Source organism: Cyanistes caeruleus, chromosome 25 (assembly GCF_971803275.1).
Source record: "Cyanistes caeruleus chromosome 25, bCyaCae1.hap1.1, whole genome shotgun sequence".
NCBI classification, from domain to species: Eukaryota; Metazoa; Chordata; class Aves; order Passeriformes; family Paridae; genus Cyanistes; species Cyanistes caeruleus.
In genome coordinates, this window is record NC_141725.1 from 5,291,845 (window position 1) to 5,424,552 (window position 132,708).

A 132,708-nucleotide genomic window follows, 5' to 3' on the forward strand; every position below is an offset into this window, starting at 1 on the left:
ACAAAAGAGCTTTTCACTTTGCCAAAATGTTACAATTTCAAGGCAGCATAGTCTTCAGCTTTCCTAATCTTTTTTCTTAAGAGCTAGTGTCCTTTTTTTGTACACTAAAAAAGCTGAATGCTGATTTTGCAACATATAATAAATTCACTGTATTGGAAAACAAGCAGACAATAAGGTTGTGGATTTCTTTTCAATGCTTCTCCCTGCAAGGAAACTCAAAAGGGAAAGGTGATAAATGGCTGGCGTGGAGCTTGGAAGCAGGAAACGGGAAGGAAGCGGGTCACTGGAGTGAGCTGAAGTGTCAGAGCAGGGAGTAGGTGAGAAAAGGGAGAGGGGAGAGGTGTTTGCAGCGGGCCAGCTCCTTGGAACGCCGCGCTGGGCTCGGCCCCCAGCCCTGGCACCAGCTGGGGGCTTCCCACTGCAGCCCCCGCCGGGATTTTGGAGGAAAAGCGGCTCTGGAAGAGGCTCTGGATGCTGCTGGAGGCTCAGGGATGCTCTGCTGCGGGAGTGTGAGGCTCAGCCCGGCGGTGCTGCTGGAGCTGGGGATGAGCTCCCACCTCCTCCCACCTGGCTGAACCATCCCAAAAAAGCTCGGGATGCAGCCGGGCTGGGGCTGCCTTCAGCAGCATCCCTGGGGCTGCGTGCAGCAGGCAAAATAAAATCATGGATAAAACCACTCAGGAGTGGAATGGCCTCGGAATCGCTGCTCTGTTCCTGCTGCCTCCCTCCTGGAGCAGAGGGTGACAAACTCGGGGCTGGAGGCCACAGGTGCTGCACTCCCTGTGTCCAGAACCAGCTTGGCTTGAGTCCTGGGTTCGGGATTGTCCCTCCAAAACAGCAAGCTAGGGAGAAGGTGACAATAATCCAAGGGTCAAATGACGTTTTTGCAGAGTCTTGGTTTATTTTTTAAAAGGTGTCATTGTCCTTGTAGCTGACACGGCAGCACCTGCACAGGGGGACAGAGCAAGAGCTGAGCCCAGGCTCCTGCAAATCCCCAAATCCTCCAGTTTTAGTTCCAGAGGTGGCTTCTGAGCCAAGCTCTGCACCCCAGGCCCGCTTCCCACCCTCTGCGAGCTCCAAGGCCGGCTCCTGCCCCGCGGGGACGCTCGCACAGGAAGGGTCCCCATCCCCTCCCAGCTTTCCTGGGGAATTCCTCCCAACCGCTGGCAGCTCCGGCTCTGCCCGGGGTCACGCATTGAGCTCATTAACTCGGAGCTGCCCCAGTGGAAATTTACTGGCTGCGTTTGCTGTGCCAGAGCCAGCCGGGCTCCGCCGCCGCCGCCGCCTCCTTATCGGCCCCGCCGGGAGCCGGGAGCGCCGCTCCGGGAGCATCCCCGGCTCCTCCCGGCCGCCCAAAGCGAGCTCCGGAGGAGCCCCGCGCTCCGATAATTCACCGATAACTCAGGTCACGCTCGGGAAAAGTCGCTTTGCACCGCATCTTGCGCAAACCGCCCCTAATTTGGGGTCACGCAGGCGTGGGAAGGCCCTGGCCGGCTCTCAGGGATGCTGGAAACGCGGTGACAGCGCTGTGGGGTTTTCTCCCCGTGGGTTTTTAACCCTGTTGGGTATTTTTTTTTTTCCCCTCCATGGGTGTTTTCCTCTGTGGATTTTTCCCCGCCGTGGGTTTTTTCCCCCTGGGCACCTTTCGCCGCTCGTGGCTCGTTTACAGGAGGAAGCTCATTAGAATAATTTGTCCTCGCCACGGTCCGATGGCTCTGGTCCCTCTCCCGGAGCAGCTGCTGCACCTCCAGCGCCGGGCACGACCCCCGAAATCCCCCTCCGCTCCCTCCCTGGCAGGCGTGGGCCCGACCCTGGGCCCGCAGCGCCCGGCCGGCGATGGCCCAGGGAGAGGGAGGAGGATGAGGAGGGAGGAGGATGAGGAGCTGCCAGCGGGGATAATGAAGGGCCTGGGATTGTGTTACACCAGGGGAAAAAACCCAACTGCGGAGGGAGGAAAACGTGGCAAGGGAACGCTGAGGCACAAATGTGGGGCTGGCGGGGATGTGGGGGGAGACAGAGGCAGGACCCCCCCCACCCCCAGCCGAGCCCTTCCCCAGCCCTCGCAGCATCTCCGGCTGAACCTGCTCAGAATGAAGCGCTGCGGAATTTGGGAGCCCCCCGGGGGGGGCTGCGTGGCCTGGATCCCCATCCCGGGCTTGGAGCGGGGGGTCTGCTGGAAGCGGGGGGTGGGCACCATTGCTGGGGGAGCGGGGCCGGTCGCTATGGCTCCGCTACGGCTCCGCTGGCCCCCGGCCAGCCCCCGGCAGCTGGGGAGCGAAGGCACTGGGCGGCCGGCCCGGGCTCCCGGCCCATGGACGCGTTGGGCGAGCGGGAACAAGGGAGCCCCGCTCATGCGGTGCCGAGCGTGGGAGGAGTGGGAAGGGAGTGGGGGAAGGAACAATGGTGGGAGTTATGGGAGGGGGGCGAGAAAAAAAAAAAAAAAAAAAAAAAAAAAAGAGTAAAAAAATAAGGGAAGAAGAAAAAAAAAAAAAAAGAGGAAAAGCAGTGGAAAAATACCAGTTCTGGGCCCCTGGCAGCGCTGCCCGGACCCTCCCCGCCCCAGGATTATTGTACAAAGAAATGTTATTTTTGTTTCAATAATTTGCTGAGGCACTGGCATTCCAGCGCGGGGCTCGTTTTGTCCTCCAGCCCGGCACCAAGGGATCATTGTTCCTCCATGGCCAAGGGGCCGGACACGGGCCCCCGGCACCGCCGTGCCCTCCACCGCCGCCTCTCCCCGCGGCCGCCCGGCCGCAGGTGCCCTCCGGGGTCGGTCCCGGTGGGTCCCGTCCCGCTGCGTGCCGGAGGCTGGGTGGCGATGGCAGCGAGCCCCGAGGAGCGGGGTGGGTGGCGGAGGAGGGCAGAGCTGTCCTCGCCGTGTCTGCGGGGAGCGAGGGTGGGGAGGGGGCCGGGGCGTTGCTCCGGCTCCGGGGGCCCCTTTGAAGCGGGGCGGGCCATTGAAAGGCAGCGGGACCCCGGGGGCCGCCAGCGGGGGGGCGGCCACGACCCCTTTCTCTGCGCTCCCCGGGCCCACACGGGGGGTGCGGCCTCACACGGGGGCCGGTGCCCCCCGGCAGCGCCCGCGGGGACCGGGCTGTGCGCCCCGGGAGCTCCGGGGCTCCGGTCCGGGGGCTCGGGCGAGCCGTGACTTTTGGGGCAGCTCCGGGGTGTCCATGGCGGGGGCTGTGGGGTGCCGTGACCTTCGGGGTGTCCGTGCCGGGGGCTCCATGACTTTTGGGGCGCCCAGGCCGGGGGCAGCAGCAGGATGACAGGGGCTGCGCGGTGCCGGTGCCGGTGCCGGTGCCGGTGCCGGTGCCCGGCCGGCAGCCCCGGGGGAGCGGCGCCGTGGGAAGGCGCCCGCGGGTCCCGGGCGCAGGAAGCCGCCGGCCCGGGGCTGTCAATGGCCGGAAGGCGGCGGCGGGACCCCCGGTCCCGGGCCGGGACCGGCCCCGGCGACACTTCCCCTTCCCGGGTCAGCGGCCGCTTCCCCCTCCCGCCCGTCACCTCCCGCCACCCCCGGTACGAGCGGCCGGCGTGGCCCGGGGAGCCCCGCACGTGCCCCGGGACCGGGGGTCCGGGGGGGTCCGGGGGGGGTCCGGGGGGGTCCGGGGGGGTCCGGGGGGGTCCGGGGCTGCCGGTGCCGGTGGGCACGTGCGGGGGGGCGGGGCCGGGCGGGGGCGGAGGCGAGGCGGGGCCGCGGAGCCGATTAAGCGGCGGGAGCCGGGGCGGCCGCAGCGCGATCGCATCGTCCCCGCGGGGCAGCACCGGACACGGAACACCGGGCACCGACACCGGGCACCGACATCGGGCACCGAACACCGGGCACCGACACCGGGCACCGCCACCGGGCACCGCCACCGGGCACCGAACACCGGGCACCGAACACCGGGCACCGCCACCGGGCACCGAACACCGGGCACCGAACACCGGGCACTGACACCGGGCACCGACACCGGGCACTGACACCGGGCACCGAACATCGGGCACTGAACACCGGGCACCGGCTGTCGGCGCTGGGCACCGAACACCGGGCACAGGGAACCGCCACCGGACAGCGGGCACCGGGCACAGCCGCTGGCACCGGGCACCGGCACCGATACAAACACAGGCACCGGCTCCGGCTCCTGCGCGCCCGGCGCGGCCCGGCCCGGTGAGTGCCCGGCGGGGCGGGACTGACCCCGGAGAGGTTCGGCTTTGGGATCCGTGTCCCCCCGTGCCCTCGGCGGGGTCAGCTCTCGGCCCCCGCCATCCCGGGCTGCTGGGACACGCGCTGTCCCCAAATCCCCTTTCCCCTGGATAGGGACAGCCCCTGTCCCCGTGTCCCCTCTGCCACCCCTGGGAGCTGGGACAGCCTCGGTCGCGATGTCCCCTGGGACAGCTCCGGGAGTGGGAACAGCCCCAGTCTCCATGTCCCCTGTCCCTTCTGTCACCCCAGGGTGTAGGGACCGCCCCGATCACCAAATTCTCTGCGTGCCTGGGAGCTGGGACAGCCTCTGTCCCCATGTCCCCTGCGGATCTGACACCCCGAGGAGCAGGGACACCCCTGGTCCCCGTGTCCCCTGTGCGCCACCCCAGGGTACAGAGCTGTCCCCACGTTACCTGGAAGCGACCTCTGTCACCCGCGGGGATCGAGGGAGGTTCCCACGTCCCCCGCATCCCCCCAGCCCCCCCCGGCGTGCAGGGACACCCCTGTGCCACCCCCGGGGAGGGGACACCGGGGACAGTCCCTGCGCACCGTGCACCCCTCGGCTCTCTGGGCCCTCCGTGAGCTCCTGGGGTGCGGCTGTCCCCCCCAAACCCCCCCCGCTCCCCGCGCCAGGGGCTGCAGTGACCGTCCCAGTGCCACCAGCACGCTGGGGAAGGGCAGGGAGCCAATGTCCCCACGGGCGGCACAGCCACGTCCCAGCTGGGCGGAGGGCCCGGGGAGGGCCGGGGGGGTGGCCCGGCGTGCCAGGCCAGCGGAGCTGACACCCATTTCCTCCTATTGCAGCTCCAGGAACAATGGCAGAGCCGTTCCTCGTGGAGAGCCCCAACGTCACCTACAGCAAGGACTTCATCGAGGCCAGGTACACCTACAGCACCGTGCACGTCTGCAAGGAGAACGGCGTCACCAAGGTGGGCAGGGGCTCCGGGGGGCTCGGGGGGGCACCGCTCGTCCCCGCTGTCCCCAGCTGTCCCCAGCTGTCCCCTGTCTCTGTCCCCAGGTGCGGCCGTGCTCCACCCGCTTCACCTTCCGCACGGGCCGGCAGGTGCCGCGCCTGGGGGTGATGCTGGTGGGCTGGGGGGGCAACAACGGCACCACGGTGACAGCGGCAGTGCTGGCCAACAGGCTGGGGCTGTCCTGGATGACCAAGACGGGGCGCAAGGTGGGTGTCCCCTAAAAGGAGGGTGTCCCCAAAAAGGAGGGTGTCCCTAAAAAGGAGGGTGTCCCCAGTGGGACCGCGGTGAGAGGGGTGTCCCCAGTGTCCCCAGCAAGGAGGGTGTCCCCAGTGTGACCGCGGTGAGAGGGGTGTCCCCAGCGTCACCCCAGCAGGGTGGGTGTCCCCAGAAATTGCCCAGCAAGGGGGATGTCCCCAGTGTGACCCCAGTGAAGAGGGGGGGTGTCCCCAGTGTGATCCCAGCGAGGTGGGTGTCACCAGCAGGGTCCCTGCACGAGGTGTGTCCCCAGAGTGACCCCAGCGGGGGGGGGATGTCCCCAGTGTGACCCCAGTGAAGAGGGGGGGTGTCCCCAGAGTGACCCCAGCGGGGGGGGGAATGTCCTCAGTGTGACCCCTGCAAGTGCCACATCCCAACGGGGGTACCTGAGGTCGTCCCACAGGGATGGGGACACCAAGCTCAGCTGCACTGGTGTCCTGCACCCCAATCTCCTCCCTGCCCCTGTGCAGGGGCTCTGCAGCCCCCAGCCCCCCACTTTTGGGGTGCTGGGACCCCTCCTCCCCCTGCCATCCTTGCCTGTCCCATCCCAGAAAGCCAATTACTACGGCTCCCTGCTCCAAGCCTCCACCGTGTGCCTGGGCACCGGCCCCTCCGGTGATGTCTACGTGCCCTTCCGGGACCTGCTGCCCATGGTGCACCCCAACGACATCGTCTTCGACGGTAGGTGGGACACGGGGGGGACCCCAGAGCGGCGCGGGGCACCCCGAGCGCTTGGGTCACCCCGTGTCCCCCAGGCTGGGACATCTCCTCGCTGAACCTGGCGGAGGCCATGAGGCGGGCGGAGGTGCTGGAGTGGCCGCTGCAGGAGCAGCTCTGGCCCCACATGGAGAAGATGAAGCCCCGAGCTTCCATCTACATCCCCGAATTCATCGCCGCCAACCAGGAGGAGCGGGCGGACAACGTCCTGCGAGGCTCCATGGCCGAGCAGGTCCGGGCAGGAGGGGACAGGGCAGGGGACAGGGCAGGGGACAGGGGCCACGGGGGGCGGTGTCACCGAGCTGACGCGTCCTCGGCCGCGTCCCAGGTGGAGCAGATCCGCAGGGACATCCGAGACTTCAAGGAGAGCAGCGGGGTGGACAAAGTCATCGTCCTGTGGACGGCCAACACGGAGAGATTCTGTGACATCGTGCCGGGGCTCAACGACACCGCCGACAACCTGCTGAGGGCCATCGAGGTCAGGGGCCGGGCGAGGGGCGTGGGAGGGTGACCCCAGGGCCGCGGTGGCGCTGAGCTGGCCCCGTGTCCCCGCAGCGAGGCCTGGAGGTGTCCCCGTCCACGCTGTTCGCCGTGGCCAGCATCCTGGAGGGCTGCGCCTACATCAACGGCTCCCCCCAGAACACCTTCGTGCCCGGCGCGGTGGAATTGGCCGCGCAGCGCCGCGTCTTCATCGGCGGAGACGACTTCAAGTCGGGGCAGACCAAGCTCAAGTCGGTGCTGGTGGATTTCCTGGTGGGCGCAGGGCTCAAGGTACGTGGGGGGCTCGGGCTGGGGGGGTGTTCCCACCCGCAGGGGACAGGGGGTGACCCACCCGTGTCCCCCTGGCCAGACCAAGTCCATCGTGAGCTACAACCACCTGGGGAACAACGACGGCAAGAACCTGTCGGCGCCGCAGCAGTTCCGCTCCAAGGAGATCTCCAAGAGCAACGTGGTGGACGACACGGTCCAGGCCAACCCCATCCTCTACGGCCCCCAGGACAAGCCCGACCACTGCGTGAGTTGGGGGCCGCGGGGTGGGGTCACACCCGCAGGTGACAGCGGGGGTGACGGGGCCGTGGCTTTGGCAGGTGGTGATCAAGTACGTGCCCTATGTGGGGGACAGCAAGCGGGCGCTGGACGAGTACACGTCCGAGATCATGATGGGCGGCACCAACACCATCGTCATCCACAACACCTGCGAGGTGCGTGCGGGGCCAGCGGGCTGTCCCCGGGGTGTCCCCTCGGTGCCGGGGTGGCTCCTGAACCCCTGGTTGCCCGCAGGACTCGCTGCTGGCCAGCCCCATCATCCTGGACCTGGCCATCCTGACGGAGCTGTGCCAGCGCATCACCTTCTGCACCGAGGCCGACCCCGAATTCCAGGGCTTCCACAGCGTCCTGTCCATCCTCGCCTTCCTCTGCAAGGCCCCGCTGGTTCCCGAGGGCACCCCCGTGGTCAACGCGCTCTTCCGCCAGCGCAGCTGCATCGAGAACATCCTGAGGTACCCGGGGAGGGGGGTCCGGCCTCGCCGCCACCAAGGGCCACCACCCCCGTGCCCACGGTGGCACCCAAAGGCTTGCAGGGGGTCCCAGTGTGGGATACCCAGGGTGCCAGGGGGGTCCCGGTGCCCACCGTGGGGTGTCCAAACCCAGGGGGTCCTGGAGCCCAAATCCTGGGGTGCCCGGTGAGGGTGGGTGGGTCCCAGTGGCACCAGTGGGTTCCAGTACGTCCCAGTGCCCCTGGAGGTGGCCCGGACTGAGGGTCCCCATTTCCCAGTCATGGGGTGCCCCAGGGGAGCAAGGTCCCAGTGCCTGGGGTGCCCCAACACACAGCCCCCGGTGCCCAGTGCCCGGGGGGCCCTGCCCCAGTGGCTCCCAGTAACCAAAGCCTGGGGTGCCCAGTTCCAGTGGCTCCCAAAACTTGGGGTGCCCAGCTCCAGCAGGTCCCAAAGTTTGGGGTTCCCAGAGCCCGGGGTGCCCAGCTCCAGCGGGTCCCAGTGCCCAAAGCTCATGGATCTGAGCACCAGTGGGTCCCCGTTCCCAGTGCCCCATTCCAGCTGGTCCCACACTCCAGAGCCCCCCCAGTTCACCCCAGTGCCCCCAACACCCACCCCATTCCCCCCATCCCCCGGCTCTCGGTGCCCCCCATCCCTGGGGTGCCCCCCTGACCCCCGTGTGTGCCCGCAGGGCCTGTCTGGGGCTGCCCCCCCAGAACCACATGCTGCTGGAGCACAAGATGCAGCGGCCGGCGCCGAGCCCCAAACGCGCCTGTCCCGGGGGGGCCGCCTGTCCCCTGCTCCCCAAAAAGAGCCCGGCAGCGCCCGCCCAGCTCAACGGGCACCCCTGTGCCCCCCGGCCGGGGCCCCCCCGAGCCCCCCTGCACATCGACGGCGCCGAATAACCCCAAACCCACCCGGAGCGGCTTTTTAGGGGGGGTGGGGGGGCGGAGGGGGGGGTTTGGGGGGGTTGTTCCCACCCCCACCCCAATTCCTGATGGCGAATCCAAACTGTGAAGCTTTGTACCCACCAATAAACCCGGAGCACAGAGTGACCCCTCCCTCACCTCCCCACCAGTTTTTTGGGGTCTCTTCGCTTGGGTTTTGGGGTCTCTTGGGGTTCTTGGGGGGTTTTGGGATCCCCTCACTTGGTTCTGAGTTCTTTCCCCTGGTTTTGGGGTCCCCTCACCTGGTTTTGGGGGTTCCCCCCCCCCCAAACCCCAGCGAGACCCAAATATCGCCGCCTTCTGAAAAAAAATCAAATTACATTTATTGATGCGGGGGAGGGGGGTGTTGGGGGGGTCGTGGAGTGTTTTTTGTTTTTTTGTTTTTTGTTTTTTTGTCATTTTAGGATGCTTTTTTTTCTTTTTTTTGCTCTTTTTGTATTTTTTTCTTTTTTCTTTTTTTTTTTTTTTTTTGTTCATTTTTTTTTGGGGGGGGGTGGATTTTCCCCCCCATTTTTGTTTTGATAAGCAATGGGGGGAGGGGGATTCTAGAGGTTTAGAAATGAGAGGGGGGGTCCCTACACAGAACGACTACGCCTATTTTGGGGGGGGGGGGTCACCCCTGTGGGGGTCGGGGGTTGCCTCCCCATTTGGGGGGGACACAAGGGAGCCCCCCCGGTGCGGGGCTGTACAGGGGAGGGGGGGTCTGGGTGTGCGGCGGCATTTTGGGGGGGCTCTTGAGAGGGGTTGGGGGGGGGGGTAAAGGAGGGGCTTTGAGGTCCTTTCTGTTATAAAAGAGGAAAAAAAAAATCAGCAAAGAAAAACAAAAAAAAAAAAACCAAAAAAAACAACAACAACAAAAAAAAAACCAACAAAAAAGAAACAAAAAAAAAAATTAAAAAAAAAATTCCTTCATATTAAAAGTGGTCCCTGGGGGTCGGGGGGGGGCCCCGGTCTGGCGCTCGGGGGGGGCCGGGGGTCACAGTGCTGGCTGAGCACACAGACGGGGCTGGGGGGGCTCCTCTGCACTGGGACCCGCCCCAAACAGCACTGGGGGGGCTGGGGGTGCTCCATTGGGGGGCACGGCTTGGCCCCCCCACTCCTTTCCCAGCCTGGATTTAGGGGAGGGGGGCTGCACCCACACTGGGGGGGCTGCGCTGGTTTTGCCCCCCCCCCCCGGTTTTAGGGTGTGGTTGGGGGGCACTGGGAGAACCCAGCCTGGGGTGGGGGGGGCACAGCTCAGTGAAGCCCCCCCTACACCCCCAGACCCCCGAAACTGGGGAGGATTCACCTGCCATGGAAGGGAGGGGGGGGCCACAATGCCATGAACCCCCCCCCAAAAATCCCCCTCCCCGAGCTCGGTGCCACCCCACCTGGGAGGGCAAAACGCCCCAAAAATGCCCCCTCAGCACCCCCAGAGTGCCAGACCCCCCCTCCCAGCACAGACCCCGCCCTGGGGAGGGGGGGCTGCGGCTGGGAATGTGGGGGGGGGGTCCCCAGTGCTGGGTGTTCGATCCCAGTGCGGGGGGGGGGGGGCAATAAACGGGGTCCCAGCAGTTTTGGGGGGGTCAAAACCAGTGCTGGGAGCACCCCCAGTTCAGGGGGGGTGGGAAGGACTGGGAAAGGAGGATCCCAGTGCTGGAAAAGGGGGGGGGAGGGGGGGGTCCCAATGCTGGGGGGGGGGGGATGTGGGGACAGCAAATAAGTCACGTGACTTATTTCTAATCATCATTATTAATTCTTTTTTTCTTTTTTTTTTTTTTTTTTCCCCTCCCTCTCTCTCTCCTCTCCTTTTTAGTGTTCATCCGGGAGGGGGAAAAAAAAAAAAAAAATTATATATATATATATATATAAATTTGAGGAGCGGGTCGCAGGGGTGGGACGGCAAAAAGGTGGGGGGGGGGGGGGGAGGATGAAGAAGGGGCGTGACTCAGAATTTGAGGAGGGGGTGGTGAAAGGGGAAGGACCGGGGCGGTGCTGGGTGGGTGAAAAGACGGAGGAATGGGGTGGGGGGGGGGGGGGGGCTGATTATTTTAAAAATTAATGAAATATTTTGATTTTTGTTTTGTTTTTTTGTGGTTTTTTTTTTTCGGTGGTGGGTGAGAGAGGGCGTCTGGCTGTCGGCGGCCTCGGCGCGGGGCTCACACGCTCATTGTCATGCTGGGCGAGTACTATAGAGAGAGCGGAGACACCGCGGCGTTAGACCCTGGGGAGGGGGTCCCGGGGTGACAGGAGGGGGGTCCCGGTGGGGGGGGGGGACCCTTCACGCCTCGCTCGGCCAAAGCGACCCCCCCGCTGCCGCTGCCGCTGCCGCCGCCGCCGCCGCCGCCGCCGCCGCCGCCGGTGACACAATTTCGGGGGGTCGCCACTGGGGTTTGATCGCTGAACCCCCCCGACCCCGGCTGCTGCTGCTGCTGCCGCGCCCCCCCCGGGCCCCCCGCCCTCGCCGCCTGCCCCCCCGGGGGTCCGCGGGGGTCCCCGCCGGGTCCCTTACGCTGTCGCTTTGGAAGGGATTTAGGAAATTGCTGCTCAGCTCGGCGTCGTCGCGAGGGGTCCCGGGGGGGTTGCTCAGGGCCCCCAAATTACTGGGGGAGCTCTGGAGGAAAGGGAGGAGAGAGTTGATGGGGGGGGTGGGGGTTGTTGGGGGGTTCTGGTGGGTTGGGGGGAATAAATGGGGGCTCTGTAGGGGGTGGGGGGCAATAAACGGGGTCCAAATAAATGGTGGGGGGCAATAAACGGGGTCCAAATAAATGGTGGGGGGCAATAAACGGGGTCCCAGTACAGGGTTGGGGGTAATAAATGGGCTCAAAATAAATGGGGTGGTCCCAGTAGAGGGTGGGGGGCAATAAATGGGGTCTCTGTATGTGGTGGGGGGCAATAAATGGGCTCAAAATAAATGGGGTGGTCCCAGTACAGGGTGGGGGGCAATAAATGGGGTCCAAATAAATGGTGGGGGGCAATAAATGGGGTCCCAGTACATGGTTGGGGGTAATAAATGGGCTTAAAATAAATGGGGTGGTCCCAGTACAGGGTGGGGGGCAATAAATGGGGTCTCTGTATGTGGTGGGGGGCAATAAATGGGCTCAAAATAAATGGGGTGGTCCCAGTACAGGGTGGGGGGCAATAAATGGGGTTCTTGTAAATGGTGGGGGGCAATAAACGGGGTCCCAGTACATGTTTGGGGGTAATAAATGGGGTCTCTGTATGTGGTGGGGGGCAATAAATGAGGTCCAAATAAATGGGGTGGTCCCAGTACAGGGTGGGGGGCAATAAACGGGGTCCCTGTAAATGGGGTGGTCCCAGCACATGGGGGGATCCCAATAAATGGTCCCAGCACCGTGGGGGTCCCAGGGTCCCCAACTCACCTTTGGCAGCCCATCCATGTCCCCGGAGCCTGCCAGGGTGACAGTGGGGTGTTAGTGACCCCCCCAATCCACGTGTCCTTCCCAAACCACGTATCCATTATTCCATCCATTCCCCAAATCCCCCTGTGCACCCCCAAATCCCCTGTGTGACCCCAAATCCCCTGTGAGCCCCCAAATCCCCTGTGTGCCCCCAAATCCCCCTGTGCACCCCCAAATCCCCTGTGTGCCCCCAAATCCCCTGTGTGACCCCAAATCCCCTGTGAGCCCCCAAATCCCCTGTGTGCCCCCAAATCCCCCTGTGTGCCCCCAAATCCCGTGTGCCCCCAAATCCCCCTGTGCACCCCCAAATCCCCCTGTGAGCCCCCAAATCCCCCTGTGTGCCCCCAAATCCCCCTGTGTGCCCCCAAATCCCGTGTGCCCCCAAATCCCCTGTGAGCCCCCAAATCCCCTGTGTGCCCCCAAATCCCCCTGTGTGCCCCCAAATCCCCTGTGTGCCCCCAAATCCCCCTGTGCACCCCCAAATCCCCTGTGTGCCCCCAAATCCCCTGTGAGCCCCCAAATCCCTGTGTGCCCCCAAATCCCCCTGTGTGCCCCCAAATCCCCTGTGAGCCCCCAAATCCCCCTGTGTGCCCCCAAATCCCCCTGTGAACCCCCAAATCCCCCTGTGTGCCCCCAAATCCCCTGTGAGCCCCCAAATCCCTGTGCATCCCCAAATCCGTGCTCGTCCCCTGAACCCGTTCCCCCCTCCCTCCCGCTGCACGAGCCCATGCAGCCCCAGGTGGAGCTCATATCCCCCAGGATTTGGGATTTTGGGGGTGCTGGAGGGGACGAAGGGGGTGTCACCCACCTAAGGATCCGTTCATGTGGTGCGGCTCCATCGCGCTCATCCCGCCCATGGGCCCCTCGGGTCCGGGCCCCATCGGGAACTGCGGGGAAAAGGGGGGGTGAGGAAGGGGTTAAGGAATGTTGGGGGGATCCCCCCCGGCCCCAGTCCCTGGCCCCAGTCCCTGCTCCCCAGCCCGGGGCTCACGTTGGGCCGGTTCCCCGCGGGTCCGATGGGGTTCATCATGGTGTACATGTTCTCGCTGGAGTTGGTGGAGTCTGGGGGGACAGTGGGGGGTGAGGTGGTCCCCTCAAATCCCACTGACTGACAGCCCCCCAAACCCCACTGACAGCCCCAAATCCCACTGACAGCCCCAAATCCCACTGACTGACAGCCCCCCAAATCCCACTGACACTCACAAACCCCACTGACAGCCCCAAATCCCACTGACAGCCCCAAATCCCACTGACACTCACAAACCTCACTGACACCCCCAAATCCCACTGACTGACAGCCCCCCAAACCCCACTGACAGCCCCAAATCCCACTGACTGACAGCCCCCCAAACCCCACTGACACCCCCAAATCCCACTGACTGACAGCCCCCCAAACCCCACTGACAGCCCCAAATCCCACTGACACCCCCAAATCCCACTGACACTCACAAATCCCACTGACAGCCCCCCAAATCCCATTCACAACACCCCAAATCCCACTCGTACCCCCAAATCCCACTCATACCCTCCAAATCCCACTGACAGCCCCCCAAATCCCACTGACACCCCCCCAAATCCCACTCACACCCCCAAATCCCACTCACACCCCCCCCAAATCCCACTGACACCCACAAATCCCACTGACGCCCCCCCAAATCCCACTCACACCCCCCCCAAATCCCACTCACCCCCTCCCCTCGCTCACCTCCGGGGCTGGGCAGGATGGGGGTGCCGGGGGGGCCGCCACCCCCAGGAGGGCCCTGGAAAGGAGGAAGGAAAAAGGGGGGGGTGGGTTTGGGGTGGGGGGGTCACAGGGTGACTGCAGCCCCCTCCCCACACCAACAGTGCCCCCCAAAACTCACCACGTAATTCCCAGGGGATGAGGAGGAGTAGGCGATCTGGGGGGGACAAAGAGGGGTCAGGACTGGGGGGGGGACCTTGGGACCCCCCCAAGGTGTTACCCCCCCCCCACCCCATCCCAAAACTTACAGAGTTGGCGTTGGGATTGGGCCAGGGCCCGCGGCCACCAGGACCCCTGGAAGGCAACGGGGACAGTGAGGGGGGGTCCTGCCGGTCCCGAGGATCCCCCACCCTGGGGGGGTCATGGGGGGGGCACGGGGGGGGTCTTACATGTTCATGGTGGGCATTCCAGGGCCAGCCAGCGAGCTGGGGGGGGGGCGCATCCCGCTGCCGTAGCTCTGCCGGGAGAGGAGGGGGGGTCAGCGGGGCTGGGACACCCCCGGCATTGTCCCCATCCCCAAATCCCTGTCCCCACCCCGTATCCCATCCCCAAATCCCTGTCCCCATCCCCATATCCCATCCCCAAATCCCTGTCCCCATCCCCAAATCCCATCCCCAAATCCCTGTCCCCATCCCCAAATCCCATCCCCAAATCCCTGTCCCCATCCCCAAATCCCTGTCCCCATCCCCAAATCCCATCCCCAAATCCCTGTCTCCATCCCAAATCCCATCCCCAAATTCCTGTCCCCACCCTGTATCCCATCCCCAAATCCCTGTCCCCACCCTGTATCCCATCCCCAAATCCCTGTCCCCATCCCCAAATCCCTGTCCCCATCCCAAATCCCATCCCCAAATTCCTGTCTCCACCCCGTATCCCATCCCCATACCCCAGTACCCCCAGTACCCCCAGTACCCCCAGTATCCCCAGTATCCCCAGTACCCCCAGTACCCCCAGTATCCCCAGTACCCCCAGTATCCCCAGTACCCCCAGTACCTGTGGCCCCATCCCGGCCATGCCTCGGGGGGGGTTCATGCGCTGCATCGGGCCCCCCATTCCGGGATGCCCTGCACAAACCGGGGAGGGGGAGGTGTGAGACCCCCGCAGCGCCCCCCAAAACCCACCCTGGGGTCCAGGGGGGGTGACGGGGAGGGGCGCAGGGACCCACAGCTCACCCTGCGAGCGCGCAGCCGGGTCCATGGCGTTGGGCAGCAGCGGCTGGGAGCCGGGAACACCCACGGGGGGCTGCAACAGGGGGGGCAACACAAGGTCAGGGTGATGGGGGGGGAGGTCTGCACCCCCTTTTTGTGGGGAGGGGGGTCCCGGCAGCCTCACCTGGTTGGGCATCCGGAGCGGGGGCCGGGGACCACCGGGATAGCGGGGGGACATGAAGGGCTGCAAGAGAGGGGGGGTTTGGGGGTCAGCCGGGGTTTGAGGGGGGGGTCGGTGTCACCCTGGGGGGGTCGCGGGGAGGGGCCCGGGGCCGTGCCGGGGGGCTGGGGGGGCCCTGCCCACCCTTACCTGGCCGTGCGGGCCCAGCAGGGGCACCCCGGGGGTGGGGGGCGGAGGGGGGGCACCCGCAGGAGCCTTGGAGAGAAACACAACAGATTATGGGCGGGGGGCTTGGGGGGGGGCGGTGACCCCTGGGAGGGGGGCTGTGACCTCACGGGGCGGGGGGGGCTGCTGGAGGGCCGTGGGGCGGTGGGGGTGTCACCCCCCGCCCCCCCAAACACGCGAAGGACCCCGGCGGGGCGCGGGGCTCGGTACCTGGAAGAAGGCGGGGGGCACGGGACCCCCGGCCATGGCATCCCCGGGGGGCAGGGTCCCCATCACCGGGCTGGGCGCTGCCGCCGCGCTCTGCGGGGGGGACACAAAGCTCAGAGCGAGGCCGGGGGTGGGGGGGGTCCCCACCGCCCCCAGACCCCCATTGTCACCCCCAGCCCCGGCACCGAGCCGGGGGGACCCCCGCGGGCAGGGGGCGCGGGCAGGGGGCGCGGGCAGGGGGCGCGGGCAGGGGGCGCGGGCAGGGGTTGCAGGCAGGGGGCGCGGGCAGGGGGCGCGGGCCGGGGGCGCGGGCAGGGGGCGCGGGCAGGGGGAGCAGGACAGAAGGGAGCAGGGCAGGCGTTGCGGGCAGGGGGAGCAGGACAGAGGGGAGCGGGCAGGGGTTGCGGGCAGGGGGCGCGGGCAGGGGGCGCGGGCAGGGGGCGCGGGCAGGGGGAGCAGGACAGAGGGGAGCAAGGCAGGGGTTGCGGGCAGGGGGAGCGGGCAGGGGGCGCGGGCCGGGGGCGCGGGCAGGGGGAGCAGGACAGAAGGGACCAGGACAGGGGGGCGCGGGCAGGGGGAGCGGGCAGGGGGCGCGGGCAGGGGGCGCGGGCAGGGGGGAGCGGGCAGGGGGGAGCGGGCAGGGGGCGCGGGCAGGGGGAGCGGGCAGGGGGGAGCGGGCAGGGGGCGCGGGCAGGGGGCGCGGGCAGGGGGCTCTGGCCCCGCTCGCCGCCGGCCCCGTCCGAGGGGAGCTGTTCGGGGGGAAGGAATGCGCCGCTTTTCCGGCTCGGCCCCTGCGCCACAACTGGTTTCAATTTGGAGGCGAGGAGGACGAGAAGGGGGGGACCCCGCGCCGCCCCCTCCACTCGGGGGGCCCTGCGCCCCCCACCCCAAGCCAGCCCGGCGGGGTTGGGGGTCCCGCTGTGCTCGGAGGGTGACGGGAGGGCGCTGCTGCTGCTGCTGCTGCTTTGGGGACAGGGATGGCCGTGGGGACACCCCGCGGGGCACGGGGGACACCTCAGATGGGGTCTCCACCCCTTGGGGTGGGCAACTGGGATCCATGGGGGTCCTGGGGGGGGGGGGATCCCAGGCCGTGCCCCCTCTTGGGGACCCCCCGAGGCAGCGATGGTGACAGATCGGGGTCCCCGCCGTCCCTCGTGGGGGTGACGGAGCTGCCCCCTCAGAGCAGGCACCAAATGGGGGCCCCCTCGTCCCCCCCATCTGCCGGTGATGCACAGCAGAGTTGCCATGGCAACAGGTTGGGGAGCTGAGGCTCCTCCTGCGGGCTCAAGGTCAGGAGGGAGAAAATTGGAGGGGGGGGACACGTGGGGGGGGGGGGGGCAGGTTTGGGGGCTCCTCACCTCAGGGGGGACCCCAGACCCCTCTGTGGGGCAGCTGCTGCCAATACCCCCCCCCCCACACACACACACACAACCACTGTGCACAGGCAGGACCCCCCCGGTTTTTTGGGGTCACCGGGATGCTCCCGGGGGTCCCGATGTCCCTGGGGGGGTGGGCTGGGGGCTGCTGGAGCAGCACCCGTGGGAAGGTGAGGGGCTCCGTGCTGGGACCCCCAGCTCAGCCCAGCCCAGCCGGGCACTGGGATGGGGTCACGGCTGCGTGGGGCACCCCAGGGGGTGCGGGGGGGGCCCGTGGGGCTCCCCCCCCCCCAGCTCTGCCAGGCAGCAGTGCCATGGCAACGTGGCCTGACCCGCGCCATGTCCCCGGCGTCACCGTCACCGCACCGGCAGCCTCATTAATTCCAGCATGGAAATCAGCTCTGCGCAGCGCCGGGGGCCGGGGGCGGCGGGGGGGTCCTGCTGCAACCCCTGCGGCGCCAGCGCAGCCCCTCGGGACCCCCCGGGACCCCCCGGGACCCCCCAGGACCCCCACGGGACCCCTCGGGACCCCACGGGACCCCCCGGGACCCCCACGGGACCCCCCGAGACCTCCCCGGGACCTCCCCAGGACCCCCACGGGACCCCCCGGGACCCCCCAGGACCCCCACGGGACCCCCACGGGACCCCCCGGGACCCCCACGGGACCCCCACGGGACCCCCACGGGACCCCACGGGGGTGAGGGGCTTCCTGGGGGTAGCAGGGTTCCGAATCCACGGGGCCAGGGGTTGTCCCCCAGCCCACGGTGTCCCCCCCGTGTCACCGCGGGTGCCACACAGACACGTCCCAGCACCCCAAATCCTGCGGGAGCGCGGAGCCCGCGGCCTCCTGCACCATCCCGGGAGATCCCAAACCATCCCGGGGGATCCCAAACCATCCCAGAGCATCCCAAACCATCCCAGGGGATCCTAAACCATCCCAGGGGATCCCAAACCATCCCAGGGGATCCCAAACCATCCCGGGGGATCTGAAACCATCCCGGGGGATCCCAAACCATCCCAGGGGATCCTAAACCATCCCGGGAGATCCCAAACCATCCCAGGGGATCCCAAACCATCCCAGGGGATCTGAAATCATCCCAGGGGATCCCAAACGATCCCAGGGGATCCTAAATCATCCCAGAGCATCCGGAATCATCCCAGAGCATCCTGCATCCCACAGAACCCTGCATCCTGTGGGGCTGTGGGCCCTGCATCATCCTGCACCCCACAGCATCACCCTGCACCCCACAGCACCCCACAGCACCCCACAGCATCACCCTGCACCCCACAGCATCATCCTGCACCCCACAGCACCCCACAGCACCCCACGGCACCCCACAGCATCACCCTGCACCCCACAGCACCCCACGGCACCCCACGGCATCATCCTGCACCCCACGGCATCACCCTGCACCCCACAGCATCATCCTGCACCCCAGGGCACCCCACTGCACCATCCTGCACCCCACAGCACCCCACAGCATCACCCTGCTCCCCACTGCACCATCCTGCACCCCATAGCACCATCCTGCACCCCACAGCATCACCATGCACCCCACAGCATCACCCTGCACCCCACAGCACCCCACAGCACCCCACGGCATCTTCCTGCACCCCACGGCACCATCCTGCACCCCACGGCACCCCAGGGCACCCCAGGGCACCCCAGGGCACCCTGCGGGACGCGGATCCTGCACTGTCCTGCATCCCGCAGCATCCCAGGGACCCCTCCCCATCCCAGGGCTCGGTGCCCCCCCAGCCCCGGCACCCCCCCAGCGCCTGGGCCCTGGCACAGGGACACACCGGGAACACCGGGAATGCTGGGAATGCTGGGAACACCGGGAACACAACACCGGGAACACCGGGAATACCGGGAACACAACACCGGGAACACCGGGAATACCGGGAATACCGGGAACACAACACCGGGAACACCGGGAATACCGGGAATACCGGGAATACCGGGAATACCGGGAATACCGGGAACACCGGGAACACAACACCGGGAACACCGGGAATACCGGGAATACCGGGAATGCTGGGAACACCGGGAACACCGGGAATACCGGGAATACCGGGAATACCGGGAACACCGGGAATGCTGGGAACACCGGGAATGGGAACACCGGGAACACCGGGAATACCGGGAACACCGGGAACACCGGGAACACAACACCGGGAATATCGGGAATACCGGGAACACCGGGAATGCCGGGAACACCGGGAACACCGGGAACACAACACCGGGAATATCGGGAATACCGGGAACACCGGGAATACCGGGAACACCGGGAACACTGGGAATACCGGGAACACCGGGAACACTAGGAATATCAAGAATGCCGGGAACACCGGGAACACCGGGAACACCGGGAATACCGGGAACACCGGGAACACCGGGAATACCGGGAACACCGGGAATGCTGGGAACACCGGGAGCACCGGGGGCTGTGACTCTGTGCCAATGATCAAACCCCCAGAGCTGTTCTGGGGGGTCCCCTCAGTGTTGGGGGGAGCCCCAATCCTGCCGTGACCCCCAGGACACCCCGGGGGGGGTGGGGGGGACAGGGTGACACCCCCGCAGGGGCAGCGAGACCCCGGTACCGAGCCCACGGCGTGGGAAATGGGGGGGTCCCTGTCCCCTGGGGGGGGTGACAGTGGGGGATGGGCACAGCGGGGTCCCCGGGGGCTGGGGGGGGGGGAGGGGGCACTGAGCCAGGCCCCCAGGGATTAACCCCTCCCCCGCCGCCGCCCTGTGAAATAGGTCACCCCCAGATCCCCGGCGGGGGGGGCCCGGGGGCGGGCAGGGGGGCGCAGCGGGGACCCCCCCTCCCCATCCCGAGGCACTCACGTAGTCATGGAAGGCTTTGGCCTCGCTGGAATGCTCGCAGGTCTCGCGGCGGTCCGGAGCGGCACAGTACAGATCCCAGAAAACGCTGGAGAACGGGAGGGGGTGAGGACCCCTCCCCACTTTGCACCCCCGTGTCCCCCCCGAGCCCCTCGGCTCGGTGTCACCGATGGGGCGGGGGGGCCGCGGCCGTGTCCCCCCCCCCTCGGCGGGGGCCTCCCGGCTCCGGCGCTGCCGCTGTTTTCCCTGGAAACGGTCGCTACGGCCGGAGCCCAAATTCCTGGGACTTTACATCAGGCTGCAGCATCCCGGAGCGGGATGTGGGGAGGGGTCCCCTGCCCGCGCCCCCCCGCCCTGGCTGGGGGACAGCAGAGGGGCCGAGTCTGTTTGTGGGTGCCCCCCCCGCCCCAGGTTTGGGGGGTGCTGGCTGGGTGCCAGCTGAGCCCCCCCCTCACTGTGTGTGTCCCCCCCCCCCAAAATCACCAACTGATCATTCACTGACCCCCCCCAGGCCCCCCCCCATCACCACGGGTGCCCCCCACATCCCCATCGCCCCCCTCGGGGGGCTCTGCTGGGGCCCCCCCAGTGCGGGGGTCCAGCCCCGGGGCTGGGAGCCCCCCCAAGCTCCACCCTTGGTGCCAAATTGGATCCATCTGGAGGAGCCGGGCGGGGGGGCCGCGATGGGAGGGAAAGGGGGGGCCCCCAAATCGCTGATGGGAAAAGCAGAGGGACGGGTTTAGGTTTATGGGGTACGAGGTGACGTGGGGGCAGAATTGGGGGGGGGGGGGCAGCTCCCAGGCCCTCTCCCAGGATAATGGGTGGGGGGTTCCCCCCTTTCCAACCCCCCCAGACCCCCACTCACCACCACCAGGAGTGCAGGAAGCCGGGGGGCTCCCCCAGCGTGATGTTCTTCTCCCATCGGATCTGCGGGGAGGGGAGGGGGGGTCAGCAGCCCCCAACCGGGGGTGGGGCTCCAGGACCCCCCCAGGGCTGGGATGGGGGGTCCGAGGGTGCCGCCCTCCCCCCCTTTACCTCCGACAGGAAGGTCTGGGCGGATTTCTGGGCCCCCACGTGCAGCAGGTACTCGTAGACGTAGAGCGCCAGCCTGGTGGGGGGACAGGACGGGGACAGCGACAGCGTCAGGGAGCTGCCACCCCCACGGTGACACCCCCACCCAACGGACAGACCCCGAGGGACACGGGGAAACAGCCAGGACGGAGCAATTAGTGCAGAATTAATGAAGGAGGTTCGATGTCACCTCCCTGCGAGGGACCCCGCTGGTCCCGCGGGTGACACCGGGTGACTCCCGGCGGGGCCACCGCGCGCGCTCCGCGCTCCCAGCGCCGGGGTGGCTCCGGGACAGGTGACACCACACACGGGATGTGGCCCAGGGGTCAGTGCCAGCGCGGCTGTCCCCCGGCAGGTGACACTCACCGAACCCCGGTGCTCCAGCCCCTCCCGGGAGCACGAACGGGACCTGCGGGGCCCCCACGGGGAGGGTCCAGCTCTGCGGGGAGCGCGGTGGGCGCAGCCCCCCGGCCCCAGCAGCTGCCCCGGGGACCGCGGTGGCCTCGGGCGCTGGGACACAGCAGGACAGGGACAGCCGGGAACGGCGGGTCACGCTCCCGGGGACCGGGGGTGGCAGGGGCGGGGGAGCATCAGCAGCCCCGGTGCCATTCCGGTGCCCGATGGCACGGCCGGGGAGGGCTCCCGGTGCCCTCAGGGATGCCGCGCACCGGGCACATCGCGGCTCCGGCAGCCCCGGTGCCACCGCGGGTCACGGTAGCCCGGGGGATGGCGATGCCCGGGGGGATCACCCCGGCTCCCGGTGCCCCGGGGGATGGCAGAGACCGGGGGGCACAGCCCAGTTCACGGCAGTCACGGGGCGCTCGCGGTTCCCGGTACCCCGGCGGATGGCACGGAGCAGGGGGATCATGCCGGGTCCCGGTGCCCCGGGGGGTGGCACGGTCGGGGAAGGGGCATCCCGGCTGCCGGTGCCCCCGGGGATGCCGCACACCGCGGGGATCATCCCGGGTCCAGGTGCTCCCGCAGCTCCCGGTGCCCCAAGATGCGGCAATACCCGGGGGGCACATCCCGGCTCCCGTTAGCCACGGCGTGACCGCGGCTCCCGGTGCCCCGGGGGATGCCACGGACCGAGGGGGATCATCCCAGGTCCCGGTGGCCCGGGAAGTCACGGACCGGGGGGGATCATCCCGGTTCCCGGTACCCCGGGGAATGGCACAGACCGGGGGGAATCATCCGGTTCCCGATGCCCCCGCAGCTCCCGGTGCCCCGGGGGATAACACGGACCAGGGGGATCATCCCGACTCCCGGCGCCCCGGGGGATGCCACGGATCGGGGGGCTCATCCCGACTCCCGGCGGCCCGGGGGATGCCGCAGACCGGGGGGCTCATCCCGGCTCCCGGTGCCCGGCTGACCCCCGCCAGCTCCCGCTGCCCCGCGGCTGCCGGTGCTCCCCGGCGGGGCGGGGCCGGGGGGTCCGCCCGCCCCCCGATCTCCCCCCGCTTTTCCCGATCTCACCCCCCACCCCCCCTTCCTTCCCGCTCCGTCCCCGCTCCCCCGGCGCCCGCCCCGGCAAAAACTTCCGCGCCCCGGCCGTCCCCCGCCGCCGCCCGGCGCCGCACTCACTTCTCGCGGGCCTGGCCGTCCGAGGGCACGCCGGAGCCCTTGCCCTTGGCGTACATGGCGCGGCGGCGGCTGTCAGCGGCCCCGGGCCCGGCCCCGCGCGGCCCCCGCCGCCCCCGCCGCCCCCGCCGCCATCCCGGCCCGGCCCGGCCCGGCCCCGCCGGCTGCGGCCGCGCGCCCGAGGGGGAGCTTGAAACCGCCGCGCCCCCCCCGCGCGGCTGTTCCGGCAGCGCCGCCACCACCCCCCCCGCGCCGCGCGCCGCGCTTAAAGGGGCGATGGCGGCGGGGGGAGGTGGTGGGGTCCGCACCGAGCAGGGAGGGAGGCAGGGAGGGGGGGTCGCGGGGAGGGGGACGCGGGGAGGGTCGCGGGCACCACGGGGTGGGCACAGGGGGCACAGAGGGACGCGGATGTGGCAGGGTGGACGCGGAGCCGAGGGGGTGGGCGCGGGGGGCGCGGGGACACGGAAGCGAGGAGTGGGCACGGACACGGGGGACGCACCCGAGGGGGGTGGGCATGGAGGGGCAAGGACACGGGGGGAGTGGGCATCAGGGACGGGGACACGCGGGGGATGGTGGGCAGGAGTTAAAGGGGCAGTGACACGAGGGGACACAGACCCGGAGGTCACGGGGGGACACGGGGGGGTGGGCACGGAGGATACAGAGCGTGGATTCGCGGCGGGGGGGACACGGACGCCAGGGGGTGGGCACGGAGGGACACGGGCACGAAAGGGTGGACACGGACATGAAGGGGTGGGCGTGGGAGGGGGGCACAGGGGGACACGGGGGACACAGAGGGACGCGGATGTGACAGGGTGGACACGGACGCGATGGGGTGGACTTAAAGGGGCAGTGACACGAGGGGATGGAGCCGGGATGGACACGGAGGGACGCGGATTTGGGAGGATGGACATGACGGGGGGGTGACCACGGGACACAGAGGGACACGGATGTGGCAGGTGGACATGGGCACAGCGGGGTGGACACGGACACGGACGCGGGGGGGACACACGGACGGGGATGTGAGCAGGTAACCACGAAGGAATCGGACACCAGGGGGCGGACACGGACACGGTGTGACACGGGGGGGGACACGGGGGGGGACACGGGGGGACACGGGGGGTGGACGTGGAGGGACATGGACACCAGAGGGGTTTGGACATGGGGAGCGGACAGGAACGCGGTGCCCTCGGGACACTGAGCTGCAGCCACGGGGAGGGGACACCGGGATGGGGACACCCACCGTGCCAGGGGACACGGACACCACAGAGACCCCCGGCTCCCACCTAGCCCCTCCCCCTCGGGGGGGTTCCTGTGCTGCCGGGGGGGTCTGTGAGCACACGCGAGTGTCCCCCCACCCCGCGGGTCACCGGGGTCATCGGGGCACTCAGCCAGTGCCAGGGGGATGCTCAGCACCCCAAGAAAGGACCGGGGGCTCTGGCAGGGGTCAGCCGGTGCTGATTTGGGGGTGCTGCCCCCCTACCCCCCCGGGAGCGGCTACGCCCTGCCCGGGGTGACACGGGACAGCCGGACCCGCCTGTTCCTCTTCCCCACACCAGGCAGCAGCGGCCGGAGCGCAGGCGAGTCCGGGGTTGGGAGGGGGAAGGGGGGCAGGAAATGCCCCGCTGGGACCCCCAGGAGCTGCCCAGGCCTGGAGCAGCGGGAGTGGGGCGGGGGCCAGGCTGGGCTGCTCTGGTTTGTACCGAGAGGGGGGGTCCGGTGGCAATGGGGGTCCTGATTCCTGCTTCCCACCAGGCTCCCGGTGCAGCGCAGGGACCATGGGGCTCCCTGCGGCCCTGCTGCTGCTGCTGCTGCGCCCCGTGATCCCTGTCACCCCCGTCACCCCCGTGATCCCTGTCACCCCCGTCACCCCCGTCACCCCCGTCACCCCCGTGGCTCCCTGTTCGGCCTTGATGCCGGACACTTCCGAAGACCTGGACCTGAGCAACCGGAGCCGTGGATGTGCCGAGCTGGACTGGAGCCGGTTCCACCGGCAGCGCCGGCTGGTGCTGAGGAACAACGGCATCGAGGCCCTGAGCCCCCGGTCCCGCCTCGGGCCCAGGATGGAGGAGCTGGACCTGGCGGAGAACCGGCTGCGGGAGCTGCCCCGCGGCTTCTTCGCCAACGCCACGGCCCTGCGGAGCCTGCGGCTGGAGGGGAACCCCCTCCCCGCAGTGCCCCCCGCCGCCTTCCAGCCCACGCTGAGCTCCCTGTCCGTGTCCTGCCGCTGTGACCTGCTGGGCACCGTCCTGGCCCCCTGCGCCCGCCCGGGGATCCGCTGCCTCTGCCTCACCTCCCACCGGCATCACTTCAACATCACCGACTTCCACGGCCGGGAGTGCGGGCCCGGTGCGGGGCTGCTGGCCGGGCTGGCCGGGGCTGCGGGGGCCGTGCTGGCGGCTCTGGGCGCCGCCGCCGCCGTTCGGTACCGGCGGAGGAGAGCGGCGGCCGCGGTGGCCGCAGTGGGAAGGGGGAAGGAGGATCCCCCCGGAAACCTCCGGCAGCCCCGCTACATCAGCCGGGACACCGGGGCCGGCACCGCCGATGTCACTGACGCCCCCGACTACGAGAACGTCTTCGTGTGTCCCGGGACGGCCCCGGGATGGGCACCGGGATGGCAGGAGCAGCGCTACAGGTGAGGCTCGGCACAGGGAATGGACATTCCGGGAATGTTCTGTCCCCTCCCTGCTGTGCTGTGCCCTGATGCGGTGTCCTGCCCCATCCCATCCCATTATCCCATCCCATCCCATCCCATCCCATCCCATCCCATCCCATCCCATCCCATCCCATGGATCCCATCCCATGGATCCCATCCCATCCCATCCCATGGATCCCATCCCATCCCATCCCATCCCATCCCATGGATCCCATCCCATCCCATCCCATCCCATCCCATCCCATCCCATCCCATCCCATCCCATCCCATCCCATGGATCCCATCCCATCCCATCCCATGGATCCCATCCCATCCCATCCCAGGGATCCCATCCCATCCCATGGATCCCATCCCATCCCATCCCATCCCATCCCAGGGATCCCATCCCATCCCATGGATCCCATCCCATCCCATCCCATTATCCCATCCATGGATCCCATCCCATGGATCCCATCCCATTATCCCATCCCATGGATCCCATCCCATCCCATTATCCCATCCCATCCCATTATCCCATCCATGGATCCCATCCCATGGATCCCATCCCATTATCCCATCCCATGGATCCCATCCCATCCCATTATCCCATCCCATCCCATTATCCCATCCATGGATCCCATCCCATGGATCCCATCCCATTATCCCATCCCATGGATCCCATCCCATCCCATTATCCCATCCCATCCCATCCCATCCCATCCCATGGATCCCATCCCATCCCATCCCAGGGATCCCATCCCATCCCATGGATCCCATCCCATTATCCCATCCCATGGATCCCATCCCTGCCATTCCCTCCTCACTGAGCCCCCCCTGCTCCCCAGCCCGCAGGTTCTGGAGGATGAGGATTATTTTCTGGAGGGCGCGGCTGACCCCGGGGACCAGCCCATCTACGCCAACACTCTGGGCCCCACCGAGGACATCTACATCATTCCTGACCAGTGAGGGGCTGGGGGGACACTGGGAGGGCTGGGGGGACGCTCTCTGTCCCCCACTGATGCCCTGTCCCGGAGGGGACGGGGACATTCCCCACAGCCGTGGGGGTCCCGCGTGCTTCCCGCACACTCATCCCGTGAGAACGCCTTCGCAGGGGGATTTTTTGAACAGCGCCAGTTCTCACAGCGGGGTGAGGGCTGAGCTGACATTTCCTCCCGGGCTGCGGCCACCGACCGCGGGGACGCCGCATCCGCCGGCACCGGAGCCTCGGGGCCGGGACACGCTCGGGGTCCCTGGGGCCGGCCGGAGGAGCTGGGGCTGACCACGGCCCTGGCTTCCTCTTCCCCTTCTGGGACCGATGGAGAGCCGGGTGTGAGCTCGCCTGGGGACGTGCTGGCGGTTGGGGACATCCGGTGCCACCTGCGCCCTCTTTTCCTGCTGAATCCGCCACTTTGGGGAACTAAAAATGCTCCTTTTTTTAATCCTCCTGGTGGCACCCCGAGCTGCTGGGTGCCATGGGGACACAGGGCACCCATGGCTTGTCTGGGTGTCACCTCAGCACCTGGGAGGTTTCACTGTCGCCCCATTAAACGGTTTAATTATCTCGAATTACTCACCTAGCTCGTGATCTGTGGGTAACCCTGGGGTTTCCCACTGGGATAGTCCCTGGAACTCTCTGTGTCCCCAAAGTGGGGGTCCCAAGGGACCAAAACCAGGTCCCTCAAGTCCCTGTCCCCAGAGGAGCCATCTCCAGAGCTTGAATCCCTCAGTCCCTGGTCCCCAAACCCCCACCCCAGAGCAGAGATCCCAAATTCCACCTCCCCCACGCCCAGGTCCCCACCAGGAGACCCAGGACACTTCCAGGTGACACTGGAAGAGGGGACAGAAGGGAGCTGTGACCAGCAGAGCCATCCCACTGAGCCATGGGGAGTCCCTGGGGGTCCAAGGGGGGTTCCCCCGTCCCTTTTGGTGGTTCCAGGGCTGGGAAATGGGGCAATGGTCACCTCCCGGCTGGGTGTCCCCCCCAGGGGTCAGGGCTGTGCCTTCCCAAGGACGCAAACAACTCAAAGGTCTCTGGGAGCAGTGCCCGGGCATTACTCACATGCTGGCACTGGAAATTCCGTGAGGATTTACCAGCAAATCCATGTGGAGTCAGATCCCAGGGGAGCTGAGGGTCCGAGGAGCAGGGGTACAGTCAGAGACCCCCAGAATCCCCGTTACAATCACTTTATTCATTATTATTACATCCTTCTGATTTTATAGAAATATTTAAAATAGAAAACCACAAAACCCCCCTTCCTCTTCACCCCCTAAAAAAGGTTATTTTGCTATAAAATAAAATAAGTTAGAAATAAATAACTTGCATAAATAAGTCTCTGAGCAGAGAAGTCTGGAGTGGGATATGGACGCCTGGGCACGGACCCACCCCCCATCGGGGACCTCTTGGGTGGGAAGGATCCACCTGCTCAATAAAATACGGATTTAAATCAAAGAGGCAGGGGAATAAGTTATTGTGGGGGAGAGTTCACAACTGGGGATGCTGGGGCTGAGCTGGGTGGCAGAGCTGGAGGTCCCAGGGCTGAACTGAGCAGCAGAGCCAGGGCTGGTGCACGTGGTGCTGCAGGGTCTGGATTTTGGGGTGCTGGAGACCCCAGGGCTGAGCTCAGTGGTGGATCCAGGGCTGGTGTGGAGTCACTTGGTGCTGCAGGATCTGGATTTTGGGGTGCTGGAGACCCCAGGGCTGAGCTCAGTGGTGGATCCAGGGCTGGTGTGGAGTCACTTGGTGCTGCAGGATCTGGATTTTGGGGTGCTGGAGTCCCCAGGACTGTCACAGGAGTCACTTGGTGCCGCAGGATCTGGATTTTGGGGTGCTGGAGCTGCCGGGAGCCGGGATGGCTTTGCCCCATCCCGGCTGGGGCTGTCAGCGCTGCCGTCAGGCGCAGTGGCACCTGGTGACCAGCATGTCCTCGAAGAGGCTGGACACCAGCCTGCCCTCGCTGTCCAGGTGCATCAGCACCATGGGGTCGTAGCCGGCGGGGACGCAGCAGGGCGGGGGGGTGGCCTTGGACAGGGAATGCACTCGGGATTTGATCTGGGCGTGCATGCTGGCCGGTTTGTAGTTGTGCGGGCAGGAACCCTCGCAGAACCTCATGTGGTAGCTGCTGGGGGCGATGACCCAGTCCGACCAGCCGATGTCCTGGAAGGAGACCTTCAGCGACTTCAGGCAGCACCTCCCATCGCTCTTCCCGCACTCCTCCTCCAGCCCCCGAGCTCTCCTGGCCGCCCGAGCCGGTTTCTCCTGGGTTTCCACCTCCAGCACCAGCGTTTCCCCCCCGGAGGTGTCCAGGGCGGCCGAGACGTCTGCGCTGAAATCCAACCGCAGGCGCAGCGTGGCCTCGGGCCCGGCCAGCCAGGGCTGGATGGCTCCTGTCAGCTCCAGGCTCCGGGAATCCCGGTCCAGCTCTCGGCTCAGCAGGAGCTGGGGGGTCCCCTCAGCCCCCCGCAGGGTGTAGATGGTGACCCGAGGTGGCACCGAGGCGCCGGGAGGGGACAGCGGCTGCTTGAAGAGTTTCAGCTCCGCCTGCAGCACCCGGAGCTGCCGGTGGAAATCCGCGGTGCGGGACAGCAGGAGGTGGTACCGGTGGGGACCGCGGGGCTCCCGGTGTCCCGGCGAGTCCCGGTGTCCTTCAGGGTCCTGATGTCCCTCGGGGGTGTCCAGCCAGCGCAACACTGCGGGGACAGAGGGGACAGCTCGTGTGAGAGCAATTCCCCGCCAGCCCGGGCTCGGGATCAGCTCCTGCCAAGCCCCCGCTCCCGGGGAATCACCCACGGCCTGAGGGATGCTGGAAATCCTTTGCTCTGCTCGTCCTCAGAGCCGTCATCTCCAGGGACCCCCAGGCTGGAGGGTCTCAGCTTTGCTGGTGCCACAGGAGCGCCCCAGGACCCCTCAGAGCACCCCCGACCGTCCCATCCCAGCCCAAGCAGCAGGAGGGGAAACGCGTTCATTCCCTAAATGATTTCCCTAAATCCCCGCAGATGCAGATAAACCCCCGGACCGGAGCTCAAGCTGGGGCTCGAGGGATGGCACCTCCCTTCCTCCTTCCGCTCCCCCCCAAACCCCTCCAGCCCCACTCCGAGCCCCCGAGCTGCCGCTGGGCAAAGCTCTCATCCCAACCCCCGATTTTCCGTGGTTTTAAGCAAAAAGCGGTGACTCCTCCCCACTTCCAGGGCAAAGGAAGGAGCAGGATAAGGATGAGCATGCCCGGTCATGTCCCCGGGCAGCGGGGTGACATTCCCGAGTGCGGGACACGCTGCGACAAACGGGTGTCCCGGGGGGATGAGGCTCGGGGGGTGGCACGGAGCCACGGACACTTACAGGTGGGGGTCAGGCGGTGCAGCCGCCGGGTCCCGGACACGGCTTCCTCCTCTTCCTCCCCCTCCCGGCTCCGGTTCCCCGCCAGCTCCGCCACTTTCAGCTGGTAGAGCCGCTGCGCTCTCTGGATGCTCTCCTGGTCCAGCGGGCGGCGGGGGACGGGGGGAGCCGACATTCCCAGCCGCTCCAGGATCTCCTTTTTGACGGCTTCCAGCTGGAACCTGTCCTGGTGCCTCGTGTGGGGCCGGGAATCCACGGCCGAGAGGAGCAGCAGGAGCTGCAGGCAGGTGAGGGCGGCCCCGCTCGGCATCGCCGGCCTCAGCATCCCGCAGGAACCCGGCGGGTCCGGGGCAGGGTTTGCTCCCAATCCTTGTGCAGAGGCCGGAGCTGCTGCTGCCGGCGGTGCTGCCAGGGGAATGAATGAAGAGGACCAGACCTGACTTTATAGGAGCGAACTTTGCCCGCCCTCCGTCCCCCCTCCCCGGAGAGTGACGCCGGAGAGCTCCCGGCAGGAATCTCTCCTCTCGCCTGGGATTTCCAGTGCTGGAGCCGGGGGATGTTCAGGCTGGTTTGCAGCTGCGGAGATAAAAAACAGGGAATGCTCCTTTTCACACACAAACATTTCCCTTCTACCTCCCGTTTTCCCCACGGAGGGCAGGGCTCGGGGAATCCCTCTCACCTCCACCCCGCGGCGGTGGCGGAGGGGCGATGGAGAGGGGATGATGATGATGATGATTGATGATGATGTGCGAGGCAGGAGCGCTGCGGGCAGCATCCCAAGCACGGATTTCCCATCCCCGCATCCTCAGGCACCTCGCGGGTCGGGTGGCCGCCATCGAGCGGGGCTGATCCGCTCCTTCCCAAAATCCCAGCGGATCAGGGACGGGCTGGGGAGGCGGCAGCTCGGGCTCGTGGCCGGAGGATCCGCACTGGATCTTATCCCAGCGGCCAGGTGAGGCCGAGGGATGGCTTCATCCCGAGCCTGGATCCTTCTGAGGCAACCGTGGCCGGGGTTACGTCATCCCGAAGGGAGGCAGCGGGGATGGAGCCGGGAGCGCCCGGTGGTGGCTCGGATCCAGCGGGCAGCACCGTGCAAATCCACAGCGGGAACGAGCCCCAGCACCGCTCTTCTCCCGGCTTCTCCTCAGGGGTGCTTGGAGCGGAGGGATGAGAAGCTGCCGGTGGCGTGAGGAAACGGGCAGGTCCCCCCGGGGCAGGCGAGGCCGTTCCCGATGTCCTGAAGTTGATCCGAGCTCCTGGAGCTCAGCTGTGCTCCAGCCAGGGCTGAACGTGCGCTAATCCCCTGATTTACGGCTTTTATCCCCCGCTCCCCCTCGGGGCTCGCCTCCAGCCTTGCCACGGCTTTTCTCACCCCGTTTCTCACCAGGTTGCCCGAGGCAAAGCCGAGACCGAGTGTTTCACCCTGAACCACGGGAAGGGAGAAGTTTTGTGAGGATGAGCAGGGGCACACGGAGGGGATTGTCCCGGCCCTGCTCTGCAGGACGGAGCCCCCCAGATCCCCTCCCCATTTCACTGGTTTTCCCTTCCCACAGCATCCACCTTGGAAGGAAATCCCAGGTGCGGCTCACAGGGAAACCTCAGCTTTATCTCCGGGGCTTCATCCCGTGCGGATCTGGGCACCCCCAGTGGGACATTTCCCATCCCTCCAGCAGCTGGGCAGGGATGAACTCGGCTCCTGGAGCACCTTCCCACAGGGAATTCCCAGAGCCCCAAGCCTGCTGTGATCCCTCTCCCAGGGATTTTATCAGCCGGGGTGACTGCAACCCTCCAGCCTCCCAAATCCAGGGAGGAAAGGAGAAGGAGCATCACCCCAGGAGGACAAAAGTGCAGAACCCCAACCATTCCCTCCCCTCCGGACATCTCGGTGTCCACATCAGCCACCAGCCCCCTCCACCGTGCCCAGGGTGCCAAATGTGCTGATCCAGAGCCGAGATGGAGCCCTTGGAATGTCTGGGTGCAGGAAGAGGCCCCGACCTCTCTGGTGACATTGAGCAAGACCTGGCAGAAACCCCGAAATCCCGAGGTTCTGCTTTTGCAATGGATTTTCTGCCCGTGGGCGCGAGCCCCGTATCCAGGAGTGACGCACTCCGAGAGCATCGAAGTTTGCTGGAGCCGGATGTTTTCCCCCAAAGGCGCCAGCAGTGGAAGCTGGAGATTTACAGCCCGGCAAGGGCCATAAAAGAGGGATTTTGGGAGCACTGGTTTGATCCTGAGCGAGCGATGATGAAATGTCCCAGCGTGTCCTCACCAGCCTGCAAGAGGGGATTGCGCAGCCGCTGCATCCCACGTTTCCTCGGCTCTTCCTGGTCACACTGGGTGCTGAAGGTCAGGTTAATCCAGAGCCTTTTCCCAGCAGGGTGAAGGTTCCTCTCCAGTTAATGCATCCCATGTGGGTCCCTCATCTTGGCACGGCTCTCCTGGCACGGATCTAGAGCGGGGATGCCCGGGGGATTGCAGTTCCCAGGGAAAGAGCAGCTGGGATGGGCCGAAGGAGAGGAGGATTGAACTCTGGGGAGGCCAGGAAAAGCTCAGATTGTGCCCTACTGAGCCTGGAAAGGTGTGGAAGTGTCCAAGGCCAGCTTGGATGGGGTCTGGAGCACCCTGGGACAGTGGAAGGTGCCCATTGTTATGAATACACTAGAAAGAGATATATAAGGAAAGGTTTTATTAATTACAGCAAGCATGGCAGGGGTGGAACGGGATGGGCTTTAAGGTCCCTTTTTTTTCCAAAAAAAACATTCCATAATTCCAAATAAATAACATTTTTCCCTTCTCCAGATGCTGGTGGTCGGTGGGGAGCGTGGTAAGGACACAGAGCAGGGGGCTCCAGAGAGCTCCAATTCCCCAAAATGCAGGAAATTCCCTGCAGCTGCCCGAGCTGGCAGAAACTTGGGGTTTTTTGGGTTTTTTTGCAGAGTTCTTTGTCACAAGAGTGGCAAGAGGGGAAGTGCTGCCTTCCAGATTTAACGGCTATCAGTTCCTCGCAGCTGTCGAGCAAAGGATCCCCAAAAAGTGCCCAGAGACCCCTGGGACCGACAGAGCGGGATCAGATCCTTCCCACTTCCTACAGACCTCAGTGCTCCCCAAAACCACCCAGGCTGAGCAAGCTGGATGCTGCAGGGAGGATATTCCCTGGAAAAAAGGCAATTTGTGCTTTCCCATGGCGTTTTTTCATCCAGAGGATAAGAAGGGAAAAGCAGCCTGGCACGAAGCTCCAGGCAGCCCCCGGGGCTTGGCCTCAAGGGAAGCTGGAGCTGGGAACTCCAGGAATTATTCGGGATGAGAAATCCCTCAGCGAAGGCAGAGCCCCAGGTGGGGTTTGCTCCATCCCAGCTCATTTCAGGTCTGGAAAGGGGCACGGAGGGATGAGGGATGGGGCTTTCCCTCTGCTGCCAGCGTGGGATGTTTGGGAAGCCTCATCCCGTGTTTTCCCATCCCGCTGTCATGATGAATCGGCAGAGTGGACACCGCGGTGACCTTTGGATGTTTCCAAATCAAAGACAACCAGGACGGGTCAGGAAAGCAAAAAAGCAGCTTTTGCCCCGGCACAGCAGGAATCGCATTTTTCTCCCTTTGCTGCGAGTTTACGGCATCTCCCAAAAATGAGACTTCTGCTCCACTTGGACAAAGACATTCCTGCCCCGGCTGCACCCGCGGTCAATGATTAACTGCGAGTCCCAGCCCCCTCAGCCCAGGAAGTGCAGGAAATGCCTCTGCTCCGACCTCCAAAAATGGAAATCTGGCTTGGGAAGTCCTCGCTCACCCCACAACCACCCGGAGATGCTTTTGGCACCAGGATGTTCTCTGCTTCCCAAGGAGCGTCTTTCCAGGATGGGCTCCCTGGATTTCCAGGTAGGGTCTGTGCTCTGCTGAGGATGATTTCCAGTTTACAGACATTAAATAGAATCCCTTGAGAGCATCATGGACTTGGACTTCCTGATCCCTGTGGGTCCCTTCCAGCTCAGGGTATTCAGGGAGCAAGCTCAGCCTGGCCAGGATTGATGGGACAGTTATTGAGAAGCAGCTTTAAAAAGCAGATTTTTCATAGTGGGAGCATCTTCCTGTTCAATCCCATCCTTCCAAAGTGCCAGAACAGCCTTTTCCTTCAGTTTTTGGTGTGGATCCAGGAGGTAATCCCAGGCCAAGGCTTTTGGGAGCATTGTGATCCCTTGGGAAGGTGGTGCTGAGCCCAAGAATGAAGCTCAAGGCTCCAAGGGAGCCAGATCAGCTCTAAATCCTTCCTCCAAAAAGCTTTCCAACACTGAGCAAGGGGAAAAAATGGTTGGAAAGAACCAAATCCAACCTGGGCACATCCCAGAGCGGCATCTCTTTTACCAAGGAAACCCTTAGGACACAATAAAAGGGAAGGATAACCTAGAAAGTTCATTTAAACTGTAGGATTTTAAGTGTGGATGCTTTAAATGATGGGGAAAGTTGATGAAGGAAACCAAACCCAACCCGGGCACATCCCAGAACAGCAAACCTTCCATCAAGAAAAAAGCTACAAGGAAAGACAACCCCAAAACCTCCTTAAAACCGTAAGATTTTGAGAGCCCGGATGATTTTTGAAGCACAAAGCACGATTTTGGACGAGGAACTCGGACGGAAGCTGCCGGAGAATTTGGGGAAGTCGCTGTCAGTCCGACCTCCAGGAGAAATAAACGTATTTATTTGTGAAGACGGACACGGATGAGGCTCCACGTGCCCATCAGGAGGGAATTAGTCACCGGAGCGTGACTGGGGAAAGGGATGTGTACACAGGGCACGTCGCTCCCGCATGGAGCATCCACGGCAGCGGGAAGCAGCTGGAGAGAAGCAGCACACAGAGATTTTTTCCCCCCCCAGGCTGGAGCCGTGGTGCCGGCTGGGAAGCGGCCAAGAAAATCCCATCCCTCAGCAGAGAATATCCGTCTGCATCTCCTGGATGTGGGCAGTGAGGGAAAGCCGCGGTGAGGAGCCCCAGGATGGGGAATTATTGATCCAGAGCATCATCCCTGGCATGGGGAGCTCATCCCGGGAATTCTGCGCTGTGCTGGGAGCGTGTCCATCCCCAGGAACCCATCCCGGGGGGTGAGAGCAGGCGGATCCTGCCCCGGGATGTGAAGTGCCCTGGGATGTGCCCGCACAAGCCTCAGCCAAGGCAGCCAGGGCAGGAAATTCCAGCCATTCCCCTGCCGCAGCTGCGAGGTTTTGGGGGGAAGCTCTGGGGACCCCTCCAGCAGCACCTTCACAGGAGCTCGGCTTTGATTTGCAAGCTGGGAAAACAGGGAGAGGGAGCAGCTGCCAGATGGACGCTGCCCAAAAATCCCACCTCGTTTAGGAAGGGGCTGGGAAGCAGGAGGAGCTGGGGAGGAGGAGAGAATGGCAGTGGAGGAGAAGGAAGAATTAAAATCTTTGAGGGGCCTGTCCACCAAAGGGATCTTCTCCATGAATCTCTGCGTCTCCAGCGAGGGATCCGAGCTCCATCAGGAACCAAGGACAAAATCTTGGATCGGTCCCCCCGGAGGGTTCTGTTTGCAAAATGACCTCATGAGCACATGAGTTACCCGAGGCATGACATCAGCCCGGGAACACCGAGCAGGAAAAGCCTCTCACCTTGTAAAGGGAATTAAAGGGAGTGAAATCATCAGGGCTTGGCTCCGAGGAGCTCAGATCCCGGCTCACCTGCGAGGGAGATCCCAGAGCTCCTGGAGTGTGCTGGGTGTTGGTGGGTGGAATAAAAGCTCCATCTCCAAGAAGAGGCTGGAGAGCTCAGCAGGATCACCATGGCAGCTCAGGGAAAAAAAAAAAATTAAATAAAAAAATCCTAGAATTAGGGCATAAAAAAGACAGAGAAAAAGCAGAGATTCCAGAGGAATAGTGAGCTTTTCCTTTCTGATCCTTGCTCCAGACAAAAAATCCCCTGGAGTGGGGGCACGGACCATGGTGTGACCTCCCTGAGCCTCATTCTGCCAGGGTACCCCAGGTTTGCTCTGGGTTTTAATTACCTCGGGTAATGAATCCAACTCCCTCCTGCTGTGCCCGGATCCCGTGGAGCTGCTGGTGAGGGGTGACCCCAACCCTGGGGCTGTGCTGCTGTCCCTTCCCGGTGACATTCCCTGTCCTGCCACACCAGGAAAGCCCCCAGGACCATGCCAGGGCTGCAGAGGGTCTGTAGCCTCCAGCTGTCCTGGATCCAGCTGGAATTACCCAGTGTTGAATCCCTTGGATCCAGCTGGATTTACCCAGCGTTGAATCCCTGGATCCAGCTGGATTTATCCAGTGTTGAATCCCTGGATCCAGCTGGATTTACCCAGTGTGTCACCCTCTTGGATCACCATGGAGCTGTCCAGGTGTCCTGGATCAAGCTGGAGCTGTCCAGTTGTTGCATGCTCTGGCTGTCCTGGATCACTCTGGATCTGTGGAAGGGTCCCACCCTCCCCAATTCCCATTTCCAGGCTGGGATGTGGGGCTGCAGGACCCTCCCCATTTCCCAGATCAGGTGGAGCTCTGGGGCTGCAGGACCCTCCCCAGTTCCCGTTCCAGGCTGGGATGTGGGGCTGCAGGACCCTCCCCAGTTCCCAGATCAGGTGGAACTCTGGGGCTGCAGGACCCTCCCCAATTCCCAGATCAGGTGGAGCTCTGGGGCTGCAGGACCCTCCCCAGTTCCCGTTCCAGGCTGGGATGTGGCACCAGGCTGTGCCCGGGGTGACACCGAGGCTGGATGGCAGCACCATCTGGTGGCACCAGCCCTCCCAGCCAGCCCAGTTCGCTCCCAGTCAGGACCAGCGGCAGCAGAGGCAGGGAGAGAGAAACCTCAAAGCTGCCAGCACAGATTTTTATCCCTGGAGGGGGCCGAGGTGGATGGGGACACGATTTAGGGTGCACAGGAGTGAACAGGTTTATCCCAACCTTTAAAACCAACAAGGGCGACAGAAGGCTCAGAGTTAAACTCTTTTATTTCCTTTGAAACAGGGGTTTAAATCCTCAAGTTACAAAGTCCAGTCTGGCAGTACAAGCTGGGAGCGCTGGTCCCTGACCCCACAGCACATCAGGATTGTTGGGATTTACAAGGCACTGCAAGAACACACGGAGACAACAGAAGCCCTGACGGGTTGGGATCGGTGCTCCCAGAGTCCTGACAAGCACGAGGTGACACCTGAGATGCCCACACAGACACCGGTGGCTCCGCAAGGGACACACGGAGGGCTGGAAAAGGCTCTGGACAAACACCTCGCTCCAAGAGGAGACGGAAAAAACCCTCAGGAATTGGGGCCAAGCCAACCAAAAGTGAGGATGGAACAGCAAAATTCTGTTTGCTCCCTCCGGCAGGTCCGTGTGTGTGTGTGGGCACACCTGGGGAGCTCAGTGCAGCCTCTGAGGAGCACCCACGGATAATAATGGGGATTCCCATGGATTCAGGGGGTTTCCAGCCCAATTTTTGCACCCACACATCGGGCAAATCCATCCCCATCACCCCCATTCTGCTTCCCAAACGTGAGCCCAGCACAGGACAAGGCACTCCCTGATCATCGAAGTAAACATTTGTGATTTAAGAGGCTGGTGCAATCGAAAACCTGAAGGTGGATTTTGAAGTACCACGGAGTTTTCCCTAAGGGCAGAGATAGTTTCATTTCCCATCTTTAATTCCTGTTGGTGGGGAGGCATTTCCTTCCCTACTTTGTCTGAAAACGAGCAGAAGCAGGTCCCAGCTTTCAACGAATACCTCGAAGAATTAACAACTCCCTCAGCTCTGGAGCTTTGGCAGAATATCCCTTTCAGCACATAAGACACCCATCAGACAGGAATACAAAGGGTTTTTTTTTTTATGAAAAAGTGCACTTTTTACTGCAAAAAAAATTAGGGATTCTGGTGCAAAAATAACAAATCCATCGAGATCGAGATGAGTATTTATGGTATCAGCAAGGGGGGGGTTTTCTCCAAGTCAATAAATTTAGAAAGAGCCTTTGCAACTCTGAAATTCCTATTGTTAAAATAAAATTAAATCATTAAAATATTATTGGATAAAGTATTAAAATAAAAGGAGGTAAGAGGGAGGAAGTTACCTTGGGAAAGGATCTGTACAAATTAATTGCTGAGAAATTCATCTGCGCTGTGGGGGTGAAATCTGGAAATCAGAATGATGAAAAGCCCCACAGAAAACAATTTTTATGCCTAAAGATCTTGATTTTCAGTCAGATTTCAAACACCACCACTCCCTCCTGCAGCAGCTCCGTGTCTGAGCCTTGGCTGGGGTGAGAAATCCAGGAGAAATCCAGAAGATTGAGGAGTCACAAGGAATTAAACCACAACCCCCCCACACACAGCCAGACATTCATTGCTGCTGCAGCTCCTGTGGGAGTAGGGATTCACCAAATTCCCTCCTTTCCAGGGTTTTCCCATTTTTGGTTTGAAGAAGCTCCTCCTCCTCCTCCTCCTGCAATTCCTAAAAAAATTCCTTAAAAAAAATCTGCCCAGCAGGGCAAGGAGTCAGAGAATCCCAGGATGGGTTTGGGTTGGAAGGGACCTCAATGATCCCCCAGTTCCAACTCAACTCAAGATTATTTGAGCCTCAGAAGAAACTTCAGTGGATTTTTAACTTCTTTTTAAGACCTTTCCTTACCAAAACCAACAACCCTGGGAGCCTGTGCTGTCCAGGCCTGGAATCTCCCAGGTTTTTATTCCAGAGGTTTGGAATATTCCCCTTTGCCAGCTGCTGAGGCACTGGAAAGTTCAGTATTGCCTGTTTGGGACACAGGGGGGGGTTGGATGCTACATCTACACCTGGCCCCAGGTGAGTTCAGACACAAAACACCTTTTCCTACGGGATTTTCCACAGCACAAATCCCACGGAGGTGACAATTCACACATCCCTGGACCCTCAAGGGATGTTTTGCTGCCGTGGGCATCGCCATCCCCACGGCTCCAGGGAAGCACGGATCCCGAATCCATCCCAGAGCAGAGCAGCTTTTTTTAGCTTTATTTTTGTGGTGTCTCAAACCCTGCAGGTTTGAGGTTCCTCCTGGGATAACTCAGCAGTTCCTGGCTGCAGCCTTCACGTCACAACCGCGCTCCACAACCTCAAACCCTCTTCCTGACCTTTCCATCCTTTCCCACCTCTCCCAACGCTCGGGAGCTTGGGGAATGCTCCAGGTTAAGGTGAACTGCTCTGCAGGAGCTGCCAGACTCCCAAAAACTGCCCCCCCCCCACCTCAAAAATTCCAAACCCCTCGGGTTGGGAGGATCAAATCCCACAGGAATCCTCCCAGGCTCCTTTTTCCTGGGGTTTTAAAGCAGATTCCCAAGTTGAATTCACCTCTCGACAGCAGCATCACCAAACTGAGACGTTTCTGAGTCTCTGGAGCTCCTCAAAATCCCTCTGCAGCACTTCAGGGCTGGAACAATGAAATTGTCATCCCAAACACTCCCCGACACGTGGGCCAGACCCTGCTCCAGGCAGATAAATGACATCAGACCCAATCCAGCAGAACCTCCCTAATCCTCTCTTCCACACCAAAAATCCTCAGCCCCGTTTTCCCCCCCTCACCTTTATCCCCAGAGACAATTTTGCAGTCACAGCACCCTAAAATTCCATATTTTTTCCTGTTTTTTTTACATTTTTCCCACATTACAGGCACGGGAATGAACGTTCCACCTGAACTTCCTATGCTTTTACTCACTAGCACAAAGGTTTTGGGGTTGGCAACAGGTCTCTCCCAGTCAGTGCAAATTAGCAAATTCTATTAATTGATGATGTGGAAAGCAAATAGGATTTTGCAAAAAAAATCAGCTTTTTGAAGCTCTGCATCAGTTTGATGTCCTATTCCCAAATAAAACAGGGATCTGTAGGAAAAGCTTTGTGAATTGAACAACAATAACAACAAAAAAAAGCTGAAAAAACTCCCCCCAACCCCAGAGTATTTAATTTAGGTCATATTAAATAAAATTAGTTCAATGCCATTTTTCCCAAGTTGGGCTACAGGAGATTTCTCTACCACCAAGACACCTTTTATAAACACAACCTCAGGCTAATTTCCCAAACCCCCCCCCCAAAAGAAAGAATATAAAATAAATTATGTTTCCTAAGGAGCTGATCACGTGGAGCTTCCCAAAAACAGATCGGGAGGAAAAGCACAGCTCGAAGCAAGTATGCCCCCCAAAAAAATGGGATTTTTAATGCTGACACACCCAAGGCCAAGCACTGCAGTCCTCAAACTCCAGCAGGCACGGAGCTGGCTCCGGATTTTCCCCTGGAACAGCAGAGAGCAGCCAGGGAAAGGAATATTTTTAGGTTCTGAACAGGATATAACTCCCCAGGCTGAAGAAACCCGCGTGGGAAGAGGCTCTGCCCACGGAACTGCTGCTGTCTGTGCTCCCTGCTGATGGATCCTGAGCCACCAGCCACATCCAGGGGGATCTCCAGAGGGTGCAGAGACAGGGATGGACAGGGAGTTTCTCACCTGGAGACGCTGATTCCTCGTGGAGCCCACCCTGCTCCTGCTCCCACCCCTCTGCAGGTCCCTCCTCCTGCCCCTGCTGGGATTCCACACTTGGAATTTTGGTGTGGCCTCACCAATCTGTTGATTTTCCACCTCCATTTCATCCACAGCTAGGTTACAGGTGAATTCCTGGGAATTACTCCATCACCAAACCCCCGGGGGATATTCCTCTTCCCCAAGTTCAGCAGCTACGAAACACCCAGGACAAAAAAACACTTCTCACCAACAAAGGAATAATCCTACAGGGACAAGGAGCTCAACTAATCACAAAAAAATAAACAAAATCCAAAACCAAACAAAAAAAAAAAAAACTGTGTCAAAGCACGAAGATTTCAACAAAATATTAAATAGAATAAATTACTAATCAGGAAATCTGACAAGTGCTACCTCAGATTCGATGGGAACCACAATATCTCACTCGAAGGCAAATTCCTCTGAGCAGGAAGGACTGGATAGGGAACAGAGAAGGGATTTCCTTGGGTCTGTCCAAAAAAAATCCTCCTGCTCAGGTGCCCCCAGCAGAGCCCTTGCAGCTGCAAAGTCTTTGTCCCATCTCAAGGAGTGGTTTTGTCCTGTCACCAGATTTCTCCTGGCAAGCTCAGGGCAGCTCTCACTGAGAGTTACTATAGCAGAGCCAGTCAGCACCAGAGAAAATTCAAATCACGGGGGTTTAAAACCTTTAAAACGTTGGGTTTTTTATATATTTGTATCTATTTGTGAAAGCATCTGTTCAAATCACAGATTTCTTCACTCAAATGGCCTCTCCACGAGGCCTCAGCTCCCACTTTTCTGTCTGCTCCTGCTCCCACTTCAGCTGGGTTTTCGCTGGAATCTCAAAAAATTTGGCAGCAAACCTCCACACACGACCAGCACCACCCACCTGCTGGGATCCTGCGTGTACCCTTCCCCAAAATAATTCCTGGGAAAGTTCCCACAAGCAGCACCACTTTTGCACCCTCCCATTGGGAGGGGGGGACACCAAGAAAGAGCCCGGAATCCTCACTCCAAGCAAAATTCCTTAAATTTCAAATCGTTGCCTCTTTTGGTTCCCAGGCAGTGGGATTGGGTTGAAAATCTGACATTTTGATTTTGCAGGGTGTCTTTCCCATCTGCATTTTTAGGCCTCCACTCAATCAAAGGTGGAATTGGGATCTCAGTTAAACATGATTCTCCTAAACTGGAAGAAGAGGGAAAATTTGCAGCTAAGGAAGTTTTAAATTTAAAACCTCAACTTTCACCTTAAAAACAGCATCGAGCACCAAGGGCCCAGCACAAAGATCTCCTGTGGGGCCCTCAGCAGAGCTTTTTACCCACCACTGATTGGTTTTAGACACACTTGAACCGAGGTGTTTGGTACAGGAGGTCCATGATTCGAGGGAGGGAGGTGGCCAAGAAAGAGGCAGGAAAGATCTGGAAAGATTCAGGAGTCAGGCTCCAGAAAAAAAATAAAAAATAAAAAATCCAGCTGGATTTGGGTTCCAAAAGAAACCCCAAACATCTTCTACTGCAGCTAGAGAGACCCTATGGATATCTGGAGGATGTGGAGTGAGGAATCAGTGCCTAAAATCATTTTCCATTCCAGCGATTCCAGGCTCCTCACCAAGCTCTGCTTTCCAGGACAATCCCAACTCCAGCTGTCCTTCCGAATCATCACCTTGAATTTGGGTCAGGAGAGGGGGAAAACAAACCCAAAACCAAGTGAAAGCAAACCTTCCAAGTCAGGAATTAGCCATGAGAGAACTGGGTGAGCAATTCCCTGCACCTGAAGGCTGAGTCCAAGTGAGGATCCATTCCCTGGAATCTCCCAGCACACATCCTTCAGGAATCTTCAAGAGCTGCAGGTGTTTTAGAGAAGAGATTCTGAATCCTTTGTTGCTCAGGCTGAAACTCACAGATTCAACAAAAAAAAATTGTTAATTTCTAGAAGCAGAATTTGTGGAATTCTCTCTTTTTTTTTCTTTTTTTTTGAAGTCTCCAATTCTGTGTCCAGAACCATTTTTTGTTGTTAGGTTTGGTTTGTTTTTTTTTTTTCCTTTTTTTTTTCTCTCTTTTATTTCTTTTCCCCCCACAATACTTTGGCAGCAGGGAAAAATTTTTGGAAGTGCAATACTAGGAGAGCTCCTGGGCAGGCTCAGTGTTCATGTTGACAATTGATTTTGTCTTCAGAATGCTCCAAAACATCCAGCATTTCCTCTATGATGGCCTGCAGGGCCCGGCCCAGCTGTTCTGCAGAATAAGGTTTTCCCAGAGGAGGCACGTGGACAAACGCCGACCTCCCACGGCTCTGGTACAAGGAGGTGTAGTAGGTGAAGTCACAGAGGTACCTGGAACACAAAACCAGAGATTATTCAATTCAGATAAAATAAATAAAAGGGGTAAAACCAAATAAAATGAGCTGTAGGTTCCCATCGTTCGGCGCCGCGGTGGCATCCTGGGGGTTAGGGGAGTAACGTGGAAGGTAAGGAGGGAATTGTGAGTCTGGGATTGTTTTAATGAAATTTAGGATAAAAAAAGTGAAGATTTCTCTTTGTTTTTTCCCCCCCTGAGCATTGAAAAGCAGGTGGTATGGGCAGCCCTGAGAAGTGAAAGGCGTGGGAGGCTTCAGACAGCCGTGAATGTGGCACTTGGGGACACGTGGTGGCCTTGGTTGGACCTGATGATCTGAGAGGGCTTTTCCAGCTTCAGTGGTTCCATGGAAGGTGTGGGGGATTGTAGGGGCCTCAGGAGCTGAAGGGAACAGGAGTGACACAGACACAGGAGGTTGTGGCTATCCCTGGATCCCTGGAAGTGGCCAAGGACAGCCTGGCTGGGGTTTGGAGCAGCCTGGGATAGCGAGAGGCCCCTGCCCCTGCCAGGGCTGGGGTGGGGTGGGATTTAAGGTCCTTCCAACCCAAAGCAGTCTGGGATTCCCTGATGCCATCAACAGGGGGACAAGATGGTGTTCAGCAGGCTTGCAGGGCCTGAGGGGCTCCAGGAGAGCTGGGCTGGGACTGGGGACAAGGCCTGGAGGGACAGGACACAGGGAATGGCTCCAGTGCCAGAGGCCAGCGCCAGCTGGGACAGTGGGAAGGAAGGAATTGTTCCCTGGGAGGATTCAAAGCCAGGCTGGAGGAGAGAAGCTCCAGGGAGACCTTGGAGCTGCTTCCAGAGCCTAAAAGGGCTCCAGGAGAGCTGGAGAAGGATTTGGGACGAGGGCTGGAATTCCAGGACACAGGGAATGGCTCCAAACCGGGAAAAGGGGAATCTGGGTGGGATATTGGGAAGGAATTCCTGGCTGTGAGGGTGGAGAGGGGCTGGGACAGAATTCCCACAGCAGCTGCTGGAAGTATCCCAGTACACTGACAATCCATCCCTGGATCTACCCAAGAACTTCGGTGCTTGGAGCAACCTGGGTTAACAACCACAAAACCCTTAAGGTGCTTCCCAAGCCATTCCAGCATTCCCTGACCCCACATCCCCAGGGGTCACCCCTCACCTGCCAGCGTCCTTGGAGATGGTGACGGTGACGTCCAGCCCCAGCGCCGAGACCCTCCTGCACACGGCGTCCATGTCGATGATGGAGTCGATGCACTCGGGGCCCCCCTCCACGCAGCACTGCGAGCCCGGGCAGAAGCGACAGTTGTCCAGCCCTTTGTAGCCCACGTTGTGGCCACACTTCTCCAGGGTGACGGTGGTGGCCATGCCCGACACGCCCACGTGAACCACCAGCTGCCAGGGAACAGGGATGGGGTTGGATTGTGGGAAATGCTGGTGGGATCCTTCCAGCTCGGGGTATCTCTGATATCCCTGCCTGCCCTGACGCTCCGTTCCCTTCTCCAAACTCCCAGCCCAGCTCTCCTGGAGTCACTTTAGGGACTGGAAGCCTGGTGACATCTCAACCCTGTCACCGTGCTCGTGAAATCACCGACTCCTGTGGGTTTAGGTTCTGCATGTGGCACTCAGTGGTACTCAGTCCAAGGCTGGACTCAATGATTTTGGATCATTTGTCAGCCTAAATGATTCTGTGATGTGATTTTAAGGTTCTCCCCACTCTGGGAGTGCACGGTTCCATCCCCAGTGAAGCACGGGGGTGTTACAGGTGAGCACCAGAGGAACGAGGCAGTTTTATCATGGGCACAATTCTTCTCATTTCACCCTCTCCTGACCTAAATTGTGATTTAATCAGGGTGAAAAAGGAGCGTTGGCACCTTCACAGCTGCTGGAGGAGCCCAGGTGGCACAGACAAACCACGAGCTGTCTAGACAGCCCTCTGCAGTGGCCCCTTCACACCCACTGCTCCTGGGAGCTGGAGCACTGTAAAATCCTACAAATTCACATCTTCTCACCACAAAAGAGGAAAAGATCCAGCCAGGGACTCCCAGGCTGAGGGAATACATTAAAAAGGAGACTTCACATGGTGCCCTCTGCAGATTCCAACCCTTTGCTGGGTGGTTTTTTTCTCCTGCCTTTACTCACTCACTTGGGGACTGTGCTTCTTCCACAAGGCAGGAATGAGTCTCTGCACGGTCTGGTACTCGACAGGGACCTCGTAGACGTGCAGATCCACGTCATCCCGCAGCCCCAGCTTCTCCAGCTCCTAAAAACACCAGCACAGCAAAACCGAGATGGTCAGAGACGAGATGAGCAGAGGATTTACTCCTGGGAGGTTTAATGGCAGAGTGAGGGACTAATACCAGTTTACACCAGGTTGTATAACCTCGTAAACAGCACCTGGAGTGAGTTTACAGCAACCACTGTGGAAAAAAAAACACAACAAAGGCATCTCCCCACCTGTGTGAAGAGTTTCACCCACAGAACCGTTTGTCTGGCTCTGGTGTGTGTGTGTAACAAAGAAATCAACATTTAACTGACAATAGTTATCAGCAACACCCACGCTCCCAAGGAAATCTTGGCTCTGTTATTTATAGAGGGAGAGAGTCACAATCCCTGCTTCTTTCAAGGAGTGACAATGTAGAGAAGGTGGGACTGGAAGGATTTTCTCCATCATCCAGGGCTGCTGGCCTGGAGAGTAATTTCACATTTATTTCCAGATAAAGAGCTCTCAGGGCTGGGTGACAGCGCTGGTGATTCAACTAAGCCAGTGAATTATTTCTCCCTCTCTAACATGAAAACACCCCAAATATCCTGGCAATAAATGGAGCCAACTTCCTTCAAACCTTTTAAAACACAAAGTGGCAGTTAAATAACTTGCAAAGACTTTAAAACCAGAGGAAAGGGTGGGGTTTCTTTTACTCCCCAGCATTTCTGGCTCTGTTTGATCCCAAAACTGGGAGTTTCCCCTACACACACTTTTCTCCCTTGCTCTCTCCAGTCCCACCAGTAAGGCTCCAGTTGGAGCTTTGTTCCTTTGAGCCATCAACCCCAAACTTCCCAGAATTCAAGGTCTGGAGCCTCTGGGAAAAGAAAAAAGGGTTCTTAAACAAAACCATCAAACTTTGGAGCCAGGTAACACCAGGAAGCATTTTTCCAGTGGGAGAAGAGACCTTGGCCATCATGTTTAAGGAATTCCTGTATCATCTAACCTGGATCAAGCTTTCCTCTTGTCACAAAATGCCCAAAATAGCTGTGGATCTGAGGTAGGAACAGGTAAAAGCCATCAAAGGACAAAGGACACTTCAAAATACTCCTGAATTTATCTCTATTCCAGGTTTGGATTGGGTGACCAGAGCCACGAGCTGCTCTTTGAAGCAATTCTCAGGCTTTATTTCCCTCCTTGCAAGCTTCAGGCCAAGGAGTGCAGATCAGCTGTTTTCACTCTCCAACCTTGTATCCCCCCAGGTTAAAAATTAAAAATTAAAGACACTTGAAAAGAAAAGACAAGTTGAGGTTTGAGGCCTCCCCCATTTAAACGTGAGCAGCGTCTTGCTATCGTTTTTCTGTGTTTTTATCAGCATGAGCGGTTTCCCACTGAGGAACAAAACACCTTTCACACTCCTACAGCCCAACCACGGCGATGTAACAAGATTTAAGGTAACTAAAACACCCAGAAAGGCCAAAGTGACGCTTTCACAGAGCAGCAGATATGAGCAACGATGATAAATCACCGGCTCTGGCTCCCAGGGCAAGGCTGATATTAAAGCCTTGCTGTATTGATTAGTGTCTGGCACACTCAGACATTCATTACCAGAGATGGATGTTAAGGGATGGCTCATCACAGCTCCTCTGCACAAATCTGCCCCCAAAACCTCCCCTGCTTTACCTGGAGCCCCAACAAAGTGAAGGGGTTTACAAATGACACGATTCCAGCACCAGTCAGCCTCTTTAGGAAGAGAATAAACACTCTTTAGGACTGTTAACACTAACGAGTGATGCTGCTGAAGGTGAAGGATGATGAAGGAAACAGCTCCTAGGGATGGATTTGATGGTGGGAAGTTTAGCTGGATGAAAAGAGAACCCTCCCCACCTCCTCCAGCCACTTAAAACCTTAACTTTACCAAGCCACAACTTTCCTTTTAACCAAGCCCAGCGCTCCATGATGAAGATGTTTGTAACCTTCCTCCCCTCTCCCAGAACAACCTCTCCCCCCCAGCCCTGTCCACCTGACAAACAGAGCACACTGAACATGTGTGACCGATTCCCTGACCCCTCCACAATGCTGCTCTTTGTCAGCCTCTAATATCCTTATCAGGTCTGTCTAGACACCCTGACAGCAATTGTCCTTCCTAATGTCAGAATGCACTCTGACCTTTCTCCTCCTCCTCCTCCTCCTCCTCCTCAAGCACTCTGGGGGGGATGAAGGAGCCCAGCAGCTTCACAGTCCACAGGTCACACCTGTGCCCACACCTAACTCACAGCAGGGAGGGCAGAAAATTCGCTGAGAAAAGCTCATTTTAGTCATTTCTTCTTGGAAGTTCCTCCCCAGCAAAAGTTGTAGAAGTGGAAGAAAAAAAAAATAATAATAAAAAAATCCTGAAGTGAAACGCTAAAGTGGTGAAAACTCAAAGCAGCAAACCCAAATTATCATGGAGTGGTTTTTCTGTAAGGCTTAAAATAAAGCAGAAAGGAGAATTTTCTTCCCACTGGTTTTATAGGAAAGTTCTCCCCTGCAAGTAAAAACCCAAATATTTAATCAGGGCTTTTTTTTTTGGGGGGGGTGAAATTTTGAAACTTTTCATTTTGGCAGCATTATTAGATTGCTGCTGTCGCTATTTAAGGTACCCATGTGTAAAAATCAGTCAGCTTGCAAAACCAGACAGAAATTCACTGCACTTCCCAGGGAAAACTCACACCGTGTCCGTGTTCTGTGGGAGAAGCCAAATAAAACCAGGGAGGGGAAAAGAAAAAAAAGAAGAGAATTTTATCCTCAGGATGCAGCACAATAAAAGATGTAATAAACCAGAACTAGCTCAGCCCTAGAGCTAGGAAGGATTTACAAAGATTGTTTAATTGATTTTTCTTCTATTAAAATGCAGATCACACCGTCTGGGATTCGGGAACTCAGACACGCCTTTGTGTCCACTCCGCTCCATGAAGTCCCCGTCTGAAACTTGCACAATGCCCACCTCGCCCAGGCTCAAAGACATGCTGTTCCTTTTTGTCTGGGCCTCTCGGGGCTGAGACAGGGGAAGGAAAGGCAAATCCTCCCCGCTGCCTCCGAGCTGATGTTTTCAGTCACAATAATCCGCTGGCGATGGAACGGGACGCGGAGCCTCCAACGCGGCTCCAGTTTGTACTCAAAACACCCTGGTTCTGGGTTTTATCCACTCAAAACTCCCCAATTCTGAGTTTTATCCACTCAAAACACCCCAATTCTGGGTTTTACCCACTCAAAACATCCCAAGCCTGAGTTTTACCCACTCAAAACTCCCCAATTCTGAGTTTTATCCACTCAAAACTCCCCAATTCTGGGTTTTATCCACTCAAAACACCCCAATCCTGAGTTTTATCCACTCAAAACACCCCAATTCTGAGTTTTATCCACTCAAAACACCACAATTCTGGGTTTTACCCACTCAAAACATCCCAATTCTCAGTTTTACCCACTCAAAACATCCCAGTTCTCAGTTTTATCCACTCAAAACACCCTAACTCTGCATTTTACCCACTCAAAACACCCCAATTCTGAGTTTTACCCACTCAAAACACCCCAATTCTGAGTTTTACCCACTCAAATCATCCCCAAGCCCCTAAAAATGGATTTTAAATGGAAGGGGATGACTTCATCCATCAGCCACACAGCTGAGCAGCCACCAGCGCCTCGAGCTGCTTTTATTTAGGTTTGTTGTTTTTTTTCTTTAAGCAACATCACAACACCCACCACTTTTCCTGCTCTAAAAGCAGCCTTTTGTCTGTCTCCTCCAAAATAAAAGCAGTTATTTACAATAGCTGACACTACACCAGCAAGAACAAATCAGCAAGCCTCACTTCTGATTTCTAGGAATGTCCTGTGTTTTATCCCCCACCCACAACCTGCAAATTGACACAAACTTAAATATATTCATTCCAAAAAAAAAGCTCTTGGAGGCCAAGGTTTTGTCTTCTCCTACCAGCCAACACATTAAGCAGCTGGACATTAGTTGGCTGTAATTGATTAGAGTTTGTGATTCAATTTAAAAGCATTTGAAAGGAGATATTAATCTCAGAGCTCTGAAGGGGAGAGAGACGTGGTGGGGAGAAAAATAGATTTAATTCCCTGAGCAACTGTACTAAAAGGTACCGTGGAATTCCCAGTAGCTTTGCCACAAACCCCATCCAGAAGTGACAAAGAAGGAAGAAGTGGAATAATGTAGCAGCACCATCCCTGTAAAAAGTGGTTTTAGAGAGAAAAAAAAATCCTTAATTCCATCTAAAAGAGCTTAATTCCTTCTTCTTGCCTCATTTGTGGGATGTCAGCCTCACACAGATGAACTCCTGGGCACAGGGTGGGGTTTTTGGGGTGTGCACAGCCAGGAGTTGGACTGGATGATTCCCTTCCAGGATATTCCAGGATTTTAGGAATGTGCTCAGGCATCAACTTGATTTGTGTGAGCAGGGAGAAGCTGCAGGAAAATCATTTCCCCAGAAACTCTCCTGTCCCAACAGCCAAGCACAGAAGGGGTGATCCAAGGGGGAAAAGAGGCAGCTCTGCCTCGGAATCAGATTCCTGACACTCAGACAACTCCACAAAACCACCAGCTGCAAGTCTCCTCTCAGGGATGAGGCTCGGTTTAAAGGTGAACCAACTGGCCCAGCTTCAAGTCAGAACTGAGAGAAAAACATGCAGATTCCTCTGGGTCGGTCAGTTGGTTTGTTTGTTTTGAATTCTCCAGGGCAGAGGAAGATTCCGAGCTCCCTGCCCCATTTAAAATCATCCAAAGCTGGGAATTCCTTACTTGCCTCAGCTACATTAACTCAATCTCATTAAACTCCACCAGCTAAGGGATTGTTTCCTGAGCAGGGAATCAAACATTATCCAGCTGACCATCTGGATATCTGCAGTGAGCTCCATTAATAAACTGGGAAGAAGTTGTGAGTGATAAGAAGAGATGAAACCCCAAATTTGGAGGGATCTCTCCTCTATTTTGACTTCCTAAGAGGAAAATTCAGGGGTTACCTGAACTGCAATCCAGCTGGCGTTCACAGCGTGTTCTCCAAACGGCCCAAACCCTGCAAGAGAAGAAAAATTCACAGATTTCACTCAGTTTGAACTTGCAAAGAGGTTTGGGCTTTCCTGGTTTAGTTCTGAAAAAAAAGAGCCCCACTTCTACCACGAAATCCTTATTTCTTTACATCTGAGTACCAAACAAGACACCTGCACTAAAATATTTCAACTGCAGCCTTGTAAAGTGAAGGAAAACTGTAACTTGCTTGAAAAGAAACTTGTTTTTTTCTTGGGGGGAAGAATTTTCCTTCCTGCCCAGGTTAGAAAAACTTGTTATTACCAGCTAACTTGCCCAATGTCACAGAATTAGAATCATGATTGGATTTTCTATTCCTGATTGCTTCAGCCCACAGCAGATGCTTCCACAAGCCTGCCTCAAATGTTCCTTTTCCGCTCAGGGTCTTCTCCAAGATCTTCGTTAGCATTAATTACACCTCACAAGGAAATAAACAGAGCTGTTGACAACCCACCTACACCACAGCAAAGGCTACCAAGGCTTTATCAAAAATACTTCCTTCAGCACCTCTAAATTCCTAATGAATAACTTTGGAGTTAACTGGTAATCCATAACATCTTTTTTTTTCCCTGAGCAAGCACACAAAGGTTGGGCAATTTATCTGGGCGTAACGTCGATATGCTTTAATTTAAAATGTCAGTGTTGCCCTCCGAGCCTCGTGCAATTAGGAGACATAAATTCTGCCCAGCCCCTGAAAGGATCCAAGAGGGACCACAAATATCAGATGACACCTTAATGGAAATGTTGGATTTGCCCTCCCCAGCCAGGCTGAGGTGATGCTGCACAGGAGGAATTTCCCAAGCGTGGGCTCGTCCACACCCCGTGGATCTCAACCCGGCGTCGCCGGCTCGCCAAAATAAATATTCCCACAAAAATCAAAAATGTTGGGGGTGTTTTCCTGCGAGCAGAACTGCAGGGGTGTGAGACAAACTATGACAGGGGAACGAGGCAAATGAATGCCTTCCCAGCTGTTTCTGCAAGTCCCACACGGCTCTCTGGAAGCAAACACTGAGACCTGCTAAGTTTAATTCCTAAGCAATGCGTGATAATCCTATAAAAGATACAAAATCCATATTTTAACAACTCAGCCGCGGAAAGGCTGGAATTCTACAGGTGCCCAGGCACAGGGCACGATTCCCTCGCTTCAAATCCCAAGGCAAACTGGCACAAACACAGCTGGGGTTATCGCTGCCCTGACTCATCTCATCTCGTGTTATCCCTTCCTGGGAACATAAGGAACTTTGTGGGCAGCATCCGACCCCACGGAGCACGGCACATCCACCACGGGGCCCTCCAAGGCTCATTAGCAGTAAACCAGCTGCAGGGATCGTGATGGGATTATCTCCTTAACGAGTTCTAAAAAAGAAATTGTGCACAAATAACGCTTATCCTCGGCCAGCACGGGCTCGGAACCCACTGGGAACACGACACCATCCCCAGTTTTGAACGGAATTCAGCGTGACATCGATGACATTATCAAACAGGGGCAGAGCTGACAAGGCAACCGCTGCCTTTTGCAACCAGACTTTCCTGGGGAGAAAAAAAAAAAAAAAAAGGAAAAAAAAGAGCGTGGAGGAGCCTTGCGAGCAGCAGAACGTCTCCTGACGCAAGTTTTCTGTTTAGTCACCGCCGCTCCACGCTGGATTTGGGGTTGGGAAAGGCAGGATTTGCCACCTGCTCCTTGGCTCCCCACAACTGTTCCCTGGAAAAAGCACTTTTGCCTGCGATTACGGCCGCTCCAGCGCAGCCCCTGCTATTCAAACGGCCTCAACTTCAGCTGCTGGGGGGAGACCTGAATAGTTTCGGCAAGTTCCCCATTTGTCACAGGACTGCCTCACCCACAAATCACCCCGAGCAGCCTTTGTACCCCGGGAAGAGCCTGACAACGCCGGGGCCTCTCGCTGCCTGCGCTCATTCTTCCCCGAGGCGCCTCGGGGGTGCTTTGGGGAGCGGCTCCCGCACCTTGGCGGCTCAGGGTGGGGTGGTCAGCGGGCAATTCCCCCCTCCCTCAGCCCCAAATTGGTTTTCCAATCCTCGGGAGGCTCGGTTCCCTTCTCTCGGCGGATCGCAGACCTTCGGGATGGGGTGATGGATGGGGAATGGGATCCGAGCGGCCGCTGTTAGGAAAGCCCCTCACCGCTGTACGCCCCCAGTGTGACACCCCTGACCCACAGCGGCCCGGCCCCAGAGCCCCCCATCCATCACCCCACACAGGGGACAGCCCGTTCCCTCAGTCACCCTCCGATGGGACAGCTCCTCTCACCTCAGGGAAGGGGTCCCCCACTTATCCCCCCACTATCTCAGGGAAGGGGTCCCTCACTGCGCCCTCCAAGCTCTGTGGTGACCCCAAAATTACCCCTCTCCCCCGGATTCCTCATCACAGGGAAAGGCGACCCTCCAAGCCCCCCATCACCTCGGGGAGGGGTCTCACACCCACCCCCGGCTCCCTGAGCTCAGGAAAAGGGTCCCCAAACCTGCTCTCCCCACTAAGCTCCTCACGACAGAGCGGGGCTCCCCCGCCCTGCACCCCCAGACCCCTTCACCCCTCAGATCCAGCCTTCCCTCCAAGCCCCCCCTCACCTCGGGGAAGGGATCCCTCAGACCGCCCCCTCCGATCTCCCCTCAGGGAAAGGCTCCCTCATCTCCCCCATTTCCCCTCTCAGCGCCCCGTACCCGTCACCACCACCGCCCGCCGCGGCTTCTCCATCGCGGCTCCGTCCCGTCCCGTCCGTCCCGTCCCGTCCCGTCCCGCCGCCGCCGCCGCCCCGCACTGAGCGCGGCCCCGCCCCGCGCCGCCCGCCCCGCCCCGCGCCGCCCGGGCCCGCCGCTTCCGCCGCCGCGGCGGAAGTCCCGCAGCGGGACGGCCTGGAGCCCCTTCACCCGTTACCGATCACCGGGACCCTCTGTGCGCCGCGCAGCCCGGGGGGGCTCCCGCTCGCCCGCCTCAGCGCGGGACTCGGGGGGGTTTGGTTAAACAAAACGCTCACCTTGAGCCTCACGGGGGTTCCCTGCCGGGCTGTGGGGGAGCACGGAGCGGGGCCGCGGTACCGGGAGGTCCGGAGCGCGGATCGTCCCGTCCCGGTGCGTCCCGTTGCGGGCGGTGCCGCCGCAAAGGCGCGGACCGGGCGGCGCGGCGCGGCCGGGCCGTGATCCGCTCTCTGATTGGCTGCTGCGGGACCGCGCCGCGCTCTGATTGGCTGCTGCGCGACAGCGCCGCTCTCTGATTGGCTCCGCTTGGAGCCGGGGGCGGTTTGAGCGGCAGCGCCCGGCGCGGCGGCGGCTCCGGGTCCGGCACGATGGTGAGCGGCGGCACCGGGGCCGGGGAGCGGGGAACCGGCATCGGGAGGAGGCTGGGGCGGAGGGGAGGGCCCGGATCGTCTCTTCCCCCCCCGCCAGGGATGGCGTGCCCGGTGCCCCGATCGGTGCTCGGGTCGGTGCCCCGGCCGGTGTCCCGTTGTCGGCCGGTGCCTGAGGCCTTTCTCCTCTCTTCCCCTCGCAGCTGCCCCTGTCTTTGCTGAAGACGGCGCAGAACCACCCCATGGTGAGTACCGGCCGCGCGGCCCAGCCCCGCTCCCCTCGCCGGTGCCGTTCCGGTGACACCGGGCACATCCCGGTACCGGCGCCCCGTGACTGCCGTTCTCTCGCAGCTGGTGGAGCTGAAGAACGGGGAGACGTACAACGGGCACCTGGTGAGCTGCGACAACTGGATGAACATCAACCTGCGGGAGGTCATCTGCACATCACGGGTAAGGCCGGGGCACCGGGCACCGGGCACCGGACACGGGTCACGCACCCACTGCCACCCCAAATACCGTCCCCAAATTTCCCCAGCTCTGTCCCTGCAGCCGGGCTGGCTCTGCTGGAGTTCACGTGGCTCCGATGGAAGCGTGAGCTCTGCCTGAAATGCGGATTTAATGTGATTATTGATGGTGTCTGTATGATTATTGATAATGTCCGTGTGATTATTGATAATGTCCATAATGAAGGAGCAGCTCTGATCTGCAGGTGACGTTCTGCACATCACAGGATGAGGGGCTGGGGTCCCTCGTCCCCCTGGCTGAGGAGCTGGGACCCACCTGCTGTGATGCTGATCCAGCTTTCCCAAAAACCAGAGCCTTTACCTGTCCCAGGCAGCCTCAAACAACACAGTCTCCTTTATTCTTTTATTCCCTGCCTGTCTCTCCCCTCTCCACATCCAGCTGAGTTCACTGAGCCTGCCCGGGACCTTTGCCCTTGGCCAAAGTTTTTCCAGCAGATTGGGATCTGTGCTTTGGGCTTTGACCTCCATCAGAAATGCCCGCTCTGGTCCCTGTGGGAAGCACAGATGGGTGGAAATGCAGCTGCTGTTGTGCTTTCCCAGCCCTGGAATGTCAGAGCTCCACGGGAGAGGCTGGCAGGGATCCTTGCTCTTCCAAAATTCTCCCTTCAAGCCCCCCCAGCTCCCGTTGAAGCCACGGCAGGAGTTTGGAGTGGTGGTGCTGGGGCACGTCAGCGTGACAGAGGAGATGCTCTGAGTGAGGCTTGGGAGGGAATTTTGGGGTGGAATTTTGGATTTCGTGGCTGGATTTTGGGTCAGACAAAGAACCGCTGTTGAGTTTAGTGGGAGGGAGACTCAGAGGAGGTGACAGCCAAGGTGACCCAGGACACAGGTGAGGATTCCTTTCTCCTTGGAAATTGGCTTCCAAAGGCTCAGCGCTGGGAAGAGCAGCAGCTCAGGTTTTTTTCCCTCTGGGTGATCTGAGGGATCCCCCAGGAGGACATGGAGCGAGTCCAAGGTTGATCAGAGGGATGGAGCAACTGAACTGTGGGAAAAGGCTGGGAAAATTGGGATTCTTCAGCCTGGAGAAGCTTTGGAATCACCTAATTGTGGACTTCCAGTGCCTGAAGGGGCCGACAAAAACACGGAGAGAAACTTTGGATGAGGGATGGAGTGACAGGACACCGGGCATGGCTTCAAACTGACAGAGAGGGGAGGGCTGGATGGGATTTTGGGAAGGAATTCCTCCCTGTGAAGGTGGTGAGGGTTTGGGATGACATTCCCAGAGCAGCTGTGGCTGCCCCATCCCTGGAAGTGTCCAAAGCCAGGCTGGACAGGCTTTGGAACAACCTGAGACAGCGGGAGGTGTGAAATTGAACGATCTTTTAGTCCCTTCCAACCCAAACCATTCCATAACTCCACAATTCTCCCACCTGGCACACCGGAGAGCGGCCTCAGCTGCCTTCAAACGCCCCCAAAGCCCAGGTGAAGGTGGAACCTGCTGGGTTGGGCTGGTGGGACTGGTGGCATTGGCCACTAGATGGCACGGGACAACGAGCCAGGAGCCGCTTGTTTACCGGGGGAGGCCGGAACGAGGAAGCTCCGGAGCCTGGAGCTCCATCCCTTCCTGCATCCCGAGCCAAGCAGCAGCCAGGCACATCCAAGGCAGGGTGGGGTTTGCCGGGTGTCTCTTGGAAGGGAATTGTTGCTCCTCTGCCTCGTCCTGGGCTTGCCCGTGCAGGCAGAGCCGCCCCAAATAACTGCGGCTGCTGCATCCCAGGAGAGCAGGAACGGGGCGTGCTGGTTTCACCTCCTCTCCTGGGATGAGCAGGCGCCTCTTCCACATGAGGATCTCTGGGCTGGAGCCATCCCAGCTGCAGCCAGGCCCTGCTGGAGCCGGGACGAGGCGGGTCCCGGTCTCTCCTCCCAGTTACATCATGGCCAGGGAGTTGTTGTTCAGCTCCAGGTTCTTATTCCCACACCACTCGTTGAAACCCTGCTGCTATCCCAGCCCTTGGGATCCCAGGAAAACCCTGAAACTGCCTGAAAGCAACGCAGGGAGGTGGCTGCTCCGAAACTGGGCACCTGAAGATATTTTTTTATAATTATTATTATTATTATTTTTTTTTTCTCCTTAATAAATATGTAATGTGTGAGCTGCTCATTTCCCTCAGCTGCTCACATCCCACAGCCAGCTGGCTCCAGAGCTGCCTCGCTGCTCCCTCCACACCCCAGAGGAGTGAAGGAGTGGGGTGACACCCATCTGGGGAAGAATCCTGGCCACAGCTGCATTTTTTTAGCAGAATCGGTTGTTCACCACCATTTTAACTCGTGTCTCTTGTCCCACTTTCAATTCCCTTCTCGTGCCAGAAGGGAAGAAGGGCCTTGTTTCCTCACCCTCTTCTTCTGACGTTTTCTGCCAGTGTTTGGGGGAACAAATTGAAACTACATTTGTCTGTGGGGCTCTGTGTTTTGGGGGAGTTAAACCCCCCCTTTTTCACAGCTGGTTACAGATAATGCTCCCAGCAAAGACTGCTGGAGCTCTCACCCTCTCCAGAAACACCCAAAAGCCCTAAAAAGTCACCCAAAAGCAGCAGGTTTTGCTCGTGGCCTCACCTGTTGCTCCCCAACAGGACGGGGACAAGTTCTGGAGGATGCCCGAGTGCTACATCCGTGGCAGCACCATCAAATACCTGCGGATCCCCGACGAAATCATTGACATGGTGAAGGAGGAGGTGGTGTCCAAGGGCAGAGGCCGTGGTGGGATGCAGCAGCAGAAGCAACAGAAGGGCCGTGGGGTTGGAGGAGCTGGGCGAGGTAAAAATCCTATTTTTTATTTTCCCCACATTTTTTTTTCCCCCCCTCCTATTTTTTTTTTTCTTTTTTGAGGAGGGGGATCTCTGCCTTGAAAATTTCCCCCTCTTGTGCAAGGAAGGGCTCGTGCTGCTCTGTTTGGAAGGCAGGGCTGTGTCTGGGAGAAGCAGGATCCAGTCGAGCGAGTGCGTAAGGCAGCCACTGCCAAGGAACAGGGAGGATTCGTGCCAGGGATGGGCCTCCCTCGTTCCTGGGGCTGGGCAGGAGCTTGAAGAGAGTCTGAACTTGACTATTTCAGCTCCTCCTGCCTCGTTTGGGAGCGTGGCCCTGCAGAGCTGTAGCTTAGCAAGGCCAGGGGGAAAACAAAAGGCTGTTCTGGGTGAAAATAATGAAAATATACCAGGTTCTGCCCGTGGCAGTGAGAGGAGAAAAAATCATTTTCTCCCCTGTTAAAACAGGGCTTTGGATTTCCTGATTTGTTAATGTATTTATATTTAAAAAAAAAAAGAGAGAGACAAAACTATCTGAGGGTTTGAGTTCCTCCTGGAACATGAATAATTCATGTTTCTGAGAAAGGAGAGGTTGCCACTCGGGAAGAAATAGGTCACCAAAACAACCCTTCCCATTTGGCGGGGTTGGGTGATCCCAGGGCACTCCAGCTGGGGGACATGCTGCTCCTTTTCCCCCAAATTACCCCCTGGAAGCCTGGGAGCTGTTCCTCTGCTCTCCCTTAATGCCACATCCTTGGGATTTGTGGTCACCCCACAACCCCAGGGCTGCTCTCAGCCCAGGCTTCGCCTGCAGTGGGAGCTGAAAAATCCCCAGCTCAGTTTGAGGAGGAGCCCTGGGGCTGGGGACGTGTGTGAAGCTCTCTGGAGAGCTGCCTTAAGGAGCTGCCTGTGCTTTGGCTATGCCAGGAATCCTGCCAGGACAGGTGGGATGGACCTGGGGCCGTTCCCAGCCCAAACCCCCCTGGAAGCTCCCAGCAGGCTGAGCTGACCTTTTCCAAAATCCGAAGGTTTTATTTTATTTATTTTTATTTTCGTTCCCTTCCTTTCCTTTGCAGTGCCCGGAGCACTTGACAAAGGCAGTTTTTTGGGGGATTTTTTTTGGGATAAACACCAAAACCACACTGTTTTCCCTGCTGTGGCAATGCCCACCTTGTGGGGAGCAGGGCTGAGCTCCGAGGTGGAGCTCCTGCTGTTTCCATGTTGCAGCTTCAATTCTCTGATGGAATATTTTCAAGGGAAGCTTCGGCATTTGCTAATTAGCTCAAAGGTTTGGCTCTCATTACCGAGACATGAAGGGAGGAGGGAAAGGAAAAAAAAAAAGAAATAAAGGCAGGACAATTTTGTTGGGAGGCCAACAGGCAGGAGGGAAGCTGTAATTGTGCTCACAGTTGAAAGGATTATTGTTTCTGACACTGGTAATCCTCCTCCTTTGACTTCTTGCTTGCCAAACTCTGAAGTCCCCAGCCCTTGCTCCAGGAGGAGCATCCCAAGCACTGCAGGCTTGGGAATAAATTATGTTAATAATTGGGAATAATTTATGTTTTGCCTCTGGTTTGGGCACATCTCTTCCTCTGGAGAAGTTCTTGTGCCTTGGATTGGGTCTCCTTTGGGTTCTGCCTTTTGTGTAGGAGGGTGGATCCACATCCCCTCATCCCTAGGATGGGATTTTGGGGATAAATCCTTGGCTGGGCTCAGCAGCTGCCGTGGTTTTGGGTCTGAGGGTGCTCAGCTCACTGTATCCCCCCAAATCCCAAATCCCTGCTGTCCTCTCCAGAACAGCTCTCAGGGGACACCTTACAACCTGGATTTTAAATTTCTTGCTTCCCTGGTTCCATTTTTTTGGGAGAAGCATTGGTTTACCATGAGATGAACATTAATCATGAGATTGATACAGATCCACAGATACTTCTGAACTCGCTGCTGAGGGGGGAAATAAAAGCTCCGGGACTGAAAAAGGAGAAGTCAAAAAGTCCCATTTCTGCTTCTGAGGCTCAAAAATAATCAAGTTTTTTGGGTAAAACACGAATCACCCAAGCTCTAAGTCACTGCTGGCTCACAGGGATGTTGTTACCTCTTCCTTTCTGCTCCACAGGTGTTTTTGGTGGCCGTGGCCGAGGAATTCCAGGCAGTGGAAGAGGCCAGCAGGAAAAGAAGCCAGGCAGGCAATCAGCCAAGCAGTGAGATGTCCCCACCCGGGCCAGGGACAGTTTGGGTTTTGTCACCTCAGGGTTGCCACGTGTCCAAAAAAAGTTCCTTTTCCCACTCTTCCATCAGAATCAGAGCCCAAATCATGTTCCTTTGGAAGCCCCCTCACTCTTTAATCTGGTGGAGTTTTCACTCCTTGTAGTCAGTAAATCATTGGAAATGTTTTTTAAAAAATTCGTTCACGGTTAAGGACCGAGCTTCTGCCTTCTCCTCAGAGTGAATTTTTCAGGCTCACCAGGTTTAATTTAAAATATTTTCCTGTTCAGAGGTACCAGAAGGAAGGCAAACACTTTCTGGATTGCTTGGATTTTTTTTTTTTTTATTTTATTTTATTTTTTTTAAATACTTGAAACTCGGGAAACTTGTTTTGTTTGTAACAGATGTGTTTTGGTTTAAAAACACTGAACTTGATGATATTGTGTCTGTATGTGAATAGTCCTAAAGGCTTGGGGTTTTTTTTTTAAAAAAAACAACAAACTTTTGAGCTATTGCTTTTCTTCTCCTGCCCAGTGAGTTCTGTTTCTCCCATGGCTTAAAGGAGAGGTGAACATTGGCCTTCAAGGCCTGTTCCCAAGAGATCTTTGTGACAAATGAGCGTTTCCCCAATTAGTTCATTGCCAATCTGACTTCAGATTTGAAGTTTCCTTCAAAGGAACAGGTTTTTTTTTTTCTGTGTTCTTGGCTTTTTTTGGTTTATTTTTTTTTTTTTTTGCATGAGGCTGGTGCACCCCTTCTTCCACATGGGGGGATTTTAAAATTTTCTTTTATTTTATTTTTTTTGGAAAAGCGACTTGAGTTGATTTACACGGATTTATTTCACCCCCCCCACCCTGCTTTGAAAACTCTCTCCCTTCTGCTGGGACACCAAGCGCTGAACTCTGACAATATTTCTCAACCTAATTTCTTCCAGCAGCTGGTGATTGACCTCTCTGGCTGTACCTGTCACTTCCTTCCCCAGCCACCAATTATCTTCCCTTGGGGACACAGGCCAGCGTGTGAACGTGTCCCTCCCGTAGGTTCAGAAAACTCCTGGCAATTCCCAGGTCAGGTTACTCCAGTCTTCCATCCCATGAGTGAAATACACCCTCAGAATATTCTGGCTGATCCCAGCTGAGCTCCTGCACCAGGGCACGGGGGGAAGAAACAGCTCCGGGTGTGCCTCGACCCTCCCCTGCATGGGTGAAACAGCTGAATTTTTTGGGGGGGAAAACTGATATTGTGGCTTGTTTTGAGCAGGTTTGGGGTTTGTACAACTGGTTCTCATGTTGGAGCCTCTGCCATCGCCGCTGTACTGAAAAGGAGTGAAGAACATGCTTTTATAGACTTATTTTTTTAATGTTTATAGAACTGGGCGCAGTGGTGAGTGAGAATAAATCTCCAGCCTCTTCCAGCCGCCTCCCTCTGTGTGTCTGTGATGCTGCTGGGCCCTGCCCGACCCAGAACCCTTCCCTGAGCCCTGGAATCAGGGATAAATCCCTAAACACTCCCTTTCCAGCACCAGCCACGTGTTCTCCGTGGAGCCGTTCCTTGTTGAGGCGCTCCACGCTCATCCCAGGGAGCCAATTCCAGGGGATGGGGTGATGTGTCCTCCCTCCTGGAAAACTCGTGTGGCATTTTAACAAAGCCCAGGCTGTGTCAGACTTTCCCTTCCCAACCTGCTCCCTCCCTTCGGATCCCTCCAGCCACAGAGGCTCCCTGTGCTGTGGCTTCCCTGCTGGAAAGGGAAACAGCTCCAGCCCTGCTGGGATTTTTAGGTCTTTTTCTGGCAGGAGAAATCCTCACTGCAACAGTGGGACCTTTGGCTCCAGCTCAGGGTAGAGTCCTCCAAGCGCTCCTTATCTCCTGGCCAAGCTCTGGGCTCGGGTGATGGAGCTCGTTAAGTTCTGCATTTGTTTAATTACACCACGGGCTTTAGCAGCATTCCCTGCCTGCTTCCCCCCTTTTTCCATTTTCCACCTCTGCAGGAATATTTTTGTCGCCTCCAAAGGGCAGCTGGGTGGCAGATGGCTCTGTGGAAGGGCACTGATGTCACGCTCAGCTGTCACTTCGGGCTTTTCTGCCCCAAAAATGGGTGTCTGGGGCTGTCACTGCCCCGTGGCAGCGCAGGGAGGCTAAAAATTAAACCAAAAAAAAAATTAAAACCAAAAAAAAAATTAAAATTAAACAAAGCAGGGAGGAGTGAGATAAAAGCAACAGCCAGAGAGGAGGGGAAAAAAAGGTCTGAGCCTGGCTGCCGGCGTGGGTGGGTGCAGAGCCTGGCAGGGCCAACGCATCCCGCATGGAAAGAGCCAGCAAAGGCCACCCTGGAAACCCTTCCCGGGATATTTTGGTGGCAGCCGAGCCGGTGGCAGCTCCAGCAGCATCGGGTTTGTGTCTGTGAGTGCCCCACGGTGACTCAGAAGTTCTGAGCCTGGCCGAGGAGGCAGCACAGGAATAGTTACACACCAGCGACGCGGAGGGAGTGGCTGCCGAAATATTTCAGGGCTGTGCTAAGCAACTAAAAATACACGTCAAACCCTCCTCCTCCTCCTTTTTCCTTTTTAAATCTGTTTTCTTTCTCTCTCTCTCTCTTTCTGTGGGGTTTTTTTTTTGCTTGTTTTTTTGTTGTTTTTTTTTTTTTTCTTTTAGTTCTTGTTTTTTGATTGTAGGAGGCCCCTGGGGGTTCCTCGGGGACAGGGCAGGTTTGGGGACAGGCGCTGGCAGCTGTGACTTCTTGTTTTCCCGGCTCGGTTCCTCTCTCCCTGCCTGTGGCAGTGACTAAGAGGCAGCTTCCCCTGCGTGCCCAAATCCTGGGGTGCAAACCCTGCTTGTTCCCTTTCCCAGGGGGAGCTTGGCGTGTGGATGCACCCCTGGTAGCCCATGGGCACCCTGTGTCCAGCCCATGGGCACCTTGTGGTGTCCAGCCCATGGGCACCTTGTGTCCAGCCCATGGGCACCCTGTGTCCAGCCCATGGGCACCTTGTGTCCAGCCCCTGGGCACCTTGTGTCCAACCCGTGGGCACCCTGTGTCCAGCCCATGGGCACCTTGTGTCCAGCCCATGGGCACCTTGTGGTGTCCAGCCCATGGGCACCCTGTGTCCAGCCCATGGGCACCCTGTGTCCAGCCCATGGGCACCTTGTGTCCAGCCCGTGTCCTTGGTGTCCAGCCCGTGGGCACCTTGTGGTGTCCAGCCCGTGGGCACCTTGTGTCCAGCCCATGTCCTTGGTGTCCAGCCCATGGGCACCTTGTGGTGTCCAGCCCATGTCCTGTCCGGAGCAGGACCGGGCACCGCTGGTGTCACAGAGCTGGTGGCACACAGGTCCTGGTGGCACTGTTGGAGCCAGGGGACAGCAGGAGGATGCTCTGGTGGCCACGGCCTTGCTGGCCGAGATCCGGCGGTGGCACGGGCTCATCCCAAATCCTCGCCGCCTGCTGCGGGTGGCACAGCCCGGCTGGCAGAGCTCTGTGACTCACTGGGTGCTCCCGGAGCCCCCGGGGACTTCAGCCGCCCCACCGTGGGGACAGTGGCAGTGCCACCCTGCCCGGTGACCTCCCCACGGGAGAGGAAGGGGCCGCTGATTCACGCCCCTCATTAAAGGCTCATTAACAAAATGAAGCTGCTGGCTCGCCGCAGGCATCGGCTTCTCGGGCCAGGGGACGTGCGGGATGAGCAGCCGTGGGGACAGGCTGGGGGGACACGGCAGGAGCCGGGGGACAGCCCCGGGGTGCGGCCAGGGCTGGCCCGGCCGGAGCGCGGCTCACGGCTCCCATCCGTCCCTGGCCACTGGCCAGCCGCTCTTCCCGGGAGGGAGCTGCTGAAAGCACCGGCAGCCAAAGCCGGTTCTGCCGCCCCGATTTCGGCGGGGGAAGCACGCGGGGGTACCCCGGGTTACCCGGGTACCCCGGGGGGCGCGGTGCCAGGGTCGGGACGGGGGGAAGGGGAGGTTTTTTACCTCCCGCCCGGTCCCTGTCCTTCACCGGCCGGGTTTGGTCGGGATGGAAGGTCTGAACCTGCCGGTCCGGCCGCGGCCGCGCCCGTAATGAGGGGTTTGGAGCGGAAACGCGAACGGCGGCTTCACCCGGGAGCTGCTCCCCCCCCGGCCGAGCCCCCGGGACCCCGGCACCGGCACTGCCGGGCGGGACACCGGGGGACACAGAGCTGGCTCCGCTCTGCTTTGCCTGAGATTAAATCAACTGCTTTTATTTGGGATTTAATTAACAGCAGCTGTTGGAGGGGGAGGGTAGATCCCAGTTGTTCCCTCGTGCCTCAGTTTCCCCAGCACTGCCCGTGCCGGCCCCGAGCGCTGTCCCAGCCCTGTCCCGGGTGTCACCCGTGTCCCCACACCCCGTGCCACGCCGACAGGACGGACACACCGGGGCGGGAGCGCCTGGCAGCGGGAGAACCGGAGGCGCGGGGTCCCCCGAGTGTCCCCCCGCCCCCCCGCTGATTTATCGCTGTCGTTGGCGCCCACCGGGGCGCGTCTGGCCGCAGTCACAGCCGGTGTCCCGGTGTCCCGGTGTCCCAGCGGGGGCCGCATCCTGCCCGGTGGGGATGGATGGGTGGGTGGGTGGGTGGGGGGGGTTATCGGCGGTCACCGGTACGGCCTCCCCCCGCGCCGGTGACGTCAAGCGCTGACGCCGATCCGCCCCCTCAGCCGCCCGCGGGCTTGGCCGGCCGTGACGTCTCTCCCCGCCACCGCCACCGCCGTTAACTCCTTCCCCGGTGCCGCCGGGCTCGCTGTGCCCGCGGCTGAGCCACGGCAGTGACCGTCCAGTGATGCTGTAACCCCCCCTCCCCCGGTGAACCGGAGGGAGCGGCTGTTCCCTGGCTGAACCCCGCTGCCACCGGCACACACCGGTGACAAACACCGGGGCGGTGACACGGGACAGGCCGTGACACGGGAGGTGTGGGGACAACAGGAATGGTGGCTACTGTCCGGGGCGCTGTCCGGCCACTCTGCCGGTGAAGCCGGTGGCCTGTCCCGGTGTGACACACGGCTGGCCCCGGGGGTTCCCGTGAGGCCCCGTGGCGGTGCCTGGCCCGGTGTTTCTTTATTTCTTTGTTGTAACCTTTTTACAGCCGGGGTCCGGCAAAGGTGGCCGGTTCCTGTGCCCGGTCCCGGTTCCCGTGCCCAGCACCCGGTACCCTATGCCGGTCCCCCGTGCCCAGTTCCCGGTGCTTGGTTCCCGTGCCCAATGGCCGGTGCCCCGTGCCCGGTTCCCGTGCCCAAATCCCCACTCCCGGTGGCTAGCTCCCGTGCCCAGTTCCCGGTGCCCTATGGCATTGCCCTGTGCCCGGTTCCCGGTGCCGTTGCCGTGCCCGGTTCCCGCCCCTCCCTTTGTGTCCATCAGCCCCGGCGGGGCGCGCGCCGCGGGGCCACGTGACCGCCCCTCCCCCGCGCTGACGTCATCCCAGGGCCCCGCGCGCTGTTGTCCCGTTTACCCGCCGGTCGCCGCGGCGACGGGCCCGGGGCGGGGACGGGACGGGGCGGGGCACCGCCTCCGCGGGGCGGCGGCCACGCCCCGTATGCAAACGACGGCGGGCAAGGACGTCATCTGCAGCCAATGGGGGTTCGACGCGGTGAGGTCACCGCGACAATGCCGCCTATTTAATGGGGCGCGGGGCGCGCGGCGGCGGCAGACGCGTGTGCGCGCGCGCAGGAGCGGGGCCGCGGCCGGTGCGCACCGGGCGCCTCCCCCCGCCCTCCCCGCCCCGCGCTCGCCCCGGTCCTCCCCCCGCCCCGGCGCCGTTTCCCCCGCAGCCGGGCGGGGGAGGAGGATGGAAACACCCTTCTACCATGATGATGTGTTGAGCGGCCTCGGCAGCGGCTTCGCCCCGTCCTCCGGCAGCAGCGGGCTCCTCCTGCCTTTCCCCGGCGGCAGCATGATGAAGAAGGACGCGCTCGGGATGGCCTTACCGGAACAGGTGGCGGCGGCGCTGAAAGCCCCCGGCGCGGCCAGCGGCGAGGCGCCGGGGCTGCTGGGCTCGGCCGAGCTGGGGCTGCTCAAGCTGGCGTCCCCGGAGCTGGAGCGGCTCATCATCCAGTCCAACGGGCTGGTCACCACCACCCCGACCAGCGGCCAGTTCCTCTACCCTAAAGCGGCCGCCTCCGAGGAGCAGGAGTTCGCCGAGGGTTTCGTCAAGGCGCTGGAGGACTTGCACAAGCAGAACCAGCTGGGCGGCGGCGCGGCGGGGAGCGGCGGCGGCGCGGGCGGCGGCGGCGGGGGAGGAAGCGGCGGCGCGGGCGAGCTGCCCTCCGCCGGGATGGCCCCGGAGCCGCCGGTCTACGCCAACCTCAGCACCTACCCGGCCGTCAGCTACGCCGCCGACCCCGGGCCGTTCGCGGCGCCGCCGCCGCGGCTGCCGCCGCCGCCGCCCCCGCCGCCGCTAAAGGACGAGCCGCAGATCGTGCCGGAGGTGCCGAGCTTCGGGGAGAGCCCGCCGCTGTCCCCCATCGACATGGACACGCAGGAGCGCATCAAGGCGGAAAGGAAGCGGCTGAGGAACCGCATCGCCGCCTCCAAGTGCCGCAAGAGGAAGCTGGAGCGGATCTCCCGGCTGGAGGAGAAGGTGAAGAGCCTCAAGAGCCAGAACACGGAGCTCGCCTCCACCGCCAGCCTGCTCCGCGAGCAGGTCGCCCAGCTCAAGCAGAAGGTGCTCAGCCACGTCAACAGCGGCTGCCAGCTCCTGCCCCAGCACCAGCACCAGGTGCCGGCGTACTGACCCCGGGCACGGACCGAGGGGTCCCGGGCGAGGACCCGGGGGGAGCGCCCGCCCTACCCCGGGCATGGACCGAGGGGAACGGGGGGAGCGCCCGCCCCGCCCCGGGAACGGACCGAGGGCTCCCGGGCACGGACTGAGGGGAGCGGGGAAGCGCCCGCCTCGCCCCGGGAATGGACCGAGGGGTCCCGGGCAGGGACTGGCAGGAGAGGGGGACGCGCCCGCCTCGCCCCGGGCAGGGATTGGGGGGAGCGCCCCGGGCACCGACTGAGGGGTCCCGAGGGGAGGAAGAAGAGCGATGATCGCCCCCTCCTTTCCACCTCCCCGGACACGAACTGAGGGGTCCGAGGGGAGGAGCAGGGACCGGCTCCTGGCGGCGGGCACCGAGCGCTCCCCGCGCACGGAACTGCGGGGAGGGACGAGCCGGGGATGTTCCGCGCACGGACCGAGGGGGGCCCGGGCCGCCCCGCCGGGCCCCTCCGCGCCCCACACATTCCAGCCGGGTCCCAGTAAAACCCCGCCACACGGAGAATTGGCCTCTCGCTGTTTGCTGCGCCGCCGAGGGACGGGAAGGGACGGGAAGGGGCGGCGCGGGCAGGAAGTGGCGCGGCCCGGTGCCATCTTGGGGCGGGGGGGGGCACCGGGGACCGGGGGGGTTTGGGGAGTTTTAGGGGGCGATGGGGATCGGGGAGAGGGGAGCGAGGCCCCTCCAGAGCTGGCAAAGAGGCTGCGGGAATCACTGGGGAGGGTGGAGGGCGAGGGGGTCCACGGGGTTGTTTTTTGGGGGAAGGGGGTGTTGGGGGTAGCTGGGAAGGGTGGGGGATGTTGTGGGGAGGGGGTAGTGAGAGGTTGGGATGTTGCGGGGGGCTGTGGGGTTATTTGGGCTCTCTTGGGGGGGAACATGGGCATATCTGGAGTCCCCATGTGTGAGGAGGTGGGCGAGGGGACCCCACTGCTGGTCCTGGCTGTGGCTCTGCCCTGCCAGACCCTCTCCAAGTCGGGGGATTCACCGGCACCCCCCTGTCCCGGGCCCCAGGGGTCCCCCCGAGGCACCCAGCGAGGCCGGGCCGCCACTGCTCCTCCCAGACATCGCCAACAGCCTTGGGCTTCCCGGCACCGCGGTGGCTCCTTCGTGTCCCCCATCCCGCCCGAGGGACCGACCCGGTGTCCCCGGAGCGTTTGGGGACCCTTCCAGCAGCGGGATCGCTCCCGGCTGCGAGCGAGCGTGCCCTGCCCCGGGAGGCTCCCGGGAGGCTCCCCCAGGCTCGGTGCCGGGCCCTGCCCCGGGAGGGCCCCGGGACCCCAGGCTCGGTGCCGGGCCCTGCCCCGGGAGGCTCCCGGGAGGCTCCCCAGGCTCGGTGCCGGGCCGTGGCCCGGGAGGGTCCCGGGACCCCAGGCTCGGTGCCGGGCCCTGCCCCGGGAGGCTCCCGGGAGGCTCCCCAGGCTCGGTGCCGGGCCGTGGCCCGGGAGGGTCCCGGGACCCCAGGCTCGGTGCCGGGCCGTGCCGCGGTGCCTCCCCGGGGACGCGGTGCCAGCCGGCTGCGGTTTGCCGGAGGAAGCGCCGGCCCCGTCCCGGCGCGGTTTGTGCTGCGCCCCGGATGTGCCGCTCCGGCAGCAAGAGGGACGGGGCAGCCACCTGACCGTGTCCCCGTGGCCTCAGTGTCCCTGTGTCCCCGCATCCTCATGTCCCCAGACCCCATTGTCCCCGCATCTTGATGGCCCCAGGTCCCTTTGTCCCCAAATTCCCACATCCCAATGTGGCACTGTGTATCCCGACATCTCCACTTCCCAACATCCCTTTGTCCCCAAGTCCCCGCATTCCCTGATCCCTTTGTGGCCGCTTCCCGGTGTCCCCACGTGTCCCCGGAGAGCGCGGGATGCCGCCGGCACGGCTGGCTCCCGGTACCGGGGGGGTCTCACGGCCCCGGCCTGGGAGGTGCGCGGGAGGAAACGGACACGGGGTGGGGGGAGTTTTTTGGGGGGGTCCTTCCCGGTGCCCGCAGGGTCCCCGTGCTGCGGTGCCGCCCGGTACCGACAGGGGGCTCCGCGGGCGGCCCCCGCCTCCCCCGGCGCTGATAAAGGCGGCGGGACCGGCACCGGCACCGGGCGGGATGGCCCGGGGCGCGCTCCCCCTGCTCTGCTGCGCCGCTGCCCTGCTCGCTGCCGCAGGTACCGGGCACCGGGAGGGTCCGCGGGGTCCCGGGGCCACAGGGGATCTGCAGCGCTGAGGGGCCGGCTGCTTCCCGGTGCCACCGGCGGGTGGGTGTGTGGTCTCCCCCCGCCACGTTCCGGCTCTCGGGAGGGGCGTGCGGGTGCTCCGGGGCACCGGGGAAGTTCCACTGTTGCCTCCCGCTCTGCACTGGCGGCCAGGCGGGTCGCTGGAGGGGTCCCGTGTCCCCCCGCCCCGGGGCTGGGGTCACCGGGGGAGCTTCATCTGCTCACCGGGAGCGCCGGACCGGACCGGAGGACCCTGCCCCTTCCAGACGATGCGGCGCCGGTGCTGCCAAACCGGCTGGTCCTGGCACAGCGGCACCGCCTCAGCAAAAGGAGCCCCGGCATTCCGTGCCACTGTGGGGCCCCCGTTCCCAGCCTGGGCCCCCCGCACCCTCCCTGCACCCCGAGGGGCCTCGGCTCACCCATCCTGGCACAATGGGTGCTCGGCCCTGGCTTCAGCACCATCCCGGCAGAGGGTGGCAGCTGTGGGGACCCCCGCAGCCACACCGCGCCCCTGGGTGCCGGCTCTGCCTCGGGACATTTCTGTTCGGAGTCCCCCTGGGGCCAGTCTGGACTTGCTCCTCCTCTTGTGCAAACAGGATTTGGGCAGATAAGGGGTACTGCCAGCGCTGCCCGGCAAACCTGCTCCGTCCCACGTGGCCACCGGAGCGTCCCCAGCACGCCTGGCCCCGAGGGTGGCCCGTGGGTGCCACAAGGGCTGGCTCAGCACGTGTCCCCGAGCCGTGGCACTGCCCGCTGCTGCTTGGCCCCAGCAGCGCTGTGCCCATGGCGCGGCAGCTCGGGAAGATCGTCTGGTTCGGGAATTCTGGGGTTTGATCCCAGTTTTTTCTGTGTGATAAAAAACACTGTCTCCATCCCGTTCAGCCACAGCCACCAGCCAGGGGAGTCACAGCGTGACTCAGTCCAGCCCTGACGTGGGGAGAGTTGGTGCACCTCCATCCAGTGCCCCTGGATCAAAACCACCTCCAACATCTCCATCCAGCACCCCTGGATCAAAACCACCTCCAACATCTCCATCCAGTGTCCCTGGATCAAAACCACCTCCAACATCTCCATCCAGCACCCCTGGATCAAAAACACCTCCAACATCTCCATCCAGCACCCCTGGATCAAAAACACCTCCAACATCTCCATCCAGTACTCCTGGATCAAAAACACCTCCAACATCTCCATCCAGTACTCCTGGATCAAAAACATCTCAAAAATCTCCCTCCAGTACTCCTGGATCAAAAACACCTCCAACATCTCCATCCAGCACCCCTGGATCAGAACCACCTCCAACATCTCCATCCAGCACCACCACAACACCAACTCCATCCCATGCCACGGCATCAGCAGCATCTTCAGCACCTCCATCCAGCACCAGCACAGCACCAGCTCCATCCAGTACCCCTGGATCAATGACACCTCCAACATCTCCATCCAGCACCAGCACAGCCCCAGCTCCATCCCACAAAAATGCATCCAGATCCACACCGCATCCATCCAACTCAACAGCAACGCCAGCCCCATCCTCACCCAGGCCTGCTTCTCCCAGTTCCCCCACACCCACAGTGAGCCCGGGTCCCAACAGCACCAGCAGTGCCAGCACCAGCTCCAGAACCACTGATGGCACAGCTGGCAGCTCCAGTGAGAGCCAGCCTGGGGGGCACTGGGCAGATGGGACCTGGGTGTGGGCATGGGTCCCCCCTAGATCCCCCACTTGGGGCTGCACTCATAGGGGTGCAGGTCCCAAGGTCCCCCCGGCTGCTCCCCCCTCCTTGGGGGGGTTGTTGAGGGCTCCCCTTTTCTCCCCCAGTCTCTGCCAGGGGGTTGGAGGGCCCTGGGCTGGTCCCCCGGGGGTGGAGGTGACACAGGAGCTGGGTGCCAGGTCTGTGATGGGTGGGTGGGGTGGTGGCAGTCGGGTGACTGGAGCCGGGCTTGAGCCACCTCTGTCTCCGTGGTGCTTGAGGGCTGGGCACGAGTCAGTGGGGGGAAATAACGGGGTGCTGGGGGGGAATAACGGGGTGCCAGGGGAATAACGGGGTGCTGGGGGGGAATAACGGGGTGCCAGGGGAAATAACGGGGTGCCAGGGGAATAACGGGGTGCTGGGGGGGAATAACGGGGTGCTGGGGTGGGGGAATAACGGGGTGCCAGGGGAATAACGGGGTGCTGGGGGGGAATAACGGGGTGCCGGGGGGAATAACGGGGTGCCAGGGGAATAACGGGGTGCCCGTCTCACCCCCACAGGGCAGCACCCCACTGAGCCGAGCCCTGCTGTGGTGGTGATCATCTCGCTCTCCGTCTGCGTGCTGGTGGCGGGGGTGGCCGCGCTGCTGGTGCGGCTGTCCCGGCGCGGGACCCCCCGCTTCCAGCACCTGGATGAGGTGCCCATGGTGCGTGGGGGGGCCGGGAGGGGCAGGAGGGGCAGCAGGGGCAGGGTTTGGGCGCTCACCCCGCTCTCTTTCTCTCCTTCCCCAGAGCAAAGTGATGGAGAAGTCCCCTGCCAGCCCCCCACCCCCAGCTGACCCCCCCAGTGCAGCCCCCCGGGCTCCCCACACTGCTGAATAAAGGAGCCGCAGCCCCGGTTCTGGTTTCCCGTCTGCCATGTGCTCTGCAGCCTGCCCGGGGAAAACCCCCGCTCCCGGGGGAGGCCCCAACCGCTGCCGGGGTCCCCCGGGCCGGGCTGGCGGCCCCGGGGTGTTCCCGGTGCGGCGGGGTGGGTGCGGGGTGCGCGGCGGAGCTGCCCGGGGTGGGGGGAGCCGGCAGCCCCCCCGGCGAGGTGGGATGGGAGGGAGCGAGCGGCCAGGCACGCACGGCGCTTTCCTTCTGCTCCGCTGCACTCGGCCGAGGCCGCGCTCGCCGCGAGGACCGGGCACCGGTAAAGGGCTGCGGGCGGGGCCGGGGGGCTGGCGGCGGCGGGGACCCCCGTGCCGGGCATCGGCAGATCCTGGGATTGGGATGAGACCGCTCCCGGTGCTGGCAAATCCCGGGGGGCTCGGTCCTGGGGGCTCCGCGGGTGGAGCCGTGAGCCCCGGTGCGCCCCGGTGCTCGGGGGCGGTGGGTGGCGGCCGTCCGGGGTGGATCATCAGCGTGGCACCGGTGGGTTCGCGACCCGCTGGGTGCCGCGGGCTTGGGGCCACTCCCGGTGGCCTCGGATCCGCGTCCCTGTCCCCATCCAGCCCACGGGAGCACCGGGAGTGGGGCGGGGGGGCCCCGAAACCCGAGGTAGGGGCTGAGCCCGGCCGAGAGCCGGTGGCCATAAATGACGGTGTGGGGGAGCCCCCGTGTCCCGGCCCCGGGGTGTCCCCGGGGTGTCCCCAGGGTGTCCCCAGCCGCGGGAGGGGGTCCCCGCCGCCGAGCCCCTCCCGGCCGCGGCTCCCCGAGCTCCCCCCGCAGGGACGGCGATGAGACGGAGCCGGACAGCGCTGCCTTTCCTCGGCGCGGAGGTGAGACCGCCACCGGGGGCCACCGGGGGGGCGCGGGGTGTCCCGGGGGGCGAGGGGTGTCCCCAGTACGAGCGTCCCAGCACCGGCCCCCCGGGCAGCAATAACCGGGCTGGCGGCGCTGAGCGGGAATTAATTATCCCCTTAATGGGCGGTTAATTATTATTCACCTCTGCGTAATCGCGCGCCGGCTCCGGGGGATTTTCCGGCGGGGTCCCGGGGGAAGTCGGGGGGGTCTTCTCCGGTGGCGGCGGGACGAGGAGGAGGAGAACGGGGGGGAGTCCCGGTGGCTCCGAGCGCTGCGTGCGGAGCCGCTCCCGGTGCACCGGCCGTGCCTTTCCCCGAGCGCCCCTCGGCCGGTAACACCCCGGTACCCCCGGCTGCGGCTCCGCACCGTGTCCGGCAGGGGGCGCCAGCGCGCTACCGGCGCTCGGTACCGGCGGGCGGGGGGCGCTGCCCGGGCGGGACCCTCGGAGCGGGATCAGCAGGGAGCCCCCGGGGCCGCTCCCCGCTCCCCTCACCGCCGCTCCGTTTCCCGGCAGCGCTGCCGCGATCCCGCCGAGGCCGCCCCGTCGGGCCCGGGCCCGGGAGCGGCGGTGGGCGCCGTGCGCCGGCGTTTCTCCGGGACCCCGTTGCTGCCGCCGCTGGGCTGCCGGTTGGCGGAGGCGGCCCGAGCCCCCGAGCCCGAGGCTGCCCGGGTGGTGTTCACCATCGAGGAGAGCGGCCCGAGCAGCGGCGATGAGTCCGAGCCCCCCCGGTAAGGGCGGGACGGGGAGCGGGGAGGTGACGCCCCGGTGGCACCGGGAACGGGATACCGGACAGGGCACGGCTGGCGGGGACACTCCCGGCTTCAGCACCGGCGGCCGGACAGCGGCACCGGGGGCAGAGCACTCGGTGGGTTGGGGACAAACCCCTCTGTCACCAACCCCGGGATGTCCATTCTGATCAGCGTCTGTCCCTGTCACCCCCTCCAACACCCCTGTCCCCCAATGTCCCCACCGCACTGTCCCTGTGACACCCATCCCTGCTCTCACCTCCTTACCCCCTCCTTGTCCCCATCCCGTGGCCCAACCGGGGCCACCAAAGGGCCGGTCTGGCCCTGCCCGAGGTGACCTCGGTCCCTCCCGCAGTGGCTCGGGCCCGGCTGTGCTGCTGCGGGGCTATTTTTGGGCCATTCCCCCTGTCCCGTGCCTCTCCCAGCCCGGCTTGTGGGGACAGCAAGGAGCTGGCACAGCCGAGGGACACGGCTCTGGTGTCACTTGTCCTCCACCCCTGCACAGACACGTGGGGACAGCGACACTCCGATAAGGACTGGCTGTACTGGGGACAGGGATTGGCTGTCCTGAGGCCAGCCCAGGCTTTGGTGCCCAGAGCTGGTGGCTGCCAGCCAGCGCAGGGGGCTCTTCCCTACATCCCCTGATGTCCCTGTGTCCCAGCATCCCGATGTCCCCACGGTCGTGCTCGCAGTCCCTTGAAAGCAAAGGTGACCCCTCCAGGACCCCCATCCGGTGGGTTTGGGGGTCCCCGCCGGTGCTGTCGTGGCAGGGGGACCCTGTTGCTGTCCCTCCTGGCTCCCTGCCAGCTGCCGGATATTTTTGTGGCCATCGGGAACAGCAGGTAGCCACATCCTGCTGCATCAGGCTGGGCAGGTGCCAGCTCCCGCAGCCCGGCCAGTGGGTCCCCAACAGTGTCACTGTCACCAGCTGAACCTCACCCTGCTGCTTCCCGTTCTGCTCGGGAGTGGCTCCAGGAGGGAACAGCACCGGGGAGGGGCCGGGGCACGGTGTGGGGTGGGTTTGGCTCTCACAGGTCCCTCGGTGGCACCGTGGCACAGCCACACCGCGTGTCTGGGATGCTCCAGACTCAATTGTGTCCCTCGGTGGCACCGTGGCAAAGCCACACCACATGCCCGGGATGCTCCAAGCTCAGCTGTGTCCCTCGGTGGAACCGTGGCACGTCCGCTCCGTACGTCTGGGTCCCTGGGGGCTTCGTGGGACATTTTTCCGTGTGTCCGGGCAGAGCACCCCTGCCCTTTCGGGAGCAGCTGCCGCCTCGGGGACAGCAGGGTGGCCGGTGGCACCGGGCCAGCGAGGGGCCACGTGCCCGGGCCGCCAGGCACACCGGGGGGGGACCCGCTCCCTGCGCCGGCTGCCGGAGCCAGACAGTTGTTTAATTTCCCAGGCGCAGGGCGGGAGGGGGATGGAAAGTTTCCCGGGGCTGCCGGGGCCGGGACGGCCGCACGCTTCCTGCTCCGCACCGGGGGCAGCGGGGCCTCGCCGCCCGCCCGGGGGTCCCTGAGCCGGGCCATGCTGCCCACCACGCGCTGCTCGCCGGGGGCTTCTCCGGCCACGTCCCCCCGCGGTTCCCCCCGCAGTTCCCCCCGCAATTCCCCCGTCTTCTTCAGGAAGCTCCTGATGAACCAGAGCATCCGCCTGCAGCGGCGCTTCACCGTGGCGCATCCCCTCTGGTAAGGGGGGCACGCTGGCGGGTCCCCGCGGGGAGGGTGGCACCAGGCTGTGCTGCCGGGACGGGGACAGCGGCTCCCCCCAGAGCTGTGGCGCGTCCTCAGGGCTGTGGGGACGCGGGGGACGAGGAAGGGACGGCGGGTGTCCCCACATGGTCAGGGGCTGAGCCGGGCGGGGGGAGCGGCCGGACGAGCGGGGCTGAGCACGGACACGCTCACGGCAGCCACGGCCGGGCAGGGACCCGCGGCGCGGTGACCCGGTGGGGACGGAGGGGGGCTTTGCCCTCCAAATCAAGGCACCGACCCACCCACCGCGGCTCTTCCCCTCCCTCCCCACCTCGGAGATCTGTGGGGTTGGTTTTGGGGTGCCGGCCCCACCTGCGCCGTGGGGCTCAGCACATCCCTGCTCAGCAGCGACAGCATCTATTTATAGCGGCCCCGGCCCCCCCGCCACGGGCACCGCTCGGAGGTCATTAGCGCTGAAACGAGGGGGGTTAATTGCGCACCAAGCCCGTGGCAGGGGCTCGCGTTCCCCGCGGCTGTGCCCTGCGGTGGCAGCGGGGTCAGGGGTGGTGGCACGGGGCCGGGAACAGACGCGGGCATCACCCCGCGGGGCCGTCGGAGGGACAATGAGGCTTTGTGTCGCCGGTACCATCGGGGATGGGAAGCCGAGGCAGGAAAACAAGGGGCTGCGGGATGGCATGACGCGGTGCCGGCTGGCACTGCCACTGCCGGGGACACAGCCACAGCCACCGGGGCTGCCGGAGCGGGACGATGCTGCCGGGGAGCCGCTGCCCGTCCCGGAGGCATTCCTGCATCGGGTAGGTGCTGGGCTCCCGCCGAGGTCACGGCGGCCCCAGCGGCATCTGCGCTTTCCCGGCGCTCGGGGTGGCTTGTCCCCGTCCCCGTCCCCGTCCCCGTCCCCGTCCCCGTCCCCGTCCCCGTCCCCGTCCCCGTCCCGCGGGGACGGGCGCTGGGTGGCCCTCGCTGTGTCCCTGGTGCGTGCAGCCTTTCCCATGACCCCGGGGCCAAGCAGGGTGGGTGAGGTGGCCGCGGCCAGCTTGGGGACACTGCAGGGTCACCGTCCCTGTCCCCCCCGCATGCACACGGCTGCCAGGTGACTCGGCTTGGGGTGCCCCTGGGCTGTCGCCAGCGTGTCCCCAGGGGCCAGGGCTTGGCTTCTGCGTCGGTTTCTGTCCTTCGATGTCCCCTGGCTCTGTGCCGTGGCTGGGATATTGTCCCCTCCGTGGGACACGGCACCTCGAGACGGGGCTGATGGAGGCTTTGGGGCTTTGGAGAACTTGGGACAGTGGTGCTGGTGACAGGTAAAGGGAGGGACCGGCAGGAGCCAGCCCGTCCCGGGTCTCTGGAGCTTCAGGGAGTTGAGTCCTGTCCCAGCTGGGTGACATGGGACAGCGTGGCTCTGCTGATCCCATGTCCCAGAGCCCAGTGTGCCAGCCGGGAGCTGAGAGGCTCCGTGTGCACCGAGCTGTGCCCGTTCTCGGCAGCAGCCGGAGGAGCCAGCAGGGCCACACCGGGCACCAGTGTCACCACAGGGTCACCGAGCCGGAGCGCGCTGTGCAGAGCGAGATGGTGGCACAGGGAACCCGGCAGCATCCCCTGGGCTGAGGTCCCTGTGCCGCGCGCCCCGTGCCAGCCTTGTCCCCTGTCCCCTCACAGCTTTGACCTGGAGAATGGCCCCCCCGGCCGGGGCGCGCTGGACCCCCAGGCCAGCCCGGGCGCGGGGCTGGTCCTGCAGGGCACCTTCACCCATGGCCAGCGCCGCGAGTCCTTCCTGTACCGCTCCGACAGCGACTACGACCTGTCCCCAAAAGCCATGTCCCGCAACTCCTCCATCGCCAGCGACCTGTGAGTGTCCCCCCAGCCCACATCCCCTGCGACCCCCGAGCCTCCCCTCCCCTCACGCTCCCTCTGCTCCCGCAGGCACGGAGAAGACATGATCGTCACACCCTTTGCCCAGGTAGGTGCCACCGCTGTGCCCTGCCCGGGAGGGGACGCGGCCTGCAGCCAGCAGCGGGGTGGGTGTCCCGGGGGGGTCCGCCCGACCCCAGCCCCCTCTCTCCCCCCAGGTCCTGGCCAGCCTCCGCACTGTCCGCAGTAACCTGACCCACCTCCAGGACCGCGCCGGCATCAAGTGAGTCGGGGAGGGGTGGGAGGGCCGGGATGTCACCTGAGTGGGGACCCCAACCCATGGCAAAGGGGGGGCACCGCTATGGGGGTCGCAGCTACTCAGCCCCCCGTGTTTCACAGGCGGGGATCGAGCAGCAGCCTGCCCTCGGGGAGCAAGAGCAGCCTCTCCGGTGAGTGCCGGGCCACGGCGGTTTTAGGACGAGCTGGCTGTCCCTGTGTCCCCAGGCGTGTCCTGCCGTGCCCTGGGGGTGCAGCGACTCCCCCCACCCCTCGCCCCAAGCCAAGGCAGAGCTGCGGCTTTGCCCTTTGGGATCCATGTCTGGTTTTCGGCAGCTCCTCCCGCCTGGCCGCCCTTCGCGGCGGTGGAAAAGCTCCCGTTGACGTCAAACCTTCCATTAATAAAAGCCGGGCGGTGAGCGGGGCCCCGCGGGAGCCCGGCTGTCCCCGGGGCTGGCTGTCACCCCGCGGGGACAGCGTGGCACTCCGCGTGCCATGGGCACAGCGCGATGGGGCTGAGCCCCGCTGCCCGGGGATGCCCGAGCCCGACCCCCGCGTCCCCCCGCGCCCCCCGCCGCCCCTCTCGGGGGGTGCTGTGACCCTCGGGGCGGGTGAGCCCCCGCGTGTGGTGTGGCTGCAGCCCCCCCGTGCCGGGTGGCCGCGCTGCTGGCGGGTCCCTTGCCAAGCTGGCGGGTGCCCCCAGCAGAAGATGCCCACCAGAAGCTCTCACGGGAGACCCTGGAGGAGCTGGATTGGTGCTTGGACCAGCTGGAGACGCTGCAGACCAGGCACTCGGTCAGCGAGATGGCCTCCAACAAGGTAAGGGACGCTGTCACGGCCACCCTGGTGGGCGTGGGGACCCCAGAGCCCCCCCAGGATGTCCCGCCAGCCCCCCACACCGCTGACCCTGCCAACCACCCACAGTTCAAGCGGATGCTGAACCGGGAGCTGACGCACCTCTCGGAGACCAGCCGCTCCGGGAACCAGGTCTCCGAGTACATCTCCAGCACCTTCCTGGGTGAGGCCCCCCCGCTCCGAGGTCACCTCCCCAGGGGCAGCAGGGTGGGCTTTGTGTCCCCAGAGAGCTGTGCCCACGGGGATGGTGGCAGCAGAGGGTCCCACTGGGTTCTTGTGGAGGAATGGAATGGGGGGACACAGCGTTTGACCTGGCTGGGAGTGCTGGCTCATACTGGTCTATACTGGTGCACTGGGGCTGTTGTGGCCGTCCTTGTGTGCCTGGAGAAGTGTCCAGGGGTCCCTGGCAGATGTGTGGCCTGTGGATGGGGGTGAGGTAAAGTGCTGCAGCCCCCCAGATTGTCACGGTATGACCTGTGCCCGTCCTCAGTGTGACACGGGGGGATGCTGGCAGTGAGATTTGGGCTCCTGCCCTGCTCACAGCCCCTCCGTGTCACCCCAGACAAGCAGCACGAGGTGGAGATCCCCTCGGCACTGGCAAAGGACAAGGAGAAGGAGCGGAGGAAGCGCCCCATGTCCCAGATCAGCGGCGTCAGGAAGCTGAAGCACGGCTCCAGCCTGGCCGCCGCTGGCATCCCCCGCTTCGGGGTGCGCACGGACCACGAGGCGCTGCTGGCCAAGGTGGGCCCTGGCAGGGGTGACCCACCCCACCGCGGGGTCCCCAGCACCAGCCCCCCATGGATCTCTGTCCCTCTGCTCCCCAGGAGCTGGAGGACACCAACAAGTGGGGGCTCGACGTGTTCAAAGTCGCCGAGTACTCGGGGAACCGCCCGCTGACCGTCATCATGTACAGCATCTTCCAGGTGAGCGTCCCGCCGGGATGTCCCCGTCCCCGTGGCCGGGTGGGGACGAGCCACCTCCTGCCTCCCCGCAGGAGCGTGACCTGATGAAGACCTTCCGCATCCCCGTCAACACCTTCATCACCTACATGCTGACGCTGGAGGATCACTACCACGCCGACGTGGCCTACCACAACAACCTGCACGCCGCCGACGTGGCGCAGTCCACGCACGTCCTCCTCTCCACACCTGCGCTGGAGGTGATTCCTGGTCACCCGAGGCCACCCAGGTGTGCCTGGCGGGGCCGTAACGCATCCCCAATGCCTCTTCCCACCGTTCCTAGGCCGTCTTCACAGACCTGGAGATCATGGCTGCCATCTTCGCCAGCGCCATCCACGACGTTGATCACCCCGGCGTCTCCAACCAGTTCCTCATCAACACCAGTGAGCTGGGGCGCAGGGATGGACCTGGGGGATACTGGGGGACCCCAGGGGTCACCCCGGGGTGACCAGAGCCGTCTCACAGACTCGGAGCTGGCGCTGATGTACAACGACGCCTCGGTGCTGGAGAATCACCACCTGGCCGTGGGCTTCAAGCTCCTGCAGGAGGAGAACTGCGACATCTTCCAGAACCTGAGCAGGAAGCAGAGGCAGACGCTCCGTAAAATGGTCATCGACATGGTACGGGGGGGCTGGACCACCCCGGGGGGGTCTGGGCTGGGGGATCAGGCTGAGATCAGTTCCCACCTCTCCCCGCCCAGGTGTTGGCCACCGACATGTCCAAGCACATGAACCTGCTGGCGGATCTGAAGACCATGGTGGAGACCAAGAAGGTGACCAGCCTGGGGGTGCTGCTGCTGGACAACTACTCCGACCGCATCCAGGTGGGGACACAGCTGGGGAATCCTTCCCAGCACTGCAGGTGTCCGTTCTGGCTCTGCCCCATTTGGTGCCACCACCCTCCCAAACCCAGCTGGGGGGCCGGAGCGAGTTGGTGGCACAGCGTGAGTGGCCCTGGGGGACAGAGGACGCAGCGTCCATGCCTGCAGGTCCTGCAGAACATGGTGCACTGCGCCGACCTCAGCAACCCCACGAAGCCTCTGGAGCTGTACCGGCAGTGGACCGATCGCATCATGGTGGAGTTCTTCCGCCAGGGAGACCGGGAGCGGGAGAAGGGCATGGAGATCAGCCCCATGTGTGACAAGCACACCGCCTCCGTGGAGAAGTCCCAGGTGGGCTGGCGGCCTGGGGACAGCGCGGGGGACGCGGGGCCGGGCAGGGGGCTCAGCTCTGCCTCCCCCCAGGTGGGATTCATCGACTTCATCGCCCACCCGCTCTGGGAGACGTGGGCCGACCTCGTGCACCCCGACGCCCAGGAGCTGCTGGACACGCTGGAGGACAACCGGGAATGGTACCAGAGCATGATCCCGCGCAGCCCCTCCCCTCCGCCCGAGGGACCCGCCGTGTCCCCCGCCACCACCGACAAGTTCCAGTTCGAGCTGACGCTGGAGGAGGAGGAGGAGGGTGAGTCGGACACGGAGCTGGAGGGCGCCGAGAGCCCCTTGGACGAGGACAACAGCGGCTCCAAGACACCCGGCACGGATGACTCGGAGTCGGCCGACACCAAGCGCCTGTCCCCCGGCCCCGGGGACCGGGACTCGCCCGTCCCCCGCCCCAGGGACGTGGACAACCAGCGGGCGCTGGAGGGGACCCTGCCGAAGGACGGTGGCAGCGGGTGCTCCGTGCCAGGGCCCGAGGGCAGCCAGGGGCTGTGTCTGGACACAGAGGGCAACGTCACATTCCTGTCCCTGGGCACGTAGCGGCACCGGCCCGTGGGTCCCCTCTGCCCGGGGACAGCGGGGAGCTGGCACCGGGGAGCACCGGCGCTGTAGGGACTTGGAGGCACCCGGGTTGTGTCCCCGTTTGTCAGCTGGGCAGGTCCTGACAGGTACGAGGACGCTGCTGTCCTTCTCCCTGCTGCCAGCTGCTGGGAAAGGTCCCTGTCCCCTTCAGACAGGGCAAGGGGACACCGTGCTGTGGCCCCAGCCCTGTCCCGGGCACATCCCGCCCCGCAGGGCTGGAGGAAGGTTCCAGCACCTTTCCAGGTGTCCCCTTGCAGGACAGCAGCCCCATGGTGGGGTGAGGTGGGCAGAGGGTGCTGGTGGCACCCCCAGGCACCGGCACACGGCACGGGCACGACTCCGTGGTTTATTTATTTGGGAATAGGTTCACTTTTTAAAGCCTTTTGTAGCTCACTTTTTACTACGAGCCTCTCCGAAGCTCACACACATTTTTGGGGCGGAAAGGTGCATTTTTGGGGAGGGAAGTTGCATTTCCCCTCTGCGATCACTCAAAACGCCGTTTGTATTTCACATTTCGGACCCTGGCGAGTGCTTTCACCCACTCCACCCCCCCATCTCCAGCGTTCTGCCTGGGGCAGGGTCCTTCGGGATTCTTCCTTCACCTTCCAGAGATTAAACCCGGTTTGTTCCACCCTAAACACGAGCCTTGTAAGCGCCTCTTTGTGTCACGGGAGCCTCAGCCCATGTCCCCAGGGACCGGCGTGGTTGGTGGCCCCGTCTCCCGCCGGGCAGCGGGCAGGACCTGGCTGTGTGCTGGAACAAAAGCGAGCTCCTCCCTGGAAACGCCGATCCATCGCTGGCAAACACGACCTGCTAAGGTAAATATTTAATCGCCGGCTTGGCGCGGTGCGGAGCCCGGTCCCGGCTCTTCCGCATTGCTCCCCACGGTGATTTATCTCCACAAACACGTCCCCACCCCTGGCACTGCCCTGTCCCGTGGGGTCCTCGCCCCCTGCCCGCCCTGCCAGCAGCCCTGCGTCTTTCCCAGCACAGAGGTTTTCCAGGGTCCTGCATAGGTCTGTGCCATCCCTGCTGGGTGCTGATGTTCCTCATCCCTCAGGTAGAGAGGCCGTGCTCTCAAACGCCTCGGATCCAGATGCAGCCCAGGCTCTGCGGGGCTGGAGCGGGACAGGAGCTGCTGGGAAAAGCCCTTTTTTCCCCGTTTCTGGCTGAGAGGCTGCGGCACGAGGAGGCGCTGGGGCTGTTGCCTGGGATGGAAAATGCTCATAGGAGCCAGGTCCATCCCTGAGCCTGGATCTAACCCTGAGCCTGGATCTAACCCTGAGCCTGGACCCATCCCTGAGCCTGGACTCATCCCTAATTCTGGCTCCATCCCTGATTCTGGACTCATTCCTAATTCTGGCTCCATCCCTAAGTGCGGATCCATCCCCAAGCCCGTGTCCATCCCCAAGCCCGTGTCCATCCCCATGGCTGTGTCCATCCCACGCTGTCCGTGTCACCCCACTGTCACTGGGGGCTGTGGTCAGTTCCCCCCTGCCCACCCAGTGCCTGGCCAGGGGCAAGGAGCTGCACCGGGGCAGAGACCCCGGGCTCCCCCGGGCGGGGCAGGGCAGGGCAGGGCAGGGCAGGGCAGTGCCCGGGAGGCTCCCGGGGCCCCGGGCAGGGCAGGGCAGGCCCGGGCAGGGCGGTGCCGCTGCCCTGAGGCCGCCATATGCTGCTGGCCCTAATCCCCGCTGGAGCCTCAGGGCGAGGGAGGACATGGCCGCCCCCACCTGCGCACCAGCCCCGCCTCAGCGTCAGCCGCTCTGTCACGGGAAGGATCAGGCTGCCCGCCAGTGCAGGACTGGGGAAGGCGTCGCGATAGTGCGCCATGTCGCGACAGGGAGGCTGTGAAACCTCGATCCCCCCCTTTGAGCGGGAATGGTTCGCCCTACACCCCCGCCAGGCAGGGGGTGGTTCATCCCGCGCCCCGCGGAGCGCGGCCGGACCGCACCACTGCGCGCTGCGGGAGGAGGGGGCGGCGCCCACCACCGCGCCGGGAGGGGGAGCTCCTCCCCCCCGTCCGCCCGCTGTCCATCAAAGCGCGCCGCCGAGCCAATCAGCGCTGCCCTCAGGGGCGCGGCCGTGACGTCCGGGCTCATTTGCATAGAGAGCCCTGCCCCTCAGCCGACGTCACCCGGGCTCCGCATCTGCTGCAGTCGCTGCGGGGAGGAGGCGGCGGCGCGAGCGCGGCAGAGGTGAGACCCCCCCCCCACCGGGACCCCCACCGGGACCCCCCCACAGCGACACCCCCGCAGGGACCCCCCCCGAGACCCCCTCTGTGACCCCCCCCGGCACCGGGAGGGGAGGGGCGGCTGCAGCGGGGGAGGCGGGAGGCGGGGGGGGGGATGATGATGATGATGATGATGATGATGATGATGATGGATGCGGCGCGGGGGGGGCTGCGCAGGGCCTGGGGGGGGTCTCGGTGCGGCGGGGACCGAGTGGGTGCAACTGGGTCGGGCCTGCAGGGAGGTGACCCCCTCCCCATCAGCACCCTGACCCCCCCATCAACACCCTGACCCCCCCCCAGCCGCACTCTGCACCCCCCACCCCGCAATCAGCACCCTGCGCACCCCCCATCAGCATCCTGAACCCCCTTTCCTTGCAACGCTGCACCCCCCCAAACATCACCACCCCTGAACCCCCCCATCAGCACCCAGCACCCCCTCCCTGCAGCGCCCTGCACCCCCCCATGAGCCCCCTTATCAACCCCCCCCTCCATCAGCACCCCGAAATTCCCATCAGCACCCAGCACCCCCTCCCTGCACCCCCCTGTGTGAGCTCCCCGCATCCCCTCTGCCCGGCATCCCTGTGCTCCATCCTGCATCCCCCTGTGTCCCCCTGCCCTCCCCACGGTGCCCTGTGTCACCCCATGGAGCCCTGTGTCACCCCATGGAGCCCTGTGTCACCCCACGGTGCCCTGTGTCACCCCACAGCGCCCTATGGCACCCCATGGCTCTCTGTCACCCCACAGATCTATGTCACCCCACGGCTCTGTGTCACCCCACAGCCCTGTGTCACCCCACAGCCCTGTGTCACCCCACGTTTCTGTGTCACCCCACGGCTCTGTGGCACCGCGCTGGCCACAGCGTTGCAGGGACACCGCCACCACCGGTGCCATTTTGTCACCGGCAAGATGCGGGCGAGGCTGCGGCGCCCCGGCCGCACCCCCAGCGCCACGGCAGATCCCGGGAGCCGCGGCAAATCCCGGGAGCCGCGGCAATTCCAGGCGGCTCTGGCAAATCCTGAGAGCCACGGCAGAGCCTGGAAGCCACCGCAAATCTCTGGGGCCGTGGCAAACCCCGGGGGCCACGTGCCCCACATTTACGGTGGACACGCCGTGGGGTCCCTGCTCTGCGGGTGACAGGACGTGGCCTCCCCGAGCCCTTTGGGGCTGGGTGATCCATTGACAGCCGCACCAACGCCCATCCTGAACCAAGATATTCCTGATCCGTGCCGGTGGTGCCGGGAAATGGCTCCAAACCGGGGCCTGGCACGGCGGAGGCTGCGGCCACCGGCCCCGTCACGGCCTCTGCCCCACCTTGCAGATGGCGTCCGCTACCGACTCCCGCTATGGGCAGAAGGAATCCTCGGACCAGAACTTCGATTACATGTTCAAGATCCTGATCATCGGCAACAGCAGCGTGGGGAAAACCTCCTTCCTGTTCCGGTACGCCGACGACTCCTTCACGCCCGCCTTCGTCAGCACCGTCGGCATCGACTTCAAGGTCAAGACCATCTACCGGAACGACAAACGCATCAAGCTGCAGATCTGGGTGAGGAGAGAGACCCTCGGGGGACCCCCAGACCCCCCTGCTGGCCTGGGGTGATGGGGAGGGGGTGATGGTGTGGGGAGGTGGACGGTGCAGGTGGTGGTCAGTGTGGGGTGGTGGTCAGCGTGGGGTGATGGTCAGTGTGGGGTGATGGATTGTTGCTGTGGGGGGTGATGGTTGACTGGGTGATGGTCACTGTGGGGTGATGGTCACTGTGGGGTGATGGTCACCATGGGATGATGGTCAGTGTGGAATGATGGTCACCACGGGGTGATGGTCAGTGTGAGGTGATGGTCACTGTGGGGTGATGGTCACTGTGGGGTGATGGTCAGTGTGGGGTTATGGTCATCGTGGGATGATGGTCAGTGTGGGGTGATGGTCACCGTGGGGTGATGGTCACCGTGGGGTGATGGTCACCATGGGGTGATGGTCAGTGTGGGGTGATGGTCACCGTGGGGTGATGGTCAGTGTGGAATGATGGTCAGCATGGAATGATGGTCAGCATGGGGTGATGGTCAGTGTGGAGCTGCCCCACCAGGGGTGGGGCGTGGTGGATCCCACCAGGGTGGATCTGCCCCCATGGCCCCGGGGGTGGCCCTGGGGGTGTCCCTGCGTCCCTGGAGGTGCCACTCTGCTGTCCCCTGTGCCAGGACACGGCCGGGCAGGAGCGGTACCGCACCATCACCACCGCCTACTACCGCGGGGCCATGGGCTTCATCCTCATGTACGACATCACCAACGAGGAGTCCTTCAACGCCGTGCAGGACTGGTGAGCGCCAGGATGGGCTCTGGGCACCCCAAACTCCCCCAGCCACCCCCTCCCCGCCCCTCTGATCCCTCCCTCCCTTCTCCAAGGTCCACCCAGATCAAGACCTACTCCTGGGACAACGCCCAGGTCCTGCTGGTGGGGAACAAGTGTGACATGGAGGATGAGCGCGTGGTCTCCTCGGAGAAGGGCCGCCAGCTCGCCGAGCACCTGGGTGAGTTGGGCAGGGGGGACCCCCCACCACGGCTGCCAGACCACAATTAATTTAATTAAGGGCTTAATTCCCTCCGTGTAATTGCTCCGCTCCGACATCGGCGGTGACTTGGCACCCAGAGGGAAACCACGGAGCCGTTACACACCTTGAACTCTCTGAGAGACGCTGGAGGGAGGATCTGGGGGGTGAAAAAACGGGGATTTTGTGGGTGCTGGGAGCAGGCTGCAAACCCTCGAGATGCTGGACAAGGGGAGGAGCAGCTGCGCGAGGTCGGACGCCGGGGCCGGAGCTTTGACGCGTGTCCCTTGTCCCTGTGTCCCCACCCCACACCCCCTCAGGGTTTGAGTTTTTCGAGGCCAGCGCCAAGGACAACATCAACGTGAAGCAGACCTTCGAGCGGCTGGTGGACATCATCTGCGAGAAGATGTCGGAGTCGCTGGACACGGCTGACCCCGCGGTCACCGGCGCCAAGCAGGGCCCCCAGCTCACGGACCAGCAGGCCCCCCCTCACCAGGACTGTGCCTGCTAGGGGCCAGCCCCTCCCCAAAACCCCCCAAAAACCGGTCAGTGCACCCCAACCCCCCCCCCACCCCGAGCTCCTCCTCTTGGGGGTCCCGCGGGGGTTTTTGCTGCTGATACCTCCGAAAGGGCTGCGGCCCCTCTAGGAGCCCCCCACCCCAATTCATTAGGCTATGCCCCCCCACCCCTTAATTTATTTTTAAGCCTGGGCTGGTAGAAAACTCCCCCCCCACCCCCCCATTCTGCTTTTAATCACTGTCAAGGAACCATCAATCACCCCCAGCCCCATCTCTCCTGGTGAACCCCCCTGTCCTGGCACCCCCTGTCCTGGGACCCCCTGGCTCTGGGACCCCTTGGCTCTGGGACCCCTTGGCTCTGGGACCCCCTGCCCTGGAATCCTCTGTCCTGGGACCCCCTGTCCTTTTTCCTGTTCTAGAACCCCCTGCCCTGGGACCCCCCAGCTCTGGAACCCCCTGTCCTGGGGTCCCCCCTGTCCTGGGGACCCCCAGCTCTGGGACCCCTCCCTGCTCTAGAACCCCTCTGTCTTGGGGATCCCCCTGCCCTGGGACCCCCCGCTCTGGGACCCCCTGCCCTTTCTCCTCCTCTAGAACCCCCTGTCCTGGGGATCCCCCAACCCTGGGACCCCCTTCCCAGCGTGTGGGTGCAGTGACAGGACCCCCCCATCTCTCCCCATCGCCCCTGGTGTGCTCCCCTTCACCCCGAGCGCGCTCCCGCTGCCGGAGGCTGCGCGTGCCCGGCTCTCCTGCCCCTCCAGCTGGATGGATATCTCCTGACTCTTGTTTATTTGTATAAATAGATGCTAATTTATGCTCCCGCCGTCTTCCTCCTTGTACATACAGAAATTCCTTGTAAATAGGCGTAGGAAGTGACGCTGTGCGCGTGACCTGCTGTGCTGTGGTCGTGGTGGTGCATTTATATATATATATATATATATATATTCTGATTTTTTTTTTTTTCCTTTTTTTGGGTTTTGTTTTCCTCTCTCAGTGTGGTAACCTTGCTTGTGAATATCACTTTTAAAAAAAAAAACAAACAAAACAAAAAACAACAACAAAAAAAAACCACAACCAAACCACAAGAAAACTCTTATTATTTAAATAAGATTGAATTAATTAATTCAGTCAACGAGGCCGAGCCGACTGGAGCGAATCGGCCCCGGGTTGGGCTCGTGGGGGGCGAGCGGGGCTGGGAGCTGGGCTGGTTTGCTCCAGGGATTTGGGATCTCGTTTTCCTGTAGTTCTGTGCTTCTGTGGAGACTGTGAATAAGTGGATATTCCCGTAGCCATGACAGAGCTGCCCTTTATTTATTTTTTCCCAGAGCGCTGTGTCTTTATTTTACAGATTTCCCCTCTATTCCTCCCCCCAGCCACGATTCCATCTCCTTTCCCTCCACCTTTTCCCTCCCTCCCCCCTCTCTTTTTTGTGAAGTTTACTTATGGAAGAGTTACACTGTACTGTACAAATGTCAAAAGTGTCAAAAAGAGTACAATTTCCTAAAAATCACTGTATTAAAAGAAATGTTGTGAAGAAATAAACCGATGCTGATCAGAAGTTCCGCGGGGTCCCTGAGTTGCCAGAGAGGAGCAAAATTAATTTTATTTTTCTTTAATTATCATCCCCCAGCTGGCTCCTGCTGCTGCAGAGGGAGGAGTTGAGTCCCCCCCTTGGGTGTGTGACAGCAGGGACCAGGGCAGAGCTTTAAGGCACAGCTTTAAAAATCACGGGGAAAAAAAAGAATATTCACATTCAGGCAGTTTTCATTGAGAAAAATGGGAATAATTCAGTTCTTGGGCTATGCAGGGAGCGTCCAGCTCACCCAGGGCTGGGAGCAGAGGGATGTGATGGCCCAAACTCTGCCAAAATTTGGCTCCAACCCCCCCCTCTCCCTCCATCCCTCCTCCTCCCGAGCGCCGCAGAGCCGACGGGTGCAATCACATCCCTATTTATAGAGGATCCAGGTGGCTGCAGCCCCCGCCCGGAGCCGGGGGGAAAACGGGAGCTGAGGCAGCGAGGGGGGAGTGGAGTGATTTTATCCTGGAGCTGGAAGAGAGAAAAAGCAGGAGGGGAAGGAGTGAGGAGCTGCAGGAGTGGATCATGGAGTGGGTTTGGGTGGGAATGAGCTGAAATCCCATCCCTTGTCACCCCTGCCATGGGCAGGGACACTTTCACTGTGCCAGGCTGCTCCAGCCTGGCCTTGGGTACTTCCAGGGATCCAGGGGCAGCCACAGCCGCTCTGAGAATTCCAGTCCAGCCCCTCGCCACCCTCACAGGGAAGAATTCCTTCCCAATATCCACTTGGTGGGGATTTGGGTGTCTGGAAGGTGCTGGAGGAGCAGCAAGGGGCAGGTTTTCCCTGGAGAGGGAACAGATCCAGCCAGGACCCTTCCCAGGGGCTGCAGCAGCTCCTCCTCACCCCGGCTCCGCCAGCAAATCCCAGAAGAAAATCACTTTACAGGTTATCCTGCAACAAGAGATTGTTACAACCCCAACCCATGGCTGTAATTAGCAGATGAATTAATCAGGCAGCAGGCACGTGGGGGGCTGGCCCTGGCCATCCCCTCCCTCGGCTGAGGGGATCCACAATGCCCAGGAATCGGTTTGGTGCAGGCAGGAACGGCCTCGTGCCCTCCCTACGCTCCGGCGCTGCGCTGGCTCTGCCGCGGCGGCTCCTGGAAAACGGGGACAGCGGGGTGAGCCCGGCGCTCCCGCGGCCGCTGGGGCACACGGGGCCGGGGCTCACCCGGTGTTTGAGGTAGGACAGGTAGGTGTCCCAGCCCAGGGTCACCACGTTGACATAAACCACGCGGTACGCGGGAGGCAGGAAGAGGAAATTCAGGATCTGCGCCGCCGGCCACACGCACCAGTCAGCCTGGAAAGGAGCCAGGAGCAGCTGGGTGATTCCCAGCGGAGCCCAGCGGGGAAAAGGGGAGAGCCTGGGCAGGGGGTTACCTTGTAGAATTCCCAGAATTTCTCCTTCAGCTCGTCCCAGCTCTCCTGGAGAGTTTGGCCCTCCAGGGTGCCGATGGCTGCGGGGACAGGGGGGGTCGGTGGGAATAGGGGTGGGAATGGCCGGGAAATGCCCCAAACCCCTCCCAGGGTGGGTGGGGAGGGCAGAGCTGGCAGCACCCAGAGCGAGGAAATGGAAAAGTGAAAGGGAAGGCAGTGATCTGTCTGGGGCACGAGGGAACGGCTGGAGCTGTGCCATGGGTTTGGGATGGGGACCGGGGAAAAGTTCAGGGGATTTGGGATGGAGATCAGGGAAAGGTTTGGGGGATCTGGGATGGAGATCAGGGAAAGGTTCAGGGGATCTGGGATGGATTTCAGGGGATCTGGGATGGATTTCAGGGGAAGATTCTTCCTCCAGAGGGTGCTGGGCACTGAATTCCCCCAGGAAATGTTCCTGGCCTCAAGGCTCCCAGGGCTCCAGGAGCAAACAGGGATTCCCAGGGCGGGATTTTGGGGTGTCTGTGCAAGAACAGGGCTGGGATCAGTGATCCCCGAGGCTCCCACATACCCATGAAGTACCAGACTCCCATGGTGGGCGATGCCACCGTCTGGTCAATGAGCACTTTCTTCAGCACCGTCCTGAGGCAGCGCACGCCCCGGGCCGGGAACGCTGAGTCCAGCCAGAGGTACCAGTAATGCATCAGCGGCCCCAGGCTGCAGCCCACCACAAACATCCGCCCTGGAAACAACAGTCAGGCTCAGCACGGGGGCTGTGCATGGACAGGACAGGCTTAGAGGGGATCTGGGGAAGGAATTCCTCCCTGGGAGGGCAGGGTGGGGATGGGATGAATTGTCAGAGCGGTTGTGGCCCCTGGCAGTGTCCAAGGCCGGGCTGGACGGGGCTGGCAGCTGCTGGGAGGTGTCCAGCTGTGGCTGCCCTGTGGCCGTGGGGCTGGGACAGCCCGTCCCAGCGCTCACCAGTGCGTCCCAGTTGGAGCTGGCTCTCGGGGCGCTTGCGGCGCTGCCATTCCTGCTGCAGGCAGTCCCCGGCTGCCAGGAGGCCCCCGCAGCTCAGGGTGTTGGTCAGGAGCAGCAGCCTCCCGGTGAACAGCGACTTCCAGGAGCGCAGGAGCATCCTGCGGGAACAGCGGGCTCAACGCCCCCTCCCCACACCCCCAGCCACTGCTGTGCCCCCCCAGTTCTCCCAGTTCGTGCCCTCCCGGTTCCCCCGCTCCCCCCCCAGCTGTCCCAGTTACCGCTGCCGGACCCTCCCAGTCCTGCTGTGCCCCCTCAGCCCCTCCCCGACCCCTCTGCCACCGCCCCAGTGCCCCCCCGTTATCTCTGCACCCCTCCACTTACCCCGCTGGGTCCCCAGCGCCCCTCCCAGGACACCAGCCCGGTTCCCGGTGCCTCCAGTTCCTCCCGGTTCCCCCCGTGCCCCCCCGCCACTACCGGGCGTTACACGCGGAACAGGGCGTGTGTCACGTGACAACAACGACTTCCGCTTCCTGCCGCCGCCATGACACCTACCGAGGCACCGGGGGGCGCCATGACACCTACCGAGGCACAGGAGGCCGCCATGACACCTACCGAGGCACAGGAGGCCGCCATGACACCTACCGAGGCAGCAGCTCGTCCAGGGGCTTGCGGTGGGGCGAGATGGGGACGGTGCAGGGATCCCCGCGGTGCCCCAGCCCTGCCCCGTCCCTGGCCCTTGGTTTTGGGGCAGCAGCGTGGCTGGGGAGCTGTTGTTGCCTGGGGATGTCCCTGTGGAGGTGGCTATGACGGATGTCACCACCACTCTCCCCACTCTGCTGGTGCCATTGGGATCTCGCAGGTGTGGGGATGCTGCTGAGACCCTCCAGGCTGTCCCCAGAGCCTTGAGGATTCTTTGAGAAGCTTCTCTTTGGGAGCTTGAACATCAGCTCCGTGTCACCTTGCTTGTGGGGACGTTGCTGCCCCTCGTCCTGGGGGTTTGTCATCCCAAGGACGTGGTGTGGGAACTGAGGGCTCTTTCTCAGCCATGTGGGGCAGCTCTGGCTGTGAACTGGAGGCAAAGATCCCCCCACTAACAGGGTGTTTATCTGCCAGGACCGATGTGGGGCAGGAAGGCAAAAAACTCACCGGTTTGTAAAAACAACAGCTTTATTCCAGGTGCCAGCGCAGCCGAGGAGCCCTGCTCCCGCTCACGGCCCCTCCCGACGCTGCAGGACAGGGCCTGGCCAGCCCTACCTGTAGGAATTGGCCTTGTGTTTCGGCAGGAAGGTGAAGCTGGGCGGGACAGGGCCCAGGAGCAGCTCACTGGGAGAAAGAATCAATTATAGAATTAATCCAGAGACCTTAAAGCTCCCCCAGTGCCATGGCCAGGGACACCTCCCGCTATCCCAGGTTGCTCCAAGCCCTGTCCAGCCTGGCCTTGGGCACTTCCAGGGAGGAAAGACAACAAAACCAAACCCAAGGAAGGGACAGTGTTCAGTTTCACACGACCCTGTGGCTCTACAGGGGCTCTGCCACATCCCTTTTTAACAATTTAAATGAAATTTGATGCCTCATTACCTGATTTTGATCCAATCATCCACATTTTGGCTGGCCATGAGGGTCTCCAGGTAGTCCCTCCCCAGGTAATAAGGCGGTCTCTCGTTGATTTTTTGAGGTAGATACTCCAATAATCCAACTGGAATGTACCTGGAATAAAATGAAATGAGCAGTGATTGCTAGGGAGTCATTAATTATTGTTTAAAAGATCCTCCTGGCTGGGCAGCACTACCTGCACAGGAAGGAGAGCCATTCCAGCAGGAATTTCCTGGTTTTCTCCACTCCCTGAGTGTCTGACCCCCAGTGCTCGAGGCCGTAGTTGGTGAAGTCCTTGAGGATGTCAAATCTCTCGCTGGAGGAGATATCCCAGTGTCTCTGCTCCTTGATTTCCGTGAAAAGCCAGGGTTTGATGAGTGCCCCTCTGCAGCCAAGAGAGAAAAAAAGGGATTGTTATTCCCATCACTGATGCTCCTGAAGATTGGAGACACTTTCCAGCATTAATTCCCCAGCCAATTCTGCTTTAAATCTCCTTTTCCATTCCAACAAGAAGCTCCAACTGATATAAATTGATTTTACCAATCTTCAGAGTGCTTTCACCGAGAGGAAATTCTATGTTTTGGGTTTGCTTAGGGATTTTTTTAAATCCTTTTTTATTTTTTCCTCTTGAACCACCAGAGCTCAGGAGTGAAGGGAAACACAGGCACTTGCCTTGCAATCATGATTCCAGAAACTCCCATCTGCATGGCTCGGTTTGCATCTTCGTAGGACAAAATATCCCCGTTTCCTGCCCGGAAAGGAGGGAGAAGCCAGAGGTCAAAGTGATCCGTGAGGACAAGTCAAAGTGAGCTAATCCAGGCATGGGATAAAATTCAAAATGGACACAATGTTCAAGGCAGCCAGATGGTCCAAAGAGGCTCCTGGTTTGGATTCCCAGGGATGTTTCTGATGGATGTTCCCTTACAAGGGAAAAAGGAGCCTTCTCCTCTCTTCTCCTTCACTCGCAGCTCGTTTCTCTGAAGGTTTAGGGATTTTGTGCCACAGGGGCAAGAAAACACCTTTAAAACCCAAGTGATTCTCATCCCAGCAGCACCAGGGATGCTCCAACCTTTTCCCCACGCTAAGCATCCTTGGGAACGTGGCTTTTTTTGCCCATTTTTGCAGGAATTTGAAGCGAAACGAGTGCCAGAGGAAGGCCCACGTACCGAAGAGAGGCATGGGGCTGGCGATGCGGGCGCACTCGGCGATGTATCCCCAGTCTGCGCTGCGGGTGTACCTCTGCTCCCGGGATCGCCCGTGCAGCTGCGGAGAGACCCAGGGACACCCCGCTGGACAGGGGGCACTGACACCCCGATGGGGAAGGCAACCTTGGGATTGGCCTTGGGATCACCCTCGGAATCACCCTCGGGATCGATGGGTGCTGATGGAGCAGGGCGAGCAGAGCTCCCTTGGGATCTGCCTCTGGATCTACCTCTGGATTTATAGCCAGGGGTGCTGACAGTGGGCTGAGGAAGAGCTGAGCGGAGCTGAAAGGGCTGGAGGCTTTTGGGGTGATGTTTGGGCTGTCTGTGAGCCAGAGCAAGCGGCTCTCTCCAGGGGAGGCACCGTGGGCAGGAACTAATCCCCACACAAAGAGCTGATCCCACATTCCCCAGTCCTGACTGGGGGAAACTTCTGCTCCAGAGCATTGCAGGAACCATCTGTGGCTCCCCCAACCCTGGAAGTGTCCAAGGCCAGGCTGGACAGCACTTGGAGCACCCTGGGGTAGTGGAAAGTGTCCCTGCCCATGGCAGGGGGTGGGATGGGATCAGCTTTAAGGTCCCTTCCCAAACCATTCTGGGATTCATGGACTCAAAAGCAGGCAGGAAAACACTCTCTGCACCTGAATTTTCCTCTTTTATTAGCAGAGGACACTAAAATGCAGGGGAATGTCATCCCCATCTGATCTCCAGGCAGAATTCCCCAGCCACCAACCCTACACATCTGTCCCCGTACCGTGACCATGGAGGCTCCCCACTCCCGGATCCTGGGGATGATTTTGTGAGCCACATTAACCTTTTCCTGTACCCCAGTCCGGATCTTCACTGTCAGTGGCACATCCAGCACCTGCAGAGGTGGGAAGATGAGGCCAGGCCAGGCTGGGCACCACCAGCTCAGCTCCAGGTGCTCCAACTCACCGAGTTCATCCCGCGGACGATCTGCTCGAACTTGTTGGAGCGAGTCATCAGAGCACAGCCTCCTCCCTGAGGGACAAAACGTGGCACACTCAGGACTCTCCTCAATGGTGGAGTCCTTGGAGCTGCTCAGGTAAGGTTTGGAGCATCTCAAAGTTTGGAGAAAGTGGATGCTTCAACCAAAAAAACTGCAGAGTGCTTTTCCCTCCCAAATCCTGCCAGGCAGACACGGCCACTCCCTGCTCCTTGAGCAGCTTGTTCCCCTTCTCATGGAGATCTACTGCCCATGAACGAACTGGGAGCTCTGGATCAGACTGGAAAGGGCAATCAGGCAGCAGGGGATGAGGGAGATGACAAGGATTCACCGAAGGAAAAGGCACCACAGAACTTCTCACCTTCTTGTAGACCAGGTCAATGGGACACCCGACGTTGATGTCCACAAAATCCACATCGATTGTCCTGTTCAGGAGCTCTGCACACTTGGTCATGGTGTCTGGAAAGGCTCCCTCCAGCTGCCAGAGGGAAACAGCTTCCCTGAGTTCCAGAGGCAACTTTTCCCCTGGGAAATGAGTTATTGGTGGGTTCTGGGGTGACAACCCTCACCTGCACCCCGAAGATGTCCTCGGTGTGGTGGCGCTTGAGCAGAGCCCACTCGGAGGACTGGCCCTGGAGCAGGTTGGTGCACACAGCCATCTCCCCACAGGTGACATCGGCTCCAAAACGTTTGCAGATCCGGCGGAAAGGGAGGTTTCCACACTGCCAGGGACAGCAGGGATTGTCAGGAGATGTGCTCTGCTCCAACCGTGCCCAGGGTGAACTTTGGCACAAGGATGGAGTCATCAACCTACCGTGGTCAGTGGAGCCAGGTAGAGCTTTCCTTGGATTTCCAGCTGGAAAACAGGGATGGAGGAGCAGGTTAGAAGAGCTGCAACGGTTTTTATGGAATCACAGAATGATTTGATGTGGAAAAGACCTTAAGGATCACCCAATTCCATGCCCCGACACCTTCCACTATCCCAGGGTGCCTCAAGCCCTGCCCAGCCCAGCTTTGGACACTTCCAGGGATGAGGCAGCCCCAGCTTTTCTGGGAATTCCATCCCAGCCTCTCCCCACCCTCACAGGCAGGAATTCCTTCCACATATAAGAAATGCTCTGCCTGTCTCCTCCAGCTAAAGGGGTTTCTCTTCCATCTTTCCATGCACAATCTCCACCATGGAATCAGGACACAAGGGACTCTCACCTTCTTCTTCTCACACGGCCGCAGCTTCGTGATGTCTTCATCTGTCAGAGGGCCCAGGGTTGGGATGGAGGGAGCACCCTCAGCCCCTTGGGAGCCCTGTAGGGCCTCTGGTTCAGGAGCACCCTCAGCCCCTTGGGAGCCCTGTAGGGCCTCTGGTTCAGGAGCACCCTCAGCCCCTCGGGAGCCCTGCAGGGCCTCTGGTTCAGGAGCACCCTCAGCCCCTCGGGAGCCCTCCAGGTCTCCTGGTTTGGGATCTTCTCCCTGCTCGTGCAGCACAGGGCTGTGTCCCGGGCCCTTCTGGGGTGCAGTGCAGTTGGACACCTCTGTGGAGCCCCCTGTGGCTTTGCCTCCCTTCCCACCGTGTGAGCCCACGGAGAAACTCCTCGGCCTTCTGGAAGGTGAATTTCCTCTTGCGCAGCTGCTGCTGGAGCTCCTTGGAGAGGCCGTTCCTCACCAGCAGCTTCCCTTCCCACTGCTGGGCCAGGGCGGCGTTGACCAGGTTCTGGTGGCCGTCCCCAAGGTGGGCCTGGCCAAAGCGACAGGTGACACCGTAGGGACAGCGGCCGAAGGTGTCGAAGAGGACGCAGCGCTGGCCCAGGTCTGCTGGTTTCGCCGCCAGGTACTCGGACACGTCGTGGAGGAAGCGGCAGCGCGGCCCAAAGTGGCACTGCCCACCACAGCCCTGGGGACAACACGGAGCAGGGGAAGGTGGGGATGGAGCAGCACGGCCCAGAACTGCTCTGAGCACCTGAGATCCCCCAGGTGAGGGTGGGAATGCTCCCAGGGATGTGCTGCAGGATGGACACACTTCAGGGAAGGTGATGCTTCACTTGTGACACTCAGCTCATCGTGTGTCACCCTCTCCCAGCTGGCTTTATGGAATTCCAGACTGGTTTGGGTTGGAAAGGACCACAAATCCCATCCAGTCTCACCTGCAGCGATGCCTTCCACTGTCCCAGGCTGCTCCAAACCCTATCCAGCCTGGTCTTGGACACTTCCAGGGATCGAGGGGCAGCCACAGCTGCTCTGAGCATCCTGTGCCAGGGTCTCACCACCCTCACAGGGAGCAATTCCTTCCCAAAACCCCACCTAAGCCAGCCAGAGCAGGGCCCTGTGTCCCACCTGTGTCACCGAGGGGCACAGCCTGCTCTGCTCGTAGCAGTTGGGTTTCATGCACGGGCGGCTCTTGTTCTGCCCCGGGCTCTCTTCTTCTCCGGGCGCTCCTTCTCCTCCTCCCCAGCCTTCCCTTGGCTTTCCCCATCCCGGCCGAGCTCCTCTGCCTTCACTCTCTTGGCTGGGGGCTCACTCTGGGCGCTGCTGACCTGCTCCTCTTCCTTCTCCTCCTTTCCTCCTCCTCCTCTTCCTCCTCGCCCCCTGCCCGCAGGTAGGCGTGGAACTGCTCTTTGGAGGTGAGGAACCTGCGGGGAAAGGGGTGTCCGTGGAAAAGGGGGTCGTGAGGGGAGGGGGATCATGAGGGGAGGGGGGTCATGAGGGGAGGGGGGTCATGAGGGCCTGGGGGGGCTGGCCAGGGACTGGGGGCGTATGGAGCGGTCGGGAATGTACCGGGAGGGTTATGAAGGGACGGAGCCCGTTCTGAGGGGGTTACAGAAGGGTCGGGCAGCGCCCAGGCCGCGATCCCGCACTCACCGGGCTCGAACCGGCGCCACGCCGGGCGCCGCCGCCGCTGCCATGCTGCCGCGCGCTGCGATGCCGTCAGCGACGGCGGTGGACCACGTGACCGGGCGCATATAAAAAGGCCCGGCGGAGGCGCGGTCCCCTCACAGCGGCCGGAGCTGCGGCCGAGCACAGTGTGTTGTGTGAAAGAGTTTGTACATTCTACCTGAACTGCCCACAGCCCCTCAGGGTATCAGGGTTGCCCAAGCAGGGAGAGAAGGCCGTTCTGCAGCCCTTGTACCCCGGGGAGAGGTGTCGCTCCTTGTAGCAGCTCCTTAAGGCTTCTCTTTGGGGACAGTTGGGTGTGAGGGGGTCACTGCTGCTGACCCCTGAGGGTGGCCGTGGCTGCAAGGCCCCCTGAGATCACTGAGTTCAACTTAAAAATGAGCAGCATCATGTCAGCCACACACACAAGTGCCACTTTGCCTTTCCTTCAACAATTCCCTGATTTTGGGGGTGTCTTGCTCTCCCACCTCCTCACAGCTATCAGGGGGGAGGATGGAGCTCTGCAGAGATGTGGGACACATGGTACATTTTTTGTAATTTTAGGGTTGTTTTTAAGCAATAAATGCAAGGACTGGCTGCACAGTGCTGAAGGGATGAACCAGCTCTCGCTCACGAGCCGCCTGGAGCCTTCCAGCCGCCCTCGCCTTCGCTCCGTGGGTGGAAGCTTGGGCTGAAAACCAAATAAACCAAATAAACACGTCAAGTGTGCTGTGTTTGACCTTTTCTCCCTCCCCTGTAGCTGCCACATCTTTGCTGTGTCCGTGCCGCTCTTCACACCCTCTCCTTGGTGCACATCCCCTCGGTGATCCTCCGAGCCTGACGCGTGTGAGCGAGGGCGATGCTGTAGTGAGGCGGCCGATGTCTCATGGGTGACGTCTTTGGAGCCCTCCTGGATGACGTTTCCTTTCCAGCTCCGTCACCTCCACAGCTCCCTTTGACTCACGCTTGGCCTGGGATGCTGAGAGGCCGAGAAAAGGCTGCAAAATGCAAGTGAAGCAAAACCTGGGCTCCATCTTTGCTGTCCCATGCCCTGTGCTGAATCCAAGGAGCTTTTATTATTTTAGATGGGTTAAAACTGTCCATGACGCTGCTCCACAGAGGAGATACCTCGTGGTTTTTGTCCTAATTTAGGAGCTGCTGGAAGCCCTGGAAGAGTGACCGCTTGTAACGTTGGGGAATTACCACGGCACTGAGATTGTTTATGGGCACTGCAGAGTTGTGTGTGCACGTAGGGCTCGAGTTTTGGAGTTTTCCTGTTTTAGCTCAGTTCTTTCCAGATGCTCCATCAAAAAAGGCTTTTGGGAGGAGCTGGTGGGTGCTCCTGCTGCTGCCAGGGCAGGTTGCACCACGGGGCCAGGCTGCTGTGGGAAGAGCTTTGGGTGTTAATTAGTTCTGGAGTGAAATATGAGGAATGCAAAATACTATTTTAAGCTTCAGCTTGGCCAGGGGGAAGGAAGGAAGGAAGGAAACGAGGCTCTGGGGATTAATGAAGTGATTTCACTGCTGTTTTTGTGGGGCAATAAGCCTGAAGTCAGAGCGCTTGGGGCTGGCTGCACCCGGCTGAGGTCAGACTTCAGCATCTAATCCCTGCTCAGGGCTCTGGCTCGGCAGCTTTACGAGGCTGAGCTTTGGATGAGCTTCCCAACAAAGCCTTTCCCAGGTTGGACAGGGCTTGGAGCAACCTGCTCTAGCGGAAGATGTCCTTGGCCATTCAGGGGTGGGAATGGGTGAGCTTTGAGGTCTCTTCCAACCCAAACCATTCCATGGCTCTCTGCTAGGTTTGGAGAGGTGCTGGCTTTTGCCTCCTTCATCTTTTCACCCCTTCAGGTCATGCTGAGGTTGGAAGAGGAGCCAGGGGAAGGAGGAGATGGATAAATGTAGGGTGAATACAGGGCTTGGAAGGCCAGAGCTGTCACTCTCACATCCTCCAGCAGCTCCGGAGAAAACCAATACCCACGAACTCACTGGGAAAGGCCAAGGCAGGAAAAAGGGAAAGGTTGATTACAGGAAAGTGGGATAGAGATACAGGGAGAGCTAAGTCAGGAAAAGTTCAGCTCCTTCAAGGTCCAAGTTAAACACGTATTAATGAACCTGCCCCTTCCACAGGCTCCCACACAAAAGTCGGATGTGTCAGGCCCTGGGGTCTGGCTACCACGCCAGGAATTAGCCAAAAAATGAGGCTCTGTAGCAGCCCCAAGAGCAGCTGCCGTGGGGAGAGAGAGATTCAGGCTGGTCACACTCGTCTGGAGCTGTGCTGAATGTTGTGACAAGCTCTGCTGGATGCTGGTGCCAGCGGGGTGAACGTCCCAGGTGTGGGGTTGGGTGTGTGGGAAGGTGGCTGGAGCTGGGAGGGAACCTCCGGGTCCTGTCTTCTGCTCAAACCAAATCCATTCCTCATGTGTTGTCTCCCCTTTTATCCGGTCTCGTTTCAGCAGCACAGCTTCCAGCCTTCTGCAAAGGAGAATATTCCCATTGCTCATAAATCTCCTATCAGGAAGCTGTTTCCAAGATTAAAGCTTTAAACGTTTCCCCTCTCTGGTTTCACATCCCAGCTCCCAATTCCCTCCCTGCCATAATCAGCAGCTCCAGCCCCTCCATCTGGACACGCCGGGGTCTCTGTGCCTCACACTCTCTCTGCTCCAAGAAAACCTGTTCTGGGGCAGTTTGGAATTGGGGTGTGCACCTCCAGAGCTCGCAAAGGGCCACTCCAGGCTCTGTGTCATGGAGTTTGGAAAGCTCTTCCCGCTGCAGGTCCCTCCTGGCTGGTTGAAGAGCTGACTCGGCGTTTGGAGGAGCTAAAGGTCATTATCTGGGCAAGGCCGGTGGATTTGGGATGAGCTCTCGGCAGGCTGGAGCTCAGGGCCTGCTGTGGATATCGGATCACCGGCAGTGCTCATTCCCAGAGCTGGGATAATTATCCATGGTGTGTGGGCAGGGAAAGGCACGGGACATCTGGGCTCACGTGGGAGTGCTCTGGGATCCCGGAGCTGTGGCACTCAGCCTTTTGTTGGGAAAGCTTGGAGGAGACCCCAAACCTTTTCATCACACCCTAAAATTAGAGGCAACCCAAGGCCCCAGTCCTGGGAGCCGCAGATTCCTTGGCAGAGGCTGCTGTGCTGATGGAAGAGGCAGGATGTGGCTTTTCCCAGTGCCCTGGCCATGGGAGCAGGGGGAAAGTCCCAACTCTCCATTCTGGTGGCTCTGGGGGACATCTCTCATCGACTTTTGTCCTTCTCAGCCTTCATCACCCTCAACCCTGCTGTTCCCAGGGCTGTTTTGGGGCACTTCCTTGGGTGGCTCCCAAAAGGAACCTTCTCTTCTGTCCTCTGCTGTCACCTGAGGTCACCCCGTCCCCTTTCCGTGCCTAATCCCTCGTGGCTCAGCCTGTTGGGAATTAGGGGAGTTGAGGATCTGGACAGGAAAGGTGCTTGCCTTCAACCCTTTATCTGGCCTCTTCTAATGCCCTGTGTGCCACCAGATAAAATCTTGTGTGCAGTTTTAATTTTTATTTTTACACGAGAAAGCAACACAGAAATTTCCTCCTGACATTTAATTCAGTCAGTCAGTGACAAACCGAATAAACATTCCTGTTTCGCTGGGACAAAGGCTCCAAGATCCTGCTGGGACTAAAATGTTTCATCATTTCCGAAGTAAAATGTTTCAGTTTTTTTAATAAAAATAAGAACAACAACTAAAAATGACACGTTTCAATGTTTTTCTAATTATTTTCTCCACTTTGGCTGGATCTATTTGTCAAATCTGGCCTGGCTTCTCAAGTAGTTTTGGAACCATCCAAAAATTGCTATTTTGGGCACTTTTCCTGTTATTGATGAATAAGTTTAATCCCTGTCCTGCGTTCCTGTTCATTCCAGGTGTTTTCTGGGATGTGGATGGAGCTTTGGTGTCACTCTTTTAGTGCCATGGCAGGGACACCTCCCACCATCCCAGGTGGCTCCAGCCTGGCCTTGGGCACTTCCAGGGATCCAGGGGCAGCCACAGCTTCTCTGGGAATTCTATTCCAGGGCCTCCCAAACTCTCCCAGCCAGGAATTCCATCCCAATATCCCAATCATCCCTGCCCTCTGCCAGTGGGAGCCGTTCCCTGTGTCCTGTCCCTCCATCCCTTATCCCAAGTCTCTCTCCACATTCCTTGTGGCTCCTTCAAGTCACAATTAGGTGACCCTGGAGCTTTTCCAGGCTGGACAATCCAAATTTTCCCAGTTTTTTCCCTCCAGAAGAGCTGCTCCATCCCTCTGATTGTCCTGCTGCCTCCTCTGGGCTCTTCCCAGCTGCTCCACGTCCTCCCTGTGCTGGGCCAGCTCTGCAGGTGGGGTCTCACCTGAGCAGAACCACTGGAAATAAACCTCCCCACATTTTAATTTAGCTCTGGAAAAAAAAAAAAAAAGAAACCTCGGTGCTATTTTTGTCCAGAGCCTTCCCTAACACCGGATTTTTGCAGACTAAGGGTGGATGGCTTTTTTCTTCCTCCTCCTGACTGAGAGGTGGAGAGGACTGATGCAATGTCATCTAAACTTGGAGCAGCCCTTGCTGCAGCAGCTGAGGAGGCTTTGCAAAACCAGAACCATCCCCAGTTTTTCCTTGGATGAGACTGGTCCAGTTTTCCATCCTGTCTTTGTTCTGGAAGACTCAACCCACGCCTTAAAAATGGATCTGGAGGATTTGCCCTTCCCTGCCTTGAGTGAGAGACACTCTCCTGGGGCTGTGACCTTGCTGGTGGGGTGTGCCCCCCTTTTCCTTAGGGATTCGTGTCCAGCTGGTTTAATTTGTGGAGCTGGGCCACTCCAGGCTGCTCCCGGTGCCCCAGGGAATTGTGCTGTGCACTGACCTGCATTCAGCAGCGCTGCAGAGCATCAGCTCGGCCAGGATCTGGAACTTCAAGCCAAACTCAGCCCTCTGGTGACAAAAAGGCAGCTGTCCCTCTCCTGTGGCCGTGGTTCTGTGCAAATCAGTGGGAAAAGAGGCAAGGGAGCAGGTGGTCCCTGTGGAGATGGGAGATGTCACTTGGCACGAGGCAGGGAAGTCTGTTTCCATGGACCCAGCTCAGGTTTATCAGCCCTGAGGACGATCCTGTGGGATCTGCAGGGTGTTAATGCAGGACAAACCGTCCCCTCTGGCTGTGCTGCACTCACACAGCTCTGGCAGCTCCGCTGGGGCTCTCGGAGGGTGAAGGAGCAGCGTTTTCCAAGCAGACCTTGGCTGTGCCTGGGATGTGGGAAGTGCAGGGAGAGCAAAGAGGCTTTGGCTGGGCCTGGATGTGAGCAGCTCCAGCAGGACTCTGTGTCCTGGAGTGAGTCCTGTCACTCCCCTTCCTGAGCTGGAAAAGTCCCTCCCCAGCCCTTTCTCCCCCTCTGTCCCCAGATCCCTTCTCAGCAGGGTCTAATGCACTTGCTCCCTAGGCTGGCTTAGTTCTGCCATGAGATTACATCTGTGTGTGTGTGGGTACAGCAGCTCCCTCCCCCTGCTGAATCCCAGCTCATCCCAGCAGCGTTTGACAGAGAGGAAATGTCTCAAACCCACCAAATTCCTCCAGAATTCGTGGGGGTGCTGGTTGGGGGCCCAGATTTGTGAGGGGTTCTTGGGAAGGAGCTGTGGTTGGTGCTGTGTGAGGATGTGGGGGCTGTAGCTCATCATCCCGTAGGGCTTTCCCTGCTCCCAGCAGAGCAGGGGGAAGATTCCATATCCCAAATTATCCTGTCACTCCAAACCCTTGTCCAAAGTCTATTTCCATGGGTTTTGTTGTTCTCTTCAGGTGCTGGAAGGCCACAATGAGGTCACCCCAGAGCTTCTCCAGGCTGAACAATCCCAAATCTCCCAGCCGTTCCTTGTAGGAGAGGTGCTCCATCCCTCTAATCCTCCTCTGGACTCGCTCCAACAGGTCTGTGTCCCCAAAAAACACCCTAAAGTGGGTCAGGGAAGGGCAGCCAGAGCCGTCTGTGCTCGTTTTCATCCATCAAGGATGGCAACACAGCCCTGCCAGAGCTCCAGGAATGCTCACAGGCACGGGGGGGATTGCTGGGGTCTGTGCAGAGCCAGGAGCTGGGCTCTGATCCCCGTGGATCCTTTCCCACTCAGGATATTCCGTGATGGATCCGTGCAGGGCTGTAACACTGCTGCTCCACAGAACCATCGCGTTCCAAACACAGGGACTGCCTTTCCCAAAGCTTTCCTTTAAGGACTGGGATGCCCTTTCCTGGTTAAACGAAGGATCCTGCTCTCCTAAGCGTGACTGAACAGCTTGACCTGTTTTCCCCCACAAAATCTCCCTGTTCCCTCTCCTTTCCCTGCCCCAGAGGTTTCTGCACTCGGTTATTTGCTGAACTCGGAGAGCCTCTCCCCGCAGCTGCTTTTGCTGCTGCATCCCTGCAGATCATCAATATTCATGTGCTTCATCAGCTGAGCCTCTGGAAAGAGCTCTGGCCATCCAGAGCAGCATCCAGCTCTGGAAAATCCTTTCCTGTGGGGTCAGGGATGGAGTGTTTGCCACGAGAGGGGGGTGTGAGCCCGCGGAGGGCAGGCTGGGGTGGCTCAGGGTGGCTCAGGGTGGCTCAGGGTGGCTCAGGGTGGCTCAGGGTGGGTGGCTCAGGGTGGCTCAGGCTCCAGGCAGGGCTGGCAGCGCTTCAGGTGCGCTCACCTGGGCAGGGACACAGCTCAGCCCACGGGGATTTGATCCAGGATGAGCCGCTGGGGGAGAGCTAAAGCAGAAGGGATTGTCCTGGCTGCAATCTGGGCGAGGAATGCTGTGCACACCCCCACTCCTCTCTGGGCTGGTTAAAAGCGTCCTTTGCCTTGGATGGATCTGTGCTTTCTGCATGGATCCATCTGTGTTTTCCCCATAGATCTGTATTTTCCCCATGGATCTATCTGTATTTTCCCCATGGATCTGTATTTTCCCCATGGATCTCTGTTTTCTGCATAGATCTGTGTTTCCCCCATGGATTTGTGTTTTCCCCATGGATCCATTTGTGTTTTCCCCATGGATCTTTATTTTCCCCATAGATCTATATTTTCCCCATGGATCTGTATTTTCCCCATGGATCCATTTGTGTTTTCCCCATGGATCTGTATTTTCCCCATAGATCTTTATTTTCCCCATAGATCTGTATTTTCCCCATGGATCCATTTGTGTTTTCCCCATAGATCTATATTTTCCCCATGGATCCATCTGTGTTTTCCCCATGGATCTGTATTTTCCCCATAGATCTTTATTTTCCCCATAGATCTGTATTTTCCCCATGGATCTTTATTTTCCCCATGGATCCATTTGTGTTTTCCCCATGAGCTGCCCCCACTGCCCCCTATCATTCTCCCCTTTGCACTGATGCAATTGTTTGTGATTGTGATTGCAGAAAACCGGTTTGAGGAGCTGATCTGGCTCATCCTAATAGGTTTTTTCCCCCCTTTCCCAGGTCAGGAATATTTCTTTCCCAGGTGTTGCTTAAGCATGTTGTCTCCTGGAGTCTGAGCAAGCCTGTCTGTAAATTACCCCTGCTATTCTCTTGTATTTTGCTGTGACATCAAAAGCCCAGATTTCTCCTGCTGAGTGATCTCCAGGTCATCAAGGCAGATCCATGTACAGAAAACTTGGAGATATTGTTTGATTTCAGCTTGAACTCGGACTGGGAATGGAGAGACCTGGAGTTTTTTTCTGTTTTTTGTGTTTTCTCTGTTGATTTCTTCCATTATTTTGCAGCCCACATGCAAAGACTAAAATGCACGAGGAAGGGCTTGGATGTTCAGATGTCCTCCTGTGTGGAATATTCCCTCTCACATCAGAGAAGGAGGGAAGGAAATACAGAAAATCAAAACTTCATCTGATTTTTTTGGGGGGGAGCATCCTTAACGTTCACTGGACTTTAAATTTCGAACTCAGTTTTGTGATTGCGGCCTGTTATGTACCTTTATAAACCAAATATTTTTTATCCAGCAAAACACCTTATAGCAAGGCTGACTCCAGGGAGGGACTATCCATGGATTTCCTCATTTTGTGGCTTTTTCCTCGGGATTTGAAAGCTTGGGAGCAGGTTCTGGGTCTGTGGAGTCAGGCCATGCTCGTGCTGTGCAGTTGCAGCATTTGCAGTTAAATTCTTGTGTGAAATATCCTTTCTGGTCTGGCTGCTGCAGGGAGATTAGGATTAATCCCCAGTCCCCATCCATCAAACTTAATTAGGGCCATTTCCTAACGAGCCTTTGGACAGCTCAAGGAAGACTGAGCACCTTGTCATCACTTCCAGGAGGGAAAAGGACCAGCAGCCTCCTGCCAGGGCTGGGGCTGGCTCCAGGGTGGGCTGGAAAATCCCAACAAACATCAGGAGCTCAAAAAAATCTGCTCAAAAATAGCAGGAAATCCCCAGATTTCGGGGAAACCAGGTAGTCACTGATATTGTGCTCAGTGCTCTGAGCTCTAACCCTAGCCCTGTTTTCCTGCCTCTGCCTCCCAGAAACTGGGAGATCCTGGGCAGTTCTTCCCCTGTTTTTCTCTGAAGTGGCCGTGCTTTGTTTTTTTTCTGAGAAAGGCTTTGTTTTTCAGAAGATGTCAATTGAAATAGAATCTGAATCCGTTCCAGGGAGGGTGTTGGTTGGATGAGTTGTCTCGATTTATTTATTTTATTAGCATTTGTTAGTTTTTACATTGTTGATGCATCCCTTAGGTCCCATCCCAAGGAAAACACGGAGGGGAGGGGTTAAGCTAAAGCAACTGTCCTTTGAAATGTCCATTAATCTCCATTTATACCAGGGAAGTTTTTTCCAGAGGACACAATCAAAACGTGTCCCAGTTATCCTGGTCAGTTGTTCCTCACTTTCTGATTGAGAACCTCGACAAAATGTCCTGGATTAGACTTTTTCCTGTGATTTGGGGTTTCCTGGGTTGGTTTGGGGTTTTATGTGAGAGATCTGGGGAAGCCAGTGGTGGGCTGGGCTGATCCCACAGCGTGGGCAGCAGGGAAAGGAGGGGATCCTGCCCTGTCCAGGTGAGGCCCCACCTGCAGAGCTGCTCCAGCTCTGCTCCAACATCAGGAGGAGCTGGAGCTGCTGGAGCCAGTCCAGAGGAGGGGCTGGAGCTGCTCCAGGGCTGGAGCCCCTCTGGAGCCGGGCTGGGAGAGCTGGGGGGGCTCACCTGGAGAGGAGAAGGATCCAGGGAGAGCTCAGAGCCCCCTCAGGGCCTGAGGAGCTCCAGGAGAGCTGGAGAGGGACAAGGGATGGAGGGACAGGAGCCAGGGAATGGCTCCAGTGCCACAGGGCAGGGATAGCCACTGGTTACACTGGTCCAGGCTGTACTTGCATTGATTTGAGCACTTTGTCCCGCCTCTGTCCCCAAACAGCCCCTCAGTGCCACACCCAGCAAATTATCCCAAATGTCCTGGTGTTCCTGGTATTGCTTTTTTTCTCAGGATATATTTTTAGTGAGCCTGACTTCCCTGCTTGGCTTTGCTGTGCTGGGGCTCTGGCTGGCAGAACCCTAATTACCAAGGGCTGGGATTTGTAATTCCTGGCACAGAAACAGCATTAATGGATTTGTTCAGTTCCATTTTATCAGCCTTTCCAGCCTGCTTCTTATCTCATTACTTTGGGGAGGGCTGAGATGGGATTAAGAGGAGTGCAGGCCTGACAAAGGGAGCTAGAAAAACCCCGGAGCTGGGGTGGATCGATACAGATCCATCACGGAGAGCTCGCAGGGATGGGAGATTGGATGGAGCCCAGCCTGGGGGGAAGGAGGCTGCCCTGGAATGGGAGCTCAGGGACACAGGAATGTGTCACAGCGGTCATGGAACCTGTTGGGCTGGCTGAGAGTGGAGCACATGTGGAGGCATCTGAGGCTTGGCTCCCTGCACATCCGACACTCGTCCTGGCTCAGCTCTTTGCCGATGAATATCTCGGCTGGATGAAACTTTCCCAGGCTCCCCAAGACTCCCCAGTGCTGCTGGGTGCTCTCCCTCCCGCTGAGGGGAACTGGGATGTGTGGGACACCTTGGTCATTGTCTGAGGAAAGCTCAGGATGGAGCTGGAGGGAAGGGCAGAACGGGCTGCTGGTGTTTGGCTTGGGGAGCGGGATGCAAAGTCTGGAAACTTCTCCAAGCCATGCAAGGCTTCCCAAGGGAGTGGAGAACAGGGCTTGTGGGAGCAGGTTTTTCCTGGGAAGTGACCTTTTCCCTCAATGCTGCCAAGCTCCTGGTGCATCCTCCTTTTTTCTGGTCCTGGTGGGCAGAAGGTGCCCAGGTGTGCTCAGGGCAGGGTTTGGAGGTGATTTTATCTTCCTGGGGGCACGGAGCGAGTGTCCCTGCTGGGCACAGAACCATCCTCTGACACTTGGCGTGGCTTTGGGCATTTTCTTGCGGCAGCCTGGGCACGGCACAGGCACTGACACAAAAACGGGCTCATCCTCCAGAGGAGAGGCCTGGAGGCTCCTTCCCTTGCAGGGCTGCTCCCTGCCTGGCTTTGCCAGGATTCCTGGTGCTGCCAGCCACGGGAAGGGATTTCTGTCCTTCCTCCCAGCCTGCTGGGATCAGCGTGGTGAGGACTCTGGCGCACGTGGACTCTCACTGATTTCACTCTCCAGCCAGGAGTGAAGATGCAGCTTCTCAGCTTGGCTCCTTGGTCCCGGTTTCCCTTTAGTCCAGTTCTTCCCCTTCTGCCTGGAAGCTCTGGGGAGCACCCAGGACTCTCCTGGGGACCCCTCTTTTCTGCCATCACCTCTGCCATCCTCCACTCATTTCTCCACACGCTTCTCCTTCCCAGTAAAAACCTGGGAAGAACTTTCTCTTCACCTGGCCCTGGGTACAGATCTCCGCTCATTCTCCTCACTTCTGTCTTTCCCTTCCCCTAGTTCCCTCCTTTAATTTGCCTTTGCTTATTTTGAATACAAAGCTCCTCCATCGCAGTGTTTATAGTTCATAAAACCTCGGGCCCATTGCTTATTCTCCTTCTTATATCCCTCCTTAACTGCCTTGGCTCCCTGTGCCCTTTCCCTGCTTCCAGAGGATCCAGGATGAGTCTCAGTCCCTGTCCCCAGCCTGCACAGTTCCCATATCCCAAGAATCCTGTTCCCAGACGCTGCAGTGCCTCACTCACAAATCCTTCTCTTTCTCATCCCTTCCAAATTCCTTTCCCTGGAGTCAGCCTCTCTCACGAGCCTCCCGAGCTCGGCACAGCCTTGAGGAAGGTCCCTGTCACCTGCACAGCTCCCAGGATATTCCTGCTGTGGGCACCCCGCTGCTCAGAGCGTTCCCACCTGCTCTGGGAGCTCTGGAAGTGCTGGCTGGCACCTCCTGGGCTTATCTCCCTGGCACCAAGTAAATGCCACCAGCTTGGTCCATATCAGCCTCGGTCACCGTTTCCTTCAGCTCTTCCCAAAATAGGTCCAAGGCACAAATGCCCCGATTCCCATCTCGCCAGGGGTGTGGTGAGGAGCAAGTGCTGGCTGCATCCCAGCTCTGTTCCCCTCCAGGAGCTCCTGGACCAGGGTGGGGCTTTGGATATCATTTTCTTTTGGTTGTTTTCACTGAGCTGAGTTTTGGAGTCCCATTTTATGCCCCAGCAAGAGAAGTGACACCGATGTTCGTGAGCCAGTGGGGACTGAAAAAGTTGGAGAGCAAGTAGAAACAGCAGAAAACAAGTGGGATGAGGATGTGGGATGAGGATGTGGGATGAGGCTGAGGCAGAGGAAATCGTGTCCCCCGGTGCTGTGGGGACAGACCCACGGCTCTGGATGAGAACAGCTCTGCCAGCGAGCCGGAGCGTGGGCAGGGTGAGCTCAGGCCCTCCGGAGAGGAACACCCAGAGTTTAATTTTCCTGAGCTGAAGTTTCCTCACCGCTGCACTTTTCCTGCCCGTGGCTCAGTCCTCCTCCTCCCCTTCCCCAGGCAAAGCATCTGAACTGCAATAATTCTGCAGATGGAGCCCAGGACACTGCACCATTTGAATTGTTTCCTACTGCTCGTTCCAGTGGGAACCTGGAGCTGCACAAAGCTGGTGGTGCTCACCAGCTCAGGAGCCTTTTCCACTGTGGAAACATTCCCATGGACATCAGACTGCCCTCAAAGGGGACAGCTCTGTCCCTGCTCCAGTCCTCCAGAGACACCAAACCCAGCTCTGTCCCTTCTGTCCCCAGACACCAAACCCAGCTCTGTCCCTTCTGTCCCCCAGACACCAAACCCAGCTCTGTCCCTCCTCCTGTCCCCCAGACACCAAACCCAGCTCTGTCCCTGCTCCAGTCCTCCAGAGACACCAAACCCAGCTCTGTCCCTTCTGTCCCCAGACACCAAACCCAGCTCTGTCCCTTCTGTCCCCAGACACCAAACCCAGCTCTGTCCCTTCTCCTGTCCCCCAGACACCAAACCCAGCTCTGTCCCTCCTTCTGTCCCCAGACACCAAACCCAGCTCTGTCCCTTCTCCTGTCCTCCAGAGACACCAAACCCAGCTCTGTCCCTTCTGTCCCCCAGACACCAAACCCAGCTCTGTCCCTTCTGTCCCCCAGACACCAAACCCAGCTCTGTCCCTTCTGTCCCCAGACACCAAACCCAGCTCTGTCCCTTCTCCTGTCCCCCAGACACCAAACCCAGCTCTGTCCCTTCTCCTGTTCCCCCAGACACCAAACCCAGCTCTGTCCCTTCTCCTGTTCCCCCAGACACCAAACCCAGCTCTGTCCCTTCTCCTGTCCCCCAGACACCAAACCCAGCTCATCCCCAGGAGCAGGGAAGTGTCCAGCAGGAGCAGCGAGCCAGGCCAGCTGAAAATAGCCTGCTTGTCAGAGTTTTCCATGAGACCTTTGAGACTCCTTATCTCCCTGCTGCCGTTCTGGCACAGGATGAGTTGCAGATGGAGCAGCTTCCAGGAGCAGCTCCAAGGCTTCCTGGGGCCGTTGTCCCGCGGGGTATCGGTCACTGCAGGGTTACAGCAGCCTCTGGTTCAGCAGGAATATTTGGGGGGAGTGAAACCTGTCTAATATCAGGGGCTGGGGGATGTTGGGAGGCCTGGAGCAGCATTGGCAGGGATTTGAAGCTGTTGGAAAGATGCCGGGGGTCTGGACCCCTGGAATAGCTGTCCTGCTTCCAGCAATGCAGAAATCAGCAGGAAATGTCCCAAGCTATCGATAAAGCTCTGTGATTTTGTGTGAGAACAAATCGATTCCTGCTAGGAAGCAAACAGGAATCCTGCTCCCGGTGAGCCCTCGCTGGGAATTCAGGGATCCATTCCTTGCTCAGGTGTCACCAAGCGTGGCCCCGGGCCAGGCTTGGCAGCTCCAACCTCCTGGTGCTTTCTGCAAGTGCTTTCCTGACCCTGGAAGAATTTTCTTGTGGCCTTAATGAGCCATCTGGGGGTAATTAGTTGTCGGTTTTATGACATCCTGGCTTTTCTCACGGAACGTGGCACGGCTGGGCCGGTTCTCCAGCCACATCTGGGGAGGAGGGAGGGAAGCAGGAGGTGCCGAGTCAAACTTTGCATCCATCCATCCATCCATCCATCCATCCATCCATCCATCCATCCATCCATCCATCCTTCTTCCTGGTGCCTGCAGAGAATCCAGGTCCAGCTGTGACCCTGCAGGAGCTGGATCTGCATCCCTAGAGGATCCATCCTGCTGGAACCTGTTGCTCTCCAGCAATTCCCGAGGTTTAGGTGGAGCCAACTTCCCAGCTGAAGTTTCCTGGAGTAAGGGATTACAGAAAGGATTAGATATAAAGCTCTGCTGCTGCAGTAAATCACATTTTTCACTGCTGCCAGCCAGGCAGGGAGGAGAGGCGGTGGAGCCGGCGTTTCCCGTGGCAGCGCTGCTGACCCCAATTATTTCGGGGTGATAAACCACCAGCTGTCCCTGGCCTGCCATAAACTGCTCCACTGCCTGGAAAACCAACCGGGCTAAGGAGGAAATAACAAACAGACTTTCCCACTGGGTTGTTTTCTAAGTTCTTGGCATTTTGGGGCGATGTTTTGAAGGTTTTCCTCCGGCCCCAAGAGGTGTGTGATCACTTTGGAGTGGAGCTTTTGAGATTGGCCCTAAAATTCATGGGAGCAGCTAAAGAGACCTTGCATCACTCAGATGATGCTTGGGACAGAGTTGTCATGGTTTTTATCCTGCAGAGGAGGAAGCTGAGGCACAAAGTGTGGTTCCTTAGTGCTGGAAGTGAGGATTTCTGGGCTTTCTGGGATGTTTGGCCCAGATTTTCCTGCACTGCCTGTGCTGGACAGGATGCTGATCGTGCTGCTGATCCCAATCCTGGTGCTAGGATGAGCCAAAAGGAGAAGCTGCTGCTGGGAAGCTCCTTCACTGTCATTCCTAAGGATGAGATTCATTAAAATGAAGTTCTGATTGGTAATTTAACAAACCACACGCAGCAAACACTCCAAGAAATCCATTAAAGATCCCTCATGGAAGAAAAGGCCATTGAGCTGTTCCTCTGGGAATGGCAGGGCTTTGTTGTCTTTTATTTTCCCCTTCTAGTTCACTCCATCAGCTAATGGCTTTTGCTGACAGATATTTATCAGCCTGAACATGCTTTCCCTGGTCTTGGAAAAATAGAAATCTTTACTCCTGGCTCCAATAAAAAAATCAGCCCAATATCCCTGAAGGAACCAGTCTGGATATCAATCCTTCTCCTGCCATCCCAGCTCTGGGAGTCGTTAAGAGGAGAATGGCAAAAGCAGAAAGTGAAGCCACCCAGGGTTAGGAAAAAGCCCTGAATTATTATTTTTAATTTTTTTTTTAAATTTTTTATTTTTTTTTCCCAGCCAGAAATGTCATGTGCTTAATGATCTGAGGGGCAGAGCGTGCTCGCAGCTCTCCCCGGGGCTGGAGGTGAAGCTGTCCCAGCTCCCTGCCTGGTGTGAAACAGCCCTGTCCTGGCGTGGGAGAGGATTTGTGGGGCAGGGATTGGGGAGGGCAGGGTGCCACTGCCACCAGTGTGTCCCCACGAGGTGTCCCCAAGCCCTGGCTCTGCTGTCCCTCCATCCCTGGGGAGGGAAAAGGGCTCAGCACCCTGCTGCAGCCTCCAGAGAGTGAAATCTCCTCTCCTTTACACCCTGCCTTGGTTTTCTCCTTTCCTCCACCCCTTTAGGAAGCTGAAATCTGCTCCCAGCCCTGTCTGCAGCCCCTCTGTTTGGATTAACCAAGTCTGGCCTTACAAAAACCCCTGCTAAGCACGGCTCAGCAAAGCCGAGCATCCCGGATCCGGCGGGTGCCGCTGACAGATTTATGGCCGAGGAAACAACCCGAAACTTGTGAGATGCTGCTCCCCACCATAAATGCACTTAGGACATTTTTTCCAGCACTAATTAGGATGAGGATTGATGTCCTCGCCCCTTCCCTCAGGAGGGGCTGGCAAACACCAGGGGCTTCCCTCTGGAGCTTCTCGAGGCTCTAAAAATTGCTGAAGTGAGATTTTTTTCCCATGAATTCCTGCTGTCCTGGTGACTTTTGGACATTGAAGGAGTCTGAGCAGGTTTGTAGAAGCTCTCGTGCTCTCTGTGCGTAAGAATATGTGTGACTACATCTGTATATTTACATTTTATGTATATGTGAACATGTGTGTAGGGACTAAAAGGAAATTAACTCCTATTCCATTGCTCAGGGCTGGGATCTGCACGTTCTCTTTGGAGTGTTTCATGCCAGATATGACTTACATTTTGAATACAAAAAATTTAATTAAATTGGTGTTTGTGAGCTGCTGCAGGGTGGGGGTGAGGGTGGCTTTGGCCACTCTCTTGCTCAGGAAATAAAATGATGTCACTTGTGAGAGCTGCAGGGTGACGGGCACCAGCTTCCCTCCCTTTTGGGGAGCTCCAGAGCTCCTGGATGCCACTTTCCAGCAGGGATCACCGTGGGGATGCCCTCGATGAGGGCCTGAGCACCTCAGGGATGCCTCCAGCACACTGAGAGACTTTCACCTCACTCTGGTGGTTCAGCTCGTGGGAGAAAAACATTTTGTGCACAGCCCCAGCACAGCAGGAGGAATGCTTTTCACGGATAATATAATCCAAAAAGTAATTCAGAGGGTAACAAAGCCAACAGAGCTGTTTTTCAGCCAGCCCAGAGCTGTTTTCCTGAGTGCTGGGCTGAGGTTTGACCACTGCAGGGTCTCTGAGCTTACCTGTGCAGAGCCCTCTCCTTCCCTTTGTGCATTCCCATTGCCCTTTTCCTGAAAATCCAGCACAATTCCCCCATTTCTCTCCAGGCCAAAGTCTCAGGATGTGAGATTTGAGCAAAGATTCCTCCTGGCTGATGGGCAGAGGTGGGAAAAGCATCGACTTGGGGGACTGGATTTCCCTGGAGGGTTAGATTGGATATTAGGAAAATTCCTTCAGGGGGAAGCTTTGGAGTCCCCATCTCTGGAAATGTTAAAAGTGTGAATTTGGCCCTTGGGGAACGAGTTAATGGTTGGCCCTGATGATCTCACAGGGCTTTTCCAGCCTGAAAGATTCCCTGATTCCAACTGGGCTCCACCTGCTGAGGATCTCAACTCTTGTCCTGGGAAAGGATAAAATTGATGGAGCCTCTTCCAGCCCTGCTCTGCAGGGATTCCAGCCTGGCTCTAAATAAGAAACAGCCCCAGCACTTCCCCAGTGCTTCCCTCTCATGGATCCCTCTGCCTTTTGCACTGGCTTGGGAATGTTCTGGACTGGGAAACCTTCAGGGATTCATTATTCAAACCACGCTGGCTTTCACTGCAAAGTTCCAATTGTGGTTTGTGGGGTTGGGCTGAGATGATTGCATTTAAATTCAAGGCAGATCTCCTCCACTCCTGGGGAATGAGTGTCAGATCCTTGCCCTGCTGGGAAATCAGGATTCTGCAGGATCTGTGGGAAGGTCTGAAGCTCACCTGGCTGCTCAGGTCACAGCTGCTGCTTGCTCCAGAAACCTGCTGAGATCTGCTGGATCCCAGTGGCTTCTGGAGAAGGGCAGAAGAGCTGGGAGAGGGAATGCAGAGCTAAGGAAAGGGACTTTGGAGGAGAGGAAAGGTGCCAGAGGGCAGGGAGAGATGGGATATTGGGATGGAATTCCTCCCGGGGAGGGTGGGGAGGCCCTGGAATGGAATTCCCAGAGCAGCTGTGGCTGCCCCTGGATCCCTGGGAGTGTCCAAAGCCAGGCTGGAGCCACCTGGGATGGTGGAAGCTGTCCCTGCCCATATCTGAGGTGGAACTGGATGAACTTTAAGGTCCCTCCCAAACCAAACCAGTGTGGGATTCCCTGATTTCATCCAGGCAACAAAGCCCAACCCTCAGTGGAGAGAACCAGCACAAACTTTGCTCCCAGGAGCAGCACGAGGCTCTCGTGGATAAAATCCCACTCTCAGGGCTCACAGTGCAGCCTGGTCCTGCCCTTGGTTTGTTGTTTCATGTGCTGCAGCCTCGGGGTTTGGTAGGGGCTGAGCAAAGCTCAGATCCTGTTTCAGCTGAAACAGGAACCTCAGCCCAGCAGCCATCGACACCAGATGGTCCCAGCTGGGTCGAAGTCCAAGAGGATGAGGAAAAGCTGTGTAAAATCTGTCCTGGAGACGTGGCCTGAGAGTCTCCTCAAGGGAGAAAGGGAACATCAGTGTTTGAACTGCTCAAAGTCAGCCTGGGCTGCTGAAATCCCCACGGGGGTTGTGTCCAGCACTTTGCACGATTTCAGCTCTGTCGGGACCGTCCCGCTGCGAAATGAGAGCAGAGTGGGCTCAGAGGAGATCTCCGTGTGCTGGGCTGGCTCCAGCCCCATTTCTGCAAGGCAGGAGCAGGGAAACAGCCCCAGGGCTGGAGGGGACAGAGACCCTGAGCGCTGGGAGCAGCAGGGCTGGAGATCCCAGCAGACAACGCCGATTCCAGCTCCGTGGTGGTGCCTGCTTTGGTTTCCATTAACAAATCTCTGTGGTTTCCAGCTCCTGCTGCTCCGAGAGGGGCGGGAGCTCCACAGCCAAGATAAATAGGATAAATATTCCCTGGGTCTGGCTGGGGCTCCAGGAAAGCAGAGAGTGCAGCGAGTAATTTGGATAATGCCTTCAGACACCACCATTATCCCAGCAGCGCTTCCTGAGGAGGCTCAGCCAGAGAGAGCTGGACCACAGCGGGCTGGACACGGCCTCTGCCACACCCGGAGGCTTGGCCTGCCACCAGCACGGCCACGTGTGCCCAGGCTGGGTCCTGGAGCCCTGCTGGGGCTGGGAATGCCAAATCCCTGCCTTGTCCCTGCTCCCAGGGACACTGGGAATTCGCAGGGGTCTGCTGGAGGTTTTAGGTCCGTTTCCCTGGCCAGTGCAGGCAGAGAAGATCTGCTGCTGTAATCCCTGTCTGTGCTGAGCGAGGATGTTGCTGTGCCTTGTCCAAACAGGGTTTTTGCAAAGGAAGGGAAGGAAAACCCAAGTAAAACCCGAGATAAATCCATCCCTAATGGCCTTCGAGGAAGCCAAGCGCTGCTCCAGGAGCTGCTGTGAGATTTGGGGAGCATCTCCCAGCTCAGGAGGAGCTGTGGCACCTCCAGGCTGGGCAAATCCTGACCTGTGGGTTACCCCCACCTGCCCAGGGCTTTGCTTTTGCCTCTCTCATCCATCCCCACAGGCTCTGAGAGCTCTTGAACTCCCTGACTGGACATCCTGGCACTTCCTGGCATCCCGGCTGGGAGCCAAAAGGGATGGAGAGCAGGAGTAAGAAGTAGCCAGGCTGGGTCATGGGCAGGTTTTAGATCCATCTCCATGGGGATTAAACCTGCTGCCACTCCAGAGGATCAGCAGGAGAGCTCTGCCCACGGCAGGGCACGAGGATCAGAGGAAGTTTTGCTCGTGCTGCCTGCCAGGAATAATTGGGATCTCCTCACTCCAGCTCCCCTCTGTTGGAGCCTCTCCTGGAGAAACACACAGAGCTGCTCCTCCCCTTGTGCCCCAGGGAGCACCAAACACCAGTCACGAGTCTCCTACACCGATCCCAGAGGGAAAAGCCGACCTGGAACAGCGAGTTCCAGTTGCCAGGGAGAGGAGGAGTCGTTGGGAGCATCTCAGTGCTCACCTGCACCTCACAGAAGGGCTTTGTCTTCACCTGGAGCAGTGGGATGCAGCTCTCACGTCTCCAGTCCATCCCAGTGATCCTTCCCCAGTATCTCTACCCTCTGAGCGTGGTTTTCTCTGCCTTTCCCTGCCCAGGACAGAGGGTTTCCCTTAGGTTTTGCAGTTTTTCCAGCTGCAGAGGCAGCAAATCCCGAGGCTGTGTCCCAGCTGCACGGAGAGGGCTCCGACTGCGGGGTCAGGGAGCTGCTGCACGGTAGCTCCAGAGAAGGGATCTGGGGATTAAATTGCCAGGAACTGGAGGGGCCCAACTCAGTCTTGAGCCACCCGATTAAAAATAAACACAGAGCTATGGATGGGCCGTCCTTGGCCCCAGCTGATTTTTATCTGCCCTGGCTGGGCCTTGGGATGGAAAGAGTGCTCGGTTGGAGTCACTCTGGATTCCCAATCTCGGGAGGATTTGGGAAGCAGAAAGTTCGAGCTGGGGCCTCTGTGAAATTCTGGCTGCTCAGAGATTTTCCCACATCTTCCTCAGACCTACAGCTCATTCAAGTATTTTTTTTCCAGAGGTTTTAAGGGCTGAAAAGCTCATTGTGTCTGTCTGGTGATTCCTGCTTTCTGCAGGAGCTAGACACCGTGTCCCTGCAGGGTTGAACAGTGGGGGAAAAGGATTTTTCCTGTCCCGGTTTAGAAGGTGCAGGAGCCAGCAGAAAGGCAGAGCTGGGAGGATGGACACCTGCCTCAGGATGCTTTTTTAGCCAAGGCTTCCATCTGTGCAGCCAGAGCCATGAGATGCCAGCAGAATGAGATCCCTGGTCCCCCCGAGGCCCTGAGCAGTGGTGGGAGCAGCTGGGGTATCATAGAGGGGTGGCTCCTCTCTGAGATGGAAATTTCTCCTCTGGCCAGAGGCAGGGATGTTGGCTGGCATCCCTGCTCCCTGTCACCGAGCCTCGCCACCTTCCAGGGTTCACTTTGTTCACAAAGAGCCTCAGATAAGCTCTTGGCAGGGCATGAGCAGGCTCAGGGCAGGGGGGGTTTAGGTTTAACCTCTTGTAGCCCTCGGGAGCTGCAGCTCAGACACAGAGCCCAGGGCTGGGGCAGCACTCGAGGCTCTGCAGCGGGAGAAGCACCAGCAGCACTGCCAGGAGGGGATCAAGGATCAAAAAATATCCTGAGCTGGAAATAGGGATATTTGAGGGATCACGGATCTGAGCCCTGCACAGGCACCCCAACAATCCCAGCCTGTCCCAGAGCATTGTCCAGTGGAACTCAGGCAGGGTTGGGAATGTGTCCATTCCCTGGGGAACCTGTTCAGTGCCCCAGCACCCTCAGCTTTTCCCTGAGCTCCATCCTGACCCTCCCAGACACAGCCCCAGCAATTCCCGGCTCCTGTCCCTGCCCACGGCGAGCACAGATCGGAGCTGCCTCCCCACTTCCCACCACGAGGACGTTGTAGATTGCAAGGAGATCTCCCCTCAGCGTCCTCTTCTCCAGGATAAGTCGGACTAAATGTTTCACGACCGAATTTCCCTGCCGGTCTGAAAAACCTCTTTAACCCCAAACTCTTTCAGCAAGCGCTGAGTGACCCGAGGGAGCGGCGTCTCATGGAGCAGCTCACGGGATGCTGCACTCCTGACCCACAGCAGGGCCCTGCAGCATTCCCTGAGTCCCAGGAAAGGCTGGCTGGCAGCCGTGCAGCCTCCCCTGCCTCTCAGCCTCGTTTATCTTCGTTCCTCGGGCTGTTTATGCGAGCCACACTCTGCCAGAGGCGCCTGGCGCTGGTGCCAAGGGAGGAAGCGGGCACAGCGCAGGCTCTCGTGGCTGGCACCCAGCAGCCTGCACGTTCCTCTGCACAACAAAGGCCTGGGATGCAGCTCCAGGGCTCATCCCTGGGTCCTGCCAAGGGGAACAGCACACAGAGATGCTCAGGCATCCCCTCGCAAATCCCTGCCACCCCAGGTTCTGAGTAACCTTTGTCCCAAAGGCTCCTCCCTGGGTTTGGTCCCTGCTTAACCCGTGCTGGCTGCTGAGCTGGGGCTTGAGATGTCCCACAGGCGGTGTCCCCTCGGTCCCAGCTGCCATCCCACATCTCTCCTTCCCACTGCAGAGAGGGGCAGCCTCCTGTTCCAGGGGCTGGGCTTCCATCTCCTTCCAAAGGTGGATTTGATCTCCTGGATCCCCCCCAGAGTCACCCGGGGACACTGGGTGCTCTGACACCTCCCTTCCAGGTGATGGGAAACAAAAGGACCCCAGATATTTAAAAGCAGGAAGGCAGATTCTGTAAACTGTCTAAAAATGTCTCCGGAGATGAGCTCTGGCTCCCAGCCCGAGGGAAGGATCCGTGCTGGGAGAGGGAGAGGGAGGAAGGGATGGTGGAGTGGAGCGCCCTGGCTCTGTCCCCCTGCCTGGGACACCCCAGAGTGAGTCCCCGGGTCCCTCGGGACGGAGCTGCTGCCTCTGAGCTGGGATGAGATGATTTCATTCATTAACCCTTCGTGGCTGATTGCCCCAGGGGTTCTGGGAGTGCTGCCTGAGGGAATAAAACTCCCAGGAAAGAAAGAACTCCCTGCTGCTGCAGGCAGGCTCACCAAAATCCCCAAGGTGTCTGGGGAGCCCAGAGCAGGAGCCTGGGCATCCCAGGATGCAGGATGGGGCAGGAGACATGGAATCCCAGAATCCCAGAATGGTTTGGGTTGGAAGGGACCTGAGAGCTCATCTCATTCCAGCCACCCTTCACTATCCCAGGCTGTTCCATCCAGCCTGGATCCCTTGGACGCTTCCAGGGATGGGGCAGCCACAGTTTCCATGCACAACCTGTGCCACAGTCCTCGCTTTTTCTCCCTGCCTTTCTCCAGCCCTTTCCCAAGCTCCAATCTGCACCACTGGCAGCCTCCCAGCTGGTTCTGCTGGATGAGAATTCCAGGTAGGATGAGCTGTCCTCATTTCCTTCCCGATGGTTGTTGCCTTGGGGCTGACTCTCAATCAACAAAACCCAAACCTTGGAGGGGCTCCTCACCTGTGCCTGAGCCAGAGGTGGCTCCTCCTGCTCCTGGGCCGGCTGTCTGGGGTGATGGATGGCATTCCTGGGATGTAAACAGCTCAGAAATTCCCTGTTATCCCACCATCCATCCATGGGGACCGGATCCATGGGAATTCCTGCGGGACTCGGGGCTGGTCCCTGCTCAGAGCTGGGCTCTCCCACCTGGGGAGGGAGGAGAGGGGATTTGGGAATGTCTTCCCTTAAAACACACATTATGTGACTTCTGTGCAAAATTTTAGGGACTTTTTACAGGAGCATGGGGTGATGGGACAAGGGGGATGGGTGAGATGGGGTATTGGGATGGAATTCATTCCTGTGAGGGAGGTGAGGGGCTGGGATGGAATTCCCAGAGCAGCTCTGGCTGTCCCTGGACCCCTGGCAGTGCCCCAGGCCAGGCTGGACGGGGCTTGGAGCAGCCTGGGACAGTGGGAGGTGACCCTGCCATGGCAGGGGTGGCACTGGGTGGGATTTGAGGTCCCCCCAACCCAAACCAATCCATGATTCCACGATTCTGTGGAACCATCCTCACCTCCCCTGAGCTGGGAGCGATTCCAGCATCGAGGCACGACCTGTCATCACCTCTGAGGATGGAGAACAGAGCCCAGAGCAGCCAGGAAGCCCAGACAAGTTCTCTCCTGAGGCAGGCACTCACAGACATCCTCTCCCTGGAGAACAGCTCTTCCTGCCTCCTCCATCCTATTTACATCTCCCAAAAAAAAACCCTGGGAACAACAAAAAGCCTTTTCCAGCTCCCCTGTGCCCAGAGTCCTTGGAGGGGCACAAGGAATTTGCAATGAGCAGGAGGGAAAGACTTAATTTGAGAATCCTGAGGGAAAGGAAGAAGAGAGAAGACTAAAGAGGGAGGTTTAGCCCTCCCCAGTAATAACAACAATTAGCCCAAATAATAATTAGTCCATTAGACTTCCATAAATCTGCCAAAATAATCAGATTATTTTTTTATCTGAAGGGCAAGAGCTGACTGGGATGAGGATGTGCAGTGCAAACCCTCCAAGAACAGCTGCTTTTCTCCCCAAACGCATCTCAAAGCACCTGATTTTAAAAACAAAATTTATTTTAGTTCCTGGCCTCATTTCACCTACTGAATTTTAGAAAAGGTCAATCGAATTTCGCTTTGTTTTTCTCCCCTCTAAAATTGCAGAGAAGCTGCTCTCCCAAATGAAAAAAAAAAACCTTATTTTTTTTTTTTAAACCAAGCCTTGAAAACACAGAGCAAGAAAATGTAAATATTTCCATCCCAGTTATTTTGTGGATGAAAATTGTTTTGCTTTTTTTCCCCTTGCTGCTGCCTTCAGCTGCACTTACTCGAAAACCTGGGTCTTATTTAAAAGCTCAGAGGGGAATTGTTTAGAAAATCAACCTAATACTTACAGCCTTTCCTTTGATTTCTCGGGAGTGAAGCCAAGGCAGGCTGCTGCAGGGAAACTCGGGATGCTCTGGTGTCTCTGGACTGGTTTTTAATCAACGCCTCCAGATGCTGCAACACCTCATAAAGGTGAGTTTTGACCCTGCCCAAATCCCGATCCCGCACAAACAAGTCCGGCTTGGGAAGGCAGGAAGGAGGAATCACAAGATTCCCACAAGTAGAAACCCTTTAATTGCTGGGATTAATTGCCCAGCTATCAATTAAAAAATGCAGTGTGTCCATCCCATCCTCTCTGCTGTAAACCCGGCATCATTCCCAAATCCTCATCGCAGGGAATCCTGAGCCAGGAGGGTTTTCTCTGCTGTTTTCCATCCCCTTGACCCCCGTGTCCCGTGGGTTTTTGCTCTCCCAAGGTTTTTCCTCGCTTCCCGAGGTTTGTCTTGGCACGTGGCTGGCGGAGCGAGGCGATTCTTTATGTAAACCGGCGCTGATCGTAATTACGCTGCTCTAATTGCTGCTAAGCAAACAAACAGTGAAGGGCAGCAGCATCCCCGGGGCTCGCAGGGATTATGAAAGCTCTGCAGAACCCCTGGGAGCGCATCCCCTGCGTCCCCCCGGGCTCCCGGGGCACGGGAAACGCTTGGGAAAATCGGGAATTTTACACAGCCCTGCCCTAGGACACGGCAGCAGCTCAAGGAGAAGGGATTTGGGATCTCTCTGGGAATTGTGCACAGCCAGGACAGCTCTGAACTAGGAAAAAATCCTCTTTGCTCCCTTTTTGGGGTGTTTGGATCCAAGTGGATCTGCTGGAGGGATCTCAGTGATTTTCATGGGATTGTGGAGTGGTTTGGGACACTGAGGAACATCCAGCTCCAGCCATGGGCAGGGACACCTTCCCCTGGCCTGGGACACTTCCAGGGATCCTCAGCCCATGGAGCAGCCAGGCAATGGTTCAGCTCTTCCCTGCGAGGTTCCTGGGGATGCTCCCAGGGAATGGGAGGGATTCAGGCCAGGGATTCACCTGGGCAGGAACAGCCCAGCCTGGAGGCCATCCAAGCTTCACTTCAGGAGATTCACACCTTACACAATTATTCATTTTATTTAATCCACCTCACCCCTGACGTTGTGTTGGCTCGTGTGCTTCATCCCCGATTTTATTGGTGTACTTTAAATTTGGGCAGATTAAATTTAATCTTTAAATTAAATGTAAAGATTAAAAATCCAGCTTTTGGGAGTGACTGGAACTCCCAGAGACAACCTCCTCCATCAGGTTTCTACATGCAATCCACCAAATCCAGGTGGGATTTTTGGACCTGGGTGTGAGGATGGGAGACCTGGAGGGGCAGGGACCGAGGTCTGGCTGTCCCCAGGCTGGGATTTGCTGGGATCTGTGGATCCGGGGAGGGAATGGGAAGGGCTCCATCCACCTCCTCACTCCTTGCTGGTTTCCAGACTGAAAGCTCATCCCATTCTTTATTTGATCCCCATTTTCCATCCGTCCATCTGTCCATCATCCATCCATCCATCCATCCATCCATCCATCCATCCATCATCCATCCATCCATCCATCATCCATCCATCCATCCATCATCCATCCATCCATCCATCCATCATCCATCCATCATCCATCCATCCATCCATCCATCCATCATCCATCCATCATCCATCCATCATCCATCCATCCATCCATCCATCCATCCATCCATCCATCCATCCATCCATCATCCATCCATCCATCCATCCATCCATCCATCCATCCATCCATCATCCATCCATCATCCATCATCCATCCATCCATCATCCATCCATCCATCCATCCATCCACCCATCATCCATCCATATCCATCCATCCCAGTTCCCCCTCACCTTCCCTGGCTGCTGCAGCTCCCCTGAACCTCCCCAGGGCTCGGTGCCAGCTCTCCTGACGCTCTTTTCTCCCTGAGCAAGCCGGTTCCTGCCGCAGCCAGCGATCCTTCCTGCACACCTGTCCCCGCCGGCACATGGCGAGCTGCCAGCCCTGCCCGTGCCACGGCCCCGGCTGCCAACACCTGCCAACATCTGCCAACATCTGCCAACAAACAGCTGGGAACAGCTGGGAACGGCTGGGAACAGCTGGGAACGGCTGGGAATGTCTGGGAATGGCTGGGAATGGCTGGGAATGGCTGGGAATGGCTGGGAATTTCTGGGAATGGCTGGGAATGGCTGGGAATGGCTGGGAACAGCTGGGAATGGCTGGGAATGGCTGGGAATGGCTGGGAACGGCTGGGAATGGCTGGGAATGGCTGGGAATGGCTGGGAATGTCTCAGTGGCCCCAAGTGACAGCCCAGCTCTGGCCACCTCCCCTCACTGCCCTGCTCCCGGCCTTAGGACATTCCAACCCAGCTGTTTGCTGGGAAATCAGGATGTTTTTTTTCCCCCTCTCCTGGATTGCTGTGAAGGAAGCTCATCCTAATTAAAAACCAGTGAGTTGTGGGGAGTGGAATTCGTTTGGGTTTTTTTCTTTTTTTTTTTTTTTTTTGCTCACACCAGGCTCCTGCTCTGCTTTATTTCACGCGTCTCGGCTGGAATAAAATCAGGTTTGTGGTGCTGGCAAAGCTTCTGCCGCTTCCCCAAGTGCTGCGGGGCACTGACTCCCTGTTTCACCCTCCCAAAACCCCCGCCACGCTCCCGGAGCTTTTCACGAGGAGGGGCTGGGTCCTGCAGCTCCGGAGCTCCAGGAATTCTCACGTTTGAAGCTCGGCTCCGGAGCAGGAGGAGGTTTGATGCCAGGAAAGGGGGAAAAGGGGAAAAACACCACGGGGGAGCCAAACATCTCCGAGCATCCCCCAAAACACCATGGGGGAGCCGAACATCTCCGAGCATCCCCAAAACACCATGGGGGAGCCAAACATCTCTGTACATCCCCAAAACACCACGGGGGAGCCGAACATCTCTGAGCATCCCCAAAACACCACGGGGGAGCCGAACATCTCTGAGCATCCCCAAAACACCACGGGGGAATCAAACATCTCCAAGCATCCCCAAAACACCACGGGGGAGCCCAACATCTCTGTACATCCCCAAAACACCATGGGGGAATCAAACATCTCCGAGCATCCCCAAAACACCACGGGGGAGCCGAACATCTCTGAGCATCCCCAAAACACCATGGGGGAGCCAAACATCTCCGTGCATCCCCAAAACACCACGGGGGAGCCGAACATCTCCGTGCATCCCCAAAACACCACGGGGGAACCGAACATCTCCATGCATCCCCAAAACACCACGGGGGAATCAAACATCTCTGTACATCCCCAAAACACCACGGGGGAGCCAAACATCTCCGTGCATCCCCAAAACACCACGGGGGAGCCAAACATCTCCGTGCATCCCCTCTCCCCAGCGGCTTTTCCGCGCTGCCGAGGCTCCCCGCTCCTCTCCAGGCTTCCCCCCCTTCTCTTCCCCGCTGCGGAGCCGTCTCCAAGTGACAGCGGATTAATTAAGCTGCCTGTCAGCCCTTGGCAGGCGGCAGCTCTGCCACGCCAGCGCTAATTAAACCCAACAAAACCTACCTTTATCTCCAAACCCTGCCGCGGGCTGGGATAAGGCAGGAGGCCACCGCCAGCCGAGTTGGCGGTGCCCAGGAGCCTGGCACCCACCCCCGAGCACCCAGAGGGTTTGGGAATGTGGATCCCATGCCCAGGTCTGGAAAGAGAAAGGGCTTGGGGGGCTTCGGCCCCACTGATCAGAGCAGATTTTGGGGGGGCTGACGGCTCTCAGGCAGATTTGGTGCTGAATTTCCCACAGCGATGGGGTTGGGGGGTGAAGTGTGTTAAGGTCAAAAGGGGAATTTCTGTGAACCTCAGGAGCAAAGCCTTGGCTGGGCTCTGGGCATCCCATTCATGGAAATGGAAATGGAAACCTGCTGATGCTCCGGACACCTGGAAAGCCACATTTAGACAAACCTCGGGAAGCCACATTTAAAGCAGGAAGGGATGTGAAACCTCTCAGGGATGTGCTGCTGGAGCCTGGCACTGCTGGGTGACCCCGGTGTGTGCCCTGCTCCCCCAGCTCCGCGCTGCAGGGAGCTGCTGCTGCTGCCGGAGCTCGGCTCATCCGCCCTGCCTGGGGGAGGCTGATAAGAGCATTATCCGGGGGTACAGCCAGGATGGAGCTGCTGTTGGAGAGGCAAAATCCTTCTCCTCGCTCCCTAATGAATGGAAGAGGCAAGGCCAGGCTGGGTGTTGCACAAATCCATCCACACATGGATTCGGCTGGTTTGGACCAGGGTCATTCCCAACACACACCGGTGGTCCTGTCCTTCCAGGGTTTATTTTCCAGCTGCATAATTTGGGGAACTTTAATTGCCCCATGATTGAGTGACTTTTGATTTCCCTCTCATCAAACGTAATCTCATTTGCTCCTTCTCCTTTCCTTTCTTTTTCTTCTTTCCCCCCTTCTACCTCCTGGAAATTGAATTAACATTCCATCTAATTACTCAGCCACTTCTGTAATTGCTGAAGGGACTGTGGTCGTTGTGCTCATTTAATTAATAGAGACCTGCAATGTTTAATGAGGAGGAGGATTTATTGGCTGGGGAGTTGGTGTGCAGGGTTGCCTGGCAGGAGAGGGAGTGGATGCCGGCCCAGCGGGATAGAAAAGTCTAGATCTTAAATCCCTTTTTTATTTTTTTTTAGGTATAAATATGGAATAAAAAACCACTTTCCCTGCTGGTTCAGATGCCTTTCTAGGTGCATCCTTTTTAATGCAAATGCGTGGATTAAAATTCATCACGTCCCGAGGGTAAATCCCCTCCGAAGGTGACCCTTGGGATGCTCACCTGTCCCTGGCAGCATTCGGTGGCATTCCCGGCTGTGCCGGCTCCTGGGCCCCAGGGAAGGCAGCTTGGGAACAGAGGCACATTCAGGAGGGAGATAACAGCTCCTGCTGCGCCCGGCCTGGGGGCAGGTGGCTTTGGCTGTGCTCCCGTGGGGGATTTAAGGGAATCCATTGTGTTCTGCGTTTCTGTTGAGTGGGAGCAGCCCGTTCCTGTGCCGCCAAGGGCGGGCAGGATCCAAAGGAGGGACCGCTGGGGTTGGATGTGAGGAAGAAGATTTTCCCAGTGAGGGTGGGGAGGCCCTGGCACAGGGTGCCCAGAGCAGCTGTGGCTGCCCCTGGAAGTGCCCAAGACCAGGTTAGACAGGGCTTGGAGCAACCTGGGGTAGTGGAAGGTATCCCTGATTCCTCTATCCTGATGCTCCAGCTCCTTCCCATCCCTCTGGTGCAGAACCCACCCCTGTGCAGGGCTCTGCTCTGGGCTGATGCTTCCATGTGTTGCCACAATATCCACACTTCCCTCGCACCCCCAGCCAGACAAACGATCCAAATGTTTTATCTGCAGCCCTGCCAGGCATCTGGAACTTCCAGGCATCCCCATTTCCGTGGCAGAGGGTTTTATAAAAGCTTTGAAGTGCAGCCCCAGCAGCTCTCGCAGCACTGGCAGCAGTCGGGAGCCGGACTGTGCCGGCAGCTCCAGCTGCAAACCTTCCTCTGGAGCTGGAGCCACAGGAATGGCCCCGCTCAGAGCCCGGATTTTGGAAGGATTTTACCTGTCTGGGATGTGATGGAGAGGGGGGAGTGAGCAGAACTCCTGGGCTGAGCCCTCCTGAGCCCCCATGGGCAGGTGAGTCCTCCCACCCTGCTTTGCCAGGAGGAACAGCTTGGATCCCCAAGGATATTACCTGGAGTTCTCCTCCCCTGGATGTGCCTGTGGGTCACAAATCCAGCCTGGTTTGCTGCAGCACAGGGATGAAGCTGGAAGAGCAGATCCCTGGGGATGGCAGAACGAGGATCATTCCCGGTGGGAACCTCCCCAAAGGAGCCCACAGGCACTGGGACATTTCTTGTGGAATCAAGAGAGCTCAGATGTCCCTCTGAGCATCCCTGCCCTGCCAGGATGGGCGGGGGAAGGAGTTTGGGCATCTGGGGGTCAGCGCAGTGTCCTGAGGGATGGCCAGACGCCTCCAGCTGCCAGCAGTTATTTTGGAAAAGGCCTCAGGATCCTCTGCTCTGGATCCCATGGATCTCACTCCTGGGGCAGCAGCATTCACCCCTTCCCCGGGCAGACGCTGCTCCAAGAACAAGTTTCCCTCGCCTCAGAGAAAACGAAGGCAGTTTGGCTGCTGAAATCCGGTGTAAAATGTCCTTGGACCTGCTGCTGATGGGGAACATCTGGTGCGTGACCTTAACGCCCGAGGAGGTGTGAAAGGAGCCCGTGGAGATCCCCCGGCAGCAGGCAGGGCGCTGCACAGTGGCTGTGACAGCTCCAGGACACGGCCCTGGGAAAAATCCCCGCGGTTCTGGGGGCTGCTCCATGGCCAAGCTCAGCTGGGAGATGTGCAGGTGTGTGACAGCAATTCTGTTCTTGCCTCACTTCTCTCCACGGCTCTTGTCCCCCCAAATCTCTGTAACCCCTCCAGACATCCCACTGGGACACCGGGAGAAGGTGCAGGACGCGTCCGTGGTTCTGCACATCCCATCTGTCCCTCTGCCTAAACTTTGCTTTTGGGGACTCGGTTTATCAGAGCTTGAACTTTTAATCTGTTCATCATCCAGCCTGTGGCTCCAAGGGAAGAGATGGATCTGGAAAAAGGCAGAGCTCTCCTGCGCCCCAGAGCGTGCCCAGGAAAAGGGAATCATAAAAACGGGATGAGGTTTCCTGTGCCTCAATTCCAAGCGGAGAGCGCTCGTAACTCACGGTGACAGAGGAGGGGTCGCCGGGCACGGACCCCATGGCAGGAACCACTTTCAATTAGGAATTTTTTTTTGGCAAGTTCCCAATTTTGCGTCAAGCTCTTCTTTTAGCTGGGTCAGCCTCATATGTGTAATTGAGTCCCCGCTGAGTGGTGAGGCGGGAGGTTCGTCTTTGCTGGGAGGAAGGTGGAGAATTGTTCCCCACAGGAGAATTTCCCATCCAGCTCAGAAAGCTGCCTCCGAGCTGAATTTTTCCATTATCAAAAGAAAAAAAAAATAATAAAAAAATTCTTTGGAAACCACTGGATTTTGGTCGAGAATAAAATCTTTTTTTTCAAGATAAAATAAAAAATAGGATTAAATCCAAGCTCTTTTTTTCAATATGTACACCAAAATAAAAAACAGGATTAATCCAAGGTGTCCCTCTCCCACCTACCCAGGCTGGATTCCAGGATCCAGCTGTTTTTAGCTGGATGAGGGAGCTCAAGGGCAGGGAACATCCATGGATTTGTGTTTTCCCGGATATCCGTGCCCGGCTCTGTGGGATGTGGCTGAGCTGGAGCAGGGTCTCCCCTTAGCTCCTCTTCAGCATCCTCTGAAAAAATTTGAAAGAATTTTTTTTGTGGGCGGCAGAGCTGGGCCGGAGCCTCCCGCACCCCCGGGGGTTTCAGGGAGGAATCCATTATTTCACTGATTTTTGTTGACGCTGTGTGTAAGAGTTGCCATGGCTCTTTCCCGGCACACCTCTCCTGGCTGGAAAATCGGGCTTTGGAATAGGGAAAGAGCGAGGCAGAGCTGCGGCCGTCACCTGCCAGGGCCAGGCGGGGACGCGGGGACACGGGGACACACGGGGCAGCTCCGGCACCATCCCTGCCTCACCCCTCGCTTTGCTTTTTCGGGATTTCCCACCGTTTTGCCACAATCCCCTCATTTTCTATTTTTATTTTTTTTATTTTTATTTTTTCTATTTTTATTTTTATATATTTTTATTTTTATATATTTTTATTTTTTATCTATTTCTATTTTTATCTATTTCTATTTTTATCTATTTTTATTTTTCTCTTTTTATTTTTTCGATTTCTATTTTTATTTATTTTTATTTTTTCTATTTTTTTATCTATTTTTATTTTTTTCTATTTTTATTTTTATCTATTTTTATTTTTTCTATTTCTATTTTTATCTATTTTTATTTTTTCTATTTTATTTTTTATCTTTTTTTTCTATCTTTATTTTTTATCTATTTTTATTTTTTTCTATTTTTATTTTTATCTATTTTTTATATTTTTTTCTATTTTTTTTTTCTATTTTTATTTTTTATTCTCCAGCTTTTTCCCAGGCAGGGCTCCGGGTGTCCGGAGCGTGCTGGAGTTTCACGGCCCATTAGGATTTGGGAATGACGTCCCCATGGCCGGGGCAGTGAATTATGAGCAGCCTCGGGCGGAGCTGCAGCTTCCAGCGAGGCTGGGATTGCTCGGGATGAACATTCCCGGAGATGCTGGGATTTTGGGATGCTGGGACCCCGATCCCTGCCCAGCTGACTTTGGGGTTTGCTGCTCTCAGGGGATTTTTTTTCTCCTCGGACTCCCCTAAACCCCCCTCAGTCCCTGGCACCGCTCAACCCTCTCCTTAATTAATTTTGCAGACTCCACAGCCGGATTTGATGAAAAACATCCCACAAAAAGCCAATGAACAAGTCACCGAGCAGCGCTGCGGCCTCTTCTAATGATATTTTCTTTGTGGTTTTGGTTTGGAATATCTTCCTCTGAACCGAAGGAAGCCGCCTGCCTCTTGGACTGCAACGATTTGACTTTATCCCCTCGTTTTCTCTCCTTCCTAAACGCTCAGTTCCTGCACTTGGGACTCAACAGGAGTTTGAAATTTGCTGTGGCACAGGAGGATCTTGACCCCTTTTCCTTTCCCTGCCTCCTTCCTGCTCATTCTTGCACCATCCTTGCTCGTGATGCATCCACATCCCAAATTCCTTGGGATTTCCCAAAGCCCATCCCACGTGTGGCTCTTTGCAGGGACCTCCAGGGACCCTCTGCTGCCACCAGGAAGGATTTGTCCCATGTCCAGCTGTGACACCACGTCCCTGTCCAGCAGCGCTTTCGGCAGGTGTCACCTGGTGGCTGCATCCTTTGGGAAAGGTTTTTTATCCCAAGGGATTTGTGGGAGCCACCCCAGGCGTGCTCCTTCCCTGGACCATTCCAGCTCCCTCCAGTATGGTTGTATTTTATCTGTGGAGCTCTGCAAGGATTTTGTTCCGTCATCCTGGAATTTTTATGACTCCTTTGTGTGTATATAATGCGATTGCCCTGGAACAGAGGGAAATTAATCATAGTTCCTTTGTTAGTTTTCAGGAATTTTTAATGTCTATGTTTTCGTTCATCTGTCACATCCAAATGTGGGGTCCATGGGCTATTTGACATTTCAAATGACTTAATTGCTTAGATTTTCCCCCTCGCTGTTTATGGACGCTTGTTCCTCGTGGATTTTGTGTGTGACATTCCGTACCAGGGGTTTTTCCGCCTGGTTCCAATTTCTCTCTCCATTCCAGCGGTTCCCAACATCCCCTCTGGATCCCGTGTCCGATCCCCCTCACGTTGGGTCCCACCAGCCTGCAGCACATCCCGCCCTGTGCCAGCACCACAGGAATCCAGGGATTTCTGGGCTTTTTTTCGGGATGCTGCACAAGGAACGTGCCCGAGATGTCACTGCACGGTGTCTGTGCCTGAGCTGGGAGCAGAGAACATGGGGAGAGCGAAGGGGAATCTCCGGGATCAGCCTGCAGACATCCAGCTTGGAGACTCTTCAAATCCGAGGGGATCAAGGGTGGCTTGACTGGTCAAGGAGAGGCAGCCAAGCCAAACAGGAGCAGCTCCCAGACCTCCTCCCCGAGCCAGAGGCTCCCGGTTACGCTCTGGATTTGGTGATTTCGGTGCTGATACCAACCCAGCCACAGCAGGGTGAGGTTTGGGAATCACGGAATATTCCCCAGATCCCACAGGGATCATCGAGCCGGGACAATCCCAACAATCCCACCGTGACAACCAGGCAAGCTGACATTCCGGGCTCTGAGCAAACACCAGGGGAGAGATGGAAGCTGCCTATCACCAGCCATGTTACACACGTCATTAGCAAAACCTTAATTAAAACAAAAGATGCAAATTGTACCAGGCTGTGCTGCCTTTGCTGCGGCTCCGTAATGGCTTCGACGCTTCCTTGGGCACGTTCGCTCCTTCTCCAGCGAGGCTGCTTCGCATTAAGTTGTTTGTTTAGCAGCTACCGGGGTTTTTGGCAGGACAGCTGCTGCCTCCTGAGGGATGTGGAGCAGGAGGGTCCTGCGGTGCTGTCCCAGACACATCCAGGTGAATCCTCCTCGTGCCACAGAGCCACAGCAGCCGCGTCCCACCTGCAGCTCAGGCCAGGGGTCTGTGGCTGTGCCAGGGCTGTGGGGAGCTGGAGCAGCCGCGGCTGAGGCTCCCTGGAGCACTCCTGGGAAGGAAGGTGTCCTGCTGGGCCGAGGTCAGGCGGATCCCAGAGCCCCCGGTGAACCCCTCCAGCCCCGAGATGTGCTAAAGGAAACAGTCCCAGCGTATTAATACTTGCAAAAACAAACAGCGGGGACATGGGAGGAGGAGGGAGCCGGTCATTTAGGGAGCGCTAAGTCTCTCCTCTCTAAACTCTGATCCCTCTGTTTCCCACAGCCATCGACTCCCTGAGCATCCCCGTGCCAGGAGCAGCCTCTGGAAATGTGCCCGAGCAGGTCTGTCCCAGCCTGGCCTCGTTCCAAGGGTCACCTACCCCCCTCTCAAAGCCAGATTTGTTTTTTTTTTTGTGGGGGGTCTCTTCAGCATCTCCAGCACTCACATTGCAAAGCAACATCCTGATTTCCAAGAGGGAGCAAGGAGAGGAGCCAAAGCCACGGGAGATGCTGCAGGATCAGGAGCTCCGTGAAACCCCTGGTGTCCTGCCTCTCCTCAGCATTTCTCATGGAATCCTGGCATGGTTTGACTTGGAAGGTTGGGCTGGGAGGGGCTTTAGAGGCCGTTTCTTCACGGGAAGGGCTGTCCAGCTCAGGGCAGCGGTGGAGTCACCAGGGAGGGATGTGAAGGATGTGCAGGAGAGGCCGCTGGGGACACGGGTGGAGGAATGACTGAACCTGATGATCTGAGAGAGCTTGCCCAGATTAAGCAACTCAATGATTTCATGAATCCAGTCAATCAATCAATTTACACAGAATCACTGCTCATCTCCAGATGACTCCACGCACTCATCAGCCTGGCCCGGCTGGCATCGCTCTGCGGCCTGGCCCGTGCCAAGCCTGGAGAAACCGCGAGGGGAAAGCCCCGGTGGAAACCCGCGGGTCACTGCGCCCGAAAGCCGCTGACTGCCCCGGCGTGCCCTGCCCAGACCGGCTTAAAAATGCCCCAAATTACCGCGGAAGGGAAGCACCCACGGCCGGGGGCGTTGGCCCCGCTGCCAGGGGAGGTTTGGGCACCGAGCCCGGGCCGGTTCTTGCCCGCGGCGGGCACCGGGTCCGGGAACAGCGCCGAGGGGTGCAGGGGAGGCAAACCGGGGGAACGGAGCGATGCCGTGGGCAGAACCGGGGCTCGGGGCTGGCAGCACCGGGCGGTGTCGGCGCGGCTGGCTGAGCCCGGGCGGGGCGGGACCGACACCGGGAGGGACCGGGGCGGCACCGGGAGGGACCGGGGCGGCACCGGGAGGGACCGGGAGGGACCGGGGCGGGGCCGGGCGGCCCCGTCGGCTCCGCTGCGAGAAGCAGCCGGTGCCTCCTCCGGGGGAGCCGCGGACTCGCCTGGCTGCGGGGTGCGGGCGGCAGCGGGACCGGCACCGGGAGCCACCGGGGCGAGACGGGCACCGGCAGCGGCACCGGCAGCGGCACCGGAGCGCAGCCCGGCTCGGGACCGGGCGGGGCGGGGGAACCGGCCGGCTCCAAACCCGCCCCCCGGAGCGGGAGGAGGCGCTGGCCGAACCCCCCCGCCGCGCTCCAGCCGAGCCAGCCCCGCTCCGCTCGCCCATGGCGACCCTCGGCCCCACGCGTGCCCCGGGCCCGGCACGGAGCCGCCGCTGAGCGCTGCGCACCGGCACCGGCGTCCAGGTAAGCGCCGCGGGCGGCCCCGGCTCGGCAGCGCCGGCCCCGGGCACCTGCCCGGCCCGGGACGCTCCTGCCCCGCTGCGGCACCGGGGGCGGCCGGGGGGTCCCGGTAAAGCCTCTTTCCCCCGGGAGCAGCCGCGCCGTGCCCGGTCTCAGCCCCGGGGCTTCGCCGCTGTTTATTCCCCGGCGGGTCGGATGCTGCCGCCGCCGATCGGGGCAGAACCGGGGCCTTGGGGCTGCCCCGGGGATGGGGGAGCGCGGGGAGCCAGCACCGTGCAGGGCTCGGGGCGGCAGCCGCAGGACTTTGCTTCATACTTGGAGCCCGTCCCGCCACGCAGGAACACAAACACGGCGCGGGACGGCTCGCGGGAGGGAGGAGATGGCTCCTGTCTAAATATTAGTTTAAGGAACGGAAGGATCTCCAGCCGGCATCTCCAGCCCCGTCACCTTCTCCCAGCTCCGGCCGCGCCGCAGCGGTGACCGTGTCCAGAGCTCAGCTGGGGCTGGCGGGTGAATTCCCCCCCATCCTCGAGGGAGGGAATTTCCCCCTCTCGCTGCGGTCTCTACGAAGGCTTTAACAAAACAAGCCAGACCTCGGGTGTCTTTATTGCACATATATGGTAGCTTGTAGCCAGCACTGATTTAAATCCCATCCTTGCTCCGCGAGCCGATCCGCAGTCAGGCGCTGGGTGAAGGGCACGGTTTATCCCAGCGGGAGAAGGGGCTGGTGCCTGTTGGAAGCGTGGTGAGACACTGGATGAGCGCTGAGATCCCGGATCTGAAGGCAGGATCCCGGTGGATCCCGAATTCATCCTCTGGTGCTCCCGGGGTCCCGCATTCCCGGCTTCAGCGGCAGAAACAGCCGTGCCCTGCCTGGCACAGGGCGGGGAAACCGAGCAGGGAAGGGGCGTCTCTGTGCCAGATTTTAGGAGATGTGAGCGCTCGGGTTTGCTTTGGTTCCGACCCAGAAGTGGCCGCTGCGGCGGCTGCAGATGCTGCACCCCGGCTTGGCTCCGTGCCCCGCTGTGAACGCCCTCGGTGTCACCACCACGCTCCGGTGGTCCCGCGCCCCCCTCGCAGCAGCTCCGCGGCTGGGGGGCAGGATTAGACTTTCCTCTTCCTCCATCCCAAGTTTCCAGGCAGCGCAGGGTGTCGGAGCGCTGGCTCAGCCCCGCTCCAGCTCGGAGGAGATGCGGCGCATCCCGGGAATGCCGAGCCGGCCCTCCCGGCTCTGCCAGCGGCCGCTTCCCAGCAGGATGCGGCACCAGGACCGGCTCCTCCGGCCTTCCCAAGGGCAGAGCCCAGCGCCTTCCAGGCCTCGTGGTCGGGCTGGAAATAAAAGGAGCCGCTCCGGTTCGCTGTGGCACGGCCGGGGGGACACGCAGGCACAGGGGGTGGGCACCAAAGCCGTGCCAGGGCCGGGTGGTGCCGGGCCCGGCTGTGGAGGCACCGGGAGCCCTCCCACGGCACTGCCATGGACCACATCGAGCTCGGCCACCTCCCTCCTGCAGCCCCCTTGGGCCGTGCCGGGTGTGGGGGCTCCAGGATGCGCTTTGGGGGTCGGTTTGCACCTTTGGGGGTCGGTTTGCGCCTTTGGGGGTCGGTTTGCACCTTTGGGGGTCGGTTTGCACCTTTGGGGGTCGGTTTGCACCTTTGGGGGTCTTCAGGGATGGATGTAAGATTTGCAATGTCCCCTTTTTGAGGTCAGGGTACCTCTCACGAGCCCTAAACACAGCCCAGCCAGTCGGGTGGCCAGAGCAGGTGTCACCTCGGCTGTCCCCGCTGCAGCACGGGGGGGGTGGCATTCCGAGCCCTGTGTTCTCCCCATCCTGTGGTGCTGAGCCAGGCCGTGCCCTCGCAGGGTGGGTTTGGGGGGGCACAAAGAGCCGGCAGCCACATCCCCATGTCACCCCTGCCCGTGGAGCAGCTCACGGTACCCAGCAGGGCCGAGCCTCAGCCCCAGGGAGATGCTGAGGGGAGGGCAGGAGGCCCTGTGGAGTTCCCACAAAGGACTGGTGAAGCTTTTACTGGTGTGGGTTTGTCTTACTGGGACCACTCAGCATCCCAGGAGCGCAGCCATGGGGTGCCCCAGTCCCCTGGTCAAGGTGAGCTGTCCCCTGAATGGGCTGGACTGGAGAAATCCCACCCAGCTCAGATTTTTCTGGGATTTGGCCAGTCTGGAGTGGAGTTTCCCTGTGAAACTTGGAGAAGAGGAAGAGGAGCTCCCTCCTGGCAGTGCCAGGTGCGGTGCAGCATTGCTCTCGTGTCACGGAGCATCCCGAGTGCGCGGAGCTTCTGCCCTGGGAAGGGAAATGCCACGAGCAGCTCCGTTCCCATCGCTTCTCCTTCACAAAACCCCAAACGGGCTCACTCTGTAGCTCAGCACCCCAGAGTTAAATTGAAACAATCCCTTTTTCACCGCCTTGTTCTCCAAAGAGCGTTTCCTGCTGCCGTCGTTCTCAGCCCCTCGCAGGCGATGCCACTCGCATCAGCGCCGCCTTCCTGGGGTGTTTTCCTTTGGATGGAACCACATTTAATTTGTTTTCCTGCAGCAGAGGTTCCCTTTGAGCTGGCTCCAAGCGCGGTGTCGGAGGGGAGGGCTGGTGGCCGGAGGCTCCACATCAGGAGATGTCCCAGGAGGGGAAGTTCCTCCTCTAGCATCGCTCCCAGGCTGCAGGAATCCAAAGCAGGACTTGCATTTTTCTCTGTTTCAGAAGTTTTTTTCGCAGCACGGGGACCTGTGGTGTTTGGGCAGGGTGATGAATCCCACCCCGGGACTCTCCTGGGCTCTGAGGATGGAG

The 132,708-nt window shown here is 59.6% G+C and overlaps 13 protein-coding genes and 1 long non-coding RNA gene across 20 annotated transcripts in view; 8 read left to right on the plus strand and 6 right to left on the minus strand.

Moving 5' to 3' along the window:
• The first annotated feature begins 3,663 nt into the window (after positions 1-3,663).
• ISYNA1 (inositol-3-phosphate synthase 1) lies at positions 3,664-8,680 on the plus strand. The gene is made up of 11 exons (XM_086863103.1): positions 3,664-4,150; positions 4,991-5,115; positions 5,205-5,366; positions 5,967-6,096; positions 6,171-6,364; positions 6,461-6,610; positions 6,688-6,903; positions 6,983-7,147; positions 7,221-7,334; positions 7,414-7,631; positions 8,317-8,680. The coding sequence occupies exons 2-11, from the start codon at positions 5,002-5,004 to the stop codon at positions 8,528-8,530; spliced, it is 1,677 nt and encodes a 558-aa protein (XP_086719229.1). The 5' UTR covers positions 3,664-4,150; positions 4,991-5,001; the 3' UTR covers positions 8,531-8,680.
• Positions 8,681-10,340: 1,660 nt separating this feature from the next.
• Positions 10,341-22,468, minus strand: SSBP4 (single stranded DNA binding protein 4). Of its 3 annotated transcripts, XM_086863106.1 has the most exons (18): positions 22,349-22,468; positions 20,732-20,804; positions 20,562-20,623; positions 19,703-19,787; positions 15,479-15,568; positions 15,233-15,298; positions 15,047-15,106; positions 14,887-14,956; positions 14,708-14,778; positions 14,104-14,171; positions 13,963-14,008; positions 13,836-13,871; positions 13,679-13,733; positions 12,965-13,035; positions 12,782-12,860; positions 11,935-11,963; positions 11,064-11,165; positions 10,341-10,740 (listed from the first exon to the last, which is right to left on the minus strand). In XM_086863106.1, exons 1-18 carry the CDS (start codon positions 22,402-22,404, stop codon positions 10,711-10,713), a joined length of 1,149 nt encoding a protein of 382 aa, XP_086719232.1. In that variant the 5' UTR covers positions 22,405-22,468; the 3' UTR covers positions 10,341-10,710. The 3 variants fall into 3 exon arrangements, with proteins under 3 accessions (XP_086719232.1, XP_086719230.1, XP_086719231.1); XM_086863104.1 differs by lacking the exon at positions 15,233-15,298; XM_086863105.1 differs by lacking the exons at positions 15,233-15,298; positions 19,703-19,787; positions 20,562-20,623; positions 20,732-20,804; positions 22,349-22,468 and adding an exon at positions 16,834-17,062.
• Positions 22,469-24,079: 1,611 nt separating this feature from the next.
• LOC147649373 (uncharacterized) lies at positions 24,080-26,543 on the plus strand. Its single transcript, XM_086862972.1, has 2 exons — positions 24,080-24,977; positions 25,823-26,543. Exons 1-2 carry the CDS (start codon positions 24,121-24,123, stop codon positions 25,941-25,943), a joined length of 978 nt encoding a protein of 325 aa, XP_086719098.1. The 5' UTR covers positions 24,080-24,120; the 3' UTR covers positions 25,944-26,543.
• Positions 26,544-27,145: 602 nt separating this feature from the next.
• On the minus strand, positions 27,146-29,883 carry GDF15 (growth differentiation factor 15). Its single transcript, XM_086862971.1, has 2 exons — positions 29,311-29,883; positions 27,146-28,664 (listed from the first exon to the last, which is right to left on the minus strand). Exons 1-2 carry the CDS (start codon positions 29,630-29,632, stop codon positions 27,868-27,870), a joined length of 1,119 nt encoding a protein of 372 aa, XP_086719097.1. The 5' UTR covers positions 29,633-29,883; the 3' UTR covers positions 27,146-27,867.
• Positions 29,884-31,976: 2,093 nt separating this feature from the next.
• Positions 31,977-35,283, minus strand: LOC147649374 (uncharacterized). The gene is made up of 2 exons (XR_015279132.1): positions 34,993-35,283; positions 31,977-34,838 (listed from the first exon to the last, which is right to left on the minus strand). It is a non-coding gene; the product is annotated as an uncharacterized LOC147649374 (long non-coding RNA).
• A 965-nt stretch (positions 35,284-36,248) lies between these two features.
• Positions 36,249-52,564, minus strand: PGPEP1 (pyroglutamyl-peptidase I). 2 transcript variants are annotated; one of them, XM_086862514.1, is made up of 5 exons: positions 52,390-52,564; positions 49,339-49,391; positions 44,266-44,382; positions 43,282-43,514; positions 36,249-42,130 (listed from the first exon to the last, which is right to left on the minus strand). In XM_086862514.1, exons 4-5 carry the CDS (start codon positions 43,485-43,487, stop codon positions 41,938-41,940), a joined length of 399 nt encoding a protein of 132 aa, XP_086718640.1. In that variant the 5' UTR covers positions 43,488-43,514; positions 44,266-44,382; positions 49,339-49,391; positions 52,390-52,564; the 3' UTR covers positions 36,249-41,937. The 2 variants fall into 2 exon arrangements, with proteins under 2 accessions (XP_086718640.1, XP_086718639.1); XM_086862513.1 differs by lacking the exon at positions 52,390-52,564 and adding an exon at positions 52,076-52,172.
• LSM4 (LSM4 homolog, U6 small nuclear RNA and mRNA degradation associated) lies at positions 52,192-59,579 on the plus strand. The gene is made up of 5 exons (XM_023942936.2): positions 52,192-52,701; positions 52,902-52,943; positions 53,050-53,148; positions 55,793-55,976; positions 58,077-59,579. The coding sequence occupies exons 1-5, from the start codon at positions 52,699-52,701 to the stop codon at positions 58,163-58,165; spliced, it is 417 nt and encodes a 138-aa protein (XP_023798704.1). The 5' UTR covers positions 52,192-52,698; the 3' UTR covers positions 58,166-59,579.
• A 4,232-nt stretch (positions 59,580-63,811) lies between these two features.
• JUND (JunD proto-oncogene, AP-1 transcription factor subunit) lies at positions 63,812-65,422 on the plus strand. Its single transcript, XM_086862516.1, has one exon. It carries the CDS (start codon positions 63,949-63,951, stop codon positions 64,891-64,893), a length of 945 nt encoding a protein of 314 aa, XP_086718642.1. The 5' UTR covers positions 63,812-63,948; the 3' UTR covers positions 64,894-65,422.
• Positions 65,423-66,958: 1,536 nt separating this feature from the next.
• LOC147649376 (uncharacterized) lies at positions 66,959-69,692 on the plus strand. The gene is made up of 4 exons (XM_086862477.1): positions 66,959-67,059; positions 67,990-68,754; positions 69,356-69,501; positions 69,587-69,692. Exons 1-4 carry the CDS (start codon positions 67,002-67,004, stop codon positions 69,674-69,676), a joined length of 1,059 nt encoding a protein of 352 aa, XP_086718603.1. The 5' UTR covers positions 66,959-67,001; the 3' UTR covers positions 69,677-69,692.
• Positions 69,693-72,719: 3,027 nt separating this feature from the next.
• On the plus strand, positions 72,720-79,416 carry PDE4C (phosphodiesterase 4C). Of its 3 annotated transcripts, none has more exons than XM_086862473.1 (15): positions 72,720-73,018; positions 74,696-74,884; positions 74,960-74,996; positions 75,106-75,170; positions 75,287-75,336; positions 75,870-75,982; positions 76,088-76,181; positions 76,581-76,759; positions 76,843-76,941; positions 77,013-77,177; positions 77,261-77,360; positions 77,443-77,597; positions 77,678-77,800; positions 77,966-78,148; positions 78,221-79,416. In XM_086862473.1, the coding sequence occupies exons 1-15, from the start codon at positions 72,858-72,860 to the stop codon at positions 78,734-78,736; spliced, it is 2,229 nt and encodes a 742-aa protein (XP_086718599.1). In that variant the 5' UTR covers positions 72,720-72,857; the 3' UTR covers positions 78,737-79,416. The 3 variants fall into 3 exon arrangements, with proteins under 3 accessions (XP_086718599.1, XP_086718601.1, XP_086718600.1); XM_086862475.1 differs by having other exon boundaries at positions 72,739-73,018; positions 75,867-75,982; XM_086862474.1 differs by lacking the exon at positions 72,720-73,018 and adding an exon at positions 73,647-73,836 and having other exon boundaries at positions 75,867-75,982.
• Positions 79,417-80,847: 1,431 nt separating this feature from the next.
• Positions 80,848-85,625, plus strand: RAB3A (RAB3A, member RAS oncogene family). Its single transcript, XM_086862478.1, has 5 exons — positions 80,848-80,976; positions 82,330-82,557; positions 83,205-83,323; positions 83,410-83,534; positions 83,873-85,625. The coding sequence occupies exons 2-5, from the start codon at positions 82,330-82,332 to the stop codon at positions 84,061-84,063; spliced, it is 663 nt and encodes a 220-aa protein (XP_086718604.1). The 5' UTR covers positions 80,848-80,976; the 3' UTR covers positions 84,064-85,625.
• Positions 85,148-89,113, minus strand: MPV17L2 (MPV17 mitochondrial inner membrane protein like 2). Of its 2 annotated transcripts, none has more exons than XM_086862479.1 (6): positions 88,380-88,520; positions 87,999-88,156; positions 87,589-87,759; positions 87,024-87,100; positions 86,815-86,943; positions 85,148-86,743 (listed from the first exon to the last, which is right to left on the minus strand). In XM_086862479.1, the coding sequence occupies exons 2-6, from the start codon at positions 88,153-88,155 to the stop codon at positions 86,705-86,707; spliced, it is 573 nt and encodes a 190-aa protein (XP_086718605.1). In that variant the 5' UTR covers position 88,156; positions 88,380-88,520; the 3' UTR covers positions 85,148-86,704. The 2 variants fall into 2 exon arrangements, with proteins under 2 accessions (XP_086718605.1, XP_086718606.1); XM_086862480.1 differs by lacking the exon at positions 88,380-88,520 and adding an exon at positions 88,641-89,113 and having other exon boundaries at positions 85,627-86,743.
• A 34-nt stretch (positions 89,114-89,147) lies between these two features.
• On the minus strand, positions 89,148-94,657 carry DUS3L (dihydrouridine synthase 3 like). Its single transcript, XM_023942900.2, is given in 16 exon segments — positions 89,148-89,321; positions 89,577-89,705; positions 89,788-89,976; positions 90,264-90,339; positions 90,758-90,854; positions 91,548-91,658; positions 91,730-91,795; positions 92,122-92,238; positions 92,330-92,482; positions 92,575-92,616; positions 92,967-93,327; positions 93,329-93,648; positions 94,089-94,165; positions 94,168-94,311; positions 94,314-94,384; positions 94,614-94,657. Coding segments are annotated over 16 exon segments (2,070 nt in total). The 3' UTR covers positions 89,148-89,248.
• A 35,059-nt stretch (positions 94,658-129,716) lies between these two features.
• The window catches only part of NRTN (neurturin), a 17,338-nt gene continuing 14,346 nt past the window's right edge, over positions 129,717-132,708 (plus strand). Inside the window, exon 1 of the mRNA XM_086862970.1 lies at positions 129,717-129,910. The gene's annotated coding sequence lies outside the window, so the exon portion shown is untranslated. The remainder of the gene's footprint in view (positions 129,911-132,708) is intronic.

Excerpts from the sequence above, each read along its gene's own strand:
- ISYNA1 (XM_086863103.1), top strand. The coding sequence starts at position 5,002 with ATGGCAGAGCCGTTCCTCGTGGAGAGCCCCAACGTCACCTACAGCAAG. Across the intron at positions 7,148-7,220 it reads AGGACAAGCCCGACCACTGC|GTGGTGATCAAGTACGTGCC; the intron begins GTGAGTTGGGGG and ends TGGCTTTGGCAG. Across the intron at positions 7,632-8,316 it reads TGCATCGAGAACATCCTGAG|GGCCTGTCTGGGGCTGCCCC; the intron begins GTACCCGGGGAG and ends GTGTGCCCGCAG.
- SSBP4 (XM_086863106.1), bottom strand. The coding sequence starts at position 22,404 with ATGTACGCCAAGGGCAAGGGCTCCGGCGTGCCCTCGGACGGCCAGGCC. Across the intron at positions 14,779-14,886 it reads CCCGGCTGCGCGCTCGCAGG|GGCATCCCGGAATGGGGGGC; the intron begins GTGAGCTGTGGG and ends CGGTTTGTGCAG. Across the intron at positions 13,036-13,678 it reads CATCCTGCCCAGCCCCGGAG|ACTCCACCAACTCCAGCGAG; the intron begins GTGAGCGAGGGG and ends CTGTCCCCCCAG.
- LOC147649373 (XM_086862972.1), top strand. The coding sequence starts at position 24,121 with ATGGGGCTCCCTGCGGCCCTGCTGCTGCTGCTGCTGCGCCCCGTGATC. Across the intron at positions 24,978-25,822 it reads TGGCAGGAGCAGCGCTACAG|CCCGCAGGTTCTGGAGGATG; the intron begins GTGAGGCTCGGC and ends CCTGCTCCCCAG.
- GDF15 (XM_086862971.1), bottom strand. The coding sequence starts at position 29,632 with ATGCTGAGGCCGGCGATGCCGAGCGGGGCCGCCCTCACCTGCCTGCAG. Across the intron at positions 28,665-29,310 it reads GCACCGCCTGACCCCCACCT|TGTTGCGCTGGCTGGACACC; the intron begins GTAAGTGTCCGT and ends CTGTCCCCGCAG.
- PGPEP1 (XM_086862513.1), bottom strand. The coding sequence starts at position 52,109 with ATGGAGAAGCCGCGGCGGGCGGTGGTGGTGACGG. Across the intron at positions 49,392-52,075 it reads GCGGGCGGTGGTGGTGACGG|GGTTTGGGCCGTTTGGAGAA; the intron begins GTACGGGGCGCT and ends CTTCTCTTGCAG. Across the intron at positions 42,131-43,281 it reads ATCTCCAAGGACGCTGGCAG|GTACCTCTGTGACTTCACCT; the intron begins GTGAGGGGTGAC and ends TTTGTGTTCCAG.
- LSM4 (XM_023942936.2), top strand. Across the intron at positions 52,944-53,049 it reads CGGCGCAGAACCACCCCATG|CTGGTGGAGCTGAAGAACGG; the intron begins GTGAGTACCGGC and ends GTTCTCTCGCAG. Across the intron at positions 55,977-58,076 it reads GGTTGGAGGAGCTGGGCGAG|GTGTTTTTGGTGGCCGTGGC; the intron begins GTAAAAATCCTA and ends TCTGCTCCACAG.
- JUND (XM_086862516.1), top strand. The coding sequence starts at position 63,949 with ATGGAAACACCCTTCTACCATGATGATGTGTTGAGCGGCCTCGGCAGC.
- LOC147649376 (XM_086862477.1), top strand. The coding sequence starts at position 67,002 with ATGGCCCGGGGCGCGCTCCCCCTGCTCTGCTGCGCCGCTGCCCTGCTC. Across the intron at positions 67,060-67,989 it reads TGCCCTGCTCGCTGCCGCAG|CCACAGCCACCAGCCAGGGG; the intron begins GTACCGGGCACC and ends CATCCCGTTCAG. Across the intron at positions 69,502-69,586 it reads ACCTGGATGAGGTGCCCATG|AGCAAAGTGATGGAGAAGTC; the intron begins GTGCGTGGGGGG and ends CTCCTTCCCCAG.
- PDE4C (XM_086862475.1), top strand. The coding sequence starts at position 72,858 with ATGCTGCCCACCACGCGCTGCTCGCCGGGGGCTTCTCCGGCCACGTCC. Across the intron at positions 73,019-74,695 it reads ACCGTGGCGCATCCCCTCTG|CTTTGACCTGGAGAATGGCC; the intron begins GTAAGGGGGGCA and ends GTCCCCTCACAG. Across the intron at positions 75,337-75,866 it reads GAGCAAGAGCAGCCTCTCCG|CAGAAGATGCCCACCAGAAG; the intron begins GTGAGTGCCGGG and ends GGGTGCCCCCAG.
- RAB3A (XM_086862478.1), top strand. The coding sequence starts at position 82,330 with ATGGCGTCCGCTACCGACTCCCGCTATGGGCAGAAGGAATCCTCGGAC. Across the intron at positions 82,558-83,204 it reads GCATCAAGCTGCAGATCTGG|GACACGGCCGGGCAGGAGCG; the intron begins GTGAGGAGAGAG and ends CCCCTGTGCCAG. Across the intron at positions 83,324-83,409 it reads TTCAACGCCGTGCAGGACTG|GTCCACCCAGATCAAGACCT; the intron begins GTGAGCGCCAGG and ends CCCTTCTCCAAG.
- MPV17L2 (XM_086862480.1), bottom strand. The coding sequence starts at position 89,002 with ATGACAAACCCCCAGGACGAGGGGCAGCAACGTCCCCACAAGCAAGGT. Across the intron at positions 88,157-88,640 it reads CTGGACGAGCTGCTGCCTCG|GATGCTCCTGCGCTCCTGGA; the intron begins GTAGGTGTCATG and ends CTGTTCCCGCAG. Across the intron at positions 86,944-87,023 it reads AATTCTGGGAATTCTACAAG|GCTGACTGGTGCGTGTGGCC; the intron begins GTAACCCCCTGC and ends GCTCCTTTCCAG.